This window comes from Macrotis lagotis, chromosome 1 (assembly GCF_037893015.1).
Source record: "Macrotis lagotis isolate mMagLag1 chromosome 1, bilby.v1.9.chrom.fasta, whole genome shotgun sequence".
Lineage (NCBI taxonomy): Eukaryota > Metazoa > Chordata > Mammalia > Peramelemorphia > Peramelidae > Macrotis > Macrotis lagotis.
The window spans coordinates 641446774-641548474 of NC_133658.1; the positions used below are offsets into that span (position 1 = coordinate 641446774).

The window sequence follows — 101701 nt, forward strand, 5'->3', positions numbered from 1 at the left end:
GGCCATTTTTGGTTGGTAAACAAGAATAATTCCACACCATCTCCATGGCACAGATGAATTGTTTGTAAAATTAAACATGAAGTAAGCAGACTCATAACTAAACAATGTAGTTGTGTGGAAGTTAAAAGTATCTTGTCATCTATAACATTTCTTAACATCCCTCATTCCTTAAATAAAACAAGCATCGATTCTATAACACATCCAAAAACCAATTTGATAAGAAAAGAAGACACACTTTCATTCTCTTTCTACATTGAAAATGTGGTCTTTATACACAAGTGAGAGAGAAAGAAAGCAGAGAAAACAAACTACAGAAAATTCCTAGTTAACATTGATGCAAAAAAATAGGCACAATATTAGCAAAATAACCAAAACAATATATTATCAAATTGAGTTTATACTAGGAATTCAGTATACACAAATATATTAAATCATGTTAATAATTTGATGAAATATATTAATTAGCTACCAAATCTTTTAATGAAAAAGAGTTCTCTCTTTTAAAAAATTTAGAAATCATAGAAATAAATGAAATATTACTTAACATAATGATTTATATCTAACTCCAAGGATAAAAATTATGTGTACTAGAATAAAGTTAAGGCCTTTTCAATAACTTTCTGGGTAAAGCAAGGTTGTGCATTCCCACTACTACTATTAAACACAATACTAGGTATAGCAATAAGAAAAAATATTGAAGGAACAAGGACAGGCAAAAATAAAAGTATTGTTTTTTGTAAAAATTGAGATATACTTAGAGAACCCTAGAAAGTTAAATTTAATTGAAAAAATGAATAACTTTAGCAATATTACAAGATAGAAAGTAAATCATAAGCATTCCCGTGTGTGTGTGTGTGTGTGTGTGTGTGTCTGTCTGTCTGTCTGTCTGTCTGTCTGTTTGTGTGTAGCCCACAAAATGCAGCAGGAAGAATTGGAAAGTAAAATTCCATACAGAATAACTACAGAAGATGTAAAATGCTTGGAAGTGTATCTACCAAGATTTACCCAAAGACTTTTCAAATCCAACTATAATATATTTTTAAAAATATTCTTTGAAGAAATAAAGATAGGCTTAAATAATTTGAGAACTATTAACTGCTTTTGGTTAATTCAAGGCAATATAGTAAAAATAACAATACTACCTAAAATAATTTCCTTATTTAGAGATATACTAATTGATCTCCCAAAGGCATAATTTGTAGAGCTAGAAGGAGTACTACAGAGTAGCAATCACTAAAATAATATGGTATAGACTAAAAAAAAGAGGCTAATCAATGAAACAAATATAACAGAAACAAGTAAACATATTAGCATAGATCACTAAGACTCTAAAGACCACTGTTACTAGAGGAAAGATAATTTTTTTTTCAAAAGTTACTAGAAAAACTGGATAGTGGCCTTGGAGAAATTAAGTTTAGACCAACATCTCACACCATTCACCAAGATAAGCCCCCAGTTGATTCCTGACCTAGAAATTCTCAGAAAAGCAAGAATAAAGAGGAGAAAAATCTCATTACTAAATAACCAAAGAAGATCATACAAGAAAAAGTAGACAGTTTTGATTACCAAAGACTTCAAGTTTTTGAACAAACATATCTAATGAAGTAAAAATTAGAAGGGAAACTTTTAAGTGGGAAAAATTTTTGTCACAAATTTCTCTGATAAAAGTCTCATTTCCAAGTTATATACGAAGTTGATTATAAGACTAAGAGCCATTTCCCATTAGACAAGTAGCTAAAGGATATATATGTATATGTATGTATATTATATATATGCATACATATATATATACAGGCATGTATATATACACATAAACAATTTTCAAAGGAAGAAAATCAAGTTGATCTACAACCCAATTTTTTCAAATGCTCTAAATCATTGATAACTAGAATAATACATTTTAAAGTTAATTTTGAGTTTTTACATTAAATTGATCAGATTGTCAAAATGACATATGTTGGAGAACTGGGACATAAATGCATCTTCGGTGAAACTCTGAAATGGTTTAACCATTCTGGAAAGATATCTGAAATTATGCTCAGAAAGTTACCAACTGTGTATAACCTCTGAATAGCTATATCATTATGAGTCCTAACCCCTTCCCACTCACCCCACCCCCAAAGAAATAAAAGAAAGAGGAAAAGTGTCTATTTGTTTCAAAAAAATGTCATGGTAGTTCTTTTCATGATAGCCTCAAAATGAAAACTAAAATATTATTCTCATATTATTGCACCATATGAAGTGATGAAATGAAAGAAACTGGAAAGATCTCTCTGAACCAATGTAGAGAGAAATGAGCAGAAGCAGAATAATTATATCTTGACATTATAGGAAAAAATACCTTTGAAAGACTGTAGAACTCTGATCAGAAAACCAATAGAACACTAATCAAAAAGAATGAAGAAAAACACCTCACTTACCTCCTTTAAAATGCAGAAAGAAATGGACATATTCTGGCATGGTTTATTTGAGCATTTGTTTGACAACACTATGTACTGAGAGTTTGACATAATATGTCAAACACATGTATTGAGTTTGAAAACTGCTATGTTTTGAGAGTTTTATTTTAGGGATATGTTTTGTCATTTCCTTAATGGAAAGTAGGAAGGGAGAGAAATAGATTCATTTTTAAAAGAAAAATCATTTTCACTTTGTTTCTTACAATATAATGGTTTCTACAAACTGTAACATAAAAAAACTGAATAGCTCAGATAATTGTTTAAATTATTTCCACATATTTATTTTCATATTACTACATTAGTCTTGTTGTAAAAGTAAACATAATCCCCCTGCCCCAACAAAGATAGAGAAACCTCAAGAAAAATAAAGTGAGGAAAAAATGTATTTCAGTCTGTGTTCAGTAACCATCAGCTCTGTCTCTAGGATGGATCACATTCTTTAACGTAAGTCCATCAGAGAAGTTGCTTCCATATTTTTCCCACAGTTGCTATATATATTTCCCTCCATCCTGTTCCTCCCCATCCCCATTTATTATATTCTCTCTCTCTTCTGTCCCTACTCAAAAGTGTGCTGTATCTGACTTTCCTCTCCCATGATCTTCTATCTCCTATCACCTACACTCCCCTACCCCACCCCCTGTAACCTTTCTCCCATCCCTTTCCTCTCCTTTTCCCTCTAGGATAAGATAGTTTTCTATGCCCTGTCGAATGTGTCTTTTCCTCTCTGAGTCACTTATGATAAGAATAAAGGCTCACTCATTCTCCCTCACCTTTCCCCCTTCTATTTCTTTGCAAAAGCTTCTTCTTACCTCTTTTACATGAAATATCTTAGCCTATTCTATCTCTCCTTTCCTTTTCTCCCAGTACATTCCTTTCTTGCTCATTGACTCCATCTTTATAATATATTAGACTTCATATTCATCTCCCTCTTATGCTTTGTCTATATATGCTCTAACTACTCTAATAAATGAAAAGGTGCATATGAGTTATCAGTATCACTTCCCATGCAGGAATACAATCATCTTAAGTCCCTCATAATTGGCTCTTCCTGTCCACCCTTTCTCTGTTTCACTAGACTCCTGCACTTGAAGATCAAATGTTCTGGTCATTTCAACAGGAAAATTTGAAAGTCCCCTATTTCACTGAATATCCATCTTTTCCCCAAAAGATGTTGAGTTTTTCTGGGTAGTTGATTCTTCCAGAATATCATGTTCCAAACCCTATGAACTCTTAATGTAGATTTTGCTGAATCCTGTGTAATTCTGACTGCAGCACCACGATATTTTAATTTTTTTTTCTGGCTGCTTGTAATTTTTTCTCTTTCACTTTGGAGTTCTGGAATTTGGCTATAATAATCTTGGGCATTTTTATTTTGGTATTTATTTCAAGGAGTCATTGATGGATTCCTTCGATTTATATTTTAAACTCTGCTTCTAGTATATCAGGACAATTTTCTTGGAGAATTTCTTTAAAAATGAAGTCTAGGCTCTTCCTGGTCATGACTTTGAGGTAGCCCAATAATTTTTAAATTATCTTGTCTGGATCTGTTGTCCAGGTCAGTTGTTTTTCCAATGAGATATTTCACATTTTCTTTTAGTTTTTCCTTCTTTTTGGTTTTCTTCTATTCTTTCTTGATTTCTTACAAAGTCATCAGCTCCATTCTACATTTGAAGGAGTTATTTTCTTCAGAGAGCTTTTTTATCTCATTTTCCATCTGGTCAATTCTGCTTTTTAAGATTTTCTTCTCCTCTCTGACCTTTTTGGACTGCTTTTTCCATTTGACCTAAACTATTTTTTTAACATTGTTTTCTTCAGTGTTTTTTGTATCTCCATGACTGAGCTGCTGTCTTGGTTTTCATGATTTTCCTGCATCACTCTCATTTCTCTTCCCAGTCAATTTTTCTTCTACCTCCCTTACTTGACTTTCAAAATCCTTTTTTGAGCTCTTCCATTGCCTGAGACCAATTCCTATTTTTCTTGGGAAGCTTTGGATACAGAAGCTTTGATTTTTGTCTTCTGAGTGTGTGTTTTGATCCTCCATGGGACCAAAGTAATTGTCTATGGTCAGATTCTTTTTCTTCTGTAGTTTGCTCATTTCCTCAGCCTATGATTTGATTTTAACATACTTTCTCAAGCTTTTGAGGGATTTTGTGACTCCCCCACCCCAGGGACCACAATTCTTTCAAGATCTTATGAGAGGCTCTGACTAATCTCCTGGCCTATGCTCTGGCCTGTGGATGAGCACAAGCACTCCCCTCTGCCCTGAAGCATCCCTGCTCCTCTATGGTAATACGGGGTCCCAGACTGGGCCCTGGATTGGAGTATGGACAAAGCAGCAGAGTCCTGACCCAGAAATAGCAGAGAGACCTTAACAGTCTCCCCTGACCCCCTTATGTCCATGGACTGAGCACTTTGGAAGCAGCTAGGGTGGCTCCATGGGCCTGCTTCTGGTTCCCAGGGCCAGGCTGCCCTGAGGCCTGAGCTGCACTGGGCTTCAAGGTCACTCTGGTGTGACAGTATTCAACCCTTGGCCTTCCAAGTTTTCCTTGGCAATCCCTAAGCTGAGAGGTGTAAACTGCCCCTACTGTCATGGACTCAAGCATTCTCAGGAACCCAGGTGCCCAGTGAGCTATTCTTGGAAGGCTGTGCAGTGCCACTTGCCTGCAATGTTGCCCTTTCCAACCACAGTGAAGCAGACCCTTCCCATGGATCTTGCAAGTTGTCTTGGGTAGAAAAATTGTTTCATTTAGTCTTTCTGTGGGTTCTGACACTCTAGAATTTGGTTAGAGTCATATTTTTAAGGGAGAAGGGTGGTGTATTCACTTTTAGAAAGTGAAAAAAAGCCCTTTTGATGACAAATATATATTTGATTTGAAGAAAAAGAAACTCTAGATCAACTGATACCAGGCATTAGAGAATTTCATTACCAAGAAAAAATCCTAAATCCAAACTATATGATTATGATATTTATCACTAGAATTATCAATAACTGTTATTGATGAAAAGGAGGCTAACATCTCTCCTCATCTACCAGAACACCTTAATCAACCAGTTTTGAGTTCACCAAATTCATATCTTTTTTCTCATCCAAAAGAACATCCTGACAGCCCTTATCAAATACCTTGATGAAACATAAATATACCATGTTTACATCATTTCCCCTGGTATACCAATCAAATAACCTGTGAAAGAAAGAAAAAGAAGCAAAGAAGGAAAGAAAGAAAGAAAAAAGAAAAGAAAGAAAATGAAGGGCAGAGAAGTAGCACAGTGGATAGAGTACTAGTCCTGGAGTCAGGAGGACCTGAGTTCAAATCTGGGCTCAGATATTCAATAATTAATTAGTTGTATGACCTTGGGCAAGTCACTTAACTCCATTGCCTTGCAAAAATAAAAAAAAATGAGGATCTCTTAGTGGATCATGTAGACACATTGGCTTTTAGTGACCAATTCTTCTCTTTCAAAAATATCATAACCCATTCTTTTAATAGTACATTCTAAAATTTTGTTAGGAATTTGAAGGCAAGTTCATCAGTTTATAGTCTGAAAAATCTTATCATTTTTGAACATTTGTCCAATTTGAGGTCCACACCACACATCTCTTGACAGTTGCTTAGAAATTGCATTTATTAAACTCTTACCTAGGCAAAGACCTCATGGTCCTTTAAATAAAGTATTTCCCAATATGTAACCACCTTCCTCTACCAAAAATAAAAAGATCTGAAAGCCTCTACGCTAGAAATGATATTTTATTCTTTTTTTCTTCAGGAGAATCTAGATCACAACACAGAATACGACAGTCTTTGATCACACGGTATGGTTTGCTCAATTTCCACAAGAATACAAAGGTGGTGGGGAGGCAGATTGTGGCTTTTTTTTCCATTAACATTACAACACTCAAGGTCTCACCATTTATGGCACATAGTTGGATAACAAGGTCTAAATTTTTGAAAGGACAAAATAAATAGCCATCTCATGCAATTTCCAACTAAACTATCACCACCACCACATTCTGAGTACAGGAAGCAGAGTGCACAGCAAACATAAAAGGCTGATACTGAAAAAAAAGGCATGGGGAGATGCCTTCATTAAAATCAGGGTGATTGGTGGGCTAGACACTCTCTTTCTTGTTACTGTGAATTTCTCTCTCTCTCCCTCCCTCCCATTTTTTCTTTCTCCCTTTGCTTCTCATCTATCCTCTCTTCCCTTCTCTTCCTCTCCATCTCCTCTCTGTTCACTCACAACAGAGAAGATGGGGGACAGAGAGACCCTACAGGTTGAGACCAACCCCCCCCCATAAAACCACAATAAACAATTCTTGCCACAGTCCCCGTTTCGTACCAAACAAGGGACAGAAGTTCTGAGTTCAGCTGATACCAAGAGAAGGAAAATTGAGGTCCCAAGAATAAGATTTAGATATAGGAATAGTGTTAGGATTCCAAAATGCTGAGGCTATTACTGAAAATCAGACAAGAGACTCCACATAGAATCTCAAACCCTCCATTTTCTTTTTTATTGGAGTGGATATGGGGCTTCAGAGAGGAAAGACAGAGGCTTTCTCTAAATGCCACTGTGCCTCTCTGGCTTTTCCTAGCTTGGGACATGGTAAATACAGGACCATGATAGGGTTACTAACAAGGACAAAAGCTGAGAAAAAGGCCAGACCAATGATGGAATCGAGGCAAGTTGATTTTGATTCAAAATATAAATTAAAGTTTTCTAACAAAACAATCCAACAATGGTACGATCTGCTTGAACAGTTGCCAGTTTCCTATCACTCAAAGATGCTCTTGCAGGGGTTAGATGATAGAAGATAGTTGTAGAGGAAATTACTGCACTGGGTAACAGGTTGACTAGACAATATCTCAGTGTCTATGATTCTTAGAAAGGGGAAAGTGGGACTCTTCTTCCCTAGAGGGAAGAGTTGCCTTGAGCTTATAATCAGCACTTAGGAATCTTCAGACCAGGCTGAAGAGTAGAATACCTGTTACAGGTGGGAAAGAAGCATGAGAGGTGAAAGGCCACAAAATAAAAGCACTGCCTCTATCACCTTCCCTGTCATTCTCTGGGAGGCTTAAAATAGTCAGAAATGTCTACTCTGCCATTCTTTATCCATACAAACCAAGAGAAGGAACTCCTTGGGAAACAGTAGCCATCTCAGAATAGGAGGGGAGGAGTACAGATAGGAAAAGAAGACCATAGTGATGGATGGGTGACCCAGCCCCTGACCCTGGGGAAAGCTAGTCCAAGTTTTACTAGGGACACAATATCATCCACGAACATCGAGTCACAGAGACCATGTTGATCAACCACACACATACACATCACACAAGTCGGACAGGACAATAGGCTAACAAGGGCACAAGCATTAGTTTGTCTGGTGAAGTCATGGACCAGTTTTAGAGGAAATGGACGGGAATGGACACATGACTTCTTGGCTTCTCCTGGGAAAGGTTTTGTTGCTGTGGTTTCCAGGTTTTTCAAGCATCAACGCTGGCATCTAGGGGGTTGCGCAGTGGTCTTTAGGGATTGGTGACTGTGAAAAAAGAGAAGAAAAATACTTCTTTTGATCTTATAGAGAAATAATATTAAGAGCAGCCAAGGAGCAACTCTTGATCTGGAGAGGAGTTGGAAGAGAAGTGGTAAATAGGAAGAGGGGTGGTGTATGCAATGATAGCATGGAGGAAAGCAGGTGCCAGGTAAGGGAATCCATGTACTCATTACATATAATTCAAGAGGTTTCAACCCAAAACAGAGTGAGGAATCATAGGCAAGTCTGGATGTTGGATGCTGGTACCTAGGGGCAAAATTGTGACTTTTACCCTAGTTATGGATCTTCAGTCACTCAATTTCCTAGGCTTCAGTTTCTTCATCTATAAAATGGGTATTGATAATCCCTGACAACTTTATAGAATTGTAGGAGACACAAAAAAAATTGGTCATTATTTTAAATAGGTGAATGTTGATAACTATATGACATTTTAGTTAAAATAAAAGCTAGTTTACCTAATATCGTAATAGTAGAAAGTCTCATATATGCAGCTCTGCCCCATATACAGAAAAGAGACATTGCTGTAAGAAGGTTATAAGAAGGTTATTACTCATATTTCACCAAGGAAGAAACTGAAGCTCAGGAAAGCAAAAGAATTTGACTGTGGTTCTATAGTTAGTATAAGAGACAGGGCGCAAATCCAGATCTGTCAAATGTTCTCCCAGCCTATTACAGTTAACCCTGTGGTAACCTTGAGAACTCATCCAGAGTATCCTCTGAATCTTCAAAAGAATTAAATTGTTTTTAGGATAGCTTCAGTATTAGGTGTTGTATTGCATTCCAAAGTTTGAAAAAAATCGGCAAATAAATAGAATCACCGCTAACTCCCTGGTTAAACAAAATATCAGATAAACTAAAGCACCCTACTTATATGGTGCTAGAGAATTTACAGTATTCACACATTTTAGCAATTCTCAGTATCTGTCAACACTTATCCTCTCCTCCCAAACTCAGAATTCTCTCAGGGAAAGTACCTACTCTAGTTCTACTCTTTGTACCCATCTCTTCCCACCTCCCAGCTCTCCCAGGGACTAGTTTAAGACTGTGTCTCTCTCCAAAGGTCTAACTTTAACATTCCCTGCCTAGCTGATAGGATGAAATGTGAGATGGGGAGAGGACTCACCTGGCCTGTTGACTGCACACCTCAGTTCTCCACTTTCTGTGGTTCTGTGGCTGAAAAGAAAAACAGTACAAAGCGTAACCCAATGGAGACTGAGAAGCATGGAAGCATTGCCAGGCTATGCCCATGTCTAACCATAGGAGAAGTGCTTTTGCTTTCATTGGCAGAGAAGGGGGACAAGGGAGAACAAAAGTGAATGGAGATGCTTCTGGTGACCTGGCATTGTGAGATACATCCAGCCAATTGTGTGTGTGGGGGGTCTCCCTCGTCCTTCCCTCATCTATATACACACACACACACACACACACACACACACACACACACACACATCTTCCAGTGACCGGCACATATAAAGCTCTTAGAGTTTTTTGTTATTTTTTTTACCATGTTCTCACTCTTTTCTATACCCTCCCCCCCATTGTGATCAGATAACTAGGGAAAGTTACCATTTGAGGTGATCAGGTTCTCCACCTGGGCTTCCTCATCTCCAGGAGCTCTGAAAGAGGAGACACAACATTGATTCATTGTCCCAAGATAGGTTCTCAGAGCATCCCTTCCTTAAACTACAGATCCTCTGACAAAGATGAAAATTATCCAGTAGGAAGTTGGAGGCACCTAAGAGCAGACAAGTCCCTCCCTGGAACCTAAGGGACACAGGGTACCAAGGACAAGTTGTCAGAACAGACACAATCATTTTTCAATTATTTAGCAAATATTATAGGGTATATCTGGTCAAAAATTTTCAATCAGTCAGTCAGGAAGAATTTATTAAGCACTTACAACATGTAAAACACTTTTGGGCTTACTGGAATCATAAAACAACAAACATTTCTTGTCCTTGTAAGGCACTCTCTTTTATTCTGCTTTCTATGAAAAGATCAAAATTAATATTATTTCTAATTTTTTCTATATTGGTTTCTACTGTATTGATTCTGCATTGTAACTGATTCTATGTTGTATTAATTTTATAGTTGCATCTGTATCCACCTGGCTTCAGGTGAATTCAGGAATCCAGCTGAGCTATAGCTTAAAATTAGTTTAAAAGAAAGATTGTTTTCTCCCATGCCAGTATTCCCTAGGATACTTCATGGATATTCATTTGTACAGCCCCTCAAAATCGCCATTCTCAAAAGATAAATCATCTAGCCTTTCCTGTTTTTGCATAGTTAAAGATTGTTTGAATCTTTTCCAAGAAGATAACAAATCCGTTAGGTGTGATCTCCTAGCAAAGACTACAAGATACAGATGAACATACAAGATAAAACAATGAACGTTCCTCAATAATTAGACAATAGGGTGATTAGTCTTACCTGAATGCCAGTCCACCTTTCTCAGTATAAGCAATCACAATAATGTTCTTGTCCTATGGTCTTTTCGCCACTTCTCACTAGATCTTCCCTTTGTTGTGTGTTAATAAAGAAGGTCCCCTCCTTCTCTGGGGGTTGCTGGCTTAGCTGAAGTTGTCCATTTTGTTCACAATTATAGCTATCACTATTAATAAACTGAACTAGCTCAGAACCTGTATTTCAGTCTCTCTTTATTACATTTACTCACCACATTTCTAAGGGAATGTCTCAGCTGGTACAACCTGCCTCTTTCAAATAGTCCTAGCCTCTCTAGACACTTCCATTTCCTCTCTATACTCACTTATTTTCCCTAGCAGAGATGCCCAACAATTGCCGTACATAGGAGAATATATTGTAGGTTTACAAAAACAGGATTTGACAAGTTCACTCCTTGGATCCTTCTATGACTGATCTGAAAACCTAATCTAACTAAGGTCCCTGAACTTTGATGGTGTTCCTCTAAGAAAAGGACCAAGCCAGGGAGATGGGTTGGTGAGAATGGAGAAAAAAAGAGAATTTTAAAAACTCATTCCCCTCTCCTGTCATTAACTTGCACTGTCCTGTGTCCTCAATCGAAGACATTAGCAGATCTTGTTAGTTCTCATAAGTTGAATGAAAAGTGAAGCTCTTTCCTATCCCCATCTTCATCACAAGGACTTCAACCTATTCCTCTGTTCCCACTCCCTGACTTAGAAAGATAGAATGCGACAATTTGGTTATCAGTCTGAATACACCAAGCTTCTTCCCAATCATTTTAGGTTTCACTATCCCAGTGCTTGCATTACCTGGGCTTCTGATTGAAGCTGCACTTGCATCTCCGACCTAAGGGGAAAACCAAAAACCCAGAGTCATTCGAGTCTCTAAACCAATGAACTCAAAACCAGGATAGGGAATAGTGATTTCATTAGTCTAAAAATTCCCAGATAAGGAAATGATTTCTCTGCAATTTATATTATTAGAATTGTATAGGGCACTAAGAAGTTAATTGCCATTTTAATCTAGTTCAGATCATGTTCCAAGCACTAAAGGGCTTTCTGTTTGAGATATCTATAACACTGATTCTTAAGCTGTTTAGTTTCTGGACTCCTTTACACTCTTAAAAAAAGATTGAAGGAGTGTAGCTAGGTGCTGCAAGGGATAGAGCACCAGTACTGGAGTTAGGATGACATGTGTTCAAGTCTGACCTCAGATGCTTGTTGCTTATTAGCTGTATGTCCCTGGACAAGTCACTTAACACCATTCTTTTGCAAGGGGAAAAAATGATTGAGTACCAAAGAGCTTTTATTCATTTATTTATTTACTTAAATTATTGGAAATTGAAACAGATACATTTTAAATACGTATTTATTAATGTGAAATAACATCCCTCACAGTTAACATAAATGCCATATTTTATAAAAATAAACCATAGTTATATAACTATATATAAAAATAACTATACTTTCCAAAACAAACCAAAAAAAATTTGAGTGACATTGTTTTGAATATTTTTACAAATCTCTAATGTCTGCCTTGCTAGATGCTAGCTGAATTCTCATATCTGTTCCTATAGTCAATTTGTTGCCATCTGTTATTTGGGTTGAATTATGAGGAAAATCTGGTCTCACACAGAATATAGCTGGAAAAGAGGGGAGTATTTTGTTTCAGTTCAGTCATTTCATCATGTCCCACTCTTTGTGATCCCTTTTGGGTTTTCTTGGCAAAGATTCTGGTTTGCCATTTCTTTCTCCGGCTCATTTTACAGATGAGGAAAGTGAGGAAATGAGACTTGCCCAGGATCACACAGCTAGTAAATGTCTGGGGCCACATTTTATTTTAGGAAGATGAGTCTTCTTGACTCCAGGCTCAGCACTCTATCCACTGTACCACCTAGCTGCCCATATCACATATATGAGTATCTTACTGCTTTTTATATATGTCTAGATTCTACTGTGACTAATGCAATAAAGATTCACTTTACAATTTAGTAGCTTTTTGCCATTCTGTGTTTTCTCAATTAATGGATGCTAATTGAAGTTACATGATTTCTTAAATGCTAAATAGACTTCCCCATACTCCAAGAGTTTGGGAACTACTGACTTAGACCATTAAAACTAGAGAAGTGGGGCAGCTAGGTGGTGCAGTGGATAGAGAATGGTTCCGGAGTCAGCAATACCTGATTTCAAATTGTACCTCTAACTCTTAAAAAAAATTATATAGTTGTATGACCTTGGGGAAGTCACTTAGCCCCATTGCCTTGCAAAAAACAGAAAAAAAAACTAGAGGAGTTCAGAATAAGGATGAACCCCAGTGGGCTGGCATGATCAGGGAAGATTTCACAAGAATGAGTCAAATTTGAACTGGGTCTTGACGGATGAGAGCAGGATTTCAACAGACATGGAGAAGAATAGAAGATATTCTTAACTATAGGAGGCAGGTTCAAATGGTGAAGATTAATAATAATAATAATAATAGCAATCACAATTTTAAAAGGCAATTAGGTGGTCCACTAGATGGAGTACTGAACTTGGTGTCAGAAAGGCCTAAGTTCAAAATCTGCCTCAATCATTTACTAGCTGTCCAATTTCTCAATCTCAATTTCCTTATTTAGAAAATAGGAATGAAAATAATAAGACTTTGCCTCATAATGTTATTGAGAAGATGAAATGAGATAACATATGTAAATGTTTTGCAAATCTTAAATATAAATGCTAGATATTATAATAACTAAAACTTATAGCATTTTGAGAACTGAAATGTATTTATAAACATTTCACTTGTTAATGAAGTATGTTCTATGAGCCATATTATTCCCTATTTTACAGACAAGAATACTGAGGCTCAGAGAGGTAAATGATTTGACTATAGTCACAAAGTTAGTGTTATAGGAAGAAATCTCAGCACTTCTGAACCCTAAGTATAACACTCTCTCCAGAATAGCATATAGTTTCTTGATGATGTTTGATCTTCGTTTTCAAAGAAGACCATGACATCAGGGAGGTGATCCCATGACGAGCAGGTGAACTGGATTTGAGTGAGGGGGTGCTGTGCTAAGCCAATAGCCTCATTTTCTCCTCCAGAACCAACTGGGTTCAGTGGTCAGATATGAATCAAAATGATTTGAGATGGCCCTGCATGTGATGTAATCTGGGTTAAGTGACTTGCCCGGCTAATAAGTGTGAAATGTCTGAGGCTGGATTTGAACTCCCATCCTCCTGCCTCCAGGGCTGGTGCTCTATCTCTTGTACCTAGCAGCCCCTCACAGCTTTTAAAGCAAGATTTAAGTAGGGTGATCAGTTATTAGAAAAGGGGACAACACCATTCCCATAGATCATGTCCTCCAACCCAGCCCACTTAGGGAACAACTGAGTCTTGAGAGTCATTTCATTGGAATCTTATTTTCTCTCTTTTCCTTCATAACTTACTCAGGATAAGGAGGATCCCAACTGAAAACAGGACCACAGCAAACACCAAGCCTCCAATCCTCAGGCTCTGATAATCTGCAGAGGGAAAGGCCAAGTATGAATGAAAAGGGAGGGGGAGACCCATGAGACCACCACTTTTCAGGCAACTCACCCACCCCACCACCTAAAACAACTTCACCCCAATCCTCCCCATATTGCTCCTTACAACTCCCAAGGGGTCGCCCAGTGCTCACCATAGTGAAAAGGATCTTGTTCTTTCTTCTGATCAGCAGCTGGAAACATAACACAAAGACATGAGGAGGGGAGACTAGCAATTCATTTATAGAGCACTTACAGAGCATTTTCAAAGACATTATCTCATGCAATCCTCATGTCAAGTCTATCCTATAAACTGGAGGAGGTTTTTCTATTCCATAATCATTTACATTAGGATTGGAAGAGATCTCAGTGTTATCAAGGATTATTGTTTTTCCTATCATGGATCCCTTTCTTCCTTTTCTTCTACTTTTCTTCTACTTTTCTTCTTTCCTTCCTCCCCCACTACTTCCCTTTCTCCCTTGCTTTTCCTCCCTCTTTTCCTTCATTACTCTCCCCCTTTTTTCCTTTCTTCTTCTTCCCTTCCCTCCTCCTTCTCTTCTTCCTTTCTTCCTCTCTCCCTTACTTTTCTTCCTCATTTCCTTCATTCTTCTCTCCCTTTGTTCCTTTCCTCTTCCCTTTCTTCCTCCCTCTCTCCATGCACTGTTCTCTCTTTCCCTTCTTCACAAGAGCTACAGGTTCTTGCCTCTTCCACCCAGGAAGCAAGGGAGTCCACTTACCACTGGCTAGGACCAGAGGAACCAACAGGCTGCATAGGAAGGTCAGCACCATCTCCATGGTGGTATCTGGGGAAAAAGCAAAGAAATGAAGTAACAGCAGACTGAAGAATCCCAAGACTGCTCATCAGCAAAGTTGGAAGCAAAATAAAAAGCATGGTCCTGCTTTCAAGGAGTGTGAAGTCCAGTTGGAGAACTAGAACATTCACACATGGAAAAAAGCACAGATTAAATAAAGCCACGGGATGGGGTGGCAAGAGATTTGGACCTGGAGTTAAGGCTCCTGGATTTAAATTCAGGCTCTGCTTCTGACCTGCAAGTTGACTCCAGACAAGTTACTTCATGTCTCTTGGGTCTCTCTCCAAGGTACATACTGCGAACCTGTTATCACCACATCATCTACCAGGCATTAAATAAGTCAAATAGACCATAAGAGCTGAGGAAAAAGTCATGGGGACTGGGGGATTCAGGGAAGACTTCATGCAGGAGGTGGACTTTGAACTAAGCAGGATCCAGACAGAAAAAGATAAGGGAAAACTGAAGGAGAGGGGCTCTGGGGAAGAGGGAAGTGTATGAATAAAAAGCAAGTAGGCAGGGATTGTTGATCAATCGGTCAATAAGCAATATTAATATTGTGCTGAAATATCTCTCCTGCTCTCAAGGTGCTCATATTCTAATGGAGGAAGCCACACCCACATCATTATGTACAAACAAGCTACATACATACTATATGGGAAATAATCACCAGAGGGAAGACACTAGAATTAAGAGGGGTTGGGAAAGGTTTCCTGTAGAAGAGATGGTTTTAGTGGTGCTTGAAGAAAGCTGAGAGAGCCCTGGGGGCAGAGATGAGGAAGGAGACATGGGAGATAGTCAGTGAAGTAGTCAAGGGCTGGAGTATCTTGTTCCATCAAGGACATCAGTGACCCAGAATGGTAAAACATATTGGGGAGAATCTCAGGCAATTCAGCCTTGATCATAGGAGAGATTTAGAAATCATCTCATCTGAACCCCTCCCTTTACACTTGGGGAAACTGAGGTAATTTGTGCTCCACTAGGTCAAAATTTGAGGGAGTAGAGCAGGTGCTTTTAAGATTAGAAGGACATGGGGCATCTAGGTGGCGCAGTGGATAGAGCACAGGCCCTGGAGTCAGGAGCCACTTAACCCCATTGTCTTGCCAAAAAAAAAATGATTAGGAGGACATGGCGAGGGAAGAAGTGGGAAGCAGCTTATCTTTGTAATCAGATAATCAGGAACAAGTCCAATACCCTTCATGTAGTAAGCACTTAATAAATAATAATAGTTAACATTCTTACTATGCAACAGGCCCTATGCTAAGTGTTTTATGATTATTATTTCATTTGATCCTTATAACATCCTTGAGAGATAGGTGATCTTATTATCTCTATTTTACAGATGAGGAAATTGAAGTTAAGTGACTTGCCAAGAATCATCCAATTAGAACATCTGAGGCAGGATTTGTACTCAGGACCTCCAGACTTTAAACTCAATCTACCATCCACTGAACTATCTAGCTGTCTCCTGGATGCTTGCTGATTGACCACTGCAGAACTCAAATTTTTTGATGACACTTACTAGTCAGGATTCTCATGCTTTACAATGCTATTATTCACATGAAGTCATAAGATTTGGGTTACCAAATTCATTAAGAACATGTTCTCTATGAGGGACTAATATAAAGATCGATGAGATATCATCCCTGCCCTCATAGGGATGGAACATGGAAGATAGTTTGCTCACCCCTATAGACCCAATGTATTCACACACAAGCTCTGCCATTGCACTCTGGTAAGGGGCTTGCGACACTTCTATAAGAAACCATAATTTTTTAAATAGATCATCATACCCTCATAGACAAATTAATGTGTGCTATGTGAAATCTGTGCAAGACCAGGGAGGGAGGTAAAAGTATTGAGGAGGAAACAACATTTGAGCTTGAAATGAAAGGTGAATAGACTTTCAGCCTTTGAGTCCATTCTCTTTTTTTTTTTAAAAGGGCATTCCATGGAACAAATTCTTCACTGTAAGGGACAGAACCCTCAATAAAGATGCAAAATCTCCACACTTGGACATTTTAAAAACAAGGAGGATGTCTGATGGAACTCGACCAGAAGCTTCTTATTTATCTGAGATGATTCAAAATTTATATTACCTACAATTAGAAGACTGGCTCGAATGAACTCCAGGGGGCTTCAGCTATGGAATCCTAGGTCATTCCATACATAATTACTGAGGGAAACAAAAGAAAAGTTCAATAGACAAAGGAGAGGGAAGGGAAGGAAGAAGACACCAAAGAGACCTTTTGGGAAAACTGCAAAGTGTTCTCAGTGGTGGAAGGCTGGCGGGAACTGGGGACCTAAATGTTTTTCCTTTCTCAAGGTCTGAGATTAAGGATTAAGATTTAGGCTGCTTTGAAGAAGGTAACCAGGTGTATCCAGAGAAGACAGCCATCCTCCAGTTCCTCTGAAAGCCACTGGGGGCCAGGATTGCTCCAGGGATTGCCTTCTACTCTTTAATAACTAGAGAGGAATTTTGTAATTGCCTTTGGAAGAGACCTGAGGCATTATCAAGGCCAGTGCCTTCCTTCAAATTAGCAAGTACTTACTGAGCTGATCAAAGATAGAAAGACATGGACCCTGCTGGAAGCCATGGCTGTAATAAGGCAGAATTAATCACCAGCTTATTTGTGTACTATGAACGGTGAATATCCTGGAGGGATTCATTAGGAGAGATCACTGGGAATTCACAGATTAAACAGACTTGAGTTGGGCCATAATGGATTAGAATGGATCCTAACCTGATTGGATCCTAACTGTATCACTGCAATGAAATGAGCATTAATTGAACACTTGTAATAGAAATATATACATATTGAAATCTTGTTCCTTCCCTCAAGAAACTTACATTCTTCTAAAGGAATGCATCCTGTATAAAGAGGTGGCTATCTTTCTATTTAAGGTAATTTGAGGAAGAAGAATATACAACAATTAGGGAAATCAGGAAAGGCTTCTGAATGAGTTGAGTCTTGAAAGAAGACATGGGATCCAAGGAGGGGATCCTAAGGGAGAATCCTAAAGTGGGAAGACATTTCAGGCACAGAGAGTAATTGGTTCAAAGACCAAAAGATAGAATGTAGAATTCAGGAAATAACAATTAGGTTAGATGGTTTGGACCAAAGTGGGTAAAGAATAATCTGCAGGGGCAGCTAGGTGGCATAGTGGATAAAGCACCTGCCTTGGAGTCAGGAGTACCTGGGTTCAAATCCAGTCTCAGACACTTAATAATTACCTAGCTGTATGGCCTTGGGCAAGCCACTTGACCCCACTTGCCTTACAAAAAAAAAACAACTAAAAAAAAAAAAGAATAATCTGCAACAATCCTGGAAAGTCCAAAAGGTCAAGCAAAATTATAAAGAGTTTAGAGAGTTTTAAATTGAGGGATTTGTATTTTATCTTAGAGACAATAAACAGGGAGCTTATTGAACAAGAGCATCACATGGTCAGGGGCACTTCAGAAAAACTACTTTGGCAATTGAGTGAAGGAGAGATTAGAGACAGGAAAAGAATGGACACCAAGTTCTAGAGACTAAATCTAGGTACCAGGTCATTGTCTGACCTTGTATCTAGGCCCCACATCATCCAAGGTGACTTCTAAATATATCTCTACCTAAAAGACCTTAGAAAAACCAAATTATTTGTCTTTCTTGATAATTCTAAAATTTATAAATGGATTCAGCTTCTCAATATCTATCCTAAAATGTGCTGCCTAAGACAACACTCAAGTCCAGATGAGTCTGACCAAGGAGGAGTACAATGGGAATATGACCTCTCTTTTCTGAACACAAAGCTCTTAATTAATGCATCCCAAGATTTGCCTAGGGCAATGGGGGATAATTACAGAGAAGCAGATTTCAACTCAATAAAAAGGAAAAACTTCCTAACAACTAGAATTACCCTGAAGTAAAAATTAAGACAGAGGAATGCTAGGTGCTAGGGACTTTGCATGACGCTCACTTAAATCCCATTCATTTGCATGTCATGGTCCCCAAAGTCCTCTTCAAGAACGACAGACAAACCACAACAACTCTAAAATGGAATGGGCTCTTTGGAAGATAGTGGGCTCTCCCCCTCTTTGGAGGAGGATGAAGAGTCACTTGTTGGGGACATCATAGTGAAGATTTCTTCTCAAGCACAGCCTCCATGGTCTATTCTAATGAGTACATAAGTGTGGTTTGAGGGGATTGGCTTTTAGCAGTTGTTACATCCCATTGCTAAGTCTTAATTGTCATGTAGTTTGTTGGACTGCAAGATCTTTTTCACATGCACTGTCCTCTGATTTAAGTCTCTAATACCTCAGAATTAATTCTAAACTCTTTTTTATCACCTTCACCAAAGGTAATCATAGAAGGGGCACTAGGGAAGGGTAGCCTTCTCATAAGTATGCTCAGATTCTGTCCAGATAGTCCCCAACTCTAATCTAGCTATGTGGATTTTAAATACCTAGGCAAGATACTCTCATTCCAAAACACTCCTATGATTTGAGGCAGGGTCCAGAAGCTCATGTAAATAAATTTGCCTTCAGGTGGCAATGTAACCTCATGTAAGGCATTTACCTTTCTGTTAAAAAATAAAATAAATGGAAGTCGTCTTCTAGGGCAATTGGATGGCACTAGGCCGAGAGTCAGGAAGACTCATCTCCTTGTGTTGAAATTTGGTAGACACTTAAAAATTGTGGGACCAAGAGAAGTTGCCTCAGTTTGTTGTTGTTGAGTTGTTTCACTTGTTCAACTTTTTGTGACCCTCTCCCAGATTTTCTTGCCATTTTTTTCTCCAACTCATTTTACAGATGAGGAAACTGAAGCAAATCAGAGTTGAGTAACATGCCCAAGGTCACACAGCTAGTAAACATCTAGGGTAATTTTTCCACTTAGGAAGATGAGTCTTCCTAATTCTAAGTTCAGTGTTCTATCACTGTACTACCTAGCTACCCTGCCTCAGTTTTCTCATCTCTAAGTTGAGCTGGAGAAGGAAATGGTAAGCCAAGAAAACCCCCAAGGGCATCACAAAGAGTCATACATGACTGAAACAAATGAACCACAAATACAACAACAAAATCTTCCCTTAGCTTAACATTCTATTAATGAGGATGATCCAGAAATGATCCCTGGCAGAAAGGGGGTACTTGCTCTCAGCCTAGGCTATTGCACCCAGACCAAAGGGTTGGGAAGTAAGACAGGAGAAGCGATGAGATACCAAGCTAACTTACCAACTCTCCAGTTAAACTTTCACTTTTTTTCTTGCCTGGGGGTCATTGTTTTATAGTCTCTCCAGATCCCATTCTCCATATCTGCTCAATCTTTCCCACTCAGACCCAGACCCTCACTCTGTTGCCTAGCCCAAGTCATGGGAAGCCAGAACCCTACCTAACAGAATTTCACATTGGTAACCCACAATTCACAGAAAGAGCCTTCTAGACCCATTCCAGCGATTTAGCTCAGACTTCAAAATGTTATAGGAACTGATGGATGCAACACAGTGGAAAGTATGCTGGTTCAGGAGTCAGAGGACCTGGGTTCAAATTCTAATTTCATTTTTTACTCCTTGTATGACTTTGAGCAAGCCTATCATCCTCTCTGGGCCTCGGCTTCATCACCCACCAAATGAAGGAGTTGAATTAGCTGGTTTCTGAAATCCCATCCTCTTCTAGATCTAAGATTTTAAAATCTAAAGGATGACAAGAGCTGCTATATAATTTAAATTTCAGCCCAAAGGAAAATGAATAACACAGTTGTGGAGAATGTCTTGCACCAGCTACTGATGAAGTCATGCATTTTTCTGACTCAGAAGTGAGTAGGAAGGAAAGTCAGTAAGCTGAAAGACAGTCACCTCTGTGGGCAGGGAAAACGTTCTGCCCTACACAGACACACATACACACACACACACACACACACGCCTGCCAATAAGAAGTAAGGTGTATGTGCCACCACCTCCCAACATACTAACTTCTGACCACACCCTGGCCTTCTCTGCCTCCTGGAACTCAAGGTCCAAACACAGAGGCTTTTATTCTGGTCATCGCTCCTGACCTCCCTGCTAGACACACATACACACACACACCCCACACTAGTCTCAGCTCATCTCTCTCCCATTTTATCCCACCTTCCTTTCCTTAAGTGAAGAAGCTGGGATGGGTAGGAGTCTAGGAAGACACAAGGGGCTGAGAGAATCTTCTTTCCAGACTATGCTGGTCAAAGCAACTGGGAATGCCAGAGAAGACAAACTAAACACAAGCCCTGGACCCATCCTCTCCCCTCCCTAGGACCCAGTATTCCAAATTTTCTAATTTATTAACCCAGATTCAAACATCAAGACACCAATGAAGGCTGGGGTTCAGTTGAAGAAGCAAGAGATATCTGGGAGGAGATGAGGAAAGCCTTAAAGACTTCTCAAATTCTCTCTTTCAATAAAGAAATCAATCCCTGTATTATACTGGGTATATAACTTACCTTTGAAAGGGGCACAGTTTAGTAGAAGAAAGGAATAAATATTGAATTTGAAATCAGAAGATCTGGGGGGTTCAAATCTCAGCCCTATTACTTACTCCCTGTGTGACCCTTAGGGGAGGATCTTGATAGTTTTATCTATAAAATGAAGAAGTTGGATCAGATCTTGATTTTCCTCCAAGCTGTGATGCCATCCCTCCCCAACCCATCCCTCAGACTAGTTACTTTCTTTTGGTGATTTTGGAGGCAGATTCTTTGATTTCACTGGCATCAGGAATTGCCAATGAAGAAACACACTTCACCAATTCAGAACCACACATGCTTTCGATATAATCTTACATAAATATTACCCAGGTCACTGAGAGATTCAGTGACTTGCCCAGGGTCACACAACCAACATGTGTCAGAGTCAGGATATGTGCTTTTCTTGAATCTAAGGTCATCTCACTAGCCATGATGCCTTTTTGCTCATATTTTTCACATACTTACCTGTAAACTGTTGTATCTCCAGATAGAATGCAAGCTCTTCAAGGAAAGGAACTGCTCTATTTTTGACTCTGTATCCCCAACATTTGGCAGTGGCATGACACAGTGGTTAGATAGAGTGCTGACCCTACAGTCAGGAGGACCTGAGTTCAAATCTCAGACACTTACTAACTGTGTGACCTCAGGCAAGTCACTCAATCCCATTTGCCTCAGTTTCCTCATCTGCAAAAATGAACTGGAAAAGGAAATGGCAAACCACTCCAGGATCTTTGCCAAGAAAATCCCAAATGGAATCACAAAGAGTCTGAAGTGGCTGAAGAACAACAAAACAGAAATAAAAACTACTAGTGAAACCACAATTCGCTGTATTTTTTAATATCCATACCAGAAAGTTAAAACAGAACTCCCTCAGTGCTACTGTGGAAATAATTTAGCATTTCCTTTGCAGTATTCAGGTACCAGACCATGCCAAATTTCATCATTTCTTCTTCCTCTTCTCCTCTTCCACAGTCTTCCTTTCCTATTTCACTATGTCTAGTACACTTGGTTATCATCTTTTGTTCTCAGTCCTCAGTACTCATAATATCATCATAAGTATGACACTCATAGGGTGACCACATATGCCAGAGAAGACAGGGACTCTGTCCACTTTCATAGGAGAGTATATGCCATAGAATCAACATGGAACAGAAAATCCATTGGTCAGGTACATACAGGACTAGATGACCTCTCTCCTAAGGTTTTATAACTATGTATTTCTCTCAGGGGACAAGACTAATCTTCAACTGTTGGAATCACCTGATTATACTAGCCTTCTAGTACATGCTACTATTGGGTATCTAGGGATGCAATATGACCCAAGCTGTATCTAAGATTGTATAATAAGGAGTTATGTTATGACTGGTTTCTATTCCAAAGGAGGAAGAAATAGAGAAGGGGATGGAAAAGAAAGGAATAGGGAAAGGAAGAAAAGAGAAAGAAGGAAAAGGGAAAAGAGAGAAATACTGGAGTTGGAAAGAAGAAAGAGAGAAAGAGGTGAAAAAGAAGAATTTAGATTGTTATAGTTTTTGGTAGAGGGGTCTAGATCTGTGACTTTAGTAGTGTGGAAAATTCCTTCTACCATACAGTAACTTAAAGTTTTCGAGGCACCAAGAGAGACCAGATTCCAAAGGTCTTCTTGTTCTTGGTAGAGTATTAATGTGACTTGTTTAATGCAGGATTCAGACTACTTGGGCTTAGAATCCCAGAATTATTGAGTTGAAGAGGACTTTAGAGATCCCTCAGTCTAACCCCTTCATTTTAGAGATCAGGTAATAAGTGTTTAGATTTAAGAGAAAATGAATCTCAGAGAAGTCCAGTGACTTACACTAAGAGTTACTCAGTGGATATGAAAGAGTTTGGTCCAATTATAGCAACTATAGCAATTATGTGGAAATTCTATTTTCCAAAAAAATTTAATAATTTTTCCCCAATCACATGTTAAGACATTTTATTTAACATTTGATGTTGTTTTCTTAGTTTTGAGCCCCAATTTCTATTCCTACCTCTCCTTTGCCATTACTGAGATTGCAAGCAATCAGATAAAGGTTATATACATGCAAATTATGTAATTTCTATATTAGCCACATCATCAAAAATTTCTATAAGGTCAAAGAACCTAGGTAAAAACTCCTGATTTATACTCTGATGAACACTGATGCAAATATTTTAAATAAAATGTTAGCAAAGAGATTACAACAAGTTATTACTAGGATAATATATCATGATAAAGTGGGATTTATACCAAGTAGGAAGGGATGGTACAATTTTAGGAAAATACTCAACATAATTGAACACATCAATAAAAACCAACAGAAAATATATGTTTATTTCAATAGATGACAAAATACAACATCCATTCCTATTAAGAACATTACAGAATATAGGAATAAATGGAGTTTTCCTTAAAAATAATAAGTAGTATCTATCTAAAACCATCAATGAACATTATATATAATGGGGATAAACTAGGAACATTTCCAATAAGATCGGGGGATGAAACAAGGATTCCCATTATCACCACTACTATTCCATATAGTATTAGAAATGTTGACTTTAGCAATAAGAGAAGAAAAAGGAATTGAAGGAATTAGAATTGTCAGTGAGGAAGATAAACTTTCACTCTTTGCAGGTGATATGATGGCATACTTAGAGAAGAAAATCAGCTAATAATCTACTTGAAAAAATTAACACCTTCAGCAAAATAGCAAGTTACAAAATAAATATACATAAATCATCAGCAAAGGAAGGTAGCTGTACCAGATCTAAAACTATATTATAAAGCAGCAAGCATCAAAATTGACTGGTACTGGAAAGGAAATTAAGTAATGTCTGAGTGGATTAGGATAGGTACAAAAGAAAGAGCAGTAACAAACCCAAAGATATTCACTCCTGGGATAAGAACTCACTATTTGACAAAAACTTCTGGGAAAAATAGAAAATAGTATGGCAGAAACTAGGTCTAAACTCTACATTTCATACTCCAGACCAAAATAAGGTCAAAATGGGTATAGGATTTAGACATAAAGAGTGATACTACAGACCAATAAACAGATCAAAAACTACTCTGTTGGATCTATGGAAAGGGGAGAAATTTATGGCCAAATAAGAAACGAAATAAATTATAAATTACAAAATGGAGGATTTTGACTATATTTAATGCAGTCAAGATTAGGAGGAAAGCAAAAAGCTGGGAAACAATGTTCACAGCTAGGAATTCTCATAAAGGTCTCATTTCTAAAATATATATTTATATAGAATTTAATCCAATTTATAAGGTTACAAGTCGTTTCCCCAATTGAAAAATGTCAAAGGATATGAGCAGGCAGTTTTCAAGAGAAGAAATTAAAACTATATATAATCATATGAAAAAATGTTCCAAACCATTATTGATTAGAGAAATTCAAATTTGAAAAACAATGAGATACTACTTCATACCTATCAGATTGACTAAGATGCCTAAAAGAGAAAATGATCAGTTTTGGAGAGGTTGTAAGAAGATTGGGATACTGATACAGTGTTGGTGGAGTTGTGAACCAATCCAGCCATTCCAGAGAGATATAAGGAACTCAAAGAGCAGTAAAATTGATCATACCCACTGACCCAGCAATACCAATACTAGGCTTATATCCAAAAGAAATCATAAAAAGATGGGAAAAGTCCCACATGTTCAAATACATATTTAGTAGCTCTTTTTTGTTGTGGCAAAGAATTGGAAATTGAGGGGAAATCCATCAATTGGAGAATGGCTGAACAAATTGTGGTATATGAATGTTATGGAGTACTATTACTTGACAAGAAACCATGAATGATTGGACTAGAAAAGCATAGAAAGAAGTACTCAAACTGATGCTGAGTGAAGAGAACAGAACCAAGCAATCATTGTCCACATTAACAACATTGTGAATTGATTAACTATGATAGATGAAGCTCCTCTCAGCAGTTCAGAGAGCTAGGAAGACCTGTTATAGACTCCATCCATATCCGGAGGGAGGGGGAGAGGAACAAAAAACAAAAAAAAAATCACAGAATTTGGATAGCTACTATATTCACTCTAAAAAAAAACTGGTCTTTTGTTTCTCCTTCCTTAGTCCTAATTCTTCATAATTGGTCACAAAGTGACTAATATGTAAGCATGTTAAATATAAATGTACATGCACAACTTTTACCTTCACCACTGAGGGAAAGGGAATGGGGACAGTGGTAGAAAAATTGTGTAACATAAATTTACAAGTGGATGAATGTTGAAAAACTTTAATAAAATGTAATTGGAAAAATAAAAAATTAAAAATTAAATTAAAAAACAAAAAAATTCCTCATCTAGCTATGAATGACTTAGCTATTCTCAGCAATGTAATAATCCAAGACAACTTTGAAGGACTATGATGAAAAATGCTGTTCATCTCCCAAGGAGAAAAAAACTGGTGTCTAAATATAGATTGAAGAATTTTTTTTACTTTATTTTTCTTGAGGTTTTTTTAAAATTTGTTTTCTTTCACAACATAACTATCATGGAAATATTTTGCTTGACCACACATGTATAGCCTGTTGACAGCCTTCTTAATGGCGGCGGTGAGGGGGGGGTATTGACAGCCTTCTTAATAGGGGGTACAGGTAGGAGGGAGCAAGGAAGAGTATTTGGAATTCAAAATTTTAAAACAAAATGATAAAAGCTGTTGGTATATGTAACTGGGGAAAATAAAATACTGAATAAATTAAAAAAGAAAAAGAAAGGGAGTAACAGTAAAAGCAAAAAATAAAACAAAAAACAAAAACCTCTTTATTTAAAAGGATGTGGAGACAAATTAAGTTATTTTAAGAAACTACCTAGAGAAGGTAAATCCTGAAGTGGACATTCCAATTGACAGAAAAATTTAGGTTCAGAGTAGAGAATGGATATGAGCTATGAGCACAATGGACCAACCAGAGCTAAGAGTATCTAGCTAGGAGTGATAAAACTGAAGGCTCCACATGGTAGGATCAGCCAATGTAGTAGCCTTGGAACCCAGGTTAGAAGTGGGTTTCACTACTACAAAGGGATGACAGAAAACTATTAATGGGTTTGTAAACAAGGGGGAAAAATGTGATGAAAAATTTGAGGAAGATAGTTCCAGATGCTCCAAATAGATTTTATGAGTACATAAAGAAAGTTCCCAGTCTCCTAGCCTTCCACTCCTCCATTTCTGAGGAAGGGGTGTGCTCATAAATATATGCACAGAGTTCATACTGATAGATCAGTAACTAGGTCCACCACTCTCTCTCTCTGATCCTCCTTCATTAGACGAGTCTTAGCTCCTATTGCCCATTTCTCAGCTCTCTGGACTCCACTGTCAACATCCTCCCCACGCATGAAGGTTTAATTAAGATGCCAAAACCGTCCCATGGAAAAGAGGGCCAGACTGGGAAAGGGGGAGAGTAGTCCTCCTGGTTAAATATTTACCAAATGAGCTGGGCAATACCACTGAGCCTCATAAATATTCAGATGCTGTCTGTCTGCCTGCCCTCCGGAGAGCTGATTCATCTTCCCTTGCTAGAGTCTGTAAAATGAAAAGGATGAACAGATCATCTCCCCAGGAGGCCCTTTCCAGTTCTAACATTCTAAGTAAGTCTCAAGCACTTTGTTGAAGAAGCAATGGAGGGTTTCTCTTTACAGGCTAGATTTTTAGCTCTACATCAACTTACTGATGATAAGCAGAGTTGTCCCAAAATGGAAGGAGCTACCTCGGCAGAGGACAATAACAAATAACAAGAAATCACATTTGGATGGTACTTTAAGGTTTGCAAAAAGTTTTAAGTGATCCTAGAGGCTTAGATAATGAATGACCTACTGAGAATGTTATAAATAGTACAGCTATCCCTTTCACATTGCAGGGGTTGGAGATGTAGCAACCCCACAATTTTGAAAATTTATGTCAAATATTTTGGCCCTCCCTTTGTATCAGAAGTCTGATTTTTTAAATAGGGTATTTACAGTATCTTATTGTTAAATTTCAGTCAAGTGTTTGGTCATAGGCTGCATTATACAAGACAACAAAAATATTTTATGTATTTCTGAGTTTCTAAAATTTTTCTGTGTCATTTTCTGGCCTTCATATGCTATCTGTGGCTTCTGCAAAACTCCCCCAAAATTATCATTTAATTTCTTTTGCTGACCTGAGACATATGAAAACTGAGATAGGGAACATTGCAATGTGGAAAGGAAAGCTATATTCCTCTTCTGGAGCTAGATACCCTTAAAAGTCCCTTCCAACTCTGGCATTTTGTAATCCTCCACTGCTCTAGAATCGTTCTTAACTTTGCTTATGTCACTGGCCTCTTTGTCAGTCTGATGAACTTTATAGGGTCCCTTTTTTAGAATGACTTTAGAAATACAAAAATAAAATACACAGGATTACAAAAGAAACCAATTAAAATTGAAAATCTTAATATTTTCTTTTAAATAAAAAGTCCAAGAGATCCTATTCTAGATACCAACTGAGCATTCCTTGACTGTAGAGTTAAACTCAAGTTTTTGTAGATGGAAGAGAAAGAGAAGTTTAATCTTAGATTTTCCAATATTCCAAAGACTGAATGACAAGAAGTTTTTACCTAGATCTAATTCAAATTTTTCCTATTTCAGTGTAAGTCCATTTCTCATATGGATCTAGTCACCTATCATATTAAGGACTATGAAAGCACGAAGTGGTAAAAGGGAGAAATATCTAGTCCTTCAATGAATATCTGAGTGGAAGGTGGGAGAGGAAGATCCATAATTGCCAATCCCTCTGTAAGTCTGTTAGTTGAGTTCTAATGTCAGACTCTTTCTGACAGAAATTCTAGTCCAGAAATTGTGAAAATGTGTGCTTGGAGAACCTCATTGTAAGAACTTATAATCAAGTTTATAAGAGATCAGACACATAACTGCCTCTAGGACCTAAGTAGGTTAGATATTTCCATAAGCAATGCCCAAGTACTGATATGAGGGAGAGAACCAGCCCATCACCAGTCAGAGGGTAAAGCATCCCTGGAATGAGAGGGAGCGAAGATGCCTTGAAGATATTCTCTAAAAAAGGTCTCATTTGTATTCAGGGTGAAAGAGACACATTAAAGTGAAAAAAGAATTCTTCTCTTGTGACTGATATACTATGAGGCCTTGGAGGAGTCAACAGGAAAGGGGCCCAGGCCCTGTGCTCTGCTTTGGCGCCCAGGACTCTGTAATAGTAGAACTGTAATCCTTACCTTGATTTGGCCAAGTTTCTAACTAACCTCCTGTTCCTTAGCCCAGTAAACACCTTCCCTGCCCAACACTCTACCCTTTACCACAGGGAAGTAGACCCTGGCAATTGATCTCATTCTGTGGGTTCCCAGTTAAGCTTCCCCCTCCTCCCCACAACACGTTACCTTTTGTTTTACCACCTCCTCCATTTTCAGTTTTACTTTCCTTTGAAAGAGAGGAAAAGAAGAATTAGGGAGACCGGGAAAGCCAGAGGGGGACCAGGGAAGGGCAAGAACTGCCATCTGTTCTCCTCACTAGCCAGCATCACACTTGACTGTTATTTACAGGGTGACTCTTGTGTTGAGGAGCAAAGAGGAGGCTAGCCTGAAGCTGACACAAGCAGGCAGGACTCGGTGAAAATAAAATGGCACCCTAAGCCAATATTTCCTCCTCTAGGGCAAACAACCTGAGTCATCAAAGGCTCTAGTTAATTTTGTAGCTTTGGAATAATACAGCTGAGTGAATACAGATGCCGTGTGTGTGTGTGTGTGTGTGTGTGTGTGTGTGTGTGAGAGAGAGAGAGAGAGAGAGAGAGAGAGAAAGAAACAGAGAGACAAAGACAGAGGGGGGGAGAAGAAGGGGAGGGAGCTGAGAGAGAGAGAGAGAATGAAAATGATTGAGAAAAGGAGTCTACAAAGAGCCAGGAAAAGAGAGCAAACAGAGGAAGGCAGAGAAATAAAAGGAAGGGATAAAAAGTACGATTGAAAGAAATATAAGGGCAGAGAGAGAGAGCCTGAGTCAGAGATAAATATCCAAAGAAAGGATGAAATGTCCTGAAATGGGGAAGTCAAGGTGGGGAGTAGAAAAAGTAGAGAGCTGCTTCAATGGCAAAATCCAAAAGTCTGATAATTCTGCTTTAGGACATCTGACCATGCTTGTCCCAGAGCCTTCCATCTCCCTCCTGTTTTTTCTGCCTTTGTTGACCTGGCAATACTCTAAAATTGAGAAAAGTTGGAGGCCAGCAAAGGAAAGTGCCATGGGGATTTGTAGAGTGTGGAAAAGCCAAGACAGCTGTTGGAACAGGGCAAAAAATCCCTCACACTTCTCCCTGGCTGCCTGACAAATCTGCTTGGTCATGATGTAAAATCTTAGCTGCAAAGCCCACTCTGCTGTTGAGTCACCCATTTTACTCCATCTCCAAAACGCCAGCCAAGGATACCATCTTTCCCCTGGGGATGATCCACAGAAACCCTTTCCCCAAAAATAAAGGGATGAGAAGTGGCAAAATATAGTGGGATATGTACTTAAAGGTCTGCGGGGAACCTTTCATGGTTTGATCAATGGGATGTAATACAAAGAGTCAAAGAGATTCCAATCTAGTCTTGCCTGTTAGTAACCAGCTGCATGGCACTGGACAAGTCACCTAAACTCCCTGGATTCCAATTTCCTAGTGCTTAATATGAGGAGGGTTGGGGTATATCTTTAAGATTCATTCCTGCTCTAGCCCCTGCCCTAGACAATTGGGCGATCTGATGTCCAGGCACCCTCAAGCCGAGGAGGAGCCAAGCTACATGGCTCTGAATTACTGCACAAAGACAACTTGCTCATTGCACTCCCTTTCTTTCCTCCTCAAACTCTGATTTTGTTTTCTGCTTTTAATAAGGAATACTTTCTTTCCGTTGATTATCTTCAATTTACCCTTATTATATCTCATTTGTGCATGGCTGTTGTATGCTGCTTGGTCATTAGATGATGAGTTTCTGGAGAACAAAGACTGTCCTTTTCATTTGTTTAAACTCCTAATGCTTAGCATAGTGTCTGGAATCTAGTAGTTGCCTAATAAATGTATACTGATTAAATGGCTTTTTCCAATTCCCCTTAATTCTATGCCTTCATATGACAATTATCCCTCATTCATAAATGTATGAACCTATATGTTGTTTATACATAGAAGTTGGCATGTTATCTCCTCATAGAACCATGACTTCCTTATAGGCAAGGGCTGATTAAATACTTTTTGGCTTATCTATGAAGAATATTCTTTGGTCTAGAAAATTAGAACAAAATCAATGCATCTCAAAACTAGAAGGTATCTAAAGAGAGCATCTAATGTAATTTGTTCCTGAAGGGGGATGTTAAGGAAGCAACTGAAGACAATGAGTCATGTGGCATTCAAATAAAGATCCTTAAATGGCATGATATGGAGGGTTGCCCCTCTCTGGGACCTTGTTGGCTTATTGATATCCTTTCTAGAATGTGGAGAACTAAACTGAGTAATGTGCTCCAAATGTTAAATAAAGATGTTCTTTGTTCACTTTGCATTTATTTACTTGCATACATAGTATATTCCATATAAGTATGTTGAGAGGAGATACTTTATCATTTCTTTATATCATCACCACCCAGCATAATGCCTTTACTCCTAGAAAGTGCTTAATAAATATTTGTTCAATTGAATATAGCCTCACATATTTACAATAAATCCTCACAGGATTTACAGTTCATTAAAACTCCTAGATCTTTTCCACATTAACTTTGCCTATCCATGCCTCACCTCTCTTATTCTCAATGACATTAATTTTTGAACCCAAGTTTGGATATTTATATTTATTTTCATTAACCTTTGTTAAATTTGGTCTGTCTTATGGCTTTTAGAGATTTGAGCTTGTTTGTTTTAAATTCTGATGCTATCATCTAAAAAGACTGGAAACAGAACTCAGAACCCCAATTTAGAAGAGAGATGGTAAGAAAGAACCTAGCTTCTCTTGCTGATTATGTCAAGTGCATACAAATCACAACCCAAATGATTGAATCAATTAGCAGATATATTTACTGAGTTGCTATCTGTGATCTTTGAAAAATGGGAAAGGGGCCACAGAATAGAAAATTGCCAAATGCTATTCCAATTTTCAAAAAGGGAAAAGGCTACAGAGAGGATTCAAATGAGCCAGTAAGCTAGATGAGTTCTGTCAACATTCTAGAACATATTGAAGGGATGGTTTGTGAATATTTGGAAAGGGAAGCAATGAGTACTAAGAAGAAAAAAGAAACCCAGCCTGCATTCAAGTCATACCAGACTAAATTCATTTTCTTTTTCTGGACTAGCTTACCAAATTGGTAGAGCAGAGGAATCCCTTAGACATATTGTGCATGAGTTTCAGCAAAGCATTTGACAAAATCAATCAACAAGTATTTTTAAGTACCTTCTATAAAGAGGTTAGAACTGGGGCTACAAATTACAAATAAAATAGACTCTCCCCTAAAAGTCACAAATGATAACCTTATGTTTAAGATAGAGATGTAAGAGCTAGAAGGTAGTTCTATTAGGCAATCAGAACTAGGGTTCCAAAGAATAGCTATAGATGGTCCCTTGGAAGCAAGTCTCTAGTGTGTTACAAGTCAACAATCAGCTCTGTTTTGTACAATGTTTTTATCAATAAAAAAGCCAAACATGCAATAGTTGAAAGAGTACTGAATGTATAGTCAGAAGATATTGGTTTAAGTCTGTCTCTATCCTTACTGTCTACATAACATTTGGCAATCACTATTCCTCTCTGGTTTCTAGTTTCCTCATCTGTAAATTGGATTGACTGTACTAGATGTTTTTAAATAGTTTTATTTTTCCAATTATATGTAAAGAAAATTTTAGCATTCATTTTTACAAGATTTTAAGTTCCACATTTTTCTCCCTCCCCTCTCTTCTTCCTAAGATGGTAAGCACTTTTATACAGGCTATATATGTTCAATCATATAAAACACATTTCCATATCAGACTAAATTATTTCTAAGATCCCTTAATAAATAATTCTAAATCTTATTACCCATGATTCTATAATTTAGATGAAGACATAGATGACAACTACAAAATTGGCAAATGATAAAAAACTAAGAAGGATCTGTTAACATGTCAAATGACAAAATCAGCATCAACAAAGATCAGTAGGATAGAGTGATAGGTTTCATCAACTAAGATCAAATTTAATAGATAAAACCTTAAGTATTTTATACTTTAGTCCAAAAATCAAATTCATCTACACAATATGTATAAGATCTAGGAGACTTAGTGGGCTTCAATGGAATGTGCAAGTTGTATTTATAAGAACTACTAGCATTTATTAAGTGCCTTTTGTGTGACAAATAGTGTCCTTTACATAGTGAAGTGCTGAGAAGGAGATGAAATTTAAATAAACCAAGTTGTCTCTTTGCCTTCACAGATCTTACAGCCTAGTAAGGGATAAGAGATCAACAAAAATGTCTAAATTATACAATATTACATCATAATTGCATTAAAAATAAAATAGAAAAATGCCAAACAAGATCTGAGAGGAAAGGGATCCAAAGGGATCACTCAGTGAATGACAAAAACATAATAAACAAAATGAGGCAGCTGTGGACAATTTAGGAAGCACATTGAAAATTCAGAACATGTCCAGAGGACATGGATAGCAAGATGATTGATAGATTTGGGGGTTTAACCCAGAGAAGCAAATTAATAGTATTTGAAAGACTATTGAATCAGGGGGAAAAAGATTAGGCTTGTTCTGTTTATCTCTGATGTACAGAACTCAGAACAGAGAAGCAGATATTTTTTCAATAAAAAGAAAAACATCTTAGGAATTAAAGTTTTTCAAAAGCAAAAGAGAGTTGTCCATTACTAGAGGTCTTCAAGAAGAAGATGGATGAGCAGTTGTTGAGGATATCATAGAAGGGATAGTTGTTCAAGTATGAATGAAACTAGATGTCCTCTGAATTCCCTTTTAATTCTGAAATTTTGTGATTCTCCAATGTTCTTGAAAGCTAATAATTTCTATCACTATATGATATTTCTCTTCCCAATCAAGCTCTGCTTAGAGTGTTTAAAAATAATGCTGGATCTCATTTAATGATCTCATAGAAGCCTCACAACCCTAATAGAACTAGGGAAATGAAGTTAGTATCACCATTTTAGTTACTAAATGACAAGCAAAAGTAGACCAGGTCTTCTGACTCCTTCTAGGAGCCCATTCTGCTTCTCTTCCATATAACAAACCTCTTGGTTTCCACTATCTTCTTTTCTTTCTTCGTACTTGTTCTGTCTAAGAAATCCAATCTAAAAACATTTACCAAAAACCTGTCATGTACAAGGCACTATGTGCTGGGGATAAAGATGAAATAGTCACTCATCTCAATCTTTTACTATAGGGGACAGCATGTGTGCAGAGAAGTATGAACATGCTAACTTGACGAACAATGAAATAGTGCTAACAACTGAGAGGACCATTGTGCATGACATATAATTGAGATTTGAAGGAACTAGAAATAGAGGTAAGGACATAGTGCATTGCTGACATGGGGGACAGTCTATTCAAAGGCATAGCAAGAAAGAAAATTATAAATCTGAGAGAGGGAGCATAAGGTCTTCCACTAGTAGAGTTTTGTTGTCTATATCTTCCTGTAACTCCTTCAACTTCTCCTCTAGGAATTTGGATACTTTACCATTGGGTGCATACATATTTAGTATTGACATTATTTTATTGTCTATGGTACCTTTTAGGATATAGTTTCCTTCCTTATCTCTTTGAACACTATTTTTGCAGCTGATTTGTCCAAGATAAGGATTGCTACCCCTGCTTTTTTCACATCAGCTGAAGCAAAATATATTTTGCTCCAACCTTTTACCTTTACTCTATATGTATCTCTCTGCTTCAGATGAGTTTCTTATAAGCAGCATATTGTAGGATTCTGGTTTTTAATCCACTCTGCTATTCACTTCTGGGTTTTATTTAGGCTTTTGCAAGGCAAGTGGGGTTAAGTGGCTTGCTCAAGGCCACACAGCTAGGTAATTATTAAGTGTCTGAGACCAGATTTGAACCCAGGTACTCCTGACCAGGGCCAGTGCTTTATCCACTACACCACCTAGCTGCCCCACTTATGTTTTTGGGGTTTTGGTTTTTGTTTTTTTTTTAGGTTTTTGCAAGGCAAATGGGGTTAAGGGGCTTGCCCAAGGCCACACAGCTACTGCTTATGTTTTAAGGGAGAGTTCATCCCATTCACATTCAAAGATATAATTGCTAACTCTTTATTGCCTTCCATGTTATCTTCCCTCTGTTTGTATTTCCCCCCATTTTTCCCCTTTATCCATATTCCCCAGTATTTTGTTTCTGAATACCACCACCTTCAGTGTGTTTGCCCTCCTATATCCAATCCCCCTCCCCTTTTTCCTCCTTTCTCTTTGCCCCTTCCACCTTCCCTTCCTGCTGTTGATCCCCCTTTCCTCCCCCTCCCCTTTTCCCCTTTTAACACTTTAAAGGTAAGATAAGTTTCTTAACTGGGTGTGTGTGTTAACTTTGAGCCAACCTGATGAGAGTAAGATTCAGGTGGTTCTCACCTCCTTCCTTCTTTCTCTCTATTGCAATAAGTCCTTTGTACCTCTTAATTTAATGAGATTTACCCCATTCAGTCTCTTCCATCCTCCCATCTCTTTACTGAACCCCCTTCTAAGGAGGAATTGCATTTAAATCATTCTATCTGAGTCACAGAAAGGTCTTGAGAGCCTATCACTTCTGGCTATTCTCTCTACTAGAATTACCATTATTGAGAGTTAATTAGAGTCTTTCTCCCAGGTTAAGGACATATCCAGTTTCAGCTTATTGGATAACAGTTTCTCAAATAAGTCATGTATAGCCATCTCTTCTGGCTAATTAAATTTTCTCTAATAAAATTACAATTCTTGGGAGCTGTCAAAGTCTTTCTTCCAGGTGGGGATATTGCCAGTTTCATCTTATTTGATAGCAGTCCCCCCCACCTTTTTAATTTTACCTTTTCATGTGAAGGAATATTTTTTTTTCCTGAGTACATGGCACTTACACAAAAATTGACCATGTACTAGGGCATAAAAACCTAATGATCAATTGCAGAAAGGCAAAAATAGTGAATGCATCTTTCTCAGATCATAATGCAATAAAAATCATATGCAATATTGGGCCAGGCAGATATAGACCCAGAACTAACTGGAAATTAAATAAATAGGATTCCATAGGCTAAAATTCTACAGAGGAAAACCAGCCCAGGAGAGATGCAAATGGAACCAGATAATGATTAAGAAGTTACCTAAAAGCACCTAGGCTACCAACTTAGAATTTTGAACAAATTGCATAAAAATGGAAAAAAAGAGTAATTAACAGGATATATACACACACATAAACACACACACACACACACATATATGTAGATAAATAGATATAAGAGTTTACACTGAGATATCAAAACATCTCTAACTACACTTTGTGGTAGAAAAGAACTAGACACACAAGATGCTCATTAAATATGGAATAGTTGAACAAATTGTAGTGTATTAATGTAATGGAATATTAATATACTGTAAGAAATGAGGAACATGAAGAATTTAGAAGAGTTTGAGAATATTTATGTGAACTGAGGCAGGGTGAAGTAATCAAACCAAGAAAATAGCAACAATAATATAAATAGCTACCATGTACATAGTGCTAATAGATTTGCAAAATACTTGATGGATATTCTCATTCAATCCTCACAACAAGTCTAGGAGATAGATGCTTCTTACAGATAGAGAAATTGAGGCAGACAGAGATTAAATGATTTTCTCAAAATCACAAAAGTAGTAAGAGTTTGTAGTTGGATTTAAACTCAGGTTTTTCCAACTTCAGGTTCATTATTAATAACTTAAGGTCCAGGGCTTTAGATCCACAATAAGTAGCTGTCTCACAATGACTACAACAGGGGGCGGCTAGGTGGCTCAGTGGATAAAGCACCAGTCCTGGAGTCAGGAGTACCTGGGTTCAAATCCAATCTCAAACACTTAATAATTACCTAGCTGTGTGGCCTTGGGCAAACCACTTAACCCCATTTGCCTTGCAAAAACCTAAAAAGAAAAAGAGATATCACAGAGATACAAAAAAAAAGAAAACATGGCAATTGATTGGGTGTATGGATGAGGATGCATGTAGATCTGAGAATGACTTTGGTGATGAGGATGGTGGTAACCTCAACAGAAAAAGGGACTTTGGAATAAGGATGGATAGGTTTGAACAGGGGAAAGAAGATAATGAATTATGTTTCAGTTAAGTTGAGTTGAAGGTGTCTATGAGATGTCCAATGGGTAATTGGAGATATAGGGAGATATAGAACTGGGACACAGGACAGAGACTAGTGCTAGTTACATATATATATATATGTATATATATATATATATATATATATATATATATATACATATATATATATATAGTATGTACGTGTATGTGTATATGTATGTGTGTGTGTATATATATGTATATATATGCATACATATATATATATACACACACACACACACACACACACACACATATACTGAGAGTCCATGGTAACAGAAGAAATTAGGTGAGACAACATAGAGAAAAAACATCAATTCCAAGACAAAATCTTAGGGGATACCAAGCTTAGGGGACAGGATATAGATCCAACAAAGGAGTCCAATATAGACTGGGGAGATAAATAGGAAGGGGATCAGAAAAGAATAGTGTCACGAAAACCCAGGAAGGGAAGAAGAAGGCTATAGTCATCAGTGGCAAACCCTGCAGAAAAATCAGGGTAGATGAGGACTGAGAAGAGGCTAGCAGACTTAGTGATTGAGAATTCATTTGGAATTCTGGAGAAAGAAGTTTCAAAAGAATGGTGAGATTAGAAGGCAGTTTATAAAGTGGCAAGAAGTAAGTAGAAGAGAGGAAATACCAGTGGAAATTCAGAGTAGCCAGAAATATCAATGGAATTACAAAATACAGGAGAAACATTTAAATATAAAAAAAACAAACAGGTATATGACACTTTTTCTAAGAGCTTGGTTATTAAAAGGAGGATGCATAAGAGGTGACAGTGTGAGAATATGACAGAGTCAAATAAATGGTTTTAGATAGGAGCCTCAGTTTCCTCATTTATAAATATGGATACTAATACCTCTGATAACCACATCTTAGAATTATGTGGCCCAAATGGTACATTGTATATAAAGCATTTTTTTCTGACTTTTAAAACAGTATATATAAATGGCAATTACTAGAGCTATTACTCAAATTTCCCCTAAATGTAGTTTATTACTTTCTTAGCTCTGTACTTTTTCTCATACTTTCCCTGTTTCAGAAATGCTCTCCCTATTTTCATCTGTCAAAATCCAACATTCACTTGCATTAATGCCATTTTTTCCCCTGAAAAAGCCTCCTCCGATTCCCCAAGACTGATTTCACCTGTGTAATATAGTAGAAGAAAGAAGAACCTGGGACCTATCTCTGTCATTTACTAGCTGTGAACATTAAGCAAGTCATAGAACCTATCTGAATCTTGGGGTCGTCCAAGTAAAATGGGAATAATATTTACAACAACCCTGAGAGGAAAGTAATACAAAAATTGATTAAAATACAGCTTGTGAAAGTACTTTGTCGAATACTTTGCCACAATTTTACCAAGGGCTGTGGCAATGAATCCCTCTTACTACTGAAAACCATCTTCCTTGCTGCTTTATGGATCAAGCTGCCAATGCCTGGCCCAGTCCTCCAGAGGGCACACATATGATGAGGCTCATGAACTTACTGTACTCAGCTACTGCCCATTCCAATACTCAAGAATGATGGTAGAGGGGCAGAACTCAGAAAGAGGAAGGTCATTGATCTGTTGACACTTAGGAATCAGTAAGCAATAGCTAGCTTGTCAACATGCATCCTATCAGTCATTTCAGGAGATTGATAAGAAAATCTGTAACTAAAGACATTTTATTTTTTTTATTCTGGTTCTCAGCAAAAAAAAAGGAACAATTATTTAAAATGAGGGTTCCCTCCTATCTACTCAGCCAACTACCTTCCTAGTCCATGCTTTATCTCTTGCTTGGAGATCATTTAATCTAAACCATCCATTGTAGAGATGCAAAGTCTGAGGCAGGAAGGTTAAATGATTTGACCCAAGGTCATATAGGCAGGGAAGTGTAAAAGGCAGGATTTTATCTCAGGTCCTCTTGCCTAAGGAGAAAGGAAGTCCTGGCTTAGGCATAGATAGTTGCAATACAGGTGTGTGTGTGTGTGTGTGTGTGTGTATATATATATCAAAAGTTCTAGAATAGAAATGTGGCAAAAGATGATCTAACCACCCTCCCCTCCCATTTTACACATGAGGATAATCACTTCATGTGGAAGAAGATGAAGCTACTTGGCCAAGGTTTCATTACAGAAACCAGGATTTGAACTTAACTTGTTTGACTCTAAATTCAGTGCTTGTGGAGGCAGCTAAATCGTTCCCTGAATCTGGGGAAAGAAGTTCTGAGTTCAAATGAATTTTGAACATCAGACCTTTACTAGCTATGTGATCATGGGCAAGTCATTTAATCTCGGCCTGCCTCAATTTCTTCAACTGTCACTTCCTAGGCTTGCTATGAGGATCAGATGAAAAGATAACATTTATAAAGTGTTTAGCACAGTATCTGACCACTAGAATGTTTTTGTTTTTGTTTTCGGTTTTTTTTTGCAAGGCAAATGGGGTTAAATGGCTTGCTCAAGGCCACACAGCTAGGTAATTATTAAGTGTCTGAGACCAGATTTGAACCCAGGCTCCTGACTCCAGGGTCGGTGCTTTATCCACTGCACCACCTAGCCACCCCTGACTACTAGAATGTGCTAAATAAATGCTTATCCTCTTTCTTTCCCTTCTTTCTATGCTAAATGTTCCCTTAAAATACCCCAACACAAGAATCAATCTCTCAATCCCATATTTCATATTTGTCAAGTGTTTTTCAAAACACTTTCACATTCTTAATCTCACTTGACCCTTAAAACAACCTCATGAAATACAATGAGAAAATCAGCTGTCCTTTTCCTAAAGAAACTAAGGCATAGCAAATGAAGTGAGAAATCTAAATTCACAATGGCTTAGGGACAAGATTGGAACTAGCATCTCAGTCCCATTTATTCAGTCAGCAAACAGCACCCTAGGGAAGCTAGAGGAAATAAGAAGAGAACCCTGCCCTCCAGGGGCCCATCCATATAAATAGACCAGAAATCAGGCTATGACTGCTATCTTTCCATCACAGTCTCTCACAGAAAGACAAAAACCTGCACCACAGCAAAAATTTCATTTGTGGTTCCAGAGAGTCTGGACAATTGCTTTCTAGTCTAATACTTAGTCTAAGAAGTCACAGACCCAAGAAGGAGATGCATCTGGCATCAAAAGTCAGTTGAGTGGCTGGATTTCAGCCTCGTCCCACTTCTTCCCAACAAAGAACTATTCAGGCTCACTCTTAAGCAGCACCAAAGTGAGGACAAAAACAACAGCTCTCTCTCACAGGTCCTGCTTGTCTCCCACCCAGAGCCAGGTCAAAGAGCAAGCTTCCTTCATTTGTCTGCCTGCCTGTCTCACAACTGACCTGTGTCACTTCTTTACCCCTTCCCTTTTGCATTTAAGACTGGTGGTCCATTAAGATGCTGGCAAACACATCAGGGTTGTACCACCCTTCCTGGGAATAAAAGAGACATGTACCTAGGAAGAATAGAAGGAAGCAATAGTGGAAAGCATAGAAGAGGTAAAAACCTGTCCAGTTTGAATTTTATAAGTAGAAGGGGGGGAAAATCTCAAAGACCTAAGACCAAACCTTAAGCTAACAGCAAGGCCAGTAACCTAGTGTATGAAGGTAGGTTTTTTTCCTATTTCTATGAAGCAGCCCACCCTTTAACGGTCTCTAAAGATCCTATCACAAACTATCCATAATCTTACTAATAATATTAGTTCATTTTTAGTTTGGTTCATCCCTGTTATCTTTTCTAGTCATCCTGCACTTGCCTGGGGATGCTGGAACAGTTGACAAGGAATTGCAAACTTCTTCCCACTCCCCCTTCTATCTTCTCTCCTTCCCACTTCTCCTTGCTACTGATCTGTCAGCCTCAATAAACTCTCAGTATCCCAGATCCATGTATGTCATCTCTACTCCTTTGTCTCAAGCCCTTAGGACATCTCCCAAGCCTCAGTTCACTTGGGATTTAACTTCTTTAAATGAAGCCCCTGGGGCTTTGACAGTAGAGTTCAGATGAGGGAGTTCAGGAAGGAATAAAAGTAAAAGGTAAAAAAATAAACCAATGTGTGGAGATTTGAGAAAAGGTGAGTTTATACAACCATCAAGTATGTGTTTACAGATGAGAAAGGATATGTAGTTATAAGGGGAGGGGGAATAATAAGAATTCAGATTTTTTTATAGTATTTTAAGATTTACCGAGCACTTTCCTTAAAATAATCTTCTGAAAGAGATAATAGTACAAGAATAATTATTCCTATTCTGCAGTGAGAAAACTGAGGCCTGTAGAAATTTTAAGTAGTCTAAGATCATATAGCTGGCATTTATTCATATGTTTTCAGAGGTGAATGTGTGTTTTTACAGAAGAATCTATGACAAAATGGATGTGAGAATATAGGGTTAACACTGAGGATGTGTTATTTTTGAGTCAGTCTGGGTGTATGTGCACACGTTTTAAAACTTCAGCCTCCTCTTCCTCTTCAGTTCTGTTGTGTTGGTTCGGGTGCTTTCCCATCAAGAGAAATCCCTTTTAAGTCATCCCCTCAAGCACCCCAGTCCCAGTCTTAAGGTAAAAAACAGCGAAAGAAATCAGAAAGCCCAGTGTCAGAGTTCTTGAATTCAAGAGAGGTCACCAGGAGCAAATTATGGATCAGGAGGAAGAATGAAGTAACATTTCATGTCTCTTCTGTGGGTGTGTAATTATAAGCCCAACCACCAAGGCCCTGAATTCAGGTGCATGTTGGCATTTTCTCCCTCTTAAATTCTTGAGCCCCACTCCTCTCTTCCACTTGCAAGTAAACAATGGCCAGCAATGATACCTGAAACACACAATCTCAATAGATTCCCTTGAGGAACGAACCCTTAGGGCAATGTCTCATTCTGGGCCAAATGGTCTCTCACCACATCTTGGTTTATAAATGCTTTCACTTTATTGGCCGTAAAGGTAGGAGTTATTTCAATCCTCATCCCTTTGGGGAATGGGGGAAATGTCAAGGTATCTGGAGGCACCCTTTTTCCAGAACTAAACCCAGAAAGTAAGCTATTACCTGAGCAACAACAATCCTTTACACTCACTCTCTGGATGATCTTACCCTCAGGCACCAGCACCAGGTGTTCTCTGAGCTTGAACAGGAACCTGCTGTGCCCATGATCCGCTATCAATCAGACTTGTCACAGTGTTACAGGGCTACAGCTCACTTTGTAACCACTGAGATCTCCCACACTAAAGTGAGTCCCTCCCCAGAGGGACAAGGCTTCAGCACATATGTCCTTGCTTGCAAACTGTTTTTCTCACTCCAAAATAAATTAAACTTCTGTTTGATTTCTGTCTCTCCTGTCTTTAATCTTCTCTCTTCAGCTCTGGGCACCCACAGTTAGGGCCTGGTTCCCTTTTAGTTGGACTGCTAATATTCAAACTTTTGTGAAGTGCCAAAAGTCCCTGCTCTTATGAACTGAGACCTCAGTTCCTTGTCTCTCACTTTTCCTTCTTCTAAGTGACAACAGAGTCAATGGCTTTCCTACTTCTTTTCAGGGACATCTCTAGCACCCAATCAATTAATCACCCAACACTTTGGATGTGATCATAATGATAGATGAACACAGTTGCAATCCGAATACTGCCATCAGCCAAGACCTCAGGTTTCTCACTAGCCTAGAATGCTCTAATTTTTTTAAAAAGCTCTTTTATCTGGGGTTTCTAGTAAATAACAACGTGTGCAGGTGGAAGTATGTGTAATTGGAGATTCACTTGTGTTGGTAAGAGACTAAAGAAGTCCATCCTAATGAAGATCATATGTTTTTGTAACTATGTGTGTTAACATTTGTGTGATTTAATAAATTATAGGAGAGTTGTTGATAGATGATTCTTGAGAATGAATGATCAAAAGTGTGAGAACATAGGTTAGAGAATGAGTCCTAACTAGCAATGTTTCAACCTGGGGGAAGATCATGGAAGAGGGAAGGAGGAAAGATTCCCTGCGGTATTATTGAATAGGGAAGAAATGTCTCCAGGTGAGCCCATAGCATCAGTAGGTATTGCCACAAGGGCTGAAGTGAATACAAGTTACTCTCAGAACCATGCCTCTGGAGTCCTCAAAATACCCACTCTGGCACTGGATTTAGAAACTCCCCTTTATATCCTTCATGGGTCTCTTTGATCAGCATTAGGGAAATTAGAATAAAATTTTCATGCTCTGAAACTCATTAGATCTGTACTGTATGTCTTGATTTATTTAATGTTTCTTCTTTCTAGTAAAATTCCTTTCTGGAAAACTTCAGTCTCTGTCTCAAGCTAAATTGGGGGACAAAGAATTTTGTAACCAAGCCAGGAAAATAAAGGGAGTCCAAGTCCCCTAGAGGCTAGACTAGTGCTGGTGGCAGCAGTGGTGAGAAAGGAACCCCTTTCTTGCAGACCCAAGATCCAAGATTAGGAGAAGCTGAAGGAAATTTCCCAAAGGATAGAAACTGGGGTTCAGTTGACTACAGTTCTCTTTCCTGACCTTAAATCTCTAACTCAGTCTCCTATTTTCCCATCCTAGTAAGAGGATGTACATTGACAAGAAATATCTTGCCATTAGGGGCAACTAGATGTAGTGAATAGAGTACCAGCCCTGAAGTCAGGAGGACCTGATTTCAAAATTGGCCTCAGATTCTTACTAGTTGTGTGGTCTTGGGCAAGTCACTTAACCCTGACTGCCTGGCATCCAGGGCCATCTCCACATATCCTGATTCACATCAGGCCACTGGATTCAGATGACTCCGGAGGAAGAACTGAGCCTGGTGACTTAGTTCAGCTCACTGAAATCCAATTTATATGCTTGTTGTAGTCTTTTTCTGAAAACAAAGGACAAACATCTTGCCATTGATAGTGACACTGACACCAAGAATAGGGATAAACTGAGCTCAAATCTGGCCTCAGACACTTAATAATCACCTAGCCGCGTGGCTTTGGGCAAGCCACTTAACCCCATTGCCTTGCAAAAAAAAAAAAAAAGAATAGGGATAAGGATCCTATCTCTTTTCTCCTGATATAACAGTTCAAGGGCAATTTTTTAAGGATTTTTAAGGACTTTTTAGATCCTTCTCTTTCTTTTTTTTTCCTCCTTGACAATTCTTAGCAGTACCATGCCAGTCCAAATAGTTAGGAAAGCAAGGCCTGAAACACTCCTAATCCAACCAAACAACCTTCCCATTGTGTACCAGGGATAGGTTAATTACTAGCAATACAAGTGCAAAGATGAAACCTCGAGTATCAAAGAGCTTAGATTCTACTAGGTGGAGCACTGGGGAATGGATACAACCTTCACATGAAAAGAAAATGACATATAGTGGAAAGACCATCAGGACTGGCCTTCAAGGTCCCTGGTTTCTAATCCTAACTCTGTTCCTTACTATCAGTGATTTTGGGTAAGTCACCTCATCTCTCTAGGTTACAGTTCCCCTAATCTATAAATATAAATAAAGATAAATAGATAAAAATAAGAATTAAATGGCTTCTAATCAAACAATCAATGATTGATAAGCATTTTTGAGTGCTTTCTAGGTGTCAAGCACCAGGGTTACAAAGACATAGAATGAAACAGTTCCTACCCTCTTAGAGAACATATTCTCTTAGGGAATCTACATGAATATAGATAGATAGATATCTTTATATATAGCTATATATGTACACATATTCCTGTGAATATATATGTATGCATATATATATAACATATATTTTTACCCAGAACAAAAATATTAAAAATGAATAAAAACAAATACTATTTAAGGACAAGGTAGTCAGAGAGGGAAGGACCTAGTAGATGAAAGGGATTAGGAAAAACTGTAAAATGTTGGTGATTGAGTCTTGAGGGAAGAAAGGAATTCCATAAGATAGAGATGAGGAGAGAGTGCAAACCAGGCTTGGCGGACAGCAAAGACATGGAGATGAAAAATGAAGTACTCTGTTGGGAGGTACAGAAAGGTCAGTTTGATTAGACTGTAAACAACAGAAAGGGAAGGAATGAATACTGAGGCCAGAAAGATAGGCTGGGGAAAATGATATTTGGTATCTAAATAAGCTCCTCAGAAATACTCCCTTTCTATTCCACTTCCTGGGAAAAAATTATATGTGATGTTTCATAATAGACATGTTAGTTGAAAAGAAACTGGAGAAGGAATTTCTGCCTGATACTAACATTAACTTTCTTTCCTCCACTGACTCTGGAGTCAGAAGATCTGGATCTAAATTCCACCTCTGATGTTCACTGACTGTGTCACCTTGGACATGTCATGTCATCTTTCTGGGTCTCAACTTTCACATCTGTGAAATGGAGAGACTGGGTTAGATTAGATGGCCTCAGCTTTAAATGTATGATATATGATTTGGAAAATTCATGATCAGGAAAGTACTTAGAAGCACACAAACTGTCTGATAATAGTATATCAGCACAAGGATCTCAAACGTCATCTAGTTCAGCCCCCTCATTTTTCAGAGAAGGCACCTGAGACTCAGAGGTTGAGTAACTAGCTTCAGGTCACATAACTCACAGATGGCTTCTTTCCATTAGACAGACTATGCCAGCTCTTCTGAGCTACATTTCTGCTGCCTGGGCACCAGATTCAATGATTTGGCTGGTTTCCATAAGGGATTTGTGGCCGCCTCATAGACAATTTGTTACACAGAAGGTCTTTGAGGGGTGCCTGGCACAGATGCTTCACCAGCTGGCGCCTGTAGGACCTCACCCTATTGATCTCAACCAGTCTTCATCATCAGAGACTTTAATGGTCTTCTGATTTAGGGGTGAAAACGGGGTGGAACAACCTCCTCCTCCTCACCTGAAACACTATCTTCTTATAGTCTTGAATAGCCAGAAAAATAGCCAAAGACTACTCAAGAGCAATCTGTGCCTTTTTCACAGGATCAGAGATTTAGAACTGATAGAACTGCTAAAGATTATTAAGTCCAACTTCCTCATTTTACCTATGAGGAAATGGAAAGCCAGGTTGTGTTGGCCATGGTTACATAACTAAAGGAAGCCAAGGTTTGAACCAGATCTTCCTTATTCCAATATTCTATTCATTTTACCATGGTGAAATTTAGAAAACAACATTCCCCCTAAAATTCCAAAAAGAATGACATCTGCTCTTTAGAGAATGCCATGACTTTGCAGGAGCCATGACTAGTATAAAATAGTCTTATTCTCCAGTATTGGGTGGGGGAGTAAACAAAGGACACTTTTCACCATCCATGAAAACAAAATAATAATAATAATATTTTTCCTTTAGTTATTTTCCCAATCCCTTGGGATGAATCCCCACCAAGGCAACCTAATCATAATGCATAATATATAGCAAGAGAAAGGCAGTCATTCTTCAGGATCATAGAATCATAAAAATCAGAGACAGAACTTGAATCCATGTCCTCTGATCCTAGAGATGATGTTTTTCCCATTACATCACAGAAGTTTCCTTCCTAATGTTGGTTTAGACTCCATTATGGTGATTTTGAGTTTCTAAGCAGATAGAAAAGAGGAGACAGAGAGTAGGAGAGGGAAGAGAGAGAGGTAAGAGGAGAGAGAGAGAGAGAGAGAGAGAGAGAGAGAGAGAGAGAGAGAGAGAGAGAGAGAAGAGGGACAGAAAACAGATAAGGGGGAAGAGAGGAGGAGGATACAAGAAGGTAGAAGAGAAAGGGGAGAGAAAGAAATAGAAATGGGAGGAGGGAGAGAGGAAAATTTGTAATGTTTAAAGCCCAAGAAACTGAAAAATAGCTATTTCCTTCCCTCCCCTTAGCAAAAACCACCGTGAATGAGATAGATGGGCTCATCTCTGTTTTTTTTTTTCTTTCCATTTACTGAAAGTCAAGGGGAGCAAAGGTTATATAACAGGGGAATAACATTGAGCATAAGACTTTCTCTAGGACTGAGGGAAAAGGAAGGTGGTAGAAAATGGGAACAATGTAAAATTTAGTCAAATTTCTAAGTCCCAACTTCTCTTTTCTCTCCCTCACCCCAAACATGACTCACAGTGTCTAAATTGCAAGCTCACCGTCAGTCCACTGCCTCCAGTGTTCCCAGGGGAACCTTCTTTCTTCGTTGTACAATGACAACAGGTGAACTAAATAATCATTTGTTCTTTAGTTATTTTTCAGTAGTGGAGGGCTCTTTGTAACCTCTTTAGGAGTTTTTCTTGGCAGAGATAATGAACTGGTTTGCCATGTCCTTCTCCAGTTCATTTTACAAATGAGGAAACTGAGGTAAATATGGCTAAATGACTTGCCTGGGATCACACTGATAATACCTGAGGCCACTTGAATTCAAGAATATGAGTTTTTGACTCCAGGTCCTGTATTCTATCCATTGTACCACTTAGTACTTTACTGACCTGATCTCATTTGAACTTTTTGAGGTGAATTACAAGTGGCATTATGTTCTTCATTTTACAAAGAAGAATTCTGAGTTTCAAAGGCTAAAATGACTTGCCTGAAATCACCCTCACATTTAATAATCCTAATGAAAGCAGGATTTGAACGCAAGTCTTTTTTACTCCAAATCTAGCATTCTAGCCTCTATAATATACTGCCTCCTTGGGTGTATCCATCTCAAAGTCCCCACATGGTATTTTGTGAGCAGAATCTATTCCTCAGCCTTCACCTCATCTTCTAGAATCATATTCTTTAGACCTGGAAATAAACTTGGAGATAACTCAGTACAACCATATTAGCCCTCTTGCTTAGAGGTCTGCCTCAGCTCTACCATTCTCCCTAATCCTTGAGTACCAAAGTCTGAACAATCATCAATTCCTTCCTGACCTTCTCTCTCAGTTTTTCAAGGGACAGAATAATCCCCTTCTGATTCAAGGGCTGTGGCTATCAGGTTTACTAGGTTTACCAAGGGACAGAGAAGGAGTGGGTGAGGGCTAGAATAGATAGTGATGAGGTTAGAATGGGGGGAGTCTCAGTCCACATAGAACTGGGTCTATGCTGGGGAGGGGGGTAGGAGGGAGTTTGGGGACATCAAATTGGGAGATGGGGGTTGGGCATCCAGAACATGATCCCGAAAAGCCAGGGATAACCAGTAACTAGGCAACCATGTGTAGAGGAGGGGGCAAGAGACAGGGGTGGAAGAGAGGTGGGGAGTGGGCAGAAGAAGAGAAGCTGAGTACTGGAGAGGAGTTTCCATGGCAACTGCCAGGCAGGTCACGTGAGAAAGAACGAAGTTGCAGAAACACATACACAATTTGAGGCAGGCGAGGCCAGGACCAGTCAGGGTGGGGTCCATTCAGGAAAGGAACACCCCAGACAATCAGCTTGCTCACGAGATCCATCCCAGAGCCCTTCAAAGCTCATCCCAATGCAGTTCTACCATCCCAGGGAGACAAAGAAGGGGAAAACCAGCCAGCAGTTCTAGACAGATGCTACACAACCTGAGAACTAGCAAGGCTGGATTGGCAGGGGGAAGGTGGAATGTTTTGAAACATAGCCTTTCCCCAGGTGTGGATGCCTCCCCCCCCCAACTCAAGTGTCTAAACTCTGCCCACCCCACCCTCGCCTTGTACGGGTCCCTATTTGTTCCTCCTATTGTCCAAGTGGGGAAAGGGAAGAGAAGCCCTCATGAGGATTGTGGTGGTCAACACCCCAGCTCTGCCTGATCCAACTGTATTTGAGAAAGGAAATAGGAGTTAAATGGAAGAAAAGGAGCAGGAGGCATTCAATCCTGGAGAAAGGAGAAAAGGGAAGGAGATGAAGGGTCCAGAGAGATTAAAGAGAAGGGAAGATTCCTATTTTCATAAACTAGAAGCCCAGTGTTCTCTTCAATCAGCCTTACAACCAACTGCAATCATGTTTTTATTACTTAGCTATCCATGTGTTCACACACATCTGAGGGCACATTCCCAAATCCACACAGACATACTTTTACCCTTTAGCCAGTGAAACAAGCCCCCAAGTAACAAAGGAAAATAAAATCTCTCTTAAAGAAAAAAAAAAAGAGTAAGGGGAAAAGAACAAATCCTCTCCCCCTCCAACTCAAATGCCAAGTTCAAAACAACCACAGAATCCTTATCAGGGTCTTAACTCTCCTGAACCCGATCCCATCATCTCTCCAACAAAGTCTTTCCTATGAACCTCTTTCCGTTTTCTTCCAATCTCCACTTAACCCCCACCCCCCCCAAAAAAACCCACCCTGGTGTAAGGGCTATTTCCCCAAACTGAAATCGTGCCTCTAGCTTTCTCTGATTGATTCTCACCATCCCAATCATGCCAACAGCAAGTCAATCGATTTTCAAACCATCCCTGGGCTCCAGGGGGCTTCCATCCAAGCCACTTTCCCCTCCCCCTAACAAGTACCAAACTTTCTCTGTCTTTCCCCCTACCCACCCTATTCCTACTTACCTTTATAGAACCTCAGTCTCCAAGAAAATCGAAGGAGGCCCAAGAAGTCTCTCAGATTACTAGGAGAGCTGGGGGTGGGGTAAAATGGGGGGTTGCAAGTAAGCAAGCGTTTGCTTTTTTCCCCCAAGCCTCTCTTCTTCTGTGTGGGAGTCCAGGCAGGCAGGAATAAAGTGTTCTCTGTGTGATGTGTGTGTGTATGTGTTTGTGTGCGTGGCAGGGCTGGGCTGCTCTTGTTAAGTCTGGGGACCCAGATGCATCCGTCTCAGCTGTCTAATGGCTTCTGGGTAGCTTCAGACAGAGATGCCCCCTCCCCTTCCTCTCCCCTCCCCCCATGGTCCTGTGTACAGTCCTCTCCTCTCTGACTGGTGGAGGGGGAAAAGATAAAAAGGCCAGTCAAGCATAGAACAAGCAACAGGAGCCCTGCCTTAGAGTGGGTGCGGAGGTGGAAGAAAGAATTTGCAATCAGCTGTTGCTTGTTGGTTTTTCTGTGGTGGCAGTGGATGAGAGAGAGAGGCATGCACACACAATGAAAGAACTAGTGTTTCCCCCCTCCTACTCGATTTCTCAGAAATAGTAAACGAAAGGGAAGGGAAGGGTGAAAACATTTAAAAGCCCAGTCCCAGACTCAGACACCCCACATTAATTAGGAGCTGCAGTAATTAAGGGGAAGAAAAGAATTAAAATTATGAATGACTGCACTGTAGTTAAAGGGAGTCCAGCCTTTGTTTGGTAGAGATCTTATTTTCAGCTATAACTTACCAAGGGTGACTGAAGGTCCTGGCCAGGATGGCCAAGCCATTCCAGAGTTTACTGTTCAGCACACCTGTGGGGTTTCGAGCACACCCTTCACCCTGGGAGGTCACAGACTCAAGGTTCTCCATCAAGAATTGTAGCTGAAGGGGCAGCTAGGTGATGAAGTGAATAGAGCACTGGCCCTAGAGTCAGGAGGACCCGAGTTCAAATCTAGCCTCAGACACTTAATATTTACCTAGCTAAGTGACCTTGGGCAAGTCACTTAACCCCATTGCCTTAAGTAAATAAAATTTAAAAAAAGAATTGTAGCTGTAGTACTGCCAAAATTTGCAACAAGAACAACAATCTAAGTGAAAAAAAAAACCTAATAAATATGGACAAGGTGGGAACCTCTCTTGGAAGTCATAAAGTACTTTCTTAATGTAAGGTATTAGTGCTGCCACCACCACAATCTTAAATCCATTAGAGGGAGAGTAACCTTTAATGTGTACCTTTCAAGAACAATGGGTTTGGGATTGAGTTGAAAGTACAGGCCTTTCCCTGTCTGGACTCCTTAAGCAGGAGTCAGTCAAATGAACCATGGTTTTTGGAAAGAACAATCCTAAAGGGAGGACTATTACCTTCTATGACTTGGGAATTTGGGCAAGGTGTTCTGGGAAGAGGTATGATAACAATGGCCTGAGTCCCCAGTGGGAATTTATTGCCCAATCACATCCAAGTTACTTTATGGAAAGGCTAAAACTGAGAGGAAAAGTGATTGGATTCCATAAAATTCCCGGTGTAATTTGTGCCAAGAGAGAACAAGGCTTTGTTCTCTAAATTCCAGTAGGTGATGAGAAAGATACATCCTTTGAAACATTAGTGAGTTAAATTTAGGTTATAGATAAGAAAGCCATCAATCCCCAAGGCAGGTTATAATACACTGAAGGAGCTCATCACCCCCCAGGAGGTACTAATCTCTGTAGACAGAAATGGATTGAAAATGGATTTGGATCAATTAGTGAATTAAAGTTATACTCAGTTCTCAAGACATTCCCCAAAGAACTTTACCCAATCTTTAAGATAATTCCCAGAAAAAAAAATCCTGGACTTTTATCAGCAGGCAATCACTTTTCCCCAGTAGAATAGGCTTATTGTTTAGTATCTATTCTTGCATCTATCCCCCATTAGAATATAAGCTCCTTGAGGGCAGGAATTGATCCCTTTTTTGCTGTTGTTGTATCCCTAGCTCTTAGAAAAGTGTCCTGAGCAGAGAACAAACTTAAATATTCAATTCTATTCCTAGTGTTTTGGTAACTCTGTTGGCAGGTTGTCTGCATTCATGGTCTGAGCCAGTGTAGAGATTCCTATGCTCTTAGGGAAACAATTGAAGTCTTGGTAAACCAATCAAGGTCCAAAACCTGACTTTTACCTTCACCATGTTTTATGACTGAACAGAATGTTCAGCCCTTCTGGGCCGAATTCTTTCCACTTATACAATCTGGGCTATTATCTTTGCCTTTAATTTCTATTTGACTTCTCCCAAATCCTGTATTCCAGGCACCTCCTAGAGTCATATTCCAGAACACTTTCTTGTCAAGGAAGGATTCATCAAATCTGGGCTAAGCAAGTACCTGAGTATGAGAGGATTTGCAGGTTTAAATGGTACCATCTGCTGATCCTAACTCCTTTCACTATGAGAATCCCAAAGTCCTTTGCCAAATCACTTCTCAGGGTTTTTGACCAACACTGCAGTGCCACCCGGCTTTGATAGAAAACAATAACTGAGCTAAAAAATTCTCTCTCTCCCCCTACAAAAAATTATGAGAACAGATGACAGACAGTTGTAACTGAAGTGGATCTGAGATTTTAAACTTGAGATTCTAAATTGATCCCCACCCCATTGCAACACCAGGTGTCTTAGAAGAACTTTCAGGTAATTATCGATGATTAGAATTTCATCATGGTGACAGACTGGATTGGATCCTCCAAATTAAATCAAAATGTAATTTGATTTTAGTGATTTTCATTTGAAAGTGGATAAAGTTGAAGATATTGAGTTTATTGGAAAATATGATTAAAGAAACAAAAGGAACCAATATCACCAATGCTTACCTCCTTTAAGAAAGGAGTAGGAAATTGCTGGATCCTGTAGACTTCAGTGCAAATATAGAGAAGCCAAAGTTTTGTAAGGGCTTTCCTTGTTGGCTCAAAGGGAGGTAGAACAGACATCTCTAGCCTTCTCTAAGGGAAACATTAATTCCTGCCTGGAGAGGTAGTAAGAAGTTGGGACAGGAAGCACTCCACTTTCAGAAAGTGCTTCCTTAGATATTATAGTGTGGAAAATATGACCATGTTCAATCTAACTTCTAATTGCTGTGTCATTATTGGGGGGAGGGGGGAGGAAGATCCCAAGCTCTTTATCCAAGATTTGAGCACTTTCTCACCAATGAGCATAGATAGTGAATAGCAAAGAAATACATCTATCCAAATCATAGTAAAAGAGAAATCAGAGAAGATATACATAGGACAATATAATAGGAAAGTGGTAACTCAACTCAACCAAGAAACAGTCTTAGATTTAACTCAAGGGGAAGTTCTACCAAGTCTCCACTATAGCCAACTGGGGAAAGGGGAAAGTTCCTCTCCCATCTTTCTGTAGTCTTTTCATCCTGTACCCTGGAGTGGAGTTGACCTTTTCCATCATCCTTCTCAAAACTGGAAGCCAGAAGCACCTGAAGCAGCTCGAAGCTTGAATACTTTAAAAAAGCTGGATAAAAATTCAAGCTCTCTTGTTCTTATTAACTCCATCCCACCCCTCAGACAGGAAAGGACATTTATCTCCACCAATAAGGAGAGAGTCCCAGACCAATGGACTGTGGGATAGGATTTAACCCCCCAAAATGAGATATCCTAACACATAGTGTCTTTATAGATAGGAAAATTATAGGCATAGCTGCCATTTCAGAATCAGTTATCTGAGTTCAGTCATATCACAGAGAGATTAGAATAAAGGTCAAAGTCAATGCCAAATTAAAGAGAGGATTAAAAATGAGTGTGATTATAGGAGCTCATATTCCACTTAGAGCAAGGCTAATGTGTGGGATAGATACTCTCAAGAAAGATTTCTGAAAAGACATGGATAAGAATATGCAAGGAGAAGAAGGCTTTGGAGAAGCTATGTTCTGTATCAGCATTCAGCTTATCCATCTCAGTAAAACTGAAGATAAGTTGCATCAAAGTATCCCATGACAATACTCTACCAGAATCTGTGTGCAGAATGACTAGAGCCAGGCCAAGGCCAAGGTAGTTTCTCAAATTGACTGAGGTTGTGTGGCTAATGGAGCACATACCTATAAGATCAATTTTTGTCCTGCACAAGGGGTGGAAAATTGACAGAAGAGGAGTGAGGGGGAGATGAATTAAAGGGGCTGGGTATGGGGGGAGATTTCCTAGCTTCAACTATGAAACTATCAGAAGAGTATATTATCAAAAAGAGAAATAGTCATCCTGTTGGGAAGTTAGCAGCATAGAAATATCTAGGTGGTGGCTTTGCTTGCCCAAGATAAGGCTATAATTGGGAAAAAAACAGTTGATTTCAGGAAGAATATACAATGCACATTCTAATAAAATATAAGCTTCTTGAGGGGAAGGATTATTTTTTGTGGTTATTGTCTTTGTATTTAATAAATGTTAACATTGTATATTACAGAACATTACTTAGTGTGTTAACTTGGGCTGTTCTCTCTTGTAAAGATGGCAAGATGGGCCAATGAGAACAATTTGTTCCAGTGGCCATGAAGGTGACTGATACAGGACCTGTGAAAGCACCTAAAACTTGGTCAGATATCAAAGATGCTAAGGTCATTTACAGTATTCCAGGACATTTCTGGACTTTTGTCCTGCCCCTGGAATTCATTGATTCTGGAAGAGAGAGTGTGGCTGCAACTTTGTGCAGCTCTGCCTCACTTAGATCCAATCCATGCAAAAGTCAAGGGCATGGGGATGTCATTGGTCCACTTCAAAAACGAAGAGTAAACAACTTGTCCTCAGCACTGGAATGTTCTCCTCTACCTCTACTGAATTCCTACCCATTCTTTAATATCTAACTCTAGTATTTCTTCCTCTAGGAAGTTTCCCCTGATCACACTTAAGATTTTTTGTGCTTGAGGATTATTTCTCAATTAACTCACATAGTTCACACGAACTTGAGAGTATATAATTATAGGGTATAGAAGAGGAATAAATAGTGGAGTTGGACCATAACAGAAACTATGGGCTTCTTCCCAATCTCAGCTAGCTCTTCCTATCTCTTTTCAACATCCTTTTTCACTGTCTCCATTTTCTTCTCTGGTTGGACTTCCATAGGCATGTTCATGTCACAACCTCCAAACTCAGGATGACAGAGACTGAGACAGATCTAGGAGAGATAATAAGAAAGACAAAAAGAGAAAAATAGATAGCCCTATCCAAAAACAGATTAATTCCAGCCTCCAAGGCTGTGAGTGCATCACACCTGTGGTCTCCCACATGGGCCTCTGATGGCATGGTGCCATAAAACTTGCAATGTTTTAAAAGTTCTACTCAGTCAAGAGTATTTACCACTCCAAGCTTCCAACTCAGGTCCTGTCCTGCTGTTCCTTCCCTTTTCTCTGGCATCTGGAAATCTTGGGAATTGCGAAGGGGGGAGAACCTGAAATGTCTTCAATCAGAAGTTTCATACAGCTTTAGATGACTTGATACCTGAACCCAACTTTGATATCCCCTTCTGATATAAAGAAGAGTCTAGTTTTCAGAGGGTAGGCCATTAGAGCACACTCACAAATGCAAACCTTATCAAACTGGAAAATGTTATAATCTAGGCTCCATGAAACAGTATGTGCCTGTTGGTCAAGAGCTGGCTAGGCTAGGTGTGGAAAGATTGGGTTGGCATCTGGGTTAATCACTGACTCATGATTGTTATTTGTTTTTTTGGTCACAGAAACTTGTGAAGACAGTCTATAGTTAAAAAAAGGATGTGATGTGTGACTGTGGCGAGAGAACGATGAAATTACAAATCTTTTGATTACTGTGTCTCTGGCAGACATGAGCTCAGTGGCAAGCACAAGGGTTGGTGAGACTGGGGCAGAGTTATAAAGACCTGCAGGGATGAAACCAAAAAAGCACACTAGAATTAGAATCAAAGGACCTCAACTCAGATTCAGGCAAGGCAAGTGGCACAGTGGCTAGAGCAATGAACTTGGAATCAGGAAGATTCCCCTTCCTGAGTTGAAAATCAGCCTCAGATACTTACCTAGCTGTGTGACCCTAGGTAAGTCCCTTACCTCAATCACTTTGCCTCATTTTCCTAATCTGTAAAATGAGCTGGAGAAGGACATGGCAAACTACTCTAGTATCTTTGCCAAGAAATCTACTGGGAACATGAAGAGTCTTAAATGATTGGACAAAAACAACAAAAGGCTCAAATTTGAGATCAGTTTTCCTCCAACCAATCTTCCCATAGTCCCAGGTCAGAACTCTGTAAACAGTAGAGATGGATGCTTCATTGACTATACCTACATTATTCCAGCTTGATTTTCCCTTTCTTCAGAGAATCTTATCTGGATGTCTGCGTATCTCCCAGCTATTACCTCAGAGGACTTTTTCAGGACTACAATTTTATAATTCTATCAAAGAAGCCTCACTCACATCATTTACTTCTAAAGGAATTTAGCATATTATCTGAATAAAATAGGCACTTAATAAATGTTTATTGATTGTTTATTGGTTAATTTATTGTGGGAGGGGGGTAGCATGTCAAAATGGATTTGCAGCCATGGACAAGTCTCTGAACTTTTCTAAGACTAATTTTCTCATTTGTAATAGGAAAACAATAATACTTTTACTTCCTAACTTCCTAATTTATTAAGCAAAAATTACAAAAATCAGAGAATTTGGGGTTTAGAAAGAACCTCAGAGTCCAACGTGGCAGAAATCAAAGCCTCCTCTCCACTATATTCAGCAGGCTGTCCTCTAGCCCTTAATATCTTAAGAAAGAAAAATAGTCTGACATCTGGAATAAAAAGCCTTAATTATGAGGAAGTTTTCCCTTACAATAAACTAAAATGTGTGCAGTTGAACAAACTGTCTCTTCTTTTGGAGGTCCAACCTCTTTTGCAGTAGGCTGTCTCTCCTCTTGACAGAACCCCATCCCTTCTGTCCTTTGCTGGGAATTTCTATGCTGAAATCTTCCTTGTAACCCACCTTCCCTTCAACATATACTTGCTATACCAGGGGACTTCCCCCAACAAATGTTAGCTGCTTTCCTCCCTGTGACACTAAGGATAACTGGTAACCAATCAGAAGCACTGAAGTGAAAACCCTGTTCCTTCTCTTTAAAATCCAAATCCCTTTACTACCTTTGGTCAAGCTACTAGGTTATATCTTTTCCTTGTTTCTGATGTGAGAATGTGATCTTCTCTAACGTTTGAACATGTTAGTTGCTGCCCTGGTGGTAGCCTTCAACATTCCAAGTCTGCCTGCACCAATTAGATGACATAGAGACTAGGCTAGCATAGGTGGTCACAGTAGTGAGAAAGGATAGTCATGCTTGCAGCCCTAAGATCTAGGATTAGGAGAAGCTGAAGGAAATCTCCCAGAGAATGGGGATCTGGGATCCAGTTTACTACAGTCCCTTTCCTGTTTTTTAAACCTCTAAGTCAGATTCCTATTTTCCCATCCTAATGAGGAGATGGGTGTCCTGACAGGAAATATCTTGCCATTGTGGAAGTTAGATGTGTGTGTGTGTGTGAATAGAGTAGTAGATAGTAGTAGATAGAAGTCAGGAAGACCTGAGTTCAAATTTAGCTTCAGACACTTACTAGCTCTATTACCTTGGGCAAGTCACTTCACCCTGGTTGCCTCATATTCAGAGTCATCTCCAGTTGTCTTCATTCATATCTGACCACTGGACTCAGAAGACTCCAGAGAAGAAAGTAAGGTTGGTGACTTTGCACAGTCCTCCCTCACTTCCCTGATGCAATGGTCTTCTTCAAGAATAAAGGACTCGGGGTGGGGGGTGGGGCAGCTAGGTGGTGCAGTGAATAGAGCACCAGCCCAGGAGTCAGGAATACCTGGGTTCAAATTCGACCTCAGACACTTAATAATTACCTAGCTGTGTGACCCTGAGCAAGTCACTTAACCATAGTGTTCTGCAAAAAAAAAAAAGTTTAAACAAACAAAAAAAACAAAAACAAATAATGGAGAATAAACATCATCACCCTCTGTACCTATGCAACCACTGTGGGTGTCTTGTGGGTGTCTCATATCTTCCCTTACATGATTTGAAAGTAGACTATTTTTAACTATCCAGTTTGATTTTTTTTTTTAGGTTTTTGCAAGGCAAATGGGATTAAGCGGCTTGCCCAAGGCCACACAGCTAGGTAATTATTAAATATCTGAGACCGAATTTGAACCCAGGTACTCCTGACTCCAGGGCCGGTGCTTTATCCACTGTGCCACCTAGCCGCCTCCCAGTTTGATTTTTTTAATTAAAAATTTAAATATCACATTTCCACAATAAATGTGCAATCTACATTTTGTAACTTCCACTTAACCTCTGGGGCCAAACAGAAAAAAATCCTATCACTTCCTTACCATTCCATTTCTCTGTATTCTCTTCTCCAGAGTAAACATCTCCCTTTCTTTCAAATAGTCCCCATATGGCATGATTTTGAGATCTTTCATCATCCTAATTGCCACCCAATGAAGACTTTCTAGCTTATCAATATTACTGTTGTTGTTGAGTCATTTCTGTCATGTCTAATTCTTCCTGATTCCATTTGAGGTTTTCTTGGTAAAGATACTGGAGTGGTTTGCCAATTCATTCTCTAGCTCATTTAACAGATGAGAAAACTGAAGCAAACAGGGTAAAGTGACTTGCCCAGAGTCACACAGCTAGGTAATTATTAAGTATGTGAGATATCTGAAAGTAGCTGAAGCTGGATTTGAATTCAGGAAAAGAGTCTTCCTGACTGTAGGTCCAGTGCTTTATCCACTTAGCCATCTAATTCCATAATTTATCCTTAATTTATTCAGCAACCTGAACTAAATATGATTCTCCAGGTATGGTCTGGTCTGATGAGTAGAATACAACAGGACTTTCACTTCTTTGGTCATAGACATTATGCCTCTCTTAATAGGACCCAAGACTGTTTGGCTGCCATATTAAACAAGCAATTAATATAGAGCTCATGATTCACTAAAATCATCAATCCTTTCCATACAAACAAATCTATAGCCACATCTTTCCAAAACTCTCATTTGAAAATTTGATTTTTTTTTGGACCCAAGGGTGAAACTTTACATGTAACCTTATTAAATGTCATCATATTAGATTCAGATCAAAGTTTGAACCCATCTAAGTCAGGGATGGGGAACTTTTTCTGCCAAGGGCCATTTAGATTATTCTCTAATATCATTTATGGACCTTACAAAATTATCAACTTAAAAATGAGCCCACTATATTGTCAAATACTTAATTAATTCACCCTCAAAAAACTCCTAGATTCCAGCCTCAGACACTTAATAATTATCTAGCTGTGTGACCTTGGGTAAGTCACTTAACCCTTGCAAAAAAAAAAGCTAGATTTATTGAATTTCAAGTGCTGCTTGCAGTTTAGCAATGCCAGATCAAATGATTTCTTTTTTTTTTTTTTTGCAAGGCAAACAGGGTTAAGTGGCTTGCCCAAGGCCACACAGCTAGGTAATTATTAAGTGTCCGAGACTGGATTTGAACCCAGGTACTCCTGACTCCAGGACCGGTGCTTTATCCACTGCGCCACCTAGCTGCCCCTTGTCCTTCATTTTCAAAGAAGACTGACATCAGGGAGGTGATGCCATGACAAACCCGTGATTTGGATTTGAGTGGGGGTGGGGCTATGTAAAGTCAGCAGCCTCACTTTCTCCTCCGGAGTCATCTGGGTCCAATGGTCAGTTATTAATCAGTATGAGTGGAGATAGACCTGGATGTGAGGCAATCAGGCTTAAGTGGCTAGTAAGAGTCAAATGTCTGAGATCAAATTCGAACTCCCATCCTCCTGACTCCAGTGGTCTATTCACGGCCCCACCAAGTTAAAATAGTACAGAAGCCTGTGTCAAATGTTTTGCTAAAATCTTGGTTAAAATCTATCTGTAGCAATCCTCTGATCTCCCAGGCTTTGTTATTGTTGTTCAGTTGTCTCAGTCATATCTGACACCATTTGGGGTTCCTTTATCAAAGAAGCTGAAGTGGTTTGCCATTTCCTTCTCCAGCTCATTTTACAAATGGGAACTTAGTGTTAAGTGACTTGCCCAAAGTCACATAGTTAATGAGTTTCTGAAGCAACATTTGAACTCAGGAATGGGAGACTTCCTGATTCCAGACCAAACACTCTAGTCACTTTTACACCTTTGTTACAGCTAGCGTTTCCAGAAGGTTTCATTAACCATCTCTTTATAAAAATGTTCTGGAATTTTGCCAGAAATAGAAGTTAAATTCATTGTCTTAAAATTTACAGACTTCACCTTTCTCTTTGGGGAATTTTGAAATAATTTTTGCCTTTCTCCAGTCCTGTTGAAATCTCTCCTGGTTTCCACAATCCCTGACATGACTCAGCAGTCATAGTATCCATTTCTTTCAGTAGCAGGGATTATGGTTATTTGGGACTGGTTACTTAAATTCATCAAAGAGGGAGCTCTATCTCCTTCCTTATCCTGGTTATCAATTCAATAGCTGGTTCCTGCCTCCTTTTTTGTGAGCTGACCAATCCAAAGATCTTCCTCTGTAAAAGAAAAATCAAGCTAGAGTTCTATCTTCTTTCTCTTATCAATGAATTTAACTTCATCCATGTCAGACTGCAGTTCTCTTTTCTGCAATATAGGTCAAGAAAAAAACAACAAACAAACACAAACCTTTCTTAGTTGTCTTTGGTTTTCCCCACTAGGCAGATTATTCTGAGCTTTAGAACTCTCCAAGCTATTTTGTTTTCAATTTTATTGAGAAGTTTTAGTATTATTTTCACTTCTTAATACAAAGCTCTCTTCCTCAATCCCCTATCATCCAATGAAACATCCCTTGAAAGAAAGAAGGAAAAAAAAAGAAAAAAGCAATTCTAAAAAATACATCAACTAAACTTACTAGCTACACAATGCTTTAACTCCTATGAAGAAGGAAAGAAGATGTAATTTCTCATCTCTTTTTGGGGAGGGTGAAAATTTATCCATTATAACTACATAGCAGTTGACTTTGAGGTTGTTGATTTTGTTGGTACTGTTGCAAAGTACCATTTGCAGTGTTGTAGTCATTGTGTTTTGTTTTTATTTTTGTTTTGTTTTTAGTTTTTTTGCAAGGCAAATGGGGTTAAGTGGCTAGCCCAAGGCCACACAGCTAGGTAATTATTAAGTGTTTGAGATCGGATTTGAACCCAGGTACTCCTGACTCCAGGAACTGGTGCTTTATCCACTGAGCCACCTAGCCGCCCCCTGTTGTAGTCATTGTGAGACAGCTACTTATTGTGGATCTAAAGCCCTGGACCTTAAGTTATTAATAATGAACCTGAAGTTGGAAAAACCTGAGTTTAAATCCAACTACAAACTCTTACTACTTTTGTGATTTTGAGAAAATCATTTAATCTCTGTCTGCCTCAATTTCTCTATCTGTAAGAAGCATCTATCTCCTAGACTTGTTGTGAGGATTGAATGAGAATATCCATCAAGTATTTTGCAAATCTATTAGCACTATGTACATGGTAGCTATTTATATTATTGTTGCTATTTTCTTGGTTTGATTACTTCACCCTGCCTCAGTTCACATAAATATTCTCAAACTCTTCTAAATTCTTCATGTTCCTCATTTCTTACAGTATATTAATATTCCATTACATTAATACACTACAATTTGTTCAACTATTCCATATTTAATGAGCATCTTGTGTGTCTAGTTCTTTTCTACCACAAAGTGTAGTTAGAGATGTTTTGATATCTCAGTGTAAACTCTTATATCTATTTATCTACATATATGTGTGTGTGTGTGTGTGTTTATGTGTATGTATATATATCCTGTTAATTACTCTTTTTTTCCATTTTTATGCAATTTGTTCAAAATTCTAAGTTGGTAGCCTAGGTGCTTTTAGGTAACTTCTTAATCATTATCTGGTTCCATTTGCATCTCTCCTGGGCCAGTTTTCCTCTGTAGAATTTTAGCCTATGGAATCCTATTTATTTTTTTCTCTCAACCCCTTGAAATCATCTCTGCCAAAACCCAGGGTATACAACAGACATTATTCATTTCTCCTCCCTTCTAATACAATTTCTGAGATAGAGCAGTACCCATCTGGACAATTCGAGTCCCCATCATATATATATCATACCTTTCAACCAAGTTTGGCTTGTATTCAGTTTCCCCAAAATCCTCAACTATTTTCTTTTGCTGTCAAATCTATAATAGATCCTAATGCCAATCTCATTGGAAGGTGATAGAGCAGAGAGCCCTGGGACTGGAGTCAGGAAGATCTGAGTTCAAATCCAATCACCGATACTCTCTAGTTGTATGCCCCTGGGCAAGTAATTTAACGTAATTCTTTGGAGAAGGAAATGGCAACCCACTACAGTTTCTTTGCCATGGAGCATAACTGAACAACACCAATGTCAAGATCAGTTCTTTTTCTGCCTCCACTGATCTTTACCCAAATGCTTTCTCTCTCTAGTTCCTGGATTTCCTCACATATGTACAATTCTATTTGATTGCAGTGTCGATCTAATCCTCCTTTATTTTTTTCCTATTCTTTTCAATTTTGTATATCCTTTCAGAACTGTAATACATGCTACATCTTTCAGTGATACACCCGATGCCAAATGTGCTTCTTGCATTAATATCTCTAGTTGACCCATACTTGGTGCTTGTTACTCATACTTGGTGCATTGGTTTACAAACATCTGAGTCTGGTGGGTTTTCTTGTCCGCTCCTATGTTGAATTTCAATTCTTAGGACTTTCTCTGTTCTTCTTCTTCTTCCTACATTAGAGTTCCAGGCTTTCACTATTCATACACACACACACACACATACAGAGCAAAATCAAATCCATAAATTTGCACATTCATATCAACACAGCTAGATGGTCATATACCCCTACATGTCTTCTTGTTGGCACTAACCTCTCTCTCTTTAGTCTCTCCTTTAAAGGCTTTGTGATAAGAAGACCCATACTCTCTGGGTCTCGGTTTGCATATTTGTAAAATGAGGGGATTGAAGTAGATTCTATGATGCCATGAAGTCAGAAATTAAATCAAATCCCTAAATTCCCTCCCCACCCCCACCCCATCCCAGAAAATGGGCATTTAAATGAACAGCATTATTTAATAATTACTTACAAAAAAAATTGAGTGAAATTTATTCCCAAGTATAAATTTTGTTTCTAACTTCCCCTTTCCCCCAGCCCTCTCCCCAGTCCCTTTGTCAGAAGAGGCAATAATTGCCTCCTTAGTTACATTTGTCTTCTAACAAGGGATGTATCACCTTCTGGGACTGTCCCTTAATTACCCACATGCATCTGTAAGGGCACTCCCTTAGCCCTATTAAAGCATTGCTTATCAATTCTCCACCCACCTCCCCCTTCAGTCCAGGGTTCACATGGACACATTTTGGAGGAACATTTGGCACAATGAGCACAAATGGGAGGGATAAGAAGCCACACCAACCTTTGGAGATAATGACTTTGGAAACTGGAGACATAATGGGTCCCCAGATAAGACCAGAATAGCTCTCCATTTCTGTTTTTCTGGTGTATGAGGAAGATGACAGCCTGTTAACATAAGCAAGCACTTGACCTACACACTCACCATGAGGAGCACACACAGGGGCCTGGCTTTCAAGAAGAAGCACAAGCACTTGTCGTCCTGCTTTCAATTCAATTCAATAAACATTTATAAAATGCCTGTCATGGGCCAGGTAGTGAGCTGAGCTGAGCGCTCAGGAGGCAAAGATGGAAAAAAAAAAAAAACCATATTCTCTCTCCTCAAATTCACTTACAAGGTAATGAGGAGGTAAAAGCTATGCAAATAAGATGGATACAAGGTTTGTTATATAATAAAGGTGAAAAAGGGATGTGGGCAAAGTCTTAGAAAACACAGGAGAAGGAGTCTTCATGGAAGCAGTGACACCTTATCTAGTTTTTGTGACAAATGATTAAGTTTTATTTCTATATTACTTGTGGGAAACTGAGGAAAGTAGTTTATATCTTACAGAGCAACTGCTAGGGAAGATGAGGAAAAGAAGCTATAGTAATAGAATCTGAGGAATGTTGGTTTATAGATGTAAATCAAGCCAATTGACATCTTACTGGGAGCTTGGGGAATCTCTCTCCATGGAAAAGAAGGGGATGGACTGGTAAAAGGACAATGAGGGACCATAGAATTAGCCGGTTAGGTGAATTGGTGAAGAAGTGGTGCCAATAGTCAGATTCACACATCTGTTAGACCTTTCAAAGGCCTGACTACCAGATTTGGGGGAAGGGAAGGTTTGATAAGTGATTTAAAACCACATGGGGAAAGAATTGGGTACTTCAGATAGGCCTTTGACCTTGGCAATATCCATCCAATTGGGGACAAGGGAAGGACTTTTGTTTCTAGACAGGAGTTAAAAGGCCCTGATTTCATGTACCAAGTGTGGCCCATTTCTATATTGGACATTTGTCCTTAAGTGGTAAGGGGGTAGGCAAGCTGGCAAAAATAACTATGGGCTGGTAAATAATTAGAACTTATTTGCAAGGCTTCTCCAGCGTCACAGTACTTTGGAAAGCTTCCAGGCAGACCACATTGAAGGGAGGAGGAAGGATGATATTCCTCCAGAGCATAATAAAGTTCCTGTGCTTAATGGTCTATGCATACTTTGGGGAACTTTTTTTCTTCACTGGTGGAAAGCAAAGGAGAGAATGGGTTAGGAACAGCTGTGACTAGAACATTGACCACTTTGGCTGAAGGCCTGTTACCTTGGGTCTGTGGTCAGCCTGCTCTTGGAAAGATGCCCCACCTTTATAGCAACAAGTGGTCAAGAGTGCCCTTGTTCATGTGTCTGGTGGATAATAGAGCATGGGATTTGAAGACTCCTCTATTCTGTCCTGCTCTTCACTGATACAATTGACTCAGTGATGATGTATTGTAGTTACTGTCTCTCAATCTGAGGGGTCATGGTTATCCATTTGCCTGAGTTGAGTTCAATGCACTCTGTATTAGAGGCAAAGGATGGACTAAAAGACTTGAAACAAGGAGCTAAGTCAAATAATTGACACTTAGGCATCAGGAATGATGGGAAGCATATCAAAATTCTTACCCATCTTTGATAAAAAGAGGGATGTGGGAAAACAGTGATAATAAATTTAATTGACTTCAATTGAACAAACATCTAGTAAGTAGCTACTGGAAGAAAGGTATCAACCATACTAGGCCCCAGGAATACAAAGATGGAAACAGAATATTTACCTAAAAGGGAAGATTCTGTGATAAGGAAACTGATTTTCCTACTATGAGACAGACATTGCAAAAGCATTTGGAAACAGTCCCTGTTCACAAAGAGAATACAACATATGAAAAGATATACAAATAGAAAGTACATATGTGATACATGGTCTAGGATTGCCCATCCCCCAATAAAAAAAGGAATTCTGGGATCAAAAAAGACTGGATTCTAATCCTGACTCCCAAAGGATCAGTTACTGCCACTTCGGCCTATTCCCCTTTACCATCAGATGTGAAATTCTAGGAAAATCTGAATAAAATTTAGATATAGATTGTAGATTTATATAGACATAGATTCTCCAGATAAGAACATTATGGTCCCCACTTCCCCACAATTTCTGATAAGGGTAAAGGTGGGAGACAGCCTTTATTTTATCCACTACAGAAAAATCATGTGATACAAGGAAGTCACAGAAACTCACAAATATAATTTAGAAACATATTTCAATCAGTCCATTAGACTTCTGGAAAGCAAAAACACTTTGGGAGCCTGAACAAATATATTCAATTCCTCTCAGGCCAGTTTCATTTGAGGAACTCAAAGTAATAACAAAGTAGACAAAATTCAGGGAGAATATGGACAAAGAAATATGCTTTTATAGATATCTTCTCCTTCTAAGTAGGTGTGGCCTAATCTCTCAATTCAAGAATTCTGAATTCCTTGAAAACTTTTGGACTTATTGGAAAGACTATTCTCAGAAATTGTGAGATCTGACCTATCGTAAGAAAAGGGAACAGAGGCAGAGGAAGGTAAGGTCCAGGAATTCCCTTTCCTCCTTTCCCTCTCTCCCTCCCTCTACCTGAATCTTATTCTGGAAATCCAAGGGAAAGAAAGTTTTAGGGGAAAAAAAATCAGAGAAAATAAACCATATCATAATGCACTCTTATAGGCTATGGGGAAAAGGCAGTTTCCCTCACCAGTTTTTTCCCACTAACCTTTAGTCATCAATTTTCTTGAAAGAAGCCACTAGGAACCAATCAGAAGAGTTCCTTGAATCCTATCAACATACTTATTTCCATGGGAAATGCCCTTTCCATCAAAGGTAATAGCAATTTGATTAGGGGAGGGAGGATTCATCAAATTGCTCTGTGAGAGGGGAAACTCATCACCCTCTTTACACATACAAAGAAAGTAATAGATAATAGAAATGGAGAAAATAATTTCAAGATGTAGAAAGTCCTAATAAGAAGGTAGAGCCATATAGTAAGGTGCAGTTCCTCAACTATGTTTTCAAAGAAATTAGAAACTCTAAGAGACAGAAGGAGAAAAGGAGAGAATTATCATGTCCCAGACTGGGATGTCACTTCTATTGGGAGTAGTTAACAGTCCAGTTTGCCTGCAGTAGGAAGTAACTAAAAAGGAATAAGAAGACCTAAAACTGAAAAGGTAGACAGGAAACAGACTTTAAAGGTCACATTATGGAGTTTTTATATTTTAACTAGAGGCAGTGGGACTAGAGGAGGGGAAGGGGTGGTACTTACCATTTTTAAATCCAATAGTGACGTGGTCAGATCTATATTTTAAGAATATCTATTCAACTGCTCTCTGATGGATGAATTACAGAGAAGAGAGAATGAAAGCAGAGAAACTAATTCATAAACTCTTAAGAGTCTAATCAAGAGACAGATGATGCAGCAAATAGGATGCTAAACATGGGATCCAGAACCTGAGTTCAAATCCAGCATGTGGTTCAAAAACACATGAGGACCAGAAACATAAAATTGAGAGCAGGATGAGTAGGAACCTAGTCTAAAAAGAAGAACATGGGGAGAACCTCTATTTGCCTCAGCTTGCTCATCTGTAAAATGAGGATAATAATAGCCCCTATCTCCCCCAGCTGTGGAGAAGATGGAATGTTTGTAAAGGCTTTGTAAATATGTAGGAGTCTGGTCTTAACATACATATGTTATATACATGTTCACAGTTATTATCTTCAATTAACAAGCATTTATTAAGTGGTACAACATTAAATTTTAGAATACAAAACTTAAAAATGAAGCAGTCCTTGTCTTCAAGAAGTTTCCATTATATGCATCTAAGTCCATACAAAAGTAAATACAGGCAGTTCTTTCTATGTAAATTTGTAATATATAAATTGGACTTAATGTAAAGAATTCTGAAAGAAATCCACATTCTAAAAAAACCACCTGAGTTAACTTGACTGTGCTTTCTCCACTTCTACTCTTCCACGTGGTGCTCTGTGACCTCTTGTCCCCACACACAAAAAAAGAAAAATACCCTATTCATGAAAGCAGAAGAGCTATGGAGAGATACCTCGGCCCCTCTTCACCCACCCATTCCTGTGTTCAACCATGCCTATCTAGTTTGCATCTTTTGGTCCTCTGCAATCTCTATCCGTGATGGGCCTCCATGAGTCTGCCCCACCCCCATGTCCTTCTTGTTTGGACCAGACTCCTACTCATCCTGCTCTCATTTTTATATTTCTGGTCCCCATGTGTTTTTGAACCACATGCAGGTCCCCTTTCTGTCACCTTCCCTCTCTCCCTTTCACAAATGTATATATGTGTATATGTGTGTATATGTGTGTGTGTGTGTGTGTGTGTGTGTGTGTGTGCAAATTTATATTATGTTCAAATTGCTTTACACAGAAATCTATGGAATGGTCCACTTACATAAAGTTAGAACTGACTGCATATAGCAAGTTCAATTGAGAGGGGGAGTGTCAAGCAATGAGGACAAAGGGAATCAGAAAAGACTGTGGACAGGAGTTGGAACTTGAACTAAAATTTAAAAGAATCTGAGGGTTCTAAGATGTAGACATAAAGAGAGAGCACTTTCCAGATATGGGAGCCAGCCCGTACAAAGGAACAGAGGAAAAGGATGTAATGTTACCTATTAAGAACAGCAAGAAAACTAGTTTGACACCTGATCTTTTGACTCTGCTTTTTCTTAGGCTGACCCTTAAACCTGGAGAGAGTATCCCCAGGGGTGCTCTCTAGAGTGAAGGAAGGGAAGTGAGAAGGGGGAAGGACAGGGGAGGGGAGGAACAAGATTAGCAGGGAGGGGAGGGACAAGATTAGGTAGGCTGTGCTTTAGAAAGGGGAGAGCCACCAAGCAAGTAGAATACTACTTAAATAAGCCAATTATGAGGTAAGTGGTAGCTGTATGAGTGGAGAGAAGGAGTTGCTCTAGTAAATATTTAACAACAGGCTCTCCCCTAAAAGGGAAGCACTATGTACTCTTAAATATAAAATACATCATTAATATTCTTTCCTTCGTTTTCCTGTCTCGACAATTAACAAAACAATCGATTGAGCTCTGATTTGTAGGATTTGCTTTTATTCTCAGGTGTAAATGCACACAATGAAAATTTAATAATCAGCTTTCTAGAGCACACACCTGCTCCTGTCTAATCTTTCTGGCTTTCATTTCCTTTAGGAGACAGAAAAATTTCCATCTTGTTTCTGCTTTTCTTATCTGAATCTCCTAATCAGTCAAAGAAACACTGACTGGTGCCCAAGCCAAAGCTGGAGGAGAATACCACCAACTTCCAAGATGGCACTGGGCTGATAAATCTGATTACTTCTGAGAGGCTCTGCAAGTTAATGATAGGAAAAGTAGAAGTGAAGAATGTTAATCCCTAAAACCTAAGAGACCTGCAACTAAAGCATTTTCTCTCTAACTTTGGCTCTTTTTCTCCCTCCCCAGAGGCCAACTGTCCATTAATATTAGAATTCAGAAGAGGTCTTCAAAGTTCCATTCAAACTGGGTTTATTTTTAGTCCCCTCCCCATCTTTTTTTTCTAAAACAGCTTGGCAAGCTGCTTATATATTCCCAGCTGTTATCTGTCAAAGGTCAAACTATGGGGAGTGAGGAGGGGGGGAAGTGTAGAGAGACAAATTTTTCCCTTCATTTAGAGTTGACAGTTATGAGGTAGGAAAGTGTGCCTTCCCAGAAGATAAACATTTTGCTCCTGAGTGTCAGTTCCAGGGACTTCATGGAACATCTGTTCAAACATTTCAGTGCCCCTCTCCCAAGGCTTCTAAGGATAATTCTAGGAACCTTATAATGAGCTCCTACTAGTACAATAATAATGAGAACTCACACATACCACTATGTTATTCAAGATGGATTGTACTTTCCCCAAATTTGCAACCTATAATTAAGGAACAACAAAAAACGAAGACTAGAATACTAATGTTTGGGCTTTTTTTTTTTTAGCATATTTACTTGCAAAGAAATGCACATTTTCCCACCTAGTCATTTTTATTAAGTAGCAACTTTGCATAAGAGGGGTAATATGGTGGAATGGGTAGAATGTTGAACATGTTTTCAAATTCAGACTCCAGCAATTATTAACTGTGTGACTATGGGCATATCATTTGATTTATCTGAACTTTAGAAAATTCTCTAAGAGTTCCTTGCTATTGTAAATAGAATATTGTAAATAGAATGTTATATATATATATATATATATATATGTATATATGAGAGAGAGCATGGTGAAGTATATTGAGTCACAGTCACCACTGGAATCAGAAAAATCTGGGTTCAAGTCCTGAATCTGACCCATAATGTCTAGGTAACTACAGACAAGCCATCAAAATCTATCAGTTCTCCAAGAAACTTTATTTCTATGAAGTTTATTTCTATGGATTATAGATAAGATAAAAATCAACTCATGCACCAGAAATAATAGGAGGTTTATTTAAACATTCAACAAGTATTAAGGCATTCAACAGGCATTTACTATATGTGCTAGGTAGTTGGCTAAACTGGGAATACAAATATAAGCAAAAAGAAATCTTGTCATTGCTCTTAAAGATTTAATATTCTAATGGGGAAGATAACACAGAAAGGAAACTGAAAAAGTGGGGGAAGGGATGGAACCAAACCAACTCACCATAATGGAAAAATCTGGAGTGTAACCTAGTATAGATGTATGTACAAAGAAAATATAAGGTAAAACTTAGAAATGAAGGAAGTTATGATTGAGGAAACCAGGACAGACCTCTTGCAAAAAGTAGCATTTCTTCTTCTTCTTCCTCCTCTTCCCATTTTTTCTTTTTGTAAATATAGAAAGATATTTGGAATCAACCATCTCACTTATTTATTACTCCTCAGATTGCTCTTGACTCATTACCATGTTTATTCTCATCATTCTGGGTTCCAGGACATTTTATCATCAATTAATAAAGTTGCAATCTCTTTCTCATTAATTAAACACTCAGCTTGGAGCCTTCCTCCACCCCATTTACTAGATATCATTTAATAAATTAAGAACTCTCTTTTGCCATAAGCAGTTTTTCCTACTTCTCTGTACAGTAAAAAACAAATAGCTCCCAGAATTAATTCAGTATTGAAATGAGTGACTATTAACAAATTAACAAATTTATTATTATTATTAACAAATTAATCAATAATATCACAAGCCCTAAATAACTATTTTCAATTTGTTAGCTGTGTGAAAGCTCAAAGCCAGAGTCATCTCTCACCACCTCCATAACTACAGATAACTTCTGATTTCTTAACTTTTCAACGCTCAGTTCACTTAAGGTAGGGATGGGGCCCTTTTTTAGTCAAGGGCCATTTGGATATTTATAACATCATTCAAGAACTATATTTGGTCAAACTTTTAATTAATTCACCCCTGTAAGCTGCTAGATTTATTGAATTTTGAGCAGTGCCACATCAATATGGCCCACCCCATGCCAGGGGTTCCTTGACCCTGATAAGGGTTCCAAATATAGCTGGGGTTCAAAGGACCAATTGTGAAAAAAATCTATCTGTATTGATAGCTATTAATTACTCAGTGCCTCACACCTTCCTGAAGGGAAGAGCTGAGTTAGTAGGAACCGGTGAGAAAAGAGATCTGGTCTCTTAGGTCTTTGAAGTGGGGAGGGACAGGACTTCTAGCTTCCAGTATCAAAAGGAAAGGTATATGGATACCAACCTCTCCTTAGGGCCATGAAGAAAGAAAGACTCTGGGAATTTTGAGAGGAGATGGCTGTCTCTATCATGTCCCTATCTTTAACTTGTTACAAGAGATCTTTGAGGAGTATCTTTTTCAATGAGATCTGTGATTCTCTCTCTTAATGAGCTGTTTCCTCAATTCCACAGGGAGCTCTTTCCCTCTGCAATGTCTGTCTATGTATTCTCATATGCATCCGTTCTCTGATTTCTGTTTTGCTACTGATTTGGATAAGTGAGTTTCTTTGCTTTCTGCTACAAGTGCTTTTATTGTTCAATTGATATTTGGTGGGAAGGAAGTCAAGCGTTGTATGTAAAGCTTGGGGTCCTCCTTTCCCCATCAAGAATTAGTGGCCAGGGGGCAGCTAGGTGGCACAGTGGATAGAACACCAGCCCTGGAGTCAGGAGGACCTGAGTTCAAACCCTGTCTCAGACATTTAATAAACGCCTAGCTGTGTGACCTCAGGCTAATCACTTAACTCCATTGCCTTAAATAAAAATAAAAAAAAGAAAAAGAAAAAGAAATTAAAAATAAAAAAAAGAATTAGTGGTCAGAAATTTAGCTTGAACCTAAAACTTATATCCTCTAGACTAATAATATTTAAAAGGAAAGCCATTTAGTCCAGATATGAATGTGAATTTCCCTCAGTCACAATGGTCCAGCTTGACCACATGTAATTCCCATATTAAGATATTCATTTAGTAATGGTTATATAATCAGTCTAAATATATAGTCCTTATCTTGAATCTGTATAGCCAGTTACACACCTTGTTTATAGTTTATGATACTTATATAAGCCTCGGAAATGCCACAATGGTGGCTTTGTTCTGGACTCCTATAAATGTCTGGGCTAGAGGGCAGACTGTGTGAACAGCATTTAGAAAACTGGACAAGCCTGTGGAAATGAGGCCATGGAAGTGAGGGCACGTGGACTTGCTATGAGCGGATAAGGGGGAGAAGCAGACTAGGAACTTGGGGAACTGATAAGCAAATTTGGACTACACAGAAAAATTTATGTGTGAACTTGACTCTCAAGTCTCCTGCCATACAATAAGAAAGTATAAACCTCTCCAAGCCTCCACGGCATTCTTTTTGGTCTCCCTGAATAAAGAACCTGCAAAGCAAAAAGGAGAGGAGAAAAAACCCCCAGAGTGCCTGCCTTACAATTGATGCACCTGGCAGGATATGTCTGAAGCTAAAACCTCCTGGTCTTCTAATTGGCAATGAGGATGGGACTTGTTTGACACATTCTACTCCCCTTGATTAGATAAGGACTAACATTTGACATCATGAATGGATTGGTCTCACATTATTTAAGGGAACAGATAGACATTATTTGTAACAATACCCTTCCTCTATGAGGAGAGGAAAAGTTTTGGGGCCCCTGGCCCCCAACCTCCTGCTGTTCTTCCTAATAGAAACTAAAATCTCCCTTGGAAAAGAGTAAGGGAGAGAAGACTCTAAAAAATATCTATTTTGCCTCCCTATAAGCCATATTAACACCCCTACTACAGAATCAAAGTCTTTTCTCAAGAATTTTTTTCATTTTCCTCACAAGATAAAGATTGAAATAGTCCTATCAAGAAATAAGGCCTTTATTCTCTTTGTACCTTCTCTTATCTTCCTTCCAGCCATGACAGGAAAATAGTCTCTTTAGTTTCCCTCAAGCCATTACAGTAAATAGGAAAATTGAAAACTAAAACTATTTCTACAACATTCCATTTGATTCTTAAAGATACTAAGTCTATAGGAGAGACTTTTAAACAAGTGCAAATTTAATTTTCTTTTTTATTTTAAACTAAACATCACCAATTTTTTTCAAAATATACAAAGAAGGACAAAAAGGAAATTGTATATCTAAACCATTTTAGTTATGTAGAGTTTGTTACCCCACTTTATATTTTTTAATAATTCAAATTTAACATGGCAATTAAAACATTACCCTGTGTCCACTTCTGAGCTCCCCCCCTGCAATCTATTGTTTATTTTCTAATGACTTAGTCAGTCAAACATTCATTAAGCTTACTATGTTTCAGGAACTATGCTAAATTATGCAAAGAAAGGCAAAATGAAGCTCACAATCTAATGGAAAAGATGACATACAAATAGCTATGTGTAAACAAGGTAGTCAACATCTTGAATAAGTTAGGAATAAAGATAGAGAAGGCACTTGTATCAAAGATCAATAGAAGGTGGAATTTTAGTTGGAATTTGAAGAAAGTCAGGAAGTCCAAAGAAAAAGATAAGGAAGAAGAAGATTTTAGCCCTGGGCAACAGTCATTGAAAATGTCCCAAATCAGAAAAATTTTAAGGAATAGGAAGGAGGTCAGTATTATTGGATTATAGAGTATGTGAGAGAAAGGGGGAATGAAATGGAGTAAGACTTGAAAGTATGTATGTGGAAAGGGGGAGGCAAATAATGAAGAGCTTTGAATGCCAGCCAGAGGAGTTTATATTTGATCCTCAGATGATAGGGATCTGCTGGAGTTTATTGAGTAGGGAGTGGCATGGTCTGACCTTAAATTTTGGAAGATCACTTTGGCAGTCTTTAATATAATTAAATATAATTAATTAAATATTAATTAAATATAATTAAATGTGAGAATAGAGAGATTGAGGAGTTGAGATTGACACCTAAATTACAAGTTGAGGCGATGGAAAGATGGTGATACCCTTGAAAATAATAGGTAAGTTAGAAAAGGGAAAAGGTTTTGGGAAAAATATAGTGAGGTCAGTTTTGAATACATTCAATTAAAGATGTCTGATAGATTATTGGGGTTCAGCAGAGAGATTAGATTTGGATAAATTGATTTAAAATTTATCCACAGGGCAGCTAGGTGGTATAGTAGATAGAACACTGGTCCCAGAGTCAGGAGGACCTGAATTCAAATGTGACCTCAGACACTTAATAATTACTTAGCTTATGACCTTGGGCAAGTCACTTAACCCCACCACCTTGCAAAAAAAATCATCCACAGGGAAATGATTATTGAGTCCTTGGGATCTGATGAGATCACCAAGTAAAATCGTACAGAGGAAGAAGAAAGGAATGCCCCAGACAGAGCCTTGGGGAAGCCATCTAGGAATGACCCGTCCAGCAAAGCAGACCCATGCAGCAAAGCAGACCAAGAAAGAACAGTCAGATAGGTAGGAGAAGAATCAGGAGAGAGTAGCACCATGAGAATCTGACATAAAAAGAATATGAAAGAAAAAGAGAGATAGTGTCAGAAGCTGAAGAGAGGCCAAAAAAAGATGAGGACTGAGTTGATGTCCTTTTCTCTTTTTAAAGTATCACTAATATTACTATCCCCTCAACTTCTTTCCCCAACTCTCCTACATACAAAAGATGGAAATACAAATATCATTATTAAAAATAAATGTATAGCCACAGAAAATAACATTGACTGTATCTGAAAATATATGACTCATTACGCACCTCTGTTCTACCAATTATTCTCAAGACATGTGATGTATGATTCATCATCAATCTCCTGGAGTCCTGATTGTACATTGCCAGCCAGCAGTAAACATTCATAAAACTCTTGCTATGTGTCAGGAACCATTCATTCTATATTGATAGTTAAGTCTTTCACCGTTGTTTTCTTTACAGTGTATAGCCATTGTAGACACTGTTTTCACATTTCTGCTTACCCTAGTCATTCAATTCTTCCAAGGTTTCACTGAATCTACCCTTTTCATCATTTCTTATAGTGTAATAACAATCTATTACATTTTTTAAATTGTACTAAACTAGCAGATAAGTAGGTGTCCGCTGATTGAGGAATGACTGAATAAATTGTGGCATAGGAAAATTATGGCATTGCCACAAATATCAAATATGAAGACTTCAGAGATCCTCAGGAAAATTTAAATGTTTGAAGCAGAGCAAATCAGAATCAGGAAAACAATTTGCATTATAATACTAATATAAAAAGAAAAAGCAAATATTTCAGACCTTTGATCAATGTAGTCACCATTTGAGGATTCAAAAGAATAACAGTGAAACATACTCCCCTCTTCCACCAGAAGTGAAGGATAGAAGTAAGAAATGATACTGTCCTTGCACTCCTTGTGAATTCCCTCTCTTCTTTTTTCAGAAGGCTATACATAACAGATGTCTCTATGTCCTCTCCTCTCCTCAATTCTCTACAGTCTGGTTTTCAGCTCTCTCCAGTGTTACCAGTGACCTCTTAACTGACAAATCAGAGAGTTGTTTCCCCCTAATCTTCATCCTTCTTGAACTCTTTAGTCTGACACTGTCAGATACCTTCTACTTGCTACTCCCTTCCTTTTTGGGACACTATTCTCTCTTATTCTCCTCCAACATATCTTACTGTCCTTTTCAATCTCCTTTGCTGAATCTTCATCCAAGTCAAACCTGATAATCATGAATGTCTCATAGGATTCTGACCTGGACCCTCTTTTATGCTCCCTCTATATTATTTTGCTTCATGATGTCACCAACTCCCAACAATTTAATTATCATCTCTGTGCTCAGATCCACTTATCCAGTCTACCCTTTCTATTTACCTCGCATCTCCAATTGCATATTGGGAATGTTGAATTGGATGTCTTTTAAACATCTTAAATTCAACATGTACAGAACTGAACTCTTTATCCCTACCTCCCACCCCAAAAATTCTCCCACTGTCTTTTTAAAATTTTCTTTATTACTGTGACAGACACTGCTGTCCTTCTAGTCACACAGGTTTGTAACCTAGGTGTCATCTTCAACTCCTCAGTCTCTCTCACTCCAGATTGTTGACAGACTGTTGATTCTATCTTCACAACATCTCTTGTACATTTCTTCTTCTATTCTCATGCCTTGGTATTACCATGGTGCAGCCTCACACCACCACATTGGAAGAGCCTGCTAATTCATCTCTCTGTCTCACTTCTCTCATCATTTCAATTCATCCTCCACTCACTTTAAGAGTTATCTTCCTAAAGCAAAGTCTAATCATGGCACCTTTCCTCTAGCCCCTATTTACTAAAGTCCAGCAGTTCCCTCTAACCTTCACGGTCAAATATAAAAATCTCATTTTTGGTGTCCCAAACCCTTCATATCTTTCCAATCTTTTTATTCCTAATAACCCACCACCATTATGTCATTGGATTCCTAACTTTTCCTTATAAATGACATTTCATCTCCTGATTGTAGGCATCTTCACTTGCTATCACCCAAGCCTAAATTTCTGTTCCTCATTATCTATACCTCCAAACTTTTTTAGATATCTTTGAAACTCAACTAAAATATTTTAGCTAAAATATTGTGCAAAAATACTATCCTGATTTGTCTTAATTCTAGTGCTTTCCCCTATCGATTATTTTCAATTTATCAGATACAATATGTATATATATATGTATGTAATATGTATATCTTGTTCATAAATATCTTGTTTCCTTGTTATCTCCTATATTTAATTGTGAATTCTAGAGTGGAAACTATCTTGGATCCTTACTTGTATATGCAGTCCTTAGGACAGTGTTTAGCAAATAGAAGGTATTTTTTAAGTGCTTGCTAACTGAACTTGACATATGATAATCTGTTCTGTCATTTTCCAATTGATGGATATATATTTTATTAATTTTTATTTACTCTAAATATTTTATTCCTGTACATGCTTTTCCTTTTTCTTTGATCTCTTTGGGAGTAAAAGCCTTGTAGTGGAATTATTGGCTCAAAATATATTCACATTTTTACTGACTTTGTGGGTACAGTTGCAAAATACGTTCCACAATTCCTGGGTCACTTCACAGCTCCAACAAGAGTAGATTAGTTTTGGAAATATGTTAAACATGATTGTAAATATACAACCTATATCAGATTGTACACTGCTGTAAGAAGAGGGGAGAGAAGAAAAGGTAGTAGAAAAATGTGAAACTCAAAAGTTTGCAAAAGGATGAATGTTGAAAACTCTTAGCTTGTAGTTGGGAAAAAATAAAAATAAAATAAAAATTTTTTAAAGCTAAAAAAAAGAGTAGATTAGTATGTCTGCCAAGACCACCCCTCTATTTTTTACACCTCTCTAATTTACTATTATGAGCAATGTTTTCCATCATTAAGGTCCAGCAAGCAAGGTATACCCTGAACTTGACTTAACAATAATTTTTTCACCCTCTGGATGAACTCTACTGCAAAATTGTTTCACACCAGTCCCAGATACTCCCTGAGCTCAGACAAGTGCCTCAGACAAGAATCTTAGTCCAGTCATGAAGCCTTGCTATGTTTTTTCAATAGACAAACTTGTTTCATTATGATTCTTATTCCTCATTTTCTGGTTCTTTGTCTAACCACAATTATATGTATCAATACTTAGCCTCACTACCCAGCGCATGTATCTAGTTTTGCTCCTTCAGCAGAATAAAGAAGACCTTTTGCTTATAAATTATGTTAGCTCTTTGGTTTTATTTTATTTTATGTTATTTCATTCTTCAGAATTTAACAGTTGATGTACAATCTCTGTGTCTCTGGTTATTTTGTTTGTCAGAGTTAACAGTTGTTATATAACCTCTGGGCATTGTGATAATTTATTTTCAGAGTTTAACACTTTGAAAATCTGTTTTTGCCTCTGTCTTTTATGAAGAAGTGGGCTTTCTTCTTGCCAAGATAAACCCTTCTACAATCTATTCTTCTCCAGCTGACTGTTCTCCGTCATCCACATTCTCTCACCTATCTTTGATTTTCCTCTGACTATTGGCTGCTTCCCTAAAGCCTATAAGCCCTTGTCTCCCTCATTCTCAACCAATTATTACTTGATGCATCCATCCCTGCTAGCTGTCTTTCCATATCTTTCTTCCATTTGACTCAATTCCTTGAGAAATTCTTTAATTGATCCTCTTCCTTTTCTTTCCCTCTATTCCTAAATTGCCATAGTATTGCTTCTGACCTCATCATTCATTTTGAAAAGCTTTTTTTCCAATGTTACCAATAATTTCTTAATTGCCATATTTAATTATCTTTTCTCAATTCTCATTCCTCTTGAATTTTCTACAGAACCTTTGACTTTCTTGACCTCTCTGAAGTTTATCATTCATTCATTGAGTCTCTTTTTTTATAGTCTCTTCACTCTAGATTTTCATATTTCTCTCTCCTGCTGCTCCATTCAGTCTTCTTTGCTAGGCCTTTATTCAGGTAACACCTGATGAATGTCCTACAATGGTCTGTCTTAGTCCCTCTTTTCTTCTTCCTCTATATATCTTTTGTTTAGTGATTTCATCATTTCAAATGAATTCAATTATTGTCTTTGATGATGATTCTCATATCTACTTAAGCTGTCCTAACCTCTCTGATTTCCAGTTTTGACTACAATTGCCTAGTAGACATCTTGAAATGTATTTTTGCATAGACATTTTAAATTCAATGTGTCCTGGAACATAATAAATGTTTTTTGATTGATTTACCCCCAAACCTTCCCTTCTTTCTAACTTCCCAATTATTGTCAAGGGTACAATTATGCTTCCCCCAATTATGCTTCCCATCATCTAGGCTTGCAATCTAAGTGTCTTCATTGATTCCACAGTCTATTTCACTCTCATATTCAATCTATTTCCAAGTCAACTTTTCCTTCATGGTATCTGTTGCACATTCTCCTTAGTCTCTGGCAATGCCACCACTATAGTGAAGATCATCATCTCATACATGGACTGTTGGAATGGCCTGAAGATCTATCATTCTTCCTGTCACAAGTCTCTCCCCACTCCAATCTATCCTCCACTAAATTGCCAAAGTGGTCTTCCTAAGGTGAACCCTTCCCACTCCCAAGTCAGTAATCTCCAGTGGTCCCCATCATCTTCAGAATCAAACATAAACACCTTTGTTTGGCATTCAAATATGTTCATAACCTGACCATCTCATACATTTCCAATCTTCTCATGCCTAGTATTTCCCTCCACAGTCCCCATACTCTGGTATGCAATGACATTATACCCTTGCTGTTTCTCAAAGAAGAAACATCTTTTCTCAGTTGTGTGCATTTTCAATGCCTGGAATGCTCTCCCTTCTGAATCTCTCTGCTACCCAACTTCCCTGGCTTTCTTCAAGTCTCACCAAAGACTTGTTTTCTATAGAAATGCTTTCTCAATCTCACTTAATTCTAGTGTCTTCTCTATATTGATTAAGTTTATCTTGTCATATCTTTATTGTACAAAATTGCTTGTATGTTGTCTCCCCCATTAAATTATGAACTCCTTGAGGACAGGTGCCATCTTTTACCTTTCTTGGCAAATTCTTCATTGCTTAGGGCAGTGCTTGACATGTAGATGGAGTTTCATAAATTCTCCTTGAGTGGAACAGAGAAGATATATGAAGAAGTTGCGTATATAGTGCAAAAAAGATATTATGAAGACAGTGGTATCAAACTCAAATATAAATAGAGGCTAAACCATAACCTTACAGAACCACAAACAATCTATAAGGGTTGTATGTTGACTTGGTTTTAAAATGTAATATTATCTAGATTTTATTGTATTTTATTTAGCATTATTGTTATAAAATAATTACATATTTCCCAATTGCATTAAATCTGATTCCAGCCCCACTTTTAAATATAGCAGGTTATCTGCACCCCCTTCCCCATCTTTGACACCTCCATTGTGAACTGAAGACAACCAAGAAAAAGGGTTGTCTCTTTTAGTAGTTAATAGATCATTAGTAGAGAAAATTTTCAGCCAAGTGGTAAGATTAGAAGTCAGAATACAAAGGGCTGAGAAATGAGTTGAATGGTGAAATGAAGGCAATGATGTTTGAACAGCTTTTCCCAGAATTTGGTGGTGAAAAACGGAAATTTTAGTGAATAGTAAGATTGGGTAAAGGGTTTTAAGGCAAGCAAGCAAGGAGTACACAAAGAGGATTTTCTTAACTATGTATATTGTAAAAATAATAATACATTTTAGGATCCTTTAATGCTTGGTAGAGGACTGAGAATAATAAGGGAAAGATTGAAAATGAGAGATAGAAAGGGAAGGAATAAACCCAAACATCTAAAATGGAAACAAAAGAGATGGAATTAAAGATCCAAGTAAACAAGTTAGGCTTGATGATGATATGGGCCACTTATGCCTCAGCGGCTGGAATAGACAGTATTATTAGGGTTTTGTGTTGGGAAGTAGGAGACAAAAGGGTACTCACAACATCCTGTATTTTCTCAGTAGAGAAGTGGTCAAAGTCTTCTCCTGAGAGAGACTGGGGAGTCCATGTCTTAGGTGACTTGAGGAAAGATTTGAAACAGTCTTTGGGGGGTAAGGCAGGACCCTTGCCAAGATAAACCCTTCTACAATCCAGTTTTCTCTAGCTGACTGCTATTCATCATCCCCATTCTCTCACCTACTTTTGATTTTCCTCTATTTGCTACTTAAACTTCAAGAGTTAAGAGATTTGCCCAGGATCACACAGTTAGGAAATGTCTAAGGCCAAATTTGAACTCATTCTTCCTAACTCCTTGAAGTGTGCCAACAGAGGGTGTAACTTTTGCACAGCACCCTCCTCACTTAAATCCAATTCACTTGTATGTTTTCCCCTGATACCATGGTCCTCTTTGAGAAAAAAAGGAACAATAACAACAACCCAGTAAACTTAGATCTCATCAATTTTTCATGGGCCCCAGAGATATTATGTGGTATATGAGGTATCAGATGTCTGGATAGAGTATGAACTTGAAGTTAGGAAGACCTGGATTTGAATCCTGCACCAGATGCTCTCAAACAAGTCAATCATTAATGACCTTTTCATTGTTAAATCTCTTGATTTAACCCTTAATTTGACCCCTTGATCCTGAGGTTGTGTGACTTTTTCCAGTGGTTTCAGAAGAACCCAGGTAGGAGAAGAAAAGGCAGATGTGATAAGAGGGGCAGATGGAACCATATAGCTAAAGTCCTCTTAAAGCAATATAGAAATGTTAGTTTTTGTAATTATAGGGTTAGGATTTGGTAAGGGTACCTGAAAATGAAACAAAGAAACAAGTATAGAGATGATTGTTTAGTTAAATTAGTGAACTATAGATTCACATGGTGAAAGGAGGAAAGTGGGGTCATAATGGGATAATGACCTGAAAGAACAAAGAAAGATGAAAAGACTAGAGGTCAAATATGTACAAAAATATTCACAACAGCTCTTTTAGTGATGGCAAAGAATTGGGAATTTGGGGAATGTCCATCAGTTGATGGACAGTATATGATTGTATTAGAATACTATTGTGCTATAGGAAATAACAAGCAGAATGGTTTCAGCAAAACCTGGAAAGACTTAAATGAGCTGATACAAAGTGAAATGAGTTGAACCAGGAGAAACATTGTACACAGTAACTTCCATTATTGTAAAATGATCAATTTTGAATGCCTTAGCTATTCTCAGCAATACATGGTCGAAGGGAACTTCTGAAGGACTTATGATAAAAAATGCTATCCCTCCAGATAAAGAATCTACTGATTCTGTATATAGATCAAAGCATACTTTTTACTTTATTTACTTTTCTTTGGAAGTCATTGCTTCTTATATCCCTATCCTTATCAGTAGGTTTCTTTTTGCTTTATTTTTAACATGACTAATATGGAAATATGTTTTGTATGACTACACATGTATAATCGATATAAAATTGTTTTCCTTCTCAATGAGAGACTCAGGGAGGGAAGTCAAAATAAATGTTAAAAGTTTTTACATATAATTACATATGTTTTTATATATAATTAGGGGAAAATAAAATTCTAAATAAAGTAAAAAACAAAAAGACTGGATATCAAGCTGAAGATGAATAATGATTCCAGGGATCAATGATAAATTATTCTATCCACCTTATGACAGAGAAATGTTAGATTCAGATGGTAAGGGGATTTGTCTTGCTTGATCATATACTCTTATTATCGGGAATTTATTTGTTTTTCAAATGGAGTGAAGGTAAGAGGAAAGCAAAGTAATTTTCTAAGTTAAAAATCTTAATTTAAAAAAGAATAAATCAAGAACAGTTGTGTTCAACCAATAGCCTGCAAGCCTCATGAAATCCTTGGTCCATTTATGTGGCATTATCACATTTTATTATTATAGTCATTGGTAATATTGGCTGCATTGTAGTCATAAATAAATATTAAATTCTATATGTGGCCTTTGACAAGTTTTTGTTGGGTGATGGAGCCCAGAAGAGATATAATGTTGATCTAGAAGGAATGAGGCAGAGAAAGAGAATGGAAGTGAAGTAATTAAGATCAGAGAGGGGGATTTCAAGAGTCAGTATCTTTGAGATAGCATAGTAATGAATGACATCAAGATCTAAACTCTAGATGGCTGAGGTAGAAAGAAGAGACAGATCATGGAAAATGATGAGGTTAATACATTGGGAGATCAGGGGTACTTGATGTATAAAAACTTAAAGTATTCATAGCTTTATGGATTTCCCCCTAGTGGAAAAAGCAAAGGTTGGACTATGAAAGAAGATGCTGATCTAGGTATTGAACTCATTCAAAGAGAAGAGAAAGTGACTTGGAGGCCATGAGAGTACATCAACGATTATTACAAAATAATATCAATGGATGGAGGGAACCTGGAAGAAGGAGAGGTTGCTGAGTGATTTTTTAAACCATTCTTTTTAAAACAAAGAGCAGCAGAAACATTCAGGGGCACTAGAGACATACCCCATCTGGAGATAGTCAGCCCCCAATGAAATCTCTTCTCCCCACTCCTCCTCACATTATTATGTGCCCCATAACCATTTCTAAAACCCATTAGGATAAAATTGCTGCCAGGACCTAGATACATAGCTTCTGATGGCAGGCATAGCCCTTACTTTCCTCCTAACAGCAGTTGGAAGCCATTAGCTGGAGCAGGGCAGGAAATTGCTTTCTTTGTCCCTGCAATATGTGGGGGGTGGGGGGAGGAAGAGGGAGGGGTGCTTTTCCAGCTCTGAATAAGCTATGTCTTGTTCTTATTGAGCAGGCCTCCTGTTTACTGCATAATTGAGATTAGATTTCTATCTTTGATAAAAAGTGGTAGTCTTATGACAGTGGTATCAGGAAGGAACAAGAATCAGAATGATGCAGTTAGGGGGAAGGGAGCAGTCTCAAAGGGGGAAAACATCACTATCACTGCCATCACCCTATGCTTTATCAATATTTACTCTTTGCCAAGTGTCCACAAGCCACCCAACTCAGACCCCATACTGTACCAACATTTAGGCATCATAGCAGACAAAGACATGGACTTGGAGTCAGAAGTCCTGACTTTCCATCAGTTTTAATGCTTAATTGTGTCTCTGTGTCTCAGTTTTCTTCTCTGTAAAAGATGGATAGCGGATGATTGCATTACAGACTTCATGGTCCAGCACTGTGATTTCATCAGTGGAGAGAAGTCCCAGTGAGAACACCTTCCACAACAATGGATTACTGTTCTGCACTGTTGTGCAACTCAGCTATTGAGAACTGCCTGGAAGATTGGGAAGTTGAGGTTATTGCCCAAGGTCACTATACAAATATGCATGAAAGACAGAATTTGAAACCAGGTCCATCTCCATCTACTAAACCAGTGGGATCAAACTCAAACAGAAATGGTGGCCATTAATCCCTACCTATGGATTTCACTTTAAGATGTCATATTTATTTATGTTTTACTGTATTTTAAAATATATTTTGTTCAATATTTGTCATTGATATTTTAGGAGTATAGCCCCAGGCCATTATGTTTGGCAAATATACATGATGCTGACTTGGGAGGAGGTCCATAACAGTGCTAACATTGTTTAGGAAAGTACTTTGTAAGCTTTAAAATGCCATCTAAGTGGAGGACAATAGATGGGACAAGTCCATAGGGCAGATTTCTAGACTCTTCAATTAAATGGATAAAAAATTTGAGTCTATAGGCCAAATTATACAATCTCATTCATCACCATACACACACACACACACACACACACACACACACACACACACACACACACCCATACATAAACACACACAAACTAAAGTATTTCCATGGCCTATAAGTGTTCACTTAATGTTAGGATACATAGAAGTCTTACTGGTATTTCTCCTGTCTGTGGATCACTTTTCTTCAGGGTCCTTTAATCCCTCCATTCTTCTTCCCCTGATTTCCTAACCATTTCCACAGCATAATTGTTTCTACAAAAGCCATCATCCTCATCTCCTCCCACTGGACACTTGAACAAACACCCTAGGACTTCAACTCTGAAAGGTGAGCTTTTTACTTTGGACTATCTGGACCAGATTTTCCATCACTTGTCAATTACCTCTATAGCATACTGCTACAGGAAACTCCTCTCTCCCTTATGCATTATCTTCCTCTGTTAGGAAGGAGAGATTGTCCTATTTTCTTGTATTTATACCTCTCATGTTTAGCACAATACCTGGACCATAATGACATAATCAATATTCCATAATAAGTAAAATTGAATAAATGCTCTGTCCATATATCTGTTTGCCTGCCTGTCCATCCAACTATCATCCATGCATCCATTTATCCACCCATCCATCCAACATTCATCCATCATCCATCCATCATCAAACATCATCCATCATCTATCTATCTATCTATCTATCTATCTATCTATCTATCTATCATCTATCTATCATCTATCTATCATCTATCTATCTATCTATCTATCTTCATAGACTGTCCCTTATCTCTAACCTTTCTGTTTTTCCCTCTCTCTATTAGAGTTCCACAAACCTTGAACCATCCCTCTTCCACTCAAACCTTCCAATTCTCGTTTTTGGGGAAAATCTGAGAAAACTATTTATTGGAGCCTAGCTCTATACTCAGTCTCCACTGCAGTCTTTTCTAACTTCTCACAACTCCCCTGGTACTGCCTTGTTTCATCTTCCTTCAATATAACTGCCATATAACTCAATTTGATAATTAATATGGTGGAGAGAGATGAAGAAATATAAAGACATATAAGATATGGTTCCTACCCCCTTAGGGACATATCAGGGAATCTACAATCTAGTGGGAAGACAGGACCAATACTTAGGAAAAGTTAATTAACAAGGCAAAGTATTCATTTATTCAATCACCATTTGAGTGTCTACTATAACCTATTCAATATCAAAGCACCAGACTGAGTACTTTGGGAACTATTTAAGTGAAGTGTAACAATATTTATACAGTGTTTTAACGTTTTTCAAAGAATCTGGGACACTAATACATTGTTGATGGAGCTGTGAACTCATTTAACCTTTCTGGAGAGCAATTTGAGATTATGCCCAAAGGGCAACAAAAATGTGCATATCCTTTGACCCAGCAATACCACAACTGGGTCTATACTCTGAAGAAATGATGGAAAAAATGGGTAAAAACATCACTTGTACAAAAATATTTATATTATAGCCCTGTTTGTGGTGGCAAAAAATTGGAAATTAAGTGAATGTATTTCAATTGGGGAATGGCTTAACAAACTGTGGTATATGTATGTCATGGAACACTATTGTTCTATTAGAAACCAGGAGGGATGGGAACTCAGGGAAGCCTAGAGGGATTTGCACGAACTGATGCTGAGAGAAATGAGCAGAACCAGAAAACCTCTGTACATCCTAACAGCAACATGGGAGTGATGATCAACCCTGATGAACTTGCTCATCCCTTCAGTGCAACAACCAGGGACAATTTTGGGCTATCTGCAATAGAGAATACCATCTGTATCCAGACAAAGAATTATGGACTTTGAACAAAGATTAAAGACCATTACCATCAAATTAGAAAAAAAGTTATATTATTATGTAATTTTACTATCTCATACTTTATTTTTCTTCCTTAAGGATATGATTTCTCTTGTTATCACATTCAACTGAGATCAATGTATAACATGGAACCAATGTAAACACTAACAGAATGCCTTCTGTAGGGGGTAGGAGGAGGGAAGCAAGAATGGGTAAAAATTTGTAAAACTCAAAATAAATGAATAAATACATAAGCAAACAAACAAATAAATAAATAAATGAGTGGATAAATAAATGAAGACATTGAGCAAGGTCGATATGAATTTCTTTATATATAAAAAAGTTTTTAAAATAATTCTTAACCAGTAAAAGTAAATTGCCTCTGGATTTAAAAAAATAAAGTTTTCAAAGAACTTTATAAGCAGTATCTCAATTGAGCTTCACAGCAATCCTGAGGAACGGATACTATAATTATCCCTATTTAACAGATAAGGAAACTAAGGGGGATAGGGGCTAAGTTACTTGTTGAGGATTACGCAGCTAAAAAGTCTCTAATGCCAAATTTGAACTTGTTTTCCTGACTCTCAGTTATTGTGGCTAGCCTAGCTCTTAGGTGAATGAAACTTGCTATTCCCTTGATAACTGACCTAGTCTGGAAGTCAATCTAGGACATGTATTCAAATAATTGTAAGAAAGAGCAATTGTGGGGGCAGAGCTATGCCTAGGAGTAGGCAAAATAGGCACCTGCTCATTCTAGGAAGGCCTTAGCAGAACAAAATCTGAAGTTGTACCATAAACTATTTTGTAATATTGAAAAATAAGAATGTTGAAAAATTAAACATGGCAGGTGTATAATATGCAAGAAAGAAAATGGGGGGATGGAGCCAAGATGGTGGAAGAGGCCAGCATGCTTACTCGGAACTAACAACACACCTCTCTTTAACAACCTAAAGTGAACAAAAACAACATCAAAAATCACAATGAATCATTTTTTCATTTGTTGGCAGTTTAGGAAAACAGTAGTCTGTGGGCACTGAGATAGGAGCTGGTTGGCAGCATGGTGCAGTGGAATCAATACTAGCTATAGACTTTGGATACAACAACAATAAGCAGCAGCACTGGGGTGGTAAAAGGATTGATTATATACTTTATCAAAGCGAGATTCCATGGGACCCATTCAGTACTGGCCACAGGATGTGGAAGTGTTTGGCAATTCTGTCACCCATTACCCACTTCCTGGTTTTGATTTGGAAAGGTTTGGTCAAGAACATGAGACATCAGGAGTCCTACTTGTGTAGGGATGGGAGCACAGACCAAGAGACCAGGAACCAGAACCTTTCTTGAATCTAGCCCAACTAGAATTCCTGGAAGAACACAAGAAAGGGAATAAAAGAAACAAAAGAAGATAATCAAATAAGATTATTTTGTGTTTAATAATTTCAAAATTTAAAAGTCAAATATCAAAAATAGAAGTAGGCAGTTTCTTAGGGCATAACTTATAGATAGGAGCGCTAATAACTGCTTCTTTGTACCACACTTGATATGCAACAATGACAGTGAAAGCCCAGAGAAAGTCAGTGAATGGTCTTGTCTGTCATGAGCTCCAACTTCATGAAAGATATGGCATCTTTAAAGAAAAGGGGATGATAATCTGGGTTGTTATCTAGGTATGGGACTATATTTATGTTTCAAGTCCTGGAAATATAAATTTAAGTAAAAAGAAATTTCCTCATAAAGTTTACATTTTAATGAGCAAAAACAATACATCTTAGAGAGTTGAAAATCAGGAGAATGGTAAAGCAATTCCAAGTACAGGTTGGTGAGAAATGAGATGTGGCTTACCTGGGTGTCTTCAAATAAAGGTTATAGGAGGTGCCATTCAATCAGAGAGACAGACTTCCAAGGTGAAAATTCCTAGGCTGAAGTAAAAGTAACAGGATGAAGCATATTAGGAGCATATTAGAGAAATCAAGAGTACAGTCACTCGTACCAATGTCCCAGAAGCTTGAGACTACCTAGTCAAACTTGTGCTTGAGCAAGAATTCTCATAGATCTTAACCTTTATTGTGTCATGACCCTCTTTGACATTTGGGTAAAGTCTGTCTTCATCCCCTTCCAAAATAATGTTCTCAAATTCACAAAATGAAATATGTGAGATTACAAGCTATTTGTACAGAAACAAAGATGTAGGGGAAGTTTTTTCCCATTCAGGTTTACAAACCCCTCTGAAATCGATAATGGACCTCAAGTTAAAGACCCCTGCTTTATAATGTGTGGTGCAAGTGGATAGAGTGCAGGGACTGGGGTCAGGAAGACCTGAGTTCAAATCTGACCTGAGACATTTACTAGTTGTGTGATCCTGGGCAAGTCACTTAAATTCTGTTTGTCTCAGTTTCTTCATCTGTAAAATGTGGGAAATAAATGCATCTATCTCCCAAGGTTATGGTGAGGATAAAATGAGATAGCAATTGTAAAGTGCTTAGCACAGTTGTTTTTCATCCTTTATTCTCAAAGGGGACCAATGATGTCAGGAGGGTGATGTGTTGACTAGTGAATTGGATTTAAGTGAGGCAGGGCTAACAGAGTCACTGGCCTCACTCTCTTATCCAGAGTTATCTAATGACTCTTGGTCCCTCTGAAATGAAGCAGAATAAGCCTAATCCCTTTTTCACATGACAGACTTTCAAATGCTTGGCTATGGATATCATAAGCCTTTCTCTCTTTAGTCAAATCTCCTCTTTAACCAAATAAAGGTGGAGCCTACTACCCATCCTTATATGGCATGATATCATGATCCTTTCTCATCAAGTTTCCCCTAAATTGTAGCACCCCAAAAGGAGCATGACACTGCAGATCTGTTCTGGCCAGTGCTGAGAATAGTAGGAGTTTCCTTGGTCCTGAATACCACTCCCAACACAGCATAAATACAAATCAGTTCTCCCCTCACCTAGGGACTAGGTTCCTTCTAGTCTGACTGATCTTCCCTCAACTTAATAAGATGTTAAAACATGTATGTGATAAGAATAGCATTTGAATAAATAGCATCTATTTTGGAGAGAGTTTGGCTGTGCAGATTATGGAAATTATGCTTCACAATTATGTTTATAATTGATGGGAAAGGATATAAGATATTGGGAAGAGTTTTACTATAAAAGTAGTGAAGGTGTTGAAAGGCTTAAGAGAATTCCATTACATTTCAAACTTCAGGTTATAAAATATTGGGTATTCAGCTAGCATGAATATGTTAATGATTTAGTTAGGTTTTACCTTATGTTGAGCTGATATTTTTGTTGCACAGTATCAAGCTGATGTTTCTTATGTATTGTGTTTGTTATTGCTGTTGTCAGGAAGTTAGGTGGCTCTGAATGAAAATTCAGCAAAAAATGACTGAAAAGAAACAGTTGGTCAGGTAGAAAAAGGACCAAGAGATAACAATGGAAAAAGTAGCAAGTAAAGGAAGATGACTGGTGGGGTAGAAGGCTAAAGAATGGTCAAGAAGCATGAACACTGAGAAAAATCCATTGATTTGGCAATTAAGAGATTACTTGTAACTTTGGAGAGAATAGTTTCAATTGATTGGCAAGGTTGGAAACCAGATGATGAAAAATTAAGAGGAGAACTGGAAGAGAAGTAGAGCATCTATTGAACATGACTGTCTTTAAAAGTTTTGAAAATAAAAATACTTCAAAAAAAGAAACTGGACATGATGATCACTAAAAAATTAAATTGATTATATATTGTCAAGAAACAAATAGTTACTAAGGGACTGCTAGGTGGTGTAGTGGATAAAGCACCGGCCCTGGAGTCAGGAGTACCTGGGTTCAAATCCGGTCTCAGACATTTAATAATTACCTAGCTGTGTGGCCTTGGGCAAGCCACTTAACCCCCTTTGCCTTGCAAAAACCTAAAAAACAAAAATAACCACACAAATAGTTACTGATGTGAGAATCATTTCCAAATCAACTGAGTATAGTCATACCATGGACTGGTTAATGTTTGTCCTTCATTTTCGAAGAAGACTGTGACATCAGGGTGATGATGCCATGACAAGCAGATGAATTGAATTTGAGTGAGGGGGTGCTATGCTAAGTCACCAGCCTCAATTTTTCCTCCAGACTCATCTGGGTCCAATGTCTGAACAGATGACTGGAGATGGCCATGGGTGTGTGGCTATCAGAGTTAAGTGATTTGCCCAAGATCACACAGCTAGTAAGTGGCAAGTGTCTGAGGCTGAATTTGAATTCCCATCCTTCTAACGCCTAGGTTCAGTGCTCTATCCATTGTACCACCTAGCTACTCATGGCCTAGTTAGAGCAAAGGCCAAGATCAAAACCACATTAGACGAAAAGTCAGATGAGAAAAAGGCACTGTAATACAATTACAATAGCTCCAACCCAATCTATTAATTACTAGCATTTAAAAAACTGAGCATTTATAATTCTTACCCTTTAGATGGAACTTTAAGATTTGCAAAGCTCAATTTATCCTACTCTGTATCTGAAACAAGATTTAAATTCAGGTCTTCTTGACTCCAAGTCAAGTGTTCTATCTACTGCACCACTTAGCTGCCTCAGTACAAACCACTGACTGAAAAATGGAAGAGGAATAAAAATGAAAAGACATTGACTGATCATCATTACTTCTTAGAGAAGTTTAACTTATATGTTGCAGCTGCTACAACAAAGATACTAATAGCACTCTAAGACCACTTCAGGCAGTAAATACTTAATCTTCTTGTCCAGCAGAGAGACATGATAGTCAAGGCTTTTACCTATTTAGAGAACAAACTCATTTCTGAAACACCAAAGAAAATGGTGACAGATAGTTCCAAAATAGCATCCATCAAAAAGCAGTGAGAAAGAAAATAAGCCTGCAGAAGACTAGACATGTGGACCAAATCCTAAGAGTATCTATAAATGAAACTGGAAGAATACCAGATAATTCTACCCCTACAAATGGATGAGTTCCACCAGAATTTCTATAGTTATCTATTTCATCATTACTGACAGTGAAACTACATCATTGACATTCTAAGTCCTCAGTTCCCAATAAATAATATGAAGAAATTGAAATGGCAGCAAAGAATATGAAATCGGAACAAGGGCACAACTTGGTCAAAGACACATGCTAGAGATGCACAATTCTGAAGGTACTCAGGAGCTCATTTTTTAGGTATTTCAAAGAAAGAAAGAATAAGACCCCCACCAAAATCAAAGAGAAAAATATCACAGATGGTAGTATTACTTTTTTTAAAGTGACTCAGAAAGCATTAGCAACTATAACCCATCTGTCTACTTTCTCATCCCTATAAATCGTCTTGTGCTAGTACATAATACGAATTGTCTACAATGTGCTGACCTTCCCATTGATTCCCTTTTCCTCCTATTTTAGTGGCAACTTGACCTAGGGTTGTGAGTCATGGAACACCATAGTACCTTAAGAGTTGAAATCAAGGATTATGTAAAGGATAATTAATTAGATTATTAAATGTCCTTGAATGGAAATAAATATTTCCAGTCTAAAAAGAGGACAGGGAAAAAAATGTTGGAAAATGAGAAACCAAAGACTATGAAGACATTTCACACCTCTAAAAACCCAACATATTCCTCAAGATTAATGTTGGGAGTCATTAGACATTTTGAGAACCAAATAACATCACAAAAATGAAACTAATCTTTTTTCTAACCAGGAAGAATGACTGATTTCTGTTATGGAGCCCTTTCCCAAACAGTTGTCTTTGCACATGAAGATCATTGACTTAAGGAATAAAAATGAAAAGAATGATCAGTTCCATATAAAGCAAATTGGTATTGCAGAAAGAATGAAAATGGATAAAAAAACAGATATTATTACAAGCTATCATCCTTTCCTAAGGAACTCAACTGTTAGAAGCTAATGAGAGCAAAAAAGTCTTGGAAACAACTGCCTCAGTCAGCAAGCATTTGATCTCTTTGCCAAATGGAGAGCTGTGGAAGCCAAAGGTAAAACTACTTAAGAAATATAAACTACTTCATAAATTCTTAGGAAGGATGATAGTGAAAGATTATGAGTCACATCATTCATAAAACAGGAATTAGCAATGAAATGGAAAACAGGTTTACTCATTCAATAAGTATTTTGTATGCATCTATGTGAAAGAAGCTTTGTGGAGTGGCTAGGTGGCACAGTGGATAAAGCACCGGCCCTGCAGTCAGGAGTACCTGGGTTCAAATCTGGTCTCAGACATTTAATAATTACCTAGCTGTGTGGCCTTGGGCAAGCCACTTAACCCCATTTGCCTTGCAAAAAAAAATCTAAAAAAAAACCAAAAGAAAGAAAGAAGCTTTGTGCTAGATGTTGAGAATACAGACACGAAAATGCTTCTGTCTTATAGAAACTTACATTCTAGAGGGTGGAGGTGGGAAGAGATAATTCATAGAGAAGCATTTTAAAATATATAAAAGTAATTTCAAGATAATTTCAGCAGGGAGAAGACTAGCAACTGGTGAAGGCGATTGGGATTGGTATTAGCTTCACATAGAAACTTTGATTAAAGTCACTTAAACAGGTCAAAGATTAAAGATGCAAAGGTGAGAATAGAGTGAATTCTAGGAATGGGACATAAGGTAGAATCATGACATTAAGAAGGATTCTTATCATCAGTGTCTCTGACACTGACACTAATAAGGTTTTCTCTAGAAAGACCAGAATAAAGACAGCTCTAGTGTCTCCTCCTCAAGTAGCTTCTCCAAGGGAGCTATGAAAGGTAGCTAGAGGTTGAGACCAGAACGTTTTTTTGCTTTCCTCAGAAAGAAGGAGGTACTGGGCTGGAATTATATTGATCTGCTCCCTTACATATTTGTTAGTCTAAAAGGTAGCTTTCAGGTTCAAGTCAAACTCCTGAGGACTCCAAGCTCTATATCCATGAAAACTTCTTTCCCACCAAATACTAATTTCACAGTGAACACACATGTAGTAAAATAGCAAAGAAACCAATTTAACCAAATTGCTAGCATAACAAATCATACAAAGTATACATATGAGAATATATATATATATATACCAGAAAATAGTTTAGCCTTCAAGTTTTTGCATTAGAGTGACTTCATTTAGGATTCATCTGTTATTATTCTCCCTTCCACATGCTTCATTCCAGTCACATTAATCAGCCTTCATATTGCGTAATACATTTTCTCTGCTTAGAATGGATGATTAAGTATTGATCATAACCTTCCCTTCTTTACAAATCTTAGTCAAATTTTATCTACCTCAGGAAGGGTCCTCAGATTTTGTATCCCTTTAGCTCTTTTGTGCAGAATGGGCACTTCACTAATGACTTGCTTCTCCCTCTTTGGAAGTGATTTTTCTGTCTTCTTGTGTATACGTGTTGTTTATGTGTGTTGTCTCCTTTGTTGGACAAAGAACTCCCCAGGTGCAAGAAGCCATTTGCAAGTTTTTATGAGTTCATTTGGAATTTTCTTGGAAAAGATACTGGAATGGTTTACCATTTCTTCTCTGGTTCATTTTACAGATGAGGAAACTGAGGTAAGTAGAGCTAAGTGAGTTGTGCAGGGTCACCCAATTAGTAATGTGTGAGTCCAGATTTGAACTCATGAAGATGAATCTTCCTAACTCCAGATCTGGCATTCTGTCCACTGTGTCACCTAGCTCCTCCTATTAGAGTGAGAATCAGTCAATAAATATTTATTAAGTTTCTACTATATACCAGACACTGTAAAAGAAATACATGATAACTCATACCCTGAGGAACTGAGGAAGACAACACATGCAAAGAAACTGAAAAGGACTGGGGTATGAAGGAGTCTTGATGAAGTCATGTACCTGGGGGATAGGAAATTATCAGGGGAGGTGAAATCGAAAAAAATGATTTCATCTTGCAGGATGATGAATTCCTGGAGATCATGAAGTCTAGAGAGCAATTGGATGGGAAATGATGAGATGAATATTCTGGGGACCAAAATCCAAGAGTATTAAAACGTACCTCACCTAGCCTTCAAGGCAGTTGTTACTCATATTTTTGACAAGTGTTTTGCTTTTCATTTTTTCTTTCAATTGGGGAGTGAGGTAGGGAGAGAAAAGAAAAGCTTGTTAATTGGAAAATTCTATTGATTTTTAAAAATGTTTTTTCATTTGTTCATTTTAATACTCATTTCCACCCAGAGAAGATCATTATTCTCAAGAGAAAGTCCTGTGAGAATGTGTGAGAATCTAAACAGAAGGAGGAATGATTCCTAATTGGTAGAAAGAAAGCAGAGGGTGATACTATTCCTCTAGGGTTGGGAAGACTTAGGAAAAGACCAATTAAGATAAGCAAGGGGAAAGTTTTTGAAGGATCAACAAGAGCTGCCAACATTACAGACACATGGGGAAATCAGACCCCAGAATGTTCCTTGACTTCCAGTGCTTGTAATCATAGAGAATGATGAGAATGGATTCTCCTTGATGAAATTTTCCCCCTTTATTTTTGATTGAACTGACATGTCTATTTTTCCCCTGTTCCCAGATGAAGAGTTTCTTTTTTTCTTTATTTATTTTTGGTGTGTTCTAATCTGTTTAATACCTCCTCTTTCTCTTTCTTGTTTTTCTCTGATAAATGGTTTTTCTTGTTACTGTATTGGAGAGAAGATGGTATTAAGTTATCACCCTCCTCTTGAGAGCAGGGAAAGTGATTAAGCTCTGCTTCTTCTCAATCCTTGGGCTCAGTAAGTTGAAATGGTTAGAGCCTAGTACCACAAAACCAATATCATGGGACTGATAGCTGAGGAACTGAAAGCAAAAGAAAATGGTTCAAATGACACAGTCTGCCCCCCATAAACTCAGTAGTTCTCAGGTAAAAGTGAGTGACAACGGTGACAAAGAGGAATTGATAAGAGAATGAAGACAGCTCAATACATCCTATCATTGCCAACTGGAATAGCAGTTCCTATCCTTCACTTGAGGTCGAGAGTATCATTAAAGAAGAATCCAACTGGGGCAGTAGATAGAGCATGGCCCCGGAGTCCAGAGGACCTGAGTTCAAATCCATCCTCAGACATTTAATAATTACCTGTGTGACCTTGGGCTTAATTCCATTGCCTTGCAACCCCCCCCCCCCAAAAGAGCCCAACCAACCAGCAAGAAGACAGAGAAAGAGAGATTCTCTTCAAAATAACTGCAGACAATAAAAAATACTTGAGTCTACCTACTAAGATAAATCCATGAACTATAAATGAACACATTTACAAAATACTTATCACACAAAATCAGATCTAAACAAATGGAGAAATGTTAAATCTTTATGGGTGGATTGAGTCAATATATTAAATTAAATATTAAATTATTAAATATATTATTTAAAATATAATACTAAATATAAAATAAGAGTATTAAAATTAATTCACTTATTCAAATTAACAAAAAATTATTTTATGGAGTTAGGAAAAGTAATAAAAAAATCATCTAAAAGAACAAAAAAGTCAAGAATATCAAGGTAATCAATGAAAAAAGTCTGAAGGAAGGTAGCTAGGTTATACCTGATCTCAAATTGTGTTACAAAGCAATAATTATCAAAACAATCTTTTACTGCCTAAGAAATAGAGTGGTAAATCAGTAGAACAGTAGTAAATGACAATAGAAATCTAGTCTTTGGTAAATCCAAAGATCCACAATATTGGGACAAGAAATCACTATTTGGTAAAATTGATGGGAAAATCAGAAAGTAGTTTGGCAGAAACTAAGTAGGACAACTTTACATACCATATACTAAGAGAAGTTCAAAATTAATATATGATCTAAATATAAAGGGTGAGGTGAACAAAATCAGGGAATATCATATTTTAACTATCAGATTTATGATTAAGGGATAATTAATGAGCAAAAAAGAGATTAGAAAGCATTAAAGAATATAAAATGAATAATTTTGATAGCAAATTAATAAGATTTTATACAAACAAAACCCATGCAGCCAAGATTTGAAGGAAAACAGGAATCTAGGGGAAATTTTTACAATAAGTTTCTCTGATAAAGGCCTCATTTCTCAAATACATACAGAAATTAATCAAATCTATAAGAATACAGTCATCCCCCAATTGATAAGTGGTCAAAGGATATGAAGTCAGGTTTCAGATAAAGAAATCAAAGCTCTCCTTAGTCATAGAGAAAAAAATGTTCTCAAGCATATTTTTGATTAAAGAAATGCGAATTAAAATAACTCTGGGGTACCACAAACCACCTATCAGATTGGTCAATATGACAGAAAAAGAAAATCACAAACATTGGAGGAGTTGTGGGAAAAATAGGTACACTAATGCATTGTTCATAGGAGTTGTAAACTGATTCAACCCTTCTGAAAGCAATTTGGAACTACGCTCAAAGAATTATAAAATGTGCAGGACCAGTACTAGGTTTCTATCTCTCAAAGAGATTCAAGAAAAAGTAAAAGAATCTTTATGAACAAAAATATTTATACTAGCTCTCTTAGTGGTGGCAAAGAATTGGAAATTGCCCATCAATTGGGGTATGACTGAAAAAAACTGTGATATCTGAGTGTAATGGAATAATACTGTGCTGTATTCAAATTTTATTTCAGGAGGAAATTTAATTGAATAAATAACAGTGTATACAACTATACATTTCTATCTGAAACAGGAGGTAGGGTGAGAATGTGTGTTGGGGGGGGAATCTATGGCCTCTAGGGGCTTAATGAGCTATTTAATAACTTATTCTACAACTATCTCAACAAAAATAAACTTAAACCTAAACATGTACATTCACTTTCTTTTCCTTTAGAAGAATAAGATTATGTTAAGTCATGTGTGACTGAAATCTGGTTCCTGAAGTTAACACTCCATCTCTTTTCCTTAGGTGGAAAGTACGAATTTTGGTTTCTTTCTCAAGCAACTTAGCCATTACTGTGTCAGACACTGTTCTAGTGCCATCTAGTGGTTTTACCTAATTTACCCAATTTCTACTACAAGGTCACCTGAGGGGACACTTGCATATTCTGGACCCTTGGACATTAGCCAGCTTGATCTGGTCTTCTGGGAATTTGACTGTCTGTCTTGAGGAAAAGAATCGGACTTAATGAAGATTTCATATGTCACATCCCACCCCCTACCTTCACCCACTCCACATATCCCTGGAATAATGGAAATGGCAGAAGGAATCTTGAGTTCACTTACTTTTAATTACTTAAAATTTCCTATAAAGAAACTGAGGCTCAGAGAGATTATTACTTACCCAAAGTCACGGTGTAACAAATTGCAGACACACAGGATTCAAAACCAGGTCCTCCAATTCCTAATCTAGTTGTTCCTTTAAAAAAAAAAAGCTATGTTTTCCCATGGCTAAACTGACCAGGCTTCAGATATATCAATACTAGAACATATGAAACCAAACTTAGAGAATCTTGCAGATGTAATGAAACTGTGATCCTGAGAATTCCATTATTAATATTGGGAGGGATAGGATTGAAGGATTTAATCTAGGATAAATGAAGGGAATAAGAGTAAATTATAAAAATAAATGGGAAGTCAAAGTTGTTACCATAATCATAATCTAGAATAGGACTAGAGGCCTTAGAATAAGGAGTAGAATAGAATTTAGGGGCCATCCCCCAACAATATTCTTTTTTGAAGATGTTTGGTGAGGGGGAAACTACTACCTAAAACAATGGCCCATTCATTCCCCTGTTTGATAGCTCTAATTTTTATGCAGTTTTTTGTACTGATATTTGCCACTTTATAGCTAGCATGGCAAATTAATAATTTTGCCACTGGGGTCAAACAGAAAAAGGATCTCTCTTCCACATCAGAGCCCTCACAATCTTTGAATATAGTTGTTATGTGACCTTGAGTTTTCTCTTAGCTTAAGATGTCAGTTCCTTTAATCACCCCTCACATGATATGATCTTGATACTAATAATATGGTTCTCTTTTTAAATCAGATTAACTAATAATTTATTCATTTTGTTGTTTTTTCTTATTGTAAAACCAACTTTTAGTTTTATTTATTAGTTCAATTATTTGCTTTCAATTTTATTAATCTTTCCTTTGATTTTCAGGATGCACATTTTAGTGTTAATTGTTTTTCTTATTTTTCTTATTTTATATTATTCTATTTATTTATTATTTTATTTATATGCCCAATTTCTTGATCTGTTTTCTTCTCTCTTTTAGTGATGTACATTTGGAGATATAAATATTTTTTTGGTTGCATCCCAGAAATTTTGACATATTGTCTCATTGCTGATATTATCTTTTTTTTTGTCTTTTTGTTTTTGTAGGGCAATGTGGTTAAGTGATTCACCCTAGGTCACACAGCTAGTAAGTAGCAAGTGCATGAGGTTAGATTTGAACTCAGGTCCTTCTGACTCCAGGACCCCTGCTCTATCCACTGTGCCACCTAGCTGTCCCTGTTGAAATTATCTTTATTGAAATTACTGTTGTTTCTATGATTTGGTTTGTTTCCCACTCATCCTTTAGTATTAGAGTATTTAGTTTCTAGAGTAGTTAGATGGCACAGTAGATAGAGCACTGGCCTTGGAGTAAGGAGAACGAGCATTCAAATTCAATCACACACACACTTGATATTCACTAATTGTGTGAACTTGAGCAAGACACCTAACCCTGACTGTCTCACATCCACAGTCTTCTTCAGTTGTCCTCATTCATATCTGGCCACTGGATCCAGATGGCTCTAGAGGAGAAAGTGAGACTGGTGACCTAGCACAACACCCCCCCACTCAAATCCTATTCATGGGATTGTCATAGAATCACTTCCCTGATGTCATAGTCTTCTTCAAGAACAAGGACAAACATCAACATCATCATTATTTAGTCTCCAATGATTTATTAAATATATACTTCACAACCTCTTATTGACTGCAATGTTATTGCATTGTGGTCTAAAAAGGATGCAATTAATAGTTATGCTTTTCCACATTTGCATACCCTAATATATAATTAGTTTTTGTGATGGTTCCATGAGGAAAAAAGTATACTCCTTTATATTTCCACTCAATTTTTTTCCAGAAGTTTATCATATCTAACTTCCTTAAAATTTGATTCATCTCCTTAACTCTTTTCTTAATTGTTTTATGTTTAGATTTATCTGCTCCTGAAAATGGAATGTTGAGGTTCTCCAGTAGTTTAGTTTTACTCTCTATTTCTTCCTGTAAGACATTTAACTTTGCCTTTAAGAATTTGTATGTTTTTCCATTTGATGCATATATGTTTAATATTGATATTACTTTGTTGTCTTTGGTACCTTTGAGCAAAATGCAGCTTCTGTGATTATTTGTTTTACTTAAGTCCATTATTGCTATTGCTTTGACTAAGATCATGATTGCTGCACCTGCCTTTTTTTTTACTTCAGTTAGAGCATAATAGATTCTGCTCCAGGTCCTTACTTTAACTCTGTATGTAAGTCTCTGTCTAAGTATATCTCTCACACATAACACATTGTTGGATTATGGTTTCTAATCCATTCTGATATTGTTTCTATTTTATGAGTGATTTCAACTCACTCATGATTACTAACTGTGCATTTCCTTTCATCCAGTTTTCTTCTTTTTATCCTCTCATTTATCTTGTTCCTCCTCAAACGCATATTTTTCTTATGACTACTACTTCCCTTAATCTGGTTCTCCCTTTAATCACTCCTCCCTTTCTTTCATCTATTTTACCTGCTAATTCCCTATTAAGTTAGATTTCCATACCTAATTGAATGGGCATATATTTTCTTCCCTCTTTGAACCAATTCAGATGAGAGTGAGGTTCAAGTGTTGCCTGTCACCTCCACTTTATCCTCCACTGAAAAGTTCTTTCTTGCAAATCATTTTTGTGTGAGATAATTTCCCACATTCTTCCTCTTCCTTTCTCCCCTTCCCCCTCTCCCAGTACACCCCCTTTCCTCATATGTCCACTTATTTTTTCAATTTACATTTTTATTTATTTACACATTACTAAAATTGTCCTGTTGAAAGAGTAAACACACTTCCTCCTCACCCCACAAAAATAAAAATCCTCATGAGAAATAAAGTGAAAGAAAAATAAAAAAAAATGTGCTTCACTCTGTGTTCCAATACTATCAGCTCTGTGTCTGGGGTGGATCTCATTCTTTATCATAAGTCCATCAGAGAAGTTACTTCCATATTTTTCCTCAGTTGCTGTTGCTGATTGTAATTCCCTCCATTCATTCCTCCCCACTACCATTTATTATATTTTCTCTCTCCTTTCACTCTGTCACTCTTCAAATGTGTGCTATGGGGCAGCCAAGTGGCATAACAGTCAGAGCACTGGCCCTGGGGCCAGGAGACCCCAAGTCTACATCCCACCCCAGAGATCCAGCAACTACCCAGTCCTATGGTCCCAGACAGGAACCCTAATCCCACCACTTTGCAAAAGTGAAAACAGAAAATGTGTTATATCTGACTATCCTCTCCTATGATGCCCCCCTCCCCTTCCTCCTCTTTTTCCTTCTAGATTTCTATACCCTATAAAGTATGTATGTTGTTTCCTCTCTGAGCCATTTCTGATGAGAATGAAGGCTCCCTCAATCCACCTCACCTCCCCCCCTCCATACCATTGCAAATTCTATTTCACATGAAATATCCTAGTCTATCCTACTTCTCCTTTCCCTTTCTCTCAGTGCATTTCCTTTTCACCCCTGGATTCCATTTTTACAATATATTATATCTTCAAATTCATCTCTCTCCTGTGCCTTGTCTACATATGCTCCTTATAACTGCTCTAATAAATGAAAAGGTTCATATGAGTATTATTATAATCATTTTCCCATGCAGGAATACACACCATTCAACATCATTAAATTCCTCATAATTTACCCTTCTTATCCACTCTCTCTATGCTTCACCTGAGTCCTATACTTTAAGATCAAACTTCATGTTCAGCTTTGGTCATTTCAGCAGGAACATTTGAAATTCCCCTGTTTTATTGAATGTCCATCTTTTCCCTTGGAAGAAGATGTTCAGTTTTGCTGGGTAGTTGATTCTCAGTTGCATTCCAAGCCCTCTTGTCTTTCAGAATATTATATTCTAAGCCCTACAAGCCCTTAATGTAGATGCTGCTAAATCCTGTGTAATCCTCATTGTAGTTCCATGATATTTGAATTATATCCTTCTGGCTACTTGTAATATTTTCTCTTTGACTTGGGGGTTCTGGAAGTTGGCTATAATATTCCTGGGATTTTTTGGATCTCTTTCTGGAGGAGATGGATGAATTCTCTTAATTTCTATTTTTACCTTCTGCTCCTAGAATATCAGGGCAATTTTCCTGTAGAAATTCTTTAAAAATGAAATCAAGGCTCTCTTCTTGACCATGACTTTCAGGTAGCCCAGAAATTTGTAAATTGTCTCTCCTGCATCTGTTTTCCAGGTCAGTTGTTTTTTCCAATGAGATATTTCACATTTTCTTCTAGGTTTTTCATTTTTTTATATTGTTTTATTGTGTCTTCATTCCTCACAAAGTCATTGGCTACCTTTAGCTCCATTCTACATTTGAAAGAGTTGTTTTCTTCAGAGAGATTTCTTAACTCCTTTTCCATCAGGCCAATTCTGCTTTTCAAGTTATTCTTCTCCTCATTAACTTTTTGAACTGCTCTTTCCATTTGACCCAAACTGGTTTTTAACATGTTGCTTTCTTCAGCATTTTTTGGATTTCCTTCACCAAGCTGCTCACTTGGTTTTTCATGTTTTTCCTGCATCTCTCTCATTTCTCTTCCCAATTTTTTCTCTACCTCTCTTACTTAATTTTCAAAATGTTTTTTGAGCTCTGTCAGTCTGAGCCCAAATCCTATTTTTCTTGGAGGTTTTGGATACAGAAGCTTGGACTTACTCATCTTCTGAGCATGTATTTTGATCCTCCATGGGACCAAAGTAATTGTCTATGATCAGGTTACTTTTTTCTGTTTACTCATTTCCCCAGCCTGTGCCCTGGTTTTGGGGTGCTTCCCAAACTTTTGAGTATTATTAGGACACCTTCTGCAAGGACCTCAGTTCCTTCAAGGTCTTAATAGAGGCTCTGACTGCACTCATGGCCTGTGCTTTGGTCTGTGGATAACCACATGCCCTTCCCTCTGCCCTGGAACTGTGAGAAGAGTCCCTGCTCTATGTCAATGTGGGGGGCCTCAGACTGCAACCAGGGTCTAAATATGGACAAAGCACCAGAGTCCTGTCCCAGGGACAGAGGAGAGACCTCAATAGTCTTCCCACATCCCCTTGCCTTCCATGGGCTGAGCATTCTGGGAGCAGCTCCCAGGCTGATTCCTGCTGGGTGACTCTGTTGTCCATTTATTTTTTAGATCACTCCAATAATCAATTCACTCCATTGTTCTCTGTCTATGTAGAGTCCTAACTGCCACAAGAATGATTAAGTTCTTGGGTATTATATGTGTCAGCTTCCCAAATGTAACAATTTAACCATTTTTATCCCTTAATACTTTTTTTTCATAGTTATCTTTTTATGCTTTTCTTGAATCTTAGATTTGAAAATGAAATTTCCTATTTCTCTCTTGCTTTTCATAAGGAGATCTTGAAAGTTTTATATTTCATTAAATATCCATTTTTCCCTGTAGTATTATACTTGTTTTTTCTAGGTAGTTATTCTTAGTTATAATCTTAGCTCCTTTGCCCAAAATAAACCATTCTAAGCCTTATGTCTCTTAAAAGTGTAAACTGCTAAGACTTGTGAACCTAACTCTAGTTTCATATTATTTGGATGATTCTTTATGGCTGCTTGGAGTATTTTCTCTGACCTAAAAGCTCTGGAATTTGACTATAGTATTCCTGGGAATTTTCATTTTGGTATCTCTTTTAGGAAGAGATGAATTTTTCAATTTTTAATTTACCTTCTGGTTCTAGGATATTGGGGCCAATTTTCCTTGATAATTTCTTGTAATATAGTGCTTAAGTTTTTTAATCAAGGTTTTCATATAGTCACAAAATTCTTAAATTATGTCTCTTCAATCTATTTTCTAGGTCAGTTGTTCTTTCAGTGTGACATTTCACA

The 101701-nt window shown here is 37.9% G+C and overlaps 1 protein-coding gene across 1 annotated transcript; it reads right to left on the reverse strand.

The window, feature by feature from the left end:
- Window positions 1–449: 449 nt before the first annotated feature.
- FXYD6 (FXYD domain containing ion transport regulator 6) lies at window positions 450–48928 on the reverse strand. Its single transcript, XM_074215146.1, has 8 exons — window positions 48844–48928; window positions 14693–14758; window positions 14111–14149; window positions 13878–13952; window positions 11259–11295; window positions 9574–9623; window positions 9131–9180; window positions 450–7992 (listed from the first exon to the last, which is right to left on the reverse strand). Exons 2-7 carry the CDS (start codon window positions 14748–14750, stop codon window positions 9152–9154), a joined length of 288 nt encoding a protein of 95 aa, XP_074071247.1. The 5' UTR covers window positions 14751–14758; window positions 48844–48928; the 3' UTR covers window positions 450–7992; window positions 9131–9151.
- Window positions 48929–101701: the final 52773 nt, after the last annotated feature.

Coding starts and splice junctions, on each gene's coding strand:
- FXYD6 (XM_074215146.1), bottom strand. CDS start 14,750: ATGGAGATGGTGCTGACCTTCCTATGCAGCCTGTTGGTTCCTCTGGTC. Junction 13,953..14,110: donor ACAAGATCCTTTTCACTATG/GTGAGCACTGGG, acceptor TTCCCTCTGCAG/ATTATCAGAGCCTGAGGATT. Junction 11,296..13,877: donor TGGGATCCTCCTTATCCTGA/GTAAGTTATGAA, acceptor TTTTCCCCTTAG/GTCGGAGATGCAAGTGCAGC.